The sequence below is a fragment of the Chamaea fasciata genome, unplaced genomic scaffold (assembly GCF_029207755.1).
Source record: "Chamaea fasciata isolate MVZ Bird 193981 ecotype frontalis unplaced genomic scaffold, bChaFas1.0.hap1 SCAF_1, whole genome shotgun sequence".
Lineage (NCBI taxonomy): Eukaryota > Metazoa > Chordata > Aves > Passeriformes > Sylviidae > Chamaea > Chamaea fasciata.
The window spans coordinates 47,486,502-47,598,210 of record NW_027094086.1 but is presented as its reverse complement, the minus strand read 5'-3'; the positions used below and the strand labels follow the sequence as shown (position 1 = coordinate 47,598,210).

The window sequence follows — 111,709 nt, the reverse complement described above, 5'->3', positions numbered from 1 at the left end:
AAGTGAAAGGTAAAGTAAAAGATCAAACAATAATGGGAATATTTTAAGGTAAGATGACAAGAAAAGATGGGATTTTTACAGTGATGTTCATTGTGGAAGTGCTGGAGAACGTTTCTTTGCAGAGCTGTTGGGAACTGAAATGGCAGAAAGGGTAAATGATGAGGGTGTTGTCCAAGGGACAGGATTGGAGCCTGTTCCCATGGGTTGGAAGGTGAGAAGAAACTGCTCAGTCTGTCACTATAGCATGGAACATGCCACTGAAACCAGCTGTGGTGGTCAAGGAGAATAAAGTAACAATTCTGCCGCGAGTCTTGAAAAAAGATTCCAAGGAGATCAGTGGGCCTGCAGCTGAACTGGGAACTGGGCTAATTGACAGGAGTACAACAAACAAGATTTTCAGACCTTTATAAATACGATGTGAAAAGATGAGACTTTACAGCTGCTGTTCTGGTGGCCTTTTAGATACTTTGAAGGTGTCAAAGTATGATTTATCTGGCAGCTCACAACTTGTCATGGTGCAAAAGAAGTTCTCTCTCTTTAAACAGAGGATGCCTGTTTAAAGGTACATAAGACGTTGCAGTGGGATTCTGCTAAGTACCATTTCATTCAGCCTATTTGTGTTCTGAGAAAGGGTGGAGGGAGAAGTCTGTTAAATTATTCACTGAGCAAGTGGAACTGGGATGTAGAAGAGGGGGGAAATTGCAGAGCAGAACCCCTTCACACACAAGAAGGGATGTGATGGACGCTGATAAAGTCATGAAGTGTGGAAATAGCAAGGATTGCTCTCCAAGGGCAGCAGCGTTAGCTACAAGAAGAAAGGAGCAGATACTGTCTATGAGGATATTACTGCTCCACTAGAGGACAGTAAGGAACTGCTTTAGAGCTAAAAACAGTGTAAGAATTACTCTTGCTTACCCTTTGATAGTTGGCCAATTTTCTAAGATTTAAATTGATTTTAAAATTGTAGATCTCTTGTCTAGCTCTTCTAATGCCAGAAAACCTATTGCGCTTCATCTTGAAAGCAAGAGATCAGTTATAAAAATTGAGAAACAAGAATAGAAACAGACTGATTTTTCCTCCAAAAACAAGAATAAAGACATACCAGAAGTCTAAGCAACTTTGTGTACCAGAAAGATTATTGAAATGTATAAATTTTAAAAATGTAGTCAAATATTTCTATTTGCAGAAGTTTCTAATTATGTCTCATCTGAATTTTTAGCACACTCTTGGAATAATATATATCTTTTGCCCTGAAAGAATGGAAGAAAAAAAGGGAGCCAATTAGAGCCAGCAAGGAAAGTCTGCTAAAAAATCACATAAAATATTGTTACATTTATACATTTTGTCCATCTTTGTCCTCTTCATGGCATGGCAGCACATTGTAATTGCAGTCAGCTGCACTGTCAAGAGGAGTAGACTGTGTTCTTTGAGGTTGTGGGGTTTCCCACATCTGTTGGCAGTGGAAAAAAAAAGGATAAAAACCATAAGCTGAAGTAGGTTTCTGTCTTTGGAGGAGGTCGGGACTAAAACCAATGTTTGTGAGCCAAATATTCAATGGCTTCTTACCTGAAGGCATTATTCAGAAGTTGAGAGTGGGAGAAGTTTCTTCAGGTGTATTGAATTACGAGCATCCAAATGGGAATCTCTGAACAGCAGTACCTGTTGGGTCATGCATCCACCATCTGGCAGAACAGCCAGGATAGCCACAGCTGTCTTCTAGTTTCTTGTCCTTGTCTGGGACTACATCTTTGGATTCATGCTGCCTCTTCTCATTTTATGAGATAAAGGAAAACTTAGTAATTGATGCTAGGATTTGTGCATCTTGCAGTTATGTAAATAAATACTGATATTACAAGATAAGTCATGACTGGAAGGGCTTGAAGACTTGACATTGTTGTAGTAGGTACCCCCAAAGAAGCAGTAATATCTAGGAACTCATCCATTCGATAACATCAAAAACAACTCTCTCTGGAATGGGTTGAAAATTGCAATTTGTCTTCTGAAAGTCAGTTTTTCTGAACTCAGATCAAGGTAGACCTCTTGGGCTCCAGCTGAGCTTATGGCCTGCTGGAGTACAGCACATTCCTAGTGATTCTTAGCATATATTCCAGCCTGTGACATCCAGACACTGGTGCGGACCCAACAATTTTACAACTTCAAGTTGGTGGCCTATTGTCATTCCCAAAAACGTAAAGACGGCAAAGTCATGGCTTTAGCACTTCTGAAGTGTTATCTGTCCACTCTGCAAAAAATCTCAGCCTGAGAAGGAAGACTTTGATAAGGAAAAAAAAAAAAAAGGTTTTTTAGACTGCTTGGAGCGCAGAAGTCAGATGTGCATTTGGTAAAATGCCCACTGGCAATCTGTATTTCCTGCACTGCCCATGAGGCCAACTTGGTTGCTAGTTACTTTTAATTAGTTGTGCTTTTGAACTTTGCCTTTCTCATGCAGAAATGATGAACGTCTTGTTTGTAATGAAGCAAAAGGAAAACTATGTCTGTTTGCTGATAACGAGGAACTCCTGTCAAAAGAAAAAAAGAAAAAATATTACAAGAGCAGAAAAATTATAGGCCAGGGAAGAACAGAGGAGAGAGCAGAAGAGAGTGATGAGGTTCTTGTTGGTGGTACATCATGGGGTATCAGTGGACTCCTGCTTTTAGAAATAATAAACATCAGCCCTGGTCCTCAAGGAAAGGGTTTTGCTGTGTTCAAATAAATCAGTTGTGGAGCATTTGGAAGAAGAAGCTGACACTTCCTTTGTCCTGTGTGTCTCTTAGTGTAGAAAGACTGCTTGGTCTCAACATAGTTTGTCTTTTTTGTGTTCCTGCACAGAGCATAAAGTTTCCAGGAGTGTTCTCTGTGTGCAAGTATGAATACCTAACTATGAAGGAAAGGGAGCAAGACACTGCAGAAATAAGCCCAAGGTTTACCTCGTTGGAAGACAGACCATACTTACTTTAGGCTCACTTTGTTTCAATAAAACCTGAAATATAGAGTGTTTTCCTCAAAATTCATCTTGCTTCTTTAATCTGTGCATTGCAATCTGTATTCCTGTATGTCACCATATAAAAAAAAAATATGTGCAGCAGATGATAAAAACAGCCTTGTCCTCTGTGAATTATTTTACAGGTTACAAAGTGACAGCACAGGTTGGGTTGTTGCATCTTAGAACAAGGATATGCTATAAAAATACACAGTTCATTTTGATCATCAAGTTCAAAATTATGATTCCTATATATAAATCTCCCCTCAATGATCAATATGAGATTTTTTTTTTTCTGAATTGTGTCTTGTGTCTCACCCCACTCCTTTAAAAGCTACCCCTCTTTAGAATATCTTTTAGGATACATCTATGGCTAGACATTTGGCATCCTGGGCACAGTGCCTGAGGTGCAAGCAGAGTGGACTTCCACATGGACTTCCTGGGGTCTGGGAGGAGTTACTGTATCACATTCATTGTGAAGAGAGCCTCCAGCCAAGGGCAGTGAGGTTGGTCTCCCACGCTCAGCAATGGTGGGAGATAACCCTGCCCAGCAGGAACTCGGAGAAGGACATTTGAAGACTACTTGTCCTTGGGTGGCTTTTGTCTGCATTCCAGCTGTGGCCATGAACAAGGCTTATCAGTCTCACTTATAGCCAGGGCTCCTGTTCAGCATCTCATTAGGAGAATTAGTTGGAGCTTAAGGTCAACGTGGGAGAAAGGTTTTTTCATTACAGATGGGAAAGCTGATTGAAGCTAAAAGTGTGTATTTATTGGGAAGGCATCCTCAAACTAGAACATATTACCAAATCAGGATGGTAACATTTAGTACAAACTTTCTCCACCAGTAAGTGACAACACTTGGAGCTAACCAATGCACCAACAAAATTTTCAGTACAAACTGCTGACAGACATGACATATTCAGACAAGAAAAGTGAGGAAAATACCCCCAGAAATAATTGCAGGAAGAGTTCCATGTCCACCTCTATTCCACACCATTCCACCACTACAAAGGTCTTACACACATGTGGTGATGATGCATATTAATATACTTCAGGTACTGTACCAGAATAAATATAATACTGACAGCAGTTTGGAAATACAGAAGATCTCCCTTTTCCTCCCTTTCTTATTTTAAACTTCAAAGCAGAGATCAGTTAGATTTTTGGTTTGTGTTTGTTTAATTTTTTTTACATTTTTGATAGTCACTAACTTCAATAACTGCTTTGAATTAATTTATTTTCAGTTACTTAATACCTTACTTGGCATGGTTCCTACTTAAGACAACAATTTCATGTGGAGAATGCTTTAAGAAAAAGAATGTAATGATACAAAGGACAAAACCTTTATATGCCTGTATTCCAAAGCCAATAGGAATAGACAGGATCCAGCACTGTGGATCAGACACACATGAAACAAGAAACAGAGGAGACAAAATTCAGATCTAGTCGTCAGCTCAAATCCATGTGGTGATAAAAGCCACTCAATTCCCTCACAGTCATAATTACCAACTCTATGAGTCTTTTTAGAACAGTTTTAAATAAAGTGAGAATAAAATAAAGCTAGATAAGAAAGAAATAACAATTTAGGGGCCTTTAGGAATATGTTTTGTGTGCTTTACTTGTGCTCTTGGGTAAATCAGTTGTGGAAAAAGATAAAGAGATTAAATACAGTTTTTGAAATTACATTCCTAATGACTCACCATTTCTGAAAGCTTGGGAATTTAAGCTGCAATTGAAAAGAAGCATAAAATGAAAAAAAGCTAACATTATCTTGGATAATGTGTATCAGATAATGAGTTGATACTCTTTTAATGTTGAACAGATGTCCTAGAAGAGGCAATTATTTTAATTCAAATTTTCTTTTACTTAAGCCAGTTTGCAGAAGTACAGGTACTCTCTCACAAAAATGTAAGGATGAATATAATTATAACCAAGACGCTAATAGCTGCAAGTCAGAAAATCTGATTTTTTATTTCTGTTCCATGGAAATATCCTGCATCTCAAATTGTAGTAGTCATGCACTTCGGAACAAAATGGCAAAATTTTCCATTAAATGAAATAAAAAATAATTGGGTTTGAAATATTAGATTTCTTGAAGTATTTCACTCTGCCCTAGAATTGAACTTATATCATTACTGTCAAATTAATAGAAGCAGGCAAGAAACTCAAAACTCATCACGACAGCCCTCTCTGAAATCACTGTGCTCTTTATGTGTGTCTCTAAAGTGTTTTGCTTGCTGGAAATGAAATGAATACTTTCCAGCTTGCTAGCCTGCCAAGCACACTCCATTAATTGCTAATAGATCATTAAATGCTTGGCAAACCATTCAGAGAAACCAATGGGACTTTTGAAGTTTAATCCTAATAATTTGACACTTAAGCAAAGAAAAAAAGAAATGTACAAAGTTGTAAAGAATATTTTTTTAGCCATATTTCCCTCTGGGTTTTTTTGGGGTTTTGTTTTTTTTTTTTTTTTTTTGGTCGGTAATAAAGAAGTACATGAAATCATTGGAAATATGATTCTCTTCTTCTCACACTTGTGTTGGAAGAGTTAACTGTTTAGGTGGGGTGTCAGAAAGCCTTTTTTATTCCTCAGCCTCTGAGTATTGACAGAGACTATTTTCTTAGCAATCCTGGAAAAGTATAATGCATTCCTGAGAGAGGAACTGCATTTATGTCTCATCTGCTCCGTCTTCTGCTGTGGTTAACAGAGAGCATTGAGCCAGGGAGGTCTGAGATTAGCGGTACTTACTGGTGAAACTCCTCCAGAATGTCACTCACCAAGACTTTGTTAAGGCTCTTCTTCACCCCAAGGATAAGCAAAAGAGTTTTCTGAAAATTTTATCAAGACATTTCTTGGCCATGTTGTTCTGATATAATATTGTGGAAATATATGACTTATTTCACAAGCCATTAAATGTGATCAATATTTCTTTAAAAAGACAGGTATGTGCTGTAGAGACTGGTGGTCTTCCAGGCTGTGCCAGCGCTTTGAAGTTACTGCATGTATGATCTTCTCACAGAACTGGGTTCATTTATAAAAAGGCATTTATGTTAAAGCAAATGTGAACTGGCACTGAAACAATTGCTATTAAAATATATTTCCCTTTGCGATGTCAACAATTTCCATCTCAGTATATATAAAAATAGCTCTCATGGGCTTTCTCAGAAGAAAACTTCTGCAGAATCTGCTTATCCTATGACTGACCTGGGAAGGACATGAGAATAGGAACAGTAAGATTTAAGGCATTTTTTTTACCCAGAGAGACTACAAATTATTATTCCAAATGGGTCTGTAGACTTGACCTATTGTAGGGGCTCTCAGCCATGTCCCCAAAACCCATGGCAACTCTTTTACACACAGCAAGGCACCCACGAGCTGTAGCACAGAGTCATTCTAGAGGGAACTGCCTTCAATATGCAGTTATGAGACTCACAGGAGACTCCCAAAACCAAACATTTCTTCTTTCTGCCACTCTAATTTGTTACCTGGAGGCAGCATCCTGCTTTATTTTGCTCAACTCTTCCAAGTTCTAGATGCACATCCACTTCCAGGAACAAAACTGATGCTTGCCTGCCAAGGACCATCAAGGGCCTGCACTCCTGATGGTGAAATCTTTTCCCTCACAATTCCCCATCTCTCCCTCAATTCTGGATTCAGGCTTTCAGCTCAGACTAACTCGAGGTGTTTTGAAAAGGGGATCTTATTTCAAAGGTCAAGAGACTCAAGATGCTCTAAAATGTGATGGAGTTCAGCACTCAGAAAGCAAGGTGCTGTAATTCAATTCCCACCGCAGAAAGCTCAGATATAGATTGGGGCACTGGCAGAGGGCAACTCATGTGAAGGGAGTTTTGTGGGAAAATATTCCATCTTCTCAAAGAAGCATGTTAACATTAGCTCCAAGACCATTTTGGTCATATCTTGCCCTACTCTACTCCCACCCACCTGTATTAACCTACTCTGGTAGCTTTCTTGTGCAACTGGCGGCTGTTGAATCAAATGCTTGAAATTGGCTTACTCAATTTTAAATCCTATTGCCTCTTTTGCTGTGTTTTTAGCACTCAGACAAAGGGAACTACATCTTTTCTATAGATTTATGCTATACAGTAGCCAAGAATAAATCGTGCAAGTGGAAAAATATCAAGGACAGAGTGTAAGAAAATAAAATAATGTGATTATGAATGTGGCGGCTGTCTCTGCAGTCCTCCAGAAGAATATCTGCTGCTCTGCACATCTCTCATTTTTTTGAAAGCTAAAAAAAAAAATCAAAAACATAAAAGACCTGCTATTCCTTGGCCACGGCTGAAGAATTTTTCAGGGAGGATTTCCAAGCTCCCACTCACTAGCCTATTCGATTTTTTAAGGCTTGGGGATAATACAGACTCATTTATTGCTCAGAAGTGGCCTGCATGTAACTTTATATCAAGGCGGTTTGATGAATTTTCAACATGTGAAATTCCAGTGTTTTCCTGACCTACTGCCAGCACTTCTGAGATCTTCCTCTTTTACTACTTATGTGTGGGCAATTAGGTATTTTGGTTGTGTTTTCAGACCATTCCCCTTTTCTATTTTCATTGCTGCACTACTTTTGAGCGTCCTGATCTCACCACCAAGCCCATGGTTGTTGTTATCAACAAAGCTGAAGCCCCTAAAATCCAAAGATTGTATGCATTTCTGCTTTTACTTAACCAAAGCTTCCAAACTAACCTGAGAGGGCAAAAAGGCTTTCATATGCCAGACCTGGTGTTGTTATGTGACAAAAGGTAGGGAGACCCCAATAACCTCACTGGGGATATGATCCCTTCGTGCCCTTTGCAGGACTGTCTCAGGGAACTCTTAGCCCCATGGGCCAAGGGTGACATCCATCAGGGTAAGACAACAGGAGAGGGTCACCTGAGGGGTTTGGCACATTATGGGGTGCAGGGCAACAATGTCTTGGGATGCAACAAACTTAGAGTATGTTATGGGGAGGAAAGGGCAAAAGGGAGGGATTGTGGTGGTTTGGAGAATAATGAGTAGGCAAGGGTTAAGGGATATAAGAGACCAGTCAGTACCCTTGTCTGGCCATGCCCTGCACCCCATTGCTGCCATCTGTCCTGTCTGCTCATTAAACCGTGTCCGGCTACATCCCTGGGTAGAGGCTCCATACTGTTGCTGGCAGGCAAATGGAATAGGTGGCTTGGCAGATAGATACCAAAGCAGATATCAGCCTGGGCCAGATATTCCTCCATCCCTACCTGCAAAACAGCTGGAGGAGCTGGCTACTGATCCAGGCCAAGCACAGGGGAGGGTGTGAGGTCTGGGGTTCACTGTGAGACCTGTCTGCATGTGTGTGTGTGTGTGTGTGTGTGTGTGTGTGTGTGTCCAAAGCCTCATGAGAGAATCCAGGGCCAGCTGCCAGTTAGGCTGGGTGTCCATGACTGGTTCCAGGAGGGGTTCATAGCCGTGTGTGTGTGTGTGTGTGTGTGTGTGTGTGTTTGTGTGTGTGTGTGTGTGTGTGTGTATTTGACCCTGCAAGTGAGTGGGGCTGGAGCCCTCTGGGGGCTTGTGTGCCCCCCAGGTGCCAGTAGGTACTGGATGGATATGTGAGGACAGTTCCTCCCACATGGTGTGTCTGTGTGTCCAACACACAGGCCTTCATGTGGATCAGACACAGAGGGGGAACAGGACTGAAACTTTTGTGCTGCTTGTGCAAGTGCTGTGTTTTCTAAGTGTGCTGGTTTTGACTGGGATAGGGTTGGTTTTTTCTGTGAAGTTGGTGCAGGGCTGTGCTTTGGATTTGTGTTGAGAAGAGTGTTGAAAACACAGGGATGTTTTTGCTCTGGCTGAGCAGTGCTCATGCAGAGTCAAGGCCTTCTGTGCTCCTCATTGCACCCTGGCAGCCAGGAGGCTGGGAGTGCACAAGGAGTTGGGAGGGGTCAGCTGATCCCGACTGACCAAGGGTGTATTCCAAACCATATGGCATCATGCTCAGCATATGGAGTTGGGGGAAAAAGGAGGAAGGGAGAGATGTTCAGAGTGATGGAGTTTGTCTTCTCAGGTCACCATCAGTTGTGATGGAGTCTGGCTTTCTCTGGAGGTGACTGAACACCCACCAGGTGGGTGAGCTGAGCTGCCAGCTGGGCTTAAAGCACCACACTGGATTGTGGTGTATGGCCACATGTATACAGGGTTGGTGTGTGTGCCAATTTGGAATTCATACTCAGCCTGCCTACAGACTATTTTTACCTGCTGGGCTGCTGAATCCAGCGACCTCCAATCCCACATGTCCAGGTCTCTGCTCTACTGAATGCAGCAGGAATGAACAACTGTCCTAAAGCCTGATATTTACTAAGTTTTAGAATATTGGGGTTTCTAAGTGAAGGATTTTTTCTTATACAGGGAGGGCTTACAGACACATGGGGTCCATCTAGTCTCTGCTGGTGGCTGCTGAAGGACCTGTACAGGGAAAAGTAATTTCTGACTGCTGCACAGCCATCATGCAAAAATTAGAGAAACAAATTATGGAGGGAGAAACTTTTAACTGCCATTAATGTAGAGGTTGTAGCTTCTCCCATCAAATTTAACTAATGGAAGGCCATGCCTCCAGGATGGCCGTGCCTGTGGGTTTCATTCTCTCATGCTGTGAGGGATTGCACAGCTTCCAGCACAAGATCATAAGATACGTAACCTGGGGCTGCATGTCCCTCCCACTATCCAGTTACCAGGAATTTTCCAGTGAGACCCCATAAGGAGGTGTCAGTGATAAAAGCCAACCTGAGAACCCTCTCAGCATCAGCACTGAGCACACTAATAAATCATTTAGCCCAGCACCTTCTACATACCAGCCCAAAGCAGCAATATTTACATAAGTTTCTCCAGCCCCTGCACAGATGGTCTCTGACTGCTTATGCTCCAAGAGAGCTCTCAGCATGGACAAGAAGTGCCCTAGGTGGGGGAACAGCTCAGACTTTTCACAGGGTCAGTTTGCATGGTTAGCTTTGGGTACTAAACAGTGGAAAATAAAGCAGAGGTTATTTCCTACAACTCTGGGAATTTGGACCTAATTCTAAACAAGCATGTACTTGCTCGAAGCATCAAAGCCATGAATAAGCACAGTAAAACCCTTCTTCTGAAAGCAGAGTGATGGAAAGATTTCAAACCCTTTAAAAGCCCCAAGACCCTTTAAAATTCCCTTTCAGACTCCTGCATTGTGGTATCAAGCAGAATGTTGCCTCAGCACCTGCTAGGATGACAGGCTGGGTTGGCTGTGATGCTGCTTGGAACACCTGACCCACTGCCCAACTGTGGGTTTCCTGAGACAGGAAATTGTGCAGGTGATGCCTCATGTCCTCCCACCGGGATAACAAATGACGCAGTGGAAGCAGGTCAGCTTTCTCTCCTTGTCTGCCTTTTGGTCCCAAGTTGAGACAGTTTCTCTCTGCAAGCATTGCTACGTGTGAGTAGTTGGTCCACACCCTCACTTTCCCTTAAAAAGGAACTATTTTTTAAGGCATGCATTGATACAGGGCAGTCCTATCAAAGGAGATGAATGCACAGCTGGGGCTGTGACATGGTCATGTGCTGGAGGCTTCAATTGCAGCCCTAGGTTAAAAAACTAAAAAAGAAAAGAAGCATTAATTCCTGATTTTTAATGCTTTCCATGAAAGAGGCAATAGCAAGCAAACAAACAAACAAAAAACTAAAACCAAACCAAATAAACAAAACACACACAAAATGCACACAAACACCACCCCCCATGCCCCTCCCCCCCCCCAAAAAAAAACAACCCAAAAAAACCCCCAAAAATGACCAACCCAGCAACAACAAAAAGGAAGCAATAAACGTGTCAGTTCCATAGGGTTGTTTTGGAGGTGTCCTGGGGGCAAGCTTGGGTTTACCTGATGGTGTTTGCAAGTTGGGCAAACAACATCATTTGGCCTCCTCTTTCTCTGTGTTGTCATCTCCTGTTTGCATCTGTTGGAGCTGTGCTTCTGCAGGTGCTTTGATAGGCAGAAAGCTCACTCAGAGTCCTGCCTGCAGGATGGGGACAGGCATCTGTCCCCATCTGCATCACACTGCACTGATATCCACCTCCCACATGCAAGTATGACCATGCTACAGCAAAGCAGGAACATCCTCTGCCTCCAGCAGCTGTACCAGCAGTGTGGAGAACATCTCTACATCGTGGTCCCTTGGCAGACACCACTTTTCAGCCCCCACTGACATCTACAGCTCCTAGATGGGTGTGAGTTAGGATTTAATTCCACCCAACAGCCTCATGATAAGAAAGGATTAAAACTTGGAGGAGCATAGTAACTTAAAAGTCATAACACAGAAACTGTGGATAATGCACCAGCTGCATGGAGTAACATGGAGCCCAGAACAACACTGCCAGGGCCCAATACCACCATGTGATTTTCCTTGCAAGTCTTTCGTCACATTCTGCAGCACTTTTCACACCTCAGACTGGTCCCACCTTTTCTCAAGACACCCACCTCCCTGGTTTGTGCCTGTATCCCAATCTCCTCTCTAATGCCGGAGCATTTCTACCTTGCCTGAACTCTCTTCCCTGAGACTGGGAAGGAGAAAGATCTATGGCTCCCCCTCTCTTCCCATGCTTAGATAAGCACTTCCCTCTTCTTAGTTTACTTCCTTGAGACAGCAGAGCATCCATGAACATGGGGTCAGGGAGTAACAAGAGACAGGGGAGGGAGGGGAGGAAGGTGCTACACAGCAGCAGGTGGGCACTCATAGCTTCCAAGGAGACCAACATAGGAGAAAGCAGCAGCATAGACAACCTTCAGTGTGAGGAACTAACTGCACACCCCCTTCTCCATCCTCCTGTGCCACTTGGGGAAAGAGGGAGATAAATTGTGACTGAGGTTAAGCCCAGGAAGAAGGGAGGGATGGGAGGAAAATGTTCTAAAGCTTGGATTTTATTTCTCATTACCCTTCTCTGACGTGATTGATAATAAATTAATTTCCTGGAATCAAGTCCATTTTGTCTGTGATAGTAGTTGGTGCATGATCTCTCTGTCCTTATTTTGACCCATGTGTTTTCTATATATTTTGTTACATTCTCTCTCCCCTATCCACTTGAGGTGGGTAGTGTTAGAGCATCTTTGATGAACATCTGATATCCAGCCAATGTCAGCACACCACAGCCTCTTACATGCTGTAAGAAAAGGAACAAGGATCTCTCTGGCCTCCACCTAATATTCAGTCTGCTCCCTCAGCAGGTAAATACTTCTGGGCCAGGGGTTTCTCAAACATGTGCCAGGGAGAGGGACAGTGAATCACACAGGTCAAAGTAAGCAGTCAATACGGGGACCCAAATGCAAAACGGTCTGGCACGATCTGTTCCACACCAGTGCACTGAGCATCCATGCATGCTGCAGGAACAGTCTACCTCACTCAGAGACAGACCCTGACAAACCTCCCCTTTCACCTGGGTTGAAATTTTAAGAATGGAAGGCAGCTTCAAGGTTTTCTCCACATGTTTAAAGTTAGCAGTAGAAAGAGCAGCTCCACTAAACCACTCCTGTGACTTGAAGGGAGAGTCTAGAAAAAGAACACAGGTATGCAGCAAACTGTTCTTCCTGTAGCACAGCACCCCAGCTTCCTGAAGTTCAGAGATTTCTTGTACTAGAGGTTATTCATTGGACCATCATCTGAATATACAGCCTGCTCTCACCCTCCATGGAGGAGGGAGGCTTATTCCCATGTGAAATAAGCAGATATTTCAGTGGAAGTGAACAAAGTATCTCCAAGGGACTCTGCCATCTCATATGCCCCAACACCAAGGTTCATCAGCATCCTGCCATCCTGCCAAATGCTTGTGCAGCTTGGAGTGAGCTAAAGCTATGAGTCAATAGCAGGATCCCTGTGCTGCACACTAAAGGAAATATTTCCACATTTTCCTTTCAGATTGTTGAGATTGCCTCTGTGCTGTGGGGCTGATTTGGTAATGCATGCTCCCAGCAGAAAAAATCCAAGTGTCAGGTGATGTGAAGTCCCTCCTAGGTCTCACTTTGGGTCCCTCAAGCAGAGGGTATGAGCTGTAGTCCAGCAACAACTTGAAGCCAAGGAGAGGGAGCAGGCTAGCCAGCAGAAGCTGACAGTATCACAATGACTCGTGACCCACCTGGAGGTCCCAGGAGGATCTCAGGAGGTGCAATGTTCAGTCGTAGAGAGGTACTTTTCTCCCTGACAACCACCGTGCCAACTTGGGGCACTGCTGCTTTCCATCAGCTGAGCTAATGTTAAAAGTATAGACTGTTTCCTTGAAAAATCCTCAGGGAAAGCAATCTCCTGCCATTATGCTGAGGAGGAGGAGGAGGATGATGCAGTCCCAAGAGAAGCCCTGCTGGCAGCTGAAATCTCTTCACCAGACAACCAGCTGGATAGGACAGGCAGGGGAGGAAGAGGGTTTCCTACAGCCCTTCGTATCTTCGTTTCGGCACGTGCATGGCTCCAGACACAGGCTTGGATCTGTGAAGGCTAAAATTTGGTTTTAATCACATCTTAAGAGAATATAATAAAAAGCTGTTGGAGTATGAATAACTCATGGAGTAAATGCCAACCAAAACTGAAACTCTTGTAATTAACCCCTGTGTAACAGAGATTTCGGTTCACCATCACAGTACTTTTAAATTAGGGAGTTATCTGCACATACATTTAAAGTATTACTTAGAAAGGGAGTAATCTTGAAACAACTTGATTTGCTCTAGGAAGACATTCTGGAAGTCAAATTTCTATTTATTTGCAGACAACCAAAATGAAAATATTATGTCTATTTTCATGTGGCAGGCTTAGAAAACAAAAACAGTCACAGGAAAAGCATTTGTGATGGAAAGTTACTGTCCTCTCACTGGGACTGCTCAGACTGTGAGAAGAGAAGGAAAGGGGAGGGAAGGAATATACATATGTGTGTGTGTGCATATATGTTTATCTATAGATGCATATATATACCAATATATATTTAGTGCATGTTTATTTATATATATTTATGTAGAGAAGTAAGAATCACAATCTTAGGAGAAACCAATTTGAGTATTTTTAGTTAACATGAGAATAAATAATACCACTTCTTAGGCTGGAAGGGAGCAATATGTGCACACAAATGCACACATCCCTGGTGGGAACTGGAGGCCTGAACTATTGTAGTTTTGATGATGGCACAAATGGAAGACAACTAAATTCAGGCTCCAGTTGCCACCAGAGCTCATGTCCTGAAGACAAAGAGGGTGGCTGGGTACAGAGAAGCATGTGTGGGGGCCACAGTGTTTCCCCAAGTTTCCCATGAGAAGCCTTCAGGGGAGATTCGTGTTCTGTAAAGACCCTATACACTGCACTCTGTGAATGTGGAAAGTGACTATAAGGACAATTATCATATTTGTCTTTCCCTGTAATAAGGAGCATCTCTAAGAGAGAGACACGCAGAGAGGAGGAGAGAGAGAGAGCAAGCAGGTGTCTCACTCAAACTCCTTTGTTCTGCTGCACTCTTTATTTCCCCAGCTTTACTTAAGCTAGTCCCAATAAACACCAGCCCTGACCTCACTTCTCTCTCCATCTGCCCCAGGGGCTCAGCCCCTCTGTGAGGAAAGACAGGGAAAGAGACAGGCTGTGGCCCAAAAAATCAGCATGTCAAAACATCAGCCGGTGCTTTGATAAACAAAAAGGAAGAGCCACTGGATGAGCCCCTCAGAGGCCAGGGCGATGCTGGGAGCCCACGCGTGTGCACGGGCACGGCACCGCCTGCCCGGGTGGGTGTGCGACGGGCAGCGAGGCAAACCTCTCGTGCAGCGATGCTGCCTGGCTTGGGGAGAACAAAGCCCTCCACCAACTCTTCCAGAAAAGAAAACAAAGGCCTTGAACAAACCATCCCCGGGCCATTTCAGCCAGCAACAAAGCTAACAAGCAAATCAAACAGAGAAATATCCCAGCAGACCTCAACTGGCTGAACAAACAAATGGAGAAACTCAGGTTCCAAAGAGCAGGGGAGCTGGGTTATGAAACGAGATTTTTGATATAAAAGGAAGCTTACAGCTATCACTGGTGATTAGACACGGAAGAGAAAGGTCACTCTGGGTGTTAGACCACACTTCACACACACACACAGAGGTTATTCAATCAATATTTGTCCTGGAATCACATGCGGCAGAAAAAAATTTAAGTGAACGGTCAGCAGAATTTAATGCTTCCATTCATTCATGATGTGCTCTTGGATGAACGTGTGTTTTTACATCTAGCACAATCTAAGCTTTAGAATCCAGGAGGTTTTTAATCAAAATACAGGAAAATCTTGGAATTAAACACTACATTTGTATATGCCTTTCAATTACATTTTCAGCAGGACAGGAACACCTCACTAATGATTTTAGAAAAGGATCTGTGCTAGGAGGGAGATTATTTGAATCACAAAGTTCTGGAACTAACAGGAAAAATAATTCAGTTAAGGCTCCAGAAAGACAACACTGTCCACAGAAACCTCCCCAGAGCAGAAGGGAGGGACTTCTTCCTGCCATCACTGTGTTCTCCGACCATGCTGCTGCGCTGCCATTAGAGGTTTTATTTAGGGTCACAGCAGTAACAGCGGGAAGACATAATCCTCTGATGAACAAGCAGCTGTTACCCCCTGCCTCTGTGAAAATGATGATCTCAGGTTGAGAATGTTGTTGCCTTGAATCATGATATTTTTAATCTCCCTGTGAGTTTGTCACAACAGATTGTTTGCTTATATTCAGATCATAAGGCCATAGCTCAATTTTCTCTCCTCAGCAAGAGTTAAAGGAAATTTGACCGTAGGTGCCCTAACCATGGACTTTAGAATTTGGGTGCAAACAGTGATGATTAAAACACAAACAAAGCGAAACAAAGGCAAAACTCAACCCTCTTGCCTAGTGACTTAATTACAAAATATTTGTGAGGCACAGCAGAACATCCAGTTCAGGTTATGATAGACCTGATGGGTGGCATTCAGAAGACTGACACAGAGGCAGGATGTCCTTCAAATAGTGTCATGGTGTGACTGAAGAGAGATATTAGTGCTCTCTAAGATTGCACAGGGGTCAATTTCCGCTGTATAGGGGATAGCCTTGGAGAGGAGAGCCCCAGTGAACATCAGAGAGAGTTATAGAACAAAGGCAAATACAGGGTGGCTGCTTCGAGGCAGAAGCTTCCGGGGAGAAGTTTATTTTAATATCCTAGCTGGAAATTCACTGGAAAAGCAGCTCCATCGGCCCCGGTCAGGACGAATGACAGAGCAGAGATTATGTTCCTCTGGCCGTCGGTCCTGGTAAAGCTCCCGTGCTCCAAAGGGGCAAAGCGTTGTCACATCCTGCATCCGACGGCTGTGCTTTCTTCCTCATGCGGCTAACACAAAAGAAAAAAAGCCGAAAGTTAGTCACACTGTGTTAAGGATCGCTTTGATGGACTTCAAACACCCCGCTGAAATCATCTGCTGTGCACGCAGTGCCACTCTGCTGCCACAGGAGATGCTGCAGGAGGGCAGGGGACCGAGCGGGGAGCAATGCCCAGGTCAGGCACCACGTCCCGTTTCCCTTGCAAACCATTTTTCTTCACCTGCGCACCTCCTCCCCTCTAAAAAAACCCTCAGGGAAATGCTGATGACCCTCGCTGGTGTTCTCTGCGGAGAGGAAACCCCCAATCCAAAGAGGGACACCCTGGCACAAAGCAGGGTTTATCCGGCAAATGGACTGGCAGGCTTCACACGGGGATTTGTTCTTCCTCGGTTTCACCCGCACGAGGCTATTGATTTTATATTTTCTAACACTTGTAAGGAAATATTCAAAGCGGAGAGGGAAAGGAATGGTCGTCCGTGAATGTGATTTGTTACTCTCAGAGCTTTGGCTCTCACTCTGTTTGGCACTGAGCATTACAGTGCCCTGTCTCAATGGTTCTCTGCCTCTACAGTGGGGCAAAACTGCACAGACTCGGGCATAATTAAAATGATGTTTCATGGCAGTCACTCACTGCTCTGTAATGTATTTCCTTAAATAGCCACAGATTTGGCCTAAAATTACTTGGCTTGATGCCCTTTAGAAATGTCCACTTCAAATGCAAGCTGAATTTGAGCATTTGAAGTTCTGGGACCGATTACCCCACATACATTTGTCTTCCTTTATGGGCCATCATCCTCCTGCTTCTCTTTGCAATCCAGATATGCTTTGTACAGAGCAATAAAAACAACATATCCCTCACCTATCTTGTTCTATTGGCAAGCAAATACTAAAGGCTCAAGACCAGCAGATGGCTGTTCAAACAAATTCTGGTCTTATCAAGCCTAGAAAGGATTGACACACCCATGTTTTCACTGTGTGGCTCTCCTGTGAGCTGTAAGGGTTGTTCTGAAGACAGAAACTACAAATTGTTTTTTCCAACTGCAGAGTATGCTTCATGATATCGTATCAAATACTGCATTTGGTCCACCAAAATGCTGATTAGGTATCAGACAGTTTAAAATTCCTATGCATTCTTAAGAACAAAAATAGGGAGAGGTGACAACATGTCACTGCTGTTTAGAGCAGCATGAAATTTAAACCAGGAAACTTCTTGATGTTAGGAAAGGAATTTCAACACTAATTGAAGTTCTGCTGGTTTTAAACATTTCTCTATAGCCTGTTCCTCTTCACTTTTTTTTTTTCTCACAAACATGCTTACACTTCCCAAAATACACAATCACTCAGGTGAAACCGTACAGGGAGGTGGCACCTCAAGGTGCCTTATGAGTTGCTGAGGTGGCTAAAATCACTAGCACCACATAAATCAGTGAAGACAGCTGCAGAAATGTGCTTCAAGTTTCTCAACACCAAGTGCCAATCCTACCACATCATGACCAGAAACCTCCTTGAATGTTTTTACTGGTGCCTTAAACATAAAGGTTTCTTAGACACCCTTAGGGTTTTCTTCTCAGGGCCTCCTCATCACCCTCCTCCCTAAGGGTGACAGGGGAAATGGCACTCACAAATGGTCCCCACACCTGTAGCACGTTAATGTCTCACCCTGGCCCTTCAGAACCTCAAGTGGGGTGCACAAGAAGCTGTATTGATGTAAGAGCAGCAGCGAGGCAAACCAGGGCTATGTCAGCAGAGACAATATAGATGAACCAGGACCAAGAACAGAGCAAGAGAAGACATTTGAGCAGTGGTCAAGAGGGGTCTTATCTTGGAGTGCTAAGACTGTGATTGGAAGACACAGCTCTGACATCCTTGTTTCATTTAGAAATCTTCTAAATGAAAGATTTCTTCTTTCCATTAGAAAACAGGTATTTCTGCACTCCTAGTACCAGATGGAACATAATGAGACCACACTTGGGTTTCATTTACAGATCTACTCTTGATGTACAGGACTTCCAACTCCATTTAACTGTATTTCCCCCATCTTACAATCCTGCCTTGAAATCTGAGTTCCAGTCTCCCTCTAACTTCCAGTCCGTTCATTCATCACCTGCTGGCAAAGAACTGCAGGTGAAGTTCTGTTTCCCTCCTATTACTTACAGACATAAAAGCTACTTTGCTGGCAATTGTAGCAGCTTGGAGTTAAAAGTAAAGCATAGATACCTTTGATCAGCTTCAGGGAATGAACACTCAGAATATAGATTCTAATAAGTATTCAGCTAGCTGCAGCAATCGTTCTGGTCTCTGGTCAGCTGGACAGATGAATGCTTTTCTTCCTCAGAATCTCTTCTTTTCAAGAACTGAAGAGTATTTCAAGTTGGATGGGACCCACAAGGATCATTGAAGTACAACTCCTGGTCCTGCACAGGACACACCAAGAATCACTCCATGGGCCCAAGAGCATTGTCCAAATGTTTCCTCAGCTCTGTCAGGTTGGGCGCTGTGACCACTTCCATGGGGAGCCTGTTTCAACTTCTGGGTGAAGAACTTTCTTCTAATACCTAACCTAAACCTCCCTAACACAGCTTCATGCCACTCCCTTGGGTCCTGGTCATCAGAGACAAGAGATCAATACCTGCCTCCCCATTTTCCCTTGTGAGGAAGCTGTACACTGCTATGAGGTCTCCCCTCAGACTCCTCTTCTCCAGGCTGAACAAGCCAAGTGACTTCAGCCACTCCTTATACGGCTTCCCCTCTAGGTCCTTTCTCTTGGAGCCTCCTTTGGATGCTCTCTAATAGCTTTGTAACTTTCATATGTTGTGGTGCCCACACAGGGCTTGAGGTGAGGCTGTCCCAATGCATAGCAGAGCAGGACAATCCTTGCCCAACTGGTGATGCTGTGCCTGATGCACCCCAGGACACAGCAGCCCCCCCCCCAGCTGCCTCATATCCAACTTGCCATCAACCAAGGCCTTCATGTCCCTTTTCCACAGTGCCACTCTGCAGAGTTTCATTCCTGTCTGTACACAAATCCAGGGTTGCCCTGTTCCATGTGCAATCCTTTACTCACCTTTGTTAAACTCCATACACTTGGTGATTGCCCAGTCTGATGTCACCCCATTCACCGTAACCCGTTGCACCTGACCCGTGAGCAGCTGCTCACCCATCCCATGATGTGTTTATAATATCCAAGAGAGCTTTGAAGTTCCAGGCTTTTCTTCTATAAGCATTGTTCCCTCTATAAGTCAACATGAAGACAACATAAAACACTTAAAATATACAACACAAGACTTTATTTTTCAGAAGAGATCTGCATTTAAGGCAAACATTAGCATAAAGCCAGACTCCAATGCACTCCCTCCCACAGAACAGTTCTTAAATCAAGCAGCAGTCCCATTAAAGCAAATGGGATTCCTCCTGCAGTAGGGTGCTTTCCAAAAGGGACCGCATCACTAGGCTACAGCCGTGAGAAGTAACACTGTGGTTGCATGGAGGATGCTAACAAGCTTTTACCACCTTGGATGTCCTAACTAGTCCTAATGATGCTTTCAATGTGATTGATTACATCTTGCCTCACTGGCAGAACAGAAAAGAACTATGTCAATCCTTTTTGAAAACGAGTGAATTTAATTAGAATATTGCAGAATGCTTCATAATTACAGAATATTTAATTTTGTGCTAAACACCAAGTTTTTAGCAAGGATTTATGTATTCCTGCTATAGAACCCTCTTGCTTTGAAGGAGCCTGTTCCCATAGGAACACAGTCATACTGGCCACATGGAGACAGCTCAAACATTTTCAAAATCAGCCAGCAGAATAATTCTGCAATGTATTCCTTCTACTGCTCTGGTTTGAGTGTGTGTATTATATCTAGTTGGAATTACATGCTCACAGGGCAAAGTAAAAAAAAAAAAAAATTAAATAAATATATATCTAAATGCATATGCATGAACATACACACACAGAGAACCAAAATCTTGTTAATTCTTTTTGCTGTGTAGCTGAACCATTTCCTTTTTCTTTTCTTTTTCCTGAGGGACTGGCCCAAAAAAGAGGTATCTCCAAAGACATTGCAGTAAATTAGAACTAAATTATTCCTTTTTAGTTAGGAAGAAGGAATTACCAATGTGTCAAACATTCCAACAGAAATACCTGCAGATGCACCAAGTATGTACCGAATGCCATCCCAGGAGAGCTGTACCCTCCTCCTACATTGCCATTTCTTTCAGTTTCCTTTCTGGCCCCTAAGTTTTATTTTGTCATAACTTTTAGGATGGATCAGACAGGTTCTTTCCAGGTCTTACTCTTTCCAGGTCTTATTTCTCCACAACTTAATGGATTTATCCTTTCCTTGGGGCTCAAGGAAGCTTGATTTTTAGTCTTTCAAGTTGAATGCCATCTCTCTCTTCCCTTACTTTCTTCTACACTTGAATGCTTCATTTATTTAACAGCCTCATTGATCTCAACATGAAAATTATTACACCGAGGTGCTATTCGAGCAGAGAAAGCAGAAGTCTTTGGATCTGTCTTGCCAGGGGGATTGCCTTTCCATTTATGTAGTTTCCATTTGTTGCAAACAAAACCTTCCTGCCAAAACATTCAGAGCACAAATGTATCCTATTTAGACCAGTTTTTAGCAGCTTTAATTGCTATCAGACTATGTAAAACATGTATGTGGCAAGCTGTGGTTATCTGGGGTAGGATTGAGCTGATGTTTTCCCCTCTAAGGGCAGCAAGACATCCCCACCCCACAGGCAGCCCCCTGGTCCTGGCAGACCCCACTGTGCAGCTGGGGAACCCATGGCCGTTCCTTTGGAGGTAAATTTCCTGCTCCTCCAGCGGATGGCTGGCTGGACTCTCTCCCCTTGCAACATGAAGACAAGCAGGAGGATTTGGGAAGTGGAGGCAGTAGCCCCACATGAGCAGCACAGCCGTGGCCCAGGGCTGCAGGGAGTGGTGAAAGACCTGGAGGGCTGTGATGGCAAGCCTGTGACTTGACCCAGCTGTGATGAGAACTGCAGCCAGGCACATGCCAGATCAGAGGTGCACAGCCTTTGGCAGCTCACAGGTCTGGGGGAGAGAAGCTGCCCATCATCCTCCTCCCACCCAGTCTGCAGCTGGACCCATATTCCCCTGCCACCTAAGTCACTGCCATTTCACCTTTCTCAGGAGCCCAGTCACTTGTGCCAGCTTTTCTGACCACTCTGGAACAGAGGCAGAGCTGACCTGGCTGGGTTTTATCACATTGGAAATTTGCCAGTGGCAAATATTTTCCTGGGAATATTGTTCAAGGGATCCAGGCAGGACCTGTGCCCTATCCTGGGTGCAAGGTAAAGTGGCTGCAGACCCTTGGGATTCCCATGCAGGTGGTCCAAGGTGACAGACCACAAGGATGCAAGTGCAGGTTTTATTTCTCCCCTCTGACTGCAAGCTTTCCACACCAACCTGCAATTAGCACTACCCACTGAGGATCTTTCAAAGTTAAAATGGCTCTGAAACCTTCCCTGAAATTTTGGACTGAACTAAGTGTGATGCTCATGGGATATTGTGTTGCCTGCAGACCAGAAAACGCCATGAAGCTGAACGCAAAAACCCAGCTTCTGCCACCAGAAGTTTTCCATTTGCTTCCTTCATTCCCCTTGGAATCACACTCCTTGAATATTTACAAGAGGAGGAAAAAAAAATCCATTGAACTTTTTTCTTCTCTTTCTTGGATATTAAATATTTCCAGTCAAGCTGAACTTGTAGGAGAGTCTCTGAAACACTCCACCAGCATGTCTCTCTCGGAACTTTAGATTCTATTTATTTAGTGTTTTTACTCACTGAAGACCATGTCTGAGAAGGCGTCAACAGCGTTTTCCTTCTCATCCAGCTCCTTGGTCTGACTGTCCTGTGAAGTGGAGGGTTTTCTTACCCTCAGCAACCAGCAAACTAAAAAGACTTGCCGACATGAATGTTTCAGAAACCTGCAGCCTGTTTTAAAATTATCCTGAGGTGATTAAAAATTAACAGACACTGTGACAAAGATGGATGTTCTTCCAGGCTTCCCTCTGAAATCTTAATGTCCAGTGATTCTGTACTTGATTCCAAATTGCCTCAGAACGGTAAAGGACAGGATAAATCATTGCTGTCACTTAATGAAAACCTTAAAACAGCTCTTCTTAGCGATGAGTCATTCTGTTCTACTGCACTTAGAAGTTGATTTTTATTTACACCACCACCTAAGGTGATTTCCAAGCAAACAGGACATTTGCCCCTTCCTTGTTTCAATAAAGATGACTCTATTTTGAACCTCACGCCTAGGTTAGCTTATTATGACACTGAAAAAAAACTAAAACCCAAACTGATTTCAAAGAAGAAAACTGCAGGAAGACAAGGACAAACAGAAACAGGGGTTGTTTTCTGTACAAGTGCCCACAGTTTTTGTTTTTCAAGGGAGGGAGGGAGGAGCTATGTGGCCCTGTTCCCATTTAATCACTCCAGTAGGAGCCAGTAGGAGCCAGCAACAGCCACATTCCAGTTGCAGTTCCTACATGGCCACCTTCCTTGTTTTGTCTAGTTATCCTGCAAGCTCACTGAGACACGGGAGAGTATTTTAGCAATACCCAGTAAAATAGAGTTTCCCGTTTAGTGCGGATCTTTAAGGGATCCAATAGCATATAAAGTGAAAAAACAACAGCAGCAGCAACAACAAAGAACTCAAAGCCAGTTTAAGTTGAATGAGGAACTTTAAAAATTCAAGGATGCAAGAAAGAAGTGAGGAGGAATTCAGGCTGGATGTGCAAGCCCTCAGCCCCTCAGCCGTGTGCATGCATCTCACCCAAGGATGGTATTTTTTGCTCCTGCAGCTCCTTCCTCATTCCACATATGAACAGGCTGATCCTTCCTCCACTCCGTTTGTCCACTCTGCACCCATGGTCCAGCAGCCACCTCCAGTGTGCCCCAGAGCAGCTGGGAACATCCCTTGCAATGATCCTGTAGTTCTGGGGACTGCATGTGCTCAGCCCCTTCAGCAAAGGTGGAAACCTGAACTTCACTCCATGAAGACATATCCTCACAGGCACTGGCAGTTTTAGTTGCCGGGCCGCAATAAGTCCCTAGCCAGCATATGTGAGCTGTGATTCAAAAGGCTTAAAACTGGACAAAGGTGGGTGGATTTCGACAGGAAGGGCACCCTCTCTTCAGCCCCCAGCCCCACCTCAGAGACAGAAGCCCACCTCCTGAATTCTTATCTCACTGTGGGGATGCTCAGGTATTTCAGAGGAGAGGTCATAAGAATTTCTAATGTGGGCGAAGTGATGTTTTTCATGGTCTTGCCCTTGGAGCTCACATAACCATTTTAACCAGTTTTCCAAGAAATACTTGGCCTGAATCGGCTCCAGCATGGATCTGACAATGAAAAATATTAAATGTCCTTAGTGAAGGTGCAATAAGTTGGAGTAATAATACAGAGGCCAGTTTTGACATAACTAGACTGCCCTAAATTCTTTAAAAGACAAACAACTATCAAATTGGCTCTACCACCTGTGTGTGCATAACCAGCTCACTGATGATCTCAGGAACTCTGCAACACAAACACAAACACTATGTATGCCTCACCTCTGACATCCAAAATAATTGGCAGGCTGGGTGTCTTGACCATCCACACCTCAGCTGATCTGAGGAGACACTGTTTCACCTTTGCTGAGGGCACCGGCTTCTTTGTGTGGGTCCTGCCCCACAGTCACACACACTCCTCCAATGATGATGTTCAATGCTCACAGATTTCTCTCACTTTCCCACTACTGTATTTGAATTTGGTTTCATGCCAACTTGGCAATGTTGGCACCTACCCTGGAACGATGCAAGCAAAATTAGGTTCTGCACATAGAGGCCAGCGTGAACCAATACCACCCAAGAAACACTGCTTTTCCAAGAAGGTGACACTCTTCTTAGTGTCAAAATTCTACATTTCAATTAGCAAAAGTGACCCTTAACAAGCAAAACATCCAGGCTCCTGAAAAATCACCAGTGAAAAGCACAAGCACTTAGCATTTCCGAGAATCAGGCTAAATTTACAACAGACTGAAGGTTTGGGCCTGGCACTAAAACAGGTCTTGCTATCCAGATGCAGTATTAGTCTTTTGTAAAGAATTTGTACTGTCTTTATCCAATTTCCATTCTTAACTATGGCTCACAGTGAAATTTTTAAAACTCCCCCAACTTTTTTTTCTGCCAGACACTCTTTCTAAACAGAAGGATTATTAAATTCACATTCCAAATCTTTCTCCAATGTTACAACGGTTTTCCCCTTTTGAAGTGCAATTCTCTTCTGCAAAGTAATGGAAAAAGAAAGTGTTTATAAAGATTGGGTTTGGATTGTTTCTCCGAACTCTTGCACAGCAAGATTAGAGCACTCACAGTCTATGGCAACCCTGGCTGGCCATGGGGATCTGATAGTGATATCCAAGACCACTGGTAATGATGATCCCTGTTCTCACCTACAGGAGCATTATCGCCAGACATCTTTGCTGAGCTTTGCATATCAGCATTTCCTGACAGCTGGAAAACAATACTGTCAAAATTACAAGGAACAATTGCATTTATTCTTTTTTCCCCTGGCTGCCTAGCCCCTGCAGCTCTGACAAGTACCAGTGACAATAAGAAACTTGTTTTTGTCCCCAAAGCAGGCGAGCACTGTGCAGAGGCCACTCAAGAGCTAGTCTGGTGACTCACATTGGTGACTCAGGACCAGTTATTCCTGCGGAGTTAGCTCTCAGTATAACACAAATTTCGCCTCTCACTCAAATTCTGGGTGAAGTTTTCAACTCACCTGCAAAGATTATTTTAAGCTTGGCCTGACAAACTACTCAGGACCCCAGCTTTAGCTCAAGCTCTGTGGCCTTTTGGACCTGCTGGCCATACACTTGCCTTGCAGCAGGATTGCACTCACACCAGTCAAACTAAACTAAAGACAACATGAGGATTCTACACGTTAACTTTCCTCTGAGAGCAGGTATGTAGAGGCACTGTTTCTCTAATCTCATTCCTCAGAATGGTAAACTGCTGATCTTTTGTTTTTGTCCAGACTCCCTCCTATCTCTATAAAGAAAGCCTCTCCATCACCTGTGTTAACAGGCCCCCCAAATTCCATGCTGCCTCTGAACACCCACAACTGATGAGTCTCTCTTGCAGGTCTTGGCGCACTGGGTGAAAAACCCATCATGCTCCACCACTCCCATTACCACTTGTCATCTAGCTGCTTACATAAGCCTGTGACCTCTGAAATAAAAACATTTACTTGCACTTGGGTAGAGCTGGTTGGTTGGAAGAGAACTTGGAGAAGGAAATGATTGAAAAAACAGTCACAGAAGCAAGTTTCCAGAATGCGCCTTTTTGGTTTTCCTTTCAGCTTTGCTATTTCCTCTAGTCAACCACTGCTTCCCCATCAAACAAAAAAGTTTCAACCAGCAAAATCAATTTGTTTAACATTTTCACATATCCTCCAGCACACAGGACTTCTATAGCTCATGCAATCACTTAAAGTTTTGCTAAGCACAGATCAAGAGGACATAAGGAACTGGGAAAAAAAGTCACATTATGTTGTGCACATTAATTTAAATTTGCTACCAAATGTATAAATAGGTCCAGAGAACTGGGTATTTCTAACATGCCAATTAACTTTGTACTGTGGTACCCCACTCATTATCAAAAATAGCTTCACTTCAGACTGAAAAAGTCATTTTCTTCTTGTATGTGGCTTTCTCAAATGGGTTTATTTTCACTTGCAGTAGAAGGGATGTTTTAACCAACCTGCAGTGTGACTTTTGGAAAAGACAGTACCCCTCTGAGGCAGCTTGTGCATATTGGACCATGAGCATCTGTTTGGGTCCATGGGAGTATTTGGGCTGGTGGGCACAGACAAGAACTTTGCAAAGTGACAAAGTGAGCTCAGCTGGATGAGCCAGGCCAGGAAAGACCTATGATCTATCCTGACCACTTTAACTTTGATGCAAGGAAGTTGATGGGCTCAACCACTCACATAAGTGTTCCAGATCGCAGAGACTGTAAAAAATGGTTTTGTAGAATTCAGGTGCCAAAATTATTGGATGCACACGTGGACAAGGGAAGGGGTAACATTTTCCTCTGGGTCAGCTGTAGATGAGCTCTAGAACACAGGTTGTGGCCTCATTTAAAATAATGCTTCCAACAGATAGCAAGAGTAATTTTGTGAAAGGAGTGCACATTTCTGTACTCATAAAAAATGCCCTAAGTTAAACCAACCTCTGGAACTCCATCTGGCATTTTGGTGGTGGCTCTCTTTCCCAGACCTGTGTACTGTGAGAAGCTGAATTTAGGATATATACACCAGCGCACAGTTGCCATACAGAGTTTTTGAGCTCCAGAGGAAAATACACTGTTGCTGCTTCGCCTCAGCAATGCAAGAGGAAAAAAAAAATCCCAGTGGATATCTCACTCGGTTCTAAGGTGGGAGGCCTGAGTTTCATGAGCTACTTATCACTTAGTAGCAGTCCTTAGACCAAGGATCAGCATTCAGTAACGAACCAAGTACCAGGCTACCGAGCGCTGACATTTTTCTGTGATCCAGGAGTCCTCCTCCAAAAAGTCCTGAGTTCTTTTAAAAGTGGTAGTCTCAAAAGAAGGCTGGAACTCCTCCACAAGAGCCAAGTGCATCAGTGCCCAGACATCTCACTGGTTGCCACTGCAGGGACAACGCCTTCGGTCAGAAAAAGGCATTGTCATCAAAAGAAGATGGCAGGCCTGAAATTCCTCAGCCTTCCTCTCCAAAACAGAAGTTTGAAGAAGCCACTTTGCAACCACAGGGGCACAGGGCACCCTTCCAACAGCTGGGACATGTCAGTGAGGCTTTTCTCTGGGGAGGAGAGTTTAGCGCTCTGGCCTACCCACTTTCCATCTAAATGATCCATCCTTGACATACCACAGGGACAGGCACAGAAGTACCCTCTGATAAGAAAGATAAAATCAGTGTAAACCTCAGGAGAGGAGACTGAAATGAGAAGGTCCATCTCAAAATAGCATTCACCTACCTCTCTAAGAAAGTGTGATCTGGAAAACACCTCTTTCCTCCATCATTTCCCCTTCCCCTCCTCACTGCTTCCTGCTCAGGATGCTGCCCATGCAGTGTCTCTAACACTAAAGTAGCACACCCCAGAGACTTGGTGCCTAAATTTGGGGGTTGTGGCACTCACTAGAGGACAAAGGTTCAGAAATAAATCCAAGCCACAGAGCTCAATGCTAAAGTCTTTGAACGTTTAAAATGTTTTGTCACTTCTGAGATACCTGGGTCTATAGGGCTCCTCTAACAATGGGATTAGGTTCTCCTTCCTGATCAATCTTTTTTTTGTAATCATCAAATTAGCAAAGTTTTGGTGAAACTGTACATCACAATATTTTGTGACAGTTTGGGATGGCTTGTGAATCATCCACCAGCTATTACTGGAATGTAATACAAGCCATTGTAATGCTTTACGAAGAAAGCGCGTGTTGCTATCCTGCGACAACCATATGTTCCTCGGTTTGTATGTATCTGTTATCCAACCCTTACATAAGCCGTTGATGAAATTATCATCACAGGACAAGCACACTCGGAGCACGGTTGAGTTGATCACAATACAATAATGAAGGAATGAAGGAGCTTTATGCTGAGGTGGGACGGGCCACCCGCCTTCGCAAGCCACAGCTGCAGACAGAGGCAGCGTGTGGACCTGCAGTCAGCTGCTCAACAGCCATCACTTTGGGGACGACACGAGTACAGATATTTGGTGCTTGGGCTATATGCCCTTTTGGGAAAGGGCAAAGTAAATGTACTTTCTCTGGTGCAGGGGAGAGGAAAGGGTTGGGGAGGCAGTTGAGGGAAAGGCTGGGGAGGAGGTTGCTTTAATGGTTTAGGGAACCCGTGAGATGTTACTTGCACACACAGAGGCACTCGCACGCCTCAGACTGCAGCAGGGGCAGCAGGGGCCGGGACAGCAAAGGCTTGCCGAATCGCAGAATGCACCGTCGGCTTTCAAGCGCATCCCGGGGGCCGCTCCCCGTCCCCGACTGTCCTCCGTGCCCATCGGGAACTACCAACGCCTGCCCCGGGCACCAGCCCCCACCCGGGAACACCAGCGGGCAGCGCCAGGGCCGCTTGGCACAGCACGGCTGCATCCCGGTGCCGCTCCCAGCTCTGCTCCCAGTGCCGCAAACGGGCCGGGCCGAGCCGCAGCCCCGGGTCCGGGGCGGTCCATACTGTGCTCCGAGGGCCATGTGCCGAGTACTACGGGCACAGACTCCACCTTCCCCGGCTCCCGCCCGCCCCCACGCATCCAGGAAGGGAAAAAAAGGAGGAGGAGGAGGAGGAGGAGGGAAGGGGGTGAAAGGGAAGAAAAAAAAAAAAGAAAGAGAGAGAGGTTGAAAGGAGGGAGCTCGCCGAGACCCACCCTTCTCCCTCCTCCTCCTCCGGGCTGCTGGCCGGGCTTTTGTTTTCCTCCAGCGCCCCGTTTCCCACACGTGATTGCCGTGTTATTGCACAGGGCGCTCGGCGGCGCGGCTGCTGCACCTATAAATACGGAGCGGGCGGGCGGTGGGGGCGCGGGGCAGCGCGGCGCGGCCGGGCGGAGCGCACCCCCCGACACCCCCATGCACCCCGCGGGCACCGCGGCGCCCATGCCCCGCCGCCCGCCCGCCTGACGGGCCGGCAGCGAGAGGCAGCGCCCGGCCAGCGGCGAGGGGAGGGGGAGCCGGCCGACAATGGCGGCGGCCGCCACCGCCGCCAGCCCAGGCAGTCCCGCCGCCGGGCCCCTGCCGCCGCCGGCGGAGCCCTGCCCCAGGAAAGCGCCGCAGCCGCCGCCGGGGCCGCCGCAGCTGCCGCCGCCGGCGCGCAGCGACCCCCGCCGCAGGCAGGCCGCGCTCTCCTTCCTCACCAGCATCTCCCTCGACGGGCGGCCCCCGCCGCCGGGCAACGACGGCCCCGCCGCCCGGCCCCGCCAGGCGCAGCCGCCGCCGCGGCTGGGCAGCCCCCCGGCGGCTCCCGCCGAGCCCCCGGAGGAGGAGGAAGACGAGGAGGAGGAGGAGGACGCCTTCGCCGCGGTGCAGGTGCCGCCCGCCGCCTTCCTGGGCGCCGCGGCGGCGGGCAGCCGCGGCCGCCTCAACTCCTTCACGGCGGGGGTGCTACCGGCGCCCTTCGGCCGCACCAGCCCCCAGGGCAGCATCGGCGGCAGCGGAGAGCTGGGGCAGCCCGGCTCCGCCGCCGCCTTCGAGCTGCAGCGGTCCCGGTAAGCCGCGCCGCGGGGTTGAGGGATGCTCGGGATGCGGGGATAAGGGATGCGCAGGATGGCGATGGGCTCGGGAAGGGCTGGCACGGCCGCCGGGCGGCCGGGGGAAGCCGTGGGGAGGGAGGCCCGATAGCCGCGGGGCGGGAGCCTCCCTCCGCGGGGCCGGCTCCGCTGCCGTCCGGCCGGGGGAGCAGCGGCAGGGATGTGCCAGCGCGCAGGGGCAGGTCAGCGGCGGTGCCCGAGCCGGTCGGTCGGTCCCGCCTGGGCGCGAGTGGCTGAAAGTTTCTCTCCCGCTCACCAGCGCGGGCTGCACGGCCGCCGTGCCCCGCCGCAGCCCAGCCCAGCCGCGCCGCGGTTGTCACCCCGCTCTCCCGGCTGCTGGTGGTGGATTCAGCCCGCCGTGCTGCCTGTCCTATAGACAGCAGGCTGGGAACCGGCTCTGAGTCAAGTGAGCTGTAGCCAGGTCTGGTAACCCACAAGGGAGAAGGAAATCTTTGCATCGAAATCCACGGATTACGGTGCGAGCGCATGGTTTAAGCAGCGTCTCGCTACTACCCTAAATCAGCTCTTTATCTCCAAGCACTTTGTGTTCCACTGGGTCGTTTCTTGCCGCCGGGTACTCTTTTGCCTTTTAATTCCCAAAGGAACAACCTCACCTGCTTCAGCCCTCGAGCTGAGACTTCTAGCTAAGAAGGTGCAGTCATGTAAAAATGTGTGAATGCCTGTGGATACAAAATCACCTTCCTTCACTTCCTCAACAACACACTCAGATATCAAAGACGGGGAGGGGGGGGACGAAGCAGGGAAGAAGCTGGAGGAAATGACTGTGCTCCCCAAGCCCACATCGGCAGCCACTCCCACATTCCCTATTTGCCACACTCCCTCCTTGTTTCTCCCTTGGACAAATAGGTAGACTTTGAGTCACATGTTATTGCAAGGGTTTATAAGGGTAATTGAGCATAGATCGCTGTAGAAAAGTCCCTTTCAAAACCAACCAGCTTGGAGGAATTGGAGGTACTCCAGGAGAAAGTTATCTTAGCTTCATGCCCCACTGCTGGTTGGTTTTTTGTTTGGTTTTTTGTTTTTTTTCCCCCCTCCATCTGGTAGCTTTTTTGAGCCCCTTTTCAGGTGCTGTCCTGGAGGGAGCCCCACCTTCCCAAGTAGAATGCCTGCTGGTGGGTTACCACCCATCTTCTCCCAGTCATGTGTCTCTCAAAGCATTTTCTGCAGTGACAACCCTCTAATTGCTCCGTGGATCAACTGCACAGCTATGTCACACACACACACACACACACTCACACTCGTGAATTTCAGTCAGTGATGTGATTCTGCCCACAGAATGCCCACATTCTGCCCACTTGTGGGGAAGAAATGACCCACAGACCATGATCTGGGAATTTATTTTCTACTCTTGAACTTAGCATTCAAGAGGCTGGATTCTTCTCGACCTTCTACTTCTGAATTTATTATTGATGCAGGATTCCAGTGTTACTTTTCTGGATTTTCAGGGATCACCCTGGGTTTTCCTTTCTTGCATGCTTTGGTCCTGTGCTTTGTTCTGGGAAGGATGCTTAGATCTCACTGGTATCACTTCACTTAGCCCTTCCTCTTCCAGTCATTTTTTTTCCCTTGCTCCTCTTTGCCACTTTCTGAATGTTTCCTTCCACAACCTATGTGTTTGTTTTTTGTTGGTTTTGGGGTGGTTTTTTTTGTTTGTTTGTTTTTTAATTATTATTACATGAGAACAGACTGGAGCTTAAGAGGGAAAGGTAATTACTGTTCTTGTTTACAACCTAGAAATCCTACGTCTTACAAGTTCAGCTGTGCTGCTAGCATGCAAACAAACTCAATGGATAACCCAGGTCCATGGCAAGGGAAGTCACCTAAGGAAACCTTTCTGGGATACTCCTCCAGTCCTATAGTGGCTGTCATTTGTGCCATATGTTTTCGTGTGATGCAGGCTACAAGGAAAGTGCTGGTTTTTTCATGCTGTTTTGTTTTCTTGAGAGCTAGATTTAGCTGTGGTGGAGGCTTTGCATTACTCCACTGACAAGTATGAGGCTCTCCATTGTAGCACTTACTTAAGGCTGGCACTTAAGGTGCAGGAAAGCTCTGGGTAATGTCCCCTGCCTTTGCTGGCTGTCTGATGCCGCACTTGTGCAGTCTGGGGCCGACTTTGGCCTGCCTTCAATAGCTCTGTTTCTGTTCTGGAAAAGGTATATATTTTTAAGCACCGGGAACAGGCAGCTGCGGACCGGAGAGACTGCACAGAACGTTAGTGCCTCATCTTCTTAATGAAAAGGTGTGGTAGGAGCCCTGATTGCTGGGTTCACCCTTGGCTGTACAGAAGTTAAATCACAGGCATGCACCGGGCTGGCACAAGCCCAAGAACAGAGGGTTCGAGCAGCCCTACTGCTGCTCTCTTAATGGAGAGGAAGGAGCCAAGTCCCCAGCACACAGCCAGCCCTTCTCAGGGCGACAGGGTGAAAGTCACAGCACCTGCCCAGGGACAGGCATTAGCTCATCCGAAGGATGAGGCAGAGAGGAAAATCAGATTTTTTGGTAGATCACGTGTGCGCTGGCTGCCTTTCCTCCTACTCTTCTGCTCTCCTTGCAGTAAATGAGCTTGAAATTGAGTTTGAGGAGTTGCTTGACAGTCTAGTCCTCTGTGCTGAGACAGGTAAGTTATAACGTGAAACCTTTTTCTGTTACAGTATCAGGCAAGACAGGTTGCCTTGTGTTGTTATTTTTATTTAGTTTGCAGAAACCATTGTGAACACATAATCAGAGTTCCCTGGCTTTTTTGTTTGTGTTAGCAGTTTGTATGATTGCATACTAGTTTATATTTAACAAGGTTATCATTAATGTGGTTTGGGTTTGTGCTCTATGTGTATTCACTAGAAACAAGTGATACAAAAAAGGAACATGAAGCTTCTCGCTGCTGGGAGACTAGTATATAATTATATGTAAATGGCAAAAAATAGGCTTGTTCAGAAGTTGGCTTGTTGGTGCCAAAGGCTCCTGTCTTCCTGCAGAAGGATTTTGTTTCAATTCGTGGCGAATAGAGGGACAAGGACATGAGTTTATTAGAAACTAGGACCAGGGATTATTTTATGTAAATTTATAATTCATTTTAATAGCATAATCTGAAATTAGTGACAAGTTCTGTGAAACCAGGTTTCAGCAACACTGCTTTAAAACAATTTCACATCCTGTGGATTAGGTGATGGTCCAGGTACCTGTTTTTGTGTACTCCTAGAATTCTTGTTGCCATAGTTTCCTTTGGGAAAAGTATTGCTGTTTCCTTTTCCAGTGGGCCAGGTGGTTAGAAACAAGCACATGCTTTTTTTTTTTTTTTTTTTTAATTAATTTATTTATTTATTTATTTTCTGTTTTGCTAAAGAAGCGAACTGGTGATTTGATTTGGAGTTCAAACATTGCTTACAGTTGCATTTATCTGTGTCACCATGTCAGGTTTCAAGGCAGATGGGCAGGAGAATTCCTTCTGGGAGCAGCAGGTGCTGGGAAGCAAGGAGAGAGTATCTGCTGAGTAATCACTGGGGAGAGGTCCACTCAAAAGGACACTGAGGTTATCATGGTCCAAATAGATTTTTCTTCAGAATTTACTGATGTCCAATAAATCTCATTTCCTGAGTAGTTCTAAAATTAATTTACAGTTAGTAAAGTTTGTGAAAATTCTTTTTTTTTCTACCTAGTAGGAAGGACAGAGCTGTATTTTGCCTCAGTATTTATCTTCTGGAGAGGTGCAATGAAGGGAGATGCTGGAATGGTTGACTTGCTTGACTTTCTTAGGGTTTGCGAAGTTCCATGGGTTGTTAATGCTGGAGGAAGCCTCCAGGATGCTGTTTAGGGGCTGAATCCTGCCATTAAGTGTTTGTGGTGGAGGGCTGAGAGGTCAGAATCCAGTTCTCCATGGCCTTGGGCAGGCAGGCAGTGCAGTTTCAGCCCACAGCAGAAGATGCCTCCAAAAGTGAACATGAAAGAGACAAAAGAAGAGTCTCTCAGAAACAAGTGTCTTGCAGGCACTGAAAGGGGAGCTGAACAATGAGCTGAGGGCACATGTCCACCCTGTGGGGTCATCCCAACATCAGGAGGTGGTTTGTGAGCCGCTGGAAACACATCAGCCTTTTGTGTGTGGTGGACACTCTGCTATTCACTGAACCTAAAGCCCTTTGGGCAGCTTGGATTTCAGAATGATGTATACAAGCATAGCATGAAAACAGCGATTTAATGGTCTAAGAAGTCAATGGGAAGTGCACATGCTAAACAAAGTCTTTTCTTAGGTGTGTGACCTTGTATACCACTGGTAGCTGCTGGCTCTAAAGAAGGGGATGCTTACTGACCTCAGCTGTCAGTTCAGGGGGCTAAATTCCTGTGCAACCCTGAAGGGGGAATGTTCAACAGCAGGGTTGAGACTCAGGTAATAAGGGCTGTTTCAGTAGTAGCACACAGTGTACAAGCTCCTCCATGAGTCCTGTGTGAACGGCTGGGTACACCCTTGTCCTTCAGAAGCAGGAGCATGCTGAGAGTCTGGGTCCTCACACTCACCAGGAGCTGTGCAGGGGCAGTCTCTGATGCTCTTGGGTTCTCTGAGCTGTGTACATGGTGAGCGTGGCCAGCCCCACGTTGCACAGACTGGCTTTCACCACCACTGCCAGCCATTTCCCTTGTTCAGGGCACAGATGTTTGTGCCTCCCTCTGTTACTTCCTTTGAAACTGGTGGAAATAGGGTCATCTTCCAAGTGTTAGTTGAAGTTGACTAGTGGTTGAGAAGTCATTGGAGTATGACAACACAGAGATGAATGGGACACCAGAGATGCAGCAGCCTTGTTCCCTTAGTACACAAGCATTTAAAAACAAATCCCACAGAAATTTGCTCTGGCATACTTTAGGCTCTTATTATACTATTTAGTGAGCATCTCTGTCAGGTAAAAAAGGTTAATATTCATCAGACAAGGAAAAAAGCTCTTTGCTGTCAATTCTGAAGAGCAGAACAGTGGGACAGAACATGGTGTTCATGAGTGCTAGGGAATTAATTAGAGAGCTTCACAGAGGGGCAGATGCTGAGAGGCAGCTCTGTCTGCCAGAGCCTCAGGACTCTGCAGGTTACAGAGTGAGGCAACCTTAGAGCTGGACAAGTCAGAGGGATATACCTGGGTGGGTGCACATTAACCCCTGTGAGGAAACCTGAGCTGGTAACACATGAAAAGTCAAGTTTGTGTTAGCTGCCCTCACTGGCTGCCAGTTCAAAGCTTTCTAGGTCCAGCCCTGCCACGGGAGGTGCTGTGGTTATACTACGCAGGTGCTTGGCTGGTGTGCGGTGACCCCTCATTAGCTGTCTGGAGAGCAGAAGGAGCAAATTTCGGCTGGTTTGCTTATGTGGTGGGTTCATTTCCACTACTTGATCTTTCTTTTCACCCTTTTCTTTACCAGTAAAGTTCCTGTGCAGGCAGCCAAAATGGATCTTTTCCTCAGAGGCCTGCTACACGACTTTCATCTGTGCCATAACTGTGTTGAAAGCACCTTGAAATGATGAAGTTTGGTAGCAGCTATGTGAGTCACTAGCCCTCCAGACCATCACAAAAACATAGTTCCATGGTAGATAAGTAGGATAGTGGCAATCATAGTTTGATGATAGCTTTTGCCTATGAAGTATGCTTTAGTCTGCAGTTATTATAACTTTGAGAACTCTTCTGGCGGAAGATACCGCTTAGCTTGGAACAGTTCAAAACACCTAAAACATAAATATGAGATTGCCAAGTGTGCTCTCTGAAACAAAAAAAAAAAAAAAAAAAACCCAAACCAATTCTCTAGTAATTCTATGATTTCCTTATTTCAAAGAAGTAAATATCTGGTGGGTTGTCTGGAGACTCAGTAGTACAGCAAGTATGATGGAAGGTAATGATGAGAAGTGGAACCAGATCTCTTTTTTTTTTCCTGTAATTTTTTTCTCCCTCTGATTTCCTCTGCACTACTCTCGTAGTGCAAGTTTTCCACTACAAGAATGAAAAGGCTCCTCTTGGTAATTTAACCTAAAAATGCAAAAGTTTGGTTTTATATTTGGGACTTGGGTACACTGAAACTTCTGTAGGTACCAGTTTGTCCCTTGAGAGGCGTGGGAAAGCAGATTCTATTTGCAAATGGGACAAGCTGCTGTCTACAGAAATCTATATGCAGATATCCACAGAATTCACCCCTGGACATTTGCCAGTACCTCTGAGGGTGTACTCAGCCTTTATGACAAACTCTTTTCTGGACCCAGACTTGCTATGGATGGCTGTGGGGCTGCCACCAGATATCAGACTTAGCAATGCAGCAGGTGCAGCAAGACACAGAGCTGGCTCTTTTCACAACTCAACTGAAAAAACCCTTGCCAGTTTGCTGTGAGAAGTATTCTTTCTAGAAAATGGAAATGACATAATTTGGCATATGGAGAGTATCTGCTTTCTGGCCTGTCATTTGCAAATAACATGCTGAGAAATTTAAGGAATGGTATTTGTTTTCATTAGAAGGGCTTTCAGAATTTTGGGGGTTTTTTGTTGGTGTGGTTTTTTTTTTGCTGCAAGAGCAGGATAGAGAGCCTAATAGAGCGTTTAGGATAAGAAAATTTAATGGTAGTTGGAGAAAATGTGATGTGCCAGTGAGAGATTTCTAGGACTTGGGATTTGCTTTTCAGTGTGCGATATGCAGATTTAGGGGGATACATGTTTAAGGAACTATGAGGTTCCTTTACAAGGGGTACTGTGTTATGTTCGTAGCAACTGCTTTCCTGTCATCAATGCTAAATGTATTTTCTGTTCTCATGATGTATTTCAAAGCCAGCGCTGCTTTTAGAAGCAGTGTTTCAGGGTGTTTGCCTAAGGAAGGTTTTCTGTTGTGGAAAATTGAGAAATGAATGAGAAGTGAAGCAAAGGCTATCTTCTTTTTAGAAGAAGGTTTTTTTTTTTTTTAATAATCTTTCACCTCATCTATGAATATAAAGCACAGTTGCATGTTCTTAGCAAACAGTGGTGTTCCCCCCTGTGTTGTTACAGGTCAGGCTAGGAATTTTGTGCAATTGAGGTTTGGGGAAAGATTCACTCACCACAACTGAAATATATTTTCCACTCTTTGTCTTGGATGACAGAGGAAGGTATGTCCTCTCTGACAAGGGATCCTGAAAAGCCTGGGCTGTATGTTTACTTACATATGAAATTGCTCGGTTACATCAGGCACCAGTGTATGATGTTTTGCTAGTAAGTAAATCTCTGCAATATCAGGGATTTGACTCTATAGTATTGGTGAGATTAAAAAATGGAAAGCTAGAGAAGTTTATCATAATTTTTCAGTCAACAATGGATTGTGTTTTGAGGCTCCTAGAGGTAATCATGTTACCAAGGTAAATATGATTAAGTTTTCAAATCTACACGCTGTCAAGGCAAGTCAGACATGGGCACATCAGTTTATAGGTAAAGGCATTCAAAAGAAGCATAAACCTTCCTGCAAAGAAAAAAAATCCCCTTATTGTGTAACAGGAAAAAATCTACAAGGTGTCATTATGATGACTTCTTTCTGCACCATGTAGCTGGAACTGAGCTGTATGAAACAAACAGGGATTAAGTTCTTGGGCTTGCTTTTCCCTTTCTCTGGGCTTTGGGTAGGAAGCTGGGCACCAAGAGTTCATCAGTGCCACTGGGTTAGCAGTCTGCTTGCACTAAGCTGTTTCTTTCTGCCATCCATGTGCTGTCTGCTGTGTGTGTCTTCACCCATGACTGTGCAGGTCATACCTGCAGGGTTTTTTTGTGTACACAAGGGATAGAGAAGTGATACTGGGATGTGGTGGTGGTGGCAGTGCAACCTCAGTAGGTACCAACCACAGGCACCGTTGCTGTCCTTGTTGCTTGTGTCTTCTGCAGTGTGGGAAGGCTGGTGACAGGTTTCTCTCTACCCTCTGTGGGCCATCATTTCCTTTCCCGTTTCAGGAGGAAGAAAGAGCCACTACAGGTGGCTAACAGGGTTAGTAAATCCTGGTGAGGAAGTTGAATGGACAAATGTGGATGGCTCCAGCATTTCCGGCATCATTGTTTCTGTTAGGTCTGCCATGGGTGGAAGTGCAGGGAGATGTCCCAGCCCTTCAACCAGGTTGGATGACCCAGAGGTTCATATACCAGAAATGGGAGAGGACGAGGCAAGAGACCCCGAGCTGAGCTCTCTCCCTTTTTGACAGGAGGTGTACATGCCGGCACAGTGGCATGGATTTAGTTTCATCACAATTGAAGGGCCAGATATTGCCATTGCTTTTTAGAGAGAACTCACAGCACTGGAGCAGTCTGCTGCCCACTGCAGCTGCTAGCATAGAAGTGGATTCTACCCCCAACTTCGTGGTGTGCCCTTAGGAAGGGTGCAAGCAGCACAGCTTTGCCAGCTTGCTTCAGAAAGCGGTCTGCTGAATCTCAAGTTTCCTGGGTGCATGGTGCTGGAGGAGGGGAGAGCAGAGCCTCACTGCCCCAAGGATATGGGATCCCTTTGGCACTCAGGGAGGACCTCTGTGACAGCTGGAGGGTTGCCTGGTTTCATGCAGTACCCCCAGCACCTGTAGGGATGGAGAAAGAGGGAGGTGAATGTCACATTTGCCTGTAGGCCTGCTTGATCACGTACGTACATTTGTTATGCGCAAATGCAGCCCGTACTACAGTTCATAAAGCTCTCATTGCTCCCTGTTCGCAAGGATGTGTTCTAGGAACCTGCACTCCCCACCCCACTATACTCAGCCTGTGTGAAGGGTGTAGCATAAAGCAGAAGCTAGATGTCAGCTGTGGTCTGAAATGTGTCTTGAAAATATCTTTCTGGGTTTTTACTTTATTCCTTGTGTTTTGTCAAACTTTTATTTTCCTGTTGCTTCTGCACCTCTGTTAGTACCTACAGATCCAACATAAAAGGAAATGAATTTCCTCCTTTTCCAGTCAAGGTTGCAATCAGCTACACCCAGACAAATGCAGGGTGACAGAAGTATTGCCCACGTGTCCGTAGGGTGTGGTGGACATGCACGATAGGAGTGAAGTCTTCATTAAGTGATAGCTGCTTGAAAATGTAGACACCCATCTTGATACCTGGGTCGTGGGCACAGTTGAGGAGGTTTGGTAGTTACAAGCAGGCTGCCTTGTTCCCTGCATTTAGTTAAGTGAATGATACTGTTTCTGACTGCTAAACATGGAGATATTTTTTGGGTAACAGGAAGAGAGGCAGAACAGCTTTCAGGTGCTACAGTGCAAAGTGCAGTTTAATTGCTTAGGTAGGTGAGTCGTGCAGGTGCTGAATCAGGTTATGTAAAAAGGTGTGGAAAGCTCTCTGTCTGCTATTAATAGCCTTGGGAGCATGGTCTTAAAAGCACAAAGGGTTGTGTTTGTATTTTTGAAAAAAGGAGCTCGCATAACCCTCTGTCTTCAGTACTGTGGAACCTCCTTAATTTTATGAGGCTGTTTTCCTAAAGCAAAACTGGGTTTGATTTTTTAATTGGTGGTTGGCTTTACAAAGCTTGCTGCTTTGTAGAATCCCATCTTTTAGCATAAGCTAATCCAGAAGAAGTGGCAGCTCAGAGGTGGTTGCTTAAAAAGGCAGAATTATTTACAGCAGAACACAAAGTGCCACTGTCAAGTACCTCCATTGTGACCACTGAGATTTATTTGGAAAATCCGTATTTTTCCATGCACATGATAAAATATTCTTCTATTTTAGAAGGCACTCTAGGTACCGCAGAATTCAAGAGCAGCCTTGCAAGTAGCAAGTGTCTGCACGCATTTGTTTTAAGGAACAGACTTCATTGTCCATGGCTTTTGCTTCTGTTTGTTTTAAAGAGATTATTAGAAATACTTGTTTCTTGTTTGTTCATTAGTTTCCTTATTGATGTGAGGCTGTTCACGTCAAAGATAGTGCTAGGGTGCAACAGGGAGCAACTCTGAGCAGACGTGATTGAAAATACAAACCGCAAATTGTATGACTTTGCCAGCACCCTTAAGCAGGCACTTTCAAGGCAGTATTTTCTGTTGCTGTCCTCATGCTCTGTGGGAAGGTTGAATAGATGATGTGAATGGAAATGTATTTTCTTGCAGTGCGTTTTTGAGCTCGCAGGCTTCCTTCTCCTGGAAGGTGTAGTGTTGCAGAAGGAGCGAGGATGTTTTTTCCAGTGCGGTACCGGTGCTGTGCTCAATGCTCTACAAAATGCCATTACTCCTCCATATTCCTTAGGAGCTAAGCCCCAAGCCCAAGACATGTTTAGTGCAATAGGGCACTGCAGAAGGGTGTGGGTTGTAATTGGAATTCACTCCCTTGGGGAGGATGGGCTGGGAGCAGAGAGGCTGGCGTGAAAAAGCACTTGTAAGCCACTGCCTCTTTGCAAAGATCAAGGCATCTGAAAACGAGCAACCTCTGAATTAATTGCAGGGTTGCTCAGGTACAAATGAGAACAGGATTAGGCCTGTCCTTTCTATTTTAAGTGCAGAGATGCTATTTCCAACCCGTTGAGGGATTGCATATCTTGAATATCTTACTGGATAAATGAATGTGATAACAACAGTCAAGAGTGGCACAGTCTTTTGTGTAACTGGCACTTGCCTTGCAGTTGTTGCAGTTTTTTGTTTTGTATGATTCCCCAGGAATATTTCAACATGGTCTTGTCTGGTTTTTTGTTTGTTTGTTTGTTTGGGGGGGGGGGTTTGTGTCATTTTCATATGTTAGAAGAAACTATCTTTTGAGAGGCTCTTGACCCTCACATCCACTTTCCCAAGATGAGGGGTTATGACAGTGAAAACTTGACTTCAGGTCCCTGGTGAACTGGGAAGGGATCTGTTTTCTTTTTACTAGTCAGTTGTGGGCTCTCTAGATGTTCATTTTGTAACATGATGATTCTGCAAAAATGGATATTGCTTTTTTTTTATTCAGTTGTTCACATTAACAGACATATTTCCTGTCTGTTTAGTGGAAAAAGTGAAACAGGAAAACCAAAATTTCAAAATTGTGTGTCACATGTTGGTGGCAGTTTGTGAGCTTAATCAATGTAGAGGTCTGATGTCATATCCAACATAGTTTTACCCTTGTCCAGGGCTTTTTTTAGATGTGAACATGCAGTGACTGAGGAAGTAGTGGTTTCTGTTTGTGTGGTCTGTCAAGGGGAGGGCTAATTTTTTTAATCAAAAGAAAATAAAAAGCTCCACTTTTTTACAAAGTATAGCTGATTTCACTTTCAGTGGAAGCAATAAGTCACAGCAAAATTTTTCCCGGGACTCCTATAGAAGTGGCTACCAAATGAGCTTTCATGCTGTATCCCCCCCAGAGATTTGGCAGGAGGAACCACACCAAGGTATTACACAGAGGGGGAGGGTGGTGATCTTCTCTTGGTGCTACTGTCTGCAGCTTCTCACCCTTGTGAGAAACACCTTTGTGTTTCTTCCTTAGCCCAGCTAGATGCAAGTGGTGTTTGGCAGGCACATCTCTTCATTTATCTGCTCTGACCCATCCAAGCACAAAGCCATTCCACTCTTTCCTCCACATTAGACAAGCTCATTATTGTTCAGGTCTGAGGAGGCAAAGGGTGACAGAAGGAAAACAGTACAAGTTTTGCATAATTTGTTTTTTTCCTGCTGCTGTGGGGGCCATGGCCCTCGTATAGTGGCACTTTGTTCAACCTTCTTCCTTTGCAGAGACATGTGGGAAGGACAGAAATGCTGCGGGTTCTTGGGCAGTTGAGGAGACAGCAACAGAAGTGCAGTTTTGGTTCCATATCCGGAAAGATTATTAAGGTGCTTCAAAACAAAAAATAAAGGCATATGAATCTCCTGTTTTCCAAACAGCAGTTAGCAGATCCTGCCAGGAGAGAAAATCTTCACAGTTCTCATTGTTGCTCTGTCACAGGTAGAGTGCTGCTCTGTTAGCCCTTGCATCCCTCATTTTACTTGTTGAATTTGTGGAGATGGTTTCCTGCTGTCAGGATTGAGTATCCCAGCTACCACTGCTGATAGCACTACTCACTGCCCCACGGCAACGCCTGTGGGGGAACCTCAGCATTGGCTGCAAACTCCATGTCTGCTCCCGTCCCCACTGCTGTAGCCTCCTGACACCTTCTTGCCCTGGAAAGCTTCACCACAGGCACATGGTGGTGACCATCACGTTGCCTGACCATCCCTCTCCTTGCTGACATTGTCCTGGCAATGTCTGCAGGGCTGCACAGTGCCTGTTGGAGCGTGGCAGGGGGCTGGGATTGTCACTGTGTAGGCTTTGGATGTGCTTTTCTTCAAACAATAGCTGTGTGTCTACATTTTATTTGTTCTTATTAGTACAATCAAGGATGTTTATTCTGTATTCATAGCTGTATTTATTCTTTGTGAGGTGCATGAGTTTTTGCTAAAACACAGTTTTTCCTGTCTAGAACTGCAGCAGTTCTACTCCCAAATTTGTTTCCCCCCTTTTTTTTTTCTTTCTTTTCTTAAAACCTTCAAAGCATGTATGCTTGTTGTGGTTAGGTGAAAAATTAGTTCATATATTAAAAAGAAGAGAAGGAATACTTCTAGAGCCTCTTTCTCTATATCCTTTCTCTCTCATATGAACTCAGAAAAGATTTTGTATGGAAGCAAGTTCAAAAGGAGGCTGAACAGTTTGTCTTCTTGTGTTGTTATATTGTCATCAGGATGCTATTTTCTGTGTATTACTTACCCAGATACTACATTACATAGAATTTGAAAGCTTTAAATGACTAAAAATACTCTGCGAAACTGTATGTTTCATGGCCTCCAACTTTAAGCAAAGAGAGATTTACAGATGTACATTTACAGATGATAAAACATAATGTTTGAGGGAGGATTACTGTTTCTTTAATTGCCTGTCTGATATCCTCCTTGGAAGATTAAGTATTTTTGGTAGCAGCTTTGAGGTCTGTACCCTGTTGGCTTAATATCTGCCATAAAATGATGTAACTGTTACTGGCACAGGTAAAATTGAGCTTGTGTTCAGCTCCCCGGGAGGGTGTTGTGAATGAGAAACTGTTGTATATACATAATCCCATTAGTCAATATTGTTGTTCAAAATCCTTTTTTTTCCCTTTCTCCTCTCACAACAAAGCTCCTAGGTCTGTGGTGAAGTGTTTTGTGACACATTTTTGAATGGGCCTTTTGCCCTGCATTCAGTTCTTAAATGCAAGAAGCTTTACCAGGAAACAAAAATCTCTTTCTTCTCTGTCTGTGTTTTTTTCAGCTTGGGGCTGTGATGTTGAATATGCAGACAGACACACAAGTCAGATGATCTAAGATGTGTGATATTATGAGGTTATCCATTTCACATGATTAGTATCTGTACTGGAATTGTTCGGTCTGCGTTTCATGCCTGTGCCATCTAAGTATGTCTTAATCCTTTTTAGAAGATAGATTTTTGTGTGTTTTAACACACCCTCAAGGCTGTTATAAAGTAAATCTTCCTTGTGTTATATTTAGTGCCATCTCTTGAAAGAAGCAATTTTTAAAAATTAGCTTTCGTCATTGATAAAAGGCTGTGTAAAAATAGAGCTAATCCTGCAAGCACTTGCAGATATGTTCAGTCTTACTTTTCCAGGTAATTTGTTGCCTTTGGCTCATAAAGACATTGCCTAAAATGGTCAAATGTGAGTAGTTTTGTAGTTTGATTAGAGCATGAGCCCCATCAGCTGTGGTTTCTGCAGAAGTGCATCATTAGTCATGCAGTTAACACCTTCGTTAAGAATACTGAAGTGTGTGAGTTTTTACAGGATCGGAACAATTTATTGGTATAAGTGACTTCTTTGCCCTACAAGGCTGGATTATTTTAAAATCCTAGAGGGAAAGTTTGAGATGTTCTTGTAAATGAATGTGTGCAATTAGTTTTTCTAATGCTGAAAGCTGAATGTAACCTGCAAGAATACTGGATGCTAAATCTGAAGTCTGTGACAAAAAGTCACTTTTATCCAAAGTGGGGTCAAAATGAGATTTTTTTCAAGGCACTTCATGCTTTATGTTCTTTTTAATGTACTTAATCTAAGAAGACATGATGAGCTGCTGTCAAACTTTCCTCAGCTGGTTTTAGGTTTAAGGGTTTTGTTGTCTGCCTAATGCTGCTAATAGAACAAAGATTTTTCTGCCTGGAGGTGCCTCTAGGTGATTTGGGGCAATTAAAGGGATTAGTGGCCCCAAAGCAGAGGCTCACTGAAGCAAGTATGTTCAAAATTCCAAGATTTTATTTCACAACCTAAGCTATCACCTTAAACTCAAATAGCTGCTGGGTTAAGCCAGCACGGAGGTCTGCCTCTGCTCTCATATTACCTACCCCACATTGAATTTTTTCAGCTTTCAGAAGTACACAGCTTAATTGATTGAATGGAGTAGGGGAGCCAAATCGATATTATCTGTTTTCAGGGACTTAAGCTTTATTTCTTTTCTTTCTGCAGAAGATTTTAGTATGTTTTTTCATAATGGTTGGAAGCATTAGCAACATTTCTGAGTCACATGACCTGATAAAGGGTCCCATGTCTACTTTCCATCTTTGTGGCAGAGGAAGTTATTCCAGTATTTCCAGCTCCAAAGTCTTCCAGTCTGTGGTAGAAGCTTTTCAACGTTGATGGACTGTTGAAAAGAGGTGCAGATGCTCGGTCTAATCCCCTTGCATTCTGCATTTTGACAAAGTTTCTAGCTTTCAAGATCAAAAAACCCCCAAAACTTAGGAATATGTACCCCTAAAGAGCTACATAACAGAGGGCAGAAAATAAGATTCATTAAGGATTCACAGAAATTCATGAATGTTTAATATGTTTTAGCTTTGTTTTTGTTGTTTCAGAGTCACAGGTCTCTCATGCCTTCTACTTTCAGAGAATCAGCAATGAGTACTGAATGCAGCATATACACATGCAGAATCCTTGTGTATACTTTTTCATGGAGATGAGGCTCTCTGGAAAATGCTGGATAACACCATGGAAGTGGAAACAACTGTGCCCATTGCAGTGCTGCTTTTAGTGTCTGCCTTGGTCCTGCGCTCAAGGGAAGATGCAGCTGCTGGGGCAGCTCAGATATCAAAATGTACCCCAGGAGTAGGGAGGGCTGTCTGGGGAGTTGCCTCTGCACTGGCATCTCACACAGCAGGAGCCCAGGGTAGGGTAGATGTGAAACTGGAAAACAAGCCACCACATCCTAATGATCAGCAGTGTGGTTCCTGAGTTTATAGGAGGAGGCGTAGAGAAATGCAAGGGGAACCGTGCATCCTTCTAGCTGCCTGACTCTGTTCTCGCAACTTCCACCCATCCAGTGTATTTGAGGTTAGGGCCTGTATGTGTGAACAGCTTTTGTTCTCTTCTACCAGAAACTTGTGATACTGAAGTCCATCAGGAGGGACTATTTCTTCTTATTATTACTTTTCATTTTCAGCAAGGCAATTGCCTCCTGTTTCAAAAATGCATTTCTTCTGTGGATGTGACCCAGGGGCACCATTGCCTGTCTCAAGGAAACCAGCCAGCTGCTCTGGGGCATGCCACATCCCCAACAGGTTGTTAACCTGTCATGAGATGGGGTGTCATCTCCTGCTGGGTTGAGATGTTCAAATCCAGCTTGGAGCTTTTTCAGAATTACCTGTTTTGTGGTCATACTGACAGTGGTGCCTGCACGTAGCTCACCGCCTGCTCTTGCTGAAACTTGTCGCAAGAGCAGCTGTTCACTTTGTGGTGGCTGGGTGTCTGACAGCTGCCCACAGTCCTGGCTTTGGGGTGTGAATCCAGCTGTGTGGTGTCTGATTAAAATGCCTGGGTGTGGTTAACCTAACAGTCTTTGACTATAATACATTTACTGACAATAGTAAAAATACCTTGAAAACTGAGCAGTGGCACTGCAGGATTGTTCCAATGTGTAATGTGGGGATGGGACAAACATCTTCCCCTTGAACTCGTGAGCCATATTTATAAGAATTTCTTTCCAGTTGTTGCTGTAATCTGTGAATTGAAATAAAGTCATACCTCCTCCTGAATATTTGTGAAATTAGGCAATTCCATGGCCAGCTTCCCACTCTGTAGCTTGGGAGGTTGGTGTTACTGAATTTCCTTTCAATTTCTGATTTTTTTTATGTGTGTATGGTCTGTCAAATCATGGAGTCAGAAGTTAGAGTGAGCTGAGCATCTTTGAGATCAATACGAATATTTTTCAAATTCAAGACTTGGTTCTGTGAAAAGTTTAATGGAGATTTTGTTATGCTCTGGAGTAGTTCCTTGGGCTTCAAATGGGAATTAAAACTAAATGCTGCGAGTGACAGTTGTCTTTGCGCAGGATTCTGTAGCCCAGCAAAAGATGCTGCTTCAGCACCCCAGCAAAACTGGCAGGAACAGGGTAGATGATTTGCAAGAGTAAAGGAGGCTTTTTTTGTCCATCTTTTTCCAGGACAGAGGAAAAGAAAGCAGCTCCTGTTACACTCTGTGTATAAAGTGGAGATCGAACCTTTCAGAGGAAATGCCAGGTTGGGAAGGGGAAGCAGCTGTTTCCTTCTTCCTCCCACTTTCCCCTTTACTTCCCTGTCCTCCCCCATAGGTGGGAGGATCTCAAAATGCTGCAGAGATTTGTGCTCAAGACTTGTTTTGTGGTGAGATGTGGATTCTGAGAGTGGTCAGGGGGTATGGCTTCATGTGATTTTTCCTACATTTGCATTAAGTGCAGAGCTGGGGGCAATGTTCCTGAAGCCTGCCCTAGAGAGGCAGGCTGCAGTGGTATCATCCTTGTATTGCCCTAGGAAACTGAAATTTCGCTGACGTAAAGTGTCTCTTGACTGTTTCTGTTTAAGAACAGGATAGATAATTTGGTGGAACCTTGCCACCTCCAAGTGTTTGACTAGTTTGCAAAATTCTTTGAAACTTTTTTTTTCCCCCCCTTTTCTGTCCTCCACTGACTTGCCTGACAGCAGTGGCAGAATACCTCCTGCTCCTCCTCTAGTTACAGCCTGGAACTAGCAGCTGAAACAATTTCTAGAGAATAAAATTGAGGGGTAATAGAGGATAGAGAACAGCATGGCCACGCTTCATATATTATCTGTGATGCCTAACAGAGCTTCTTTAATAGAAGTCAATTCTTCTCTGCTGTCCTTGTGTTAGCGGGACACAGTCCTACAAGAAAGAAAAAATTGGATAAGTGAATATTAATGAAATCTGTCATTAATTATCACCAGAGCAGACTGTGGAGAATTGGGTTGCATTTTCAGTGGATTTAAATATAACTTTGCTTATGCAATCCTGTTAAATATTGTTGAAGTATGTCACTGAGAAAGCTCATTACATTTGCTATATAAAGATTACGACTTTTGGGGGAGATTAAAGTTTTAGCAGCGGTTGCCGTCTTTTTTGTGGTCACAACAGCAACCTGTTAAATGTGGAGCGGGGGCGGGAAGCTGTGGGTAAGCCAGATTTTCTGTCTGTCTGGAAGCACAACATTTAAAGCTGTTAAGCCAAACCAGAGGAAACTCTGTGAACTTTTTTTCAGAAAGCAAAATTCCTCAGAAAGGAGGCATGTTCAAACAGTGGGAAACATTCTTTTGTTTTCCTGAGTATGTATATTTTGTATCATATGTGCAGATGAATATGTATGCTTGTGTGTATATAAAAAAACCCAAAAAAACCTAAAGGAGACATTGGCTTCAAGCAAATCGAAATGCTCCGTTCACCATGAAATAGGAGATTTTTTGATTTTGCTGTGAATAGTGTCAAAAATAAAAGCAGAAAGTCGGAGCTGGGTGTCCGAGGAGGCAGGGCTGCCTTGGCTCACAGCTTTGGTGTGCTGGGGTGTGTCTGAGGGGGCTGATGTGCAGACACTGCCCTGCAGAGTATTTTATTCACCCCAGGCAGTGCTTGCTCCAACGAGTCATCTGCCAATCTGAGTTAAAGCAATGTCTTGCAGATCGATAGTTCAAACTAGACACAAGGCACCTGGACTCTCAGTGATTAAAAATAAGAAACACTATGACTAGTTATTGTACAACTTGCTAGAAACCACTGTATAATGATGATTTGCCATCAGATTAGGTCATGAAGCAGCTTTACTGCAGCTTGGAAAATTAGGATCAAAAATAGTGCTCTGATTAAAACTTGAGCTTCTGAAAGCTCTTCAGAGAAGAAAGATATGCAAATGCAGATGTATGGGAGAAATTAAGCAATCTGGTTATGCATGATTCTTGAATTTAAAGAGAGTAATTGATGTAACCACTGTGCTACTCATTTCTCACAGTCACCCTGTCTTAATACAATTAAATGAAACATCAGAATGATCTGGAAATAAGTTGCCTAAAATACAATCCATAATGGCTCAATATATTAACATAGTGAACTCAGGAGTTTCTGTGGTCGTGCACCTGTTCTGCATGTACCGATGTCAGCCTGCAATAGCAGTTTTCTTGAGTTAGATTTTTGAATTTCTCCCATGTTTTAAAAAAACCCCCACAACTTTATCACATATTTATCGGCAGTCAAATACTTTCTCTTGGAAAGAACATGTGCTTTCTGATATCATCAGGAGTTGGTCTCCTCCTCCTTTGCCCTTTGCTGCAGCAGTATGATTCCATCAACCTCAGGGCATCCACTGGTCCCTTATGTCCTGTCAGGCAATGTTTAAACACTGGGGAAAAAAAAAAAAAAGAAAAAAAAAAAAAGTGTTTTAACCAATAGAAAAAAATAGTTAAGTTCCAAAGAGTGGATGTGATCAATATTAGCCACAAGCCTGTTTGGCATCTCTCTTTGTTGAACTTGAAGGAGTCCAGCCTGTTCCCTGTAACTGTTTTAGATGCTGCTCACTGGCTGAGTTGAAGGAGGTACCCATAGCTGCAGTGGAGGAAGCTGTGAGGACAGCCAGCAGCTATGGGAGCAGCCTTCCAGGATGCAGGAACAGTTAATCACTTTTTCTGATTTGAGGATTGTTTTTTGCGGATCCCATTGAGGACAGCAGATCTTTTCCTTCCTCATAAAACCCAGTAGAAACTAATCACTTATGGCTTGTGTGCTTCCCTTACCTGGCTGACTACAGGAGACCCTCTGCTGGTGTGATGCAGGGTGTGGTAGATGCCTGAAGCAGCATGGTGCCTTTTGGTCACAGCATCAGCTAATTAGTATAAATGAGGCTGTTTTAAACCAATTTGAAGCTGTAGTTTGCAGGAGGTCTGGGCAGGAGCTGACCTTTACTTTGCTTAATCTTACTTTGATGTCCGGATGTTCTGCAGGTGTTTGAGGGTTAAGTTGTCCATGAAGACGGTTTCTCTGCACAGCAAGCCTGCAGCTGTGGGCTGTTCTGCATGTAAGGTATCAGGGTTTGATAAGTCTTGATGGTATTCACTTTTTAAAACTTCATACCTTTTTTAGCCAAAATTCAGCACCTTGTTCGTTGACATCTGTTTAACTGATGTTTGTTTACACCTGGCCCTAGCCCAGTTTTGTATATTAAAAGTGATGCTCTGTTGAAGCAGATGCTGCCTGTTGTCTGTGACATGGACTTGATTTATGCCACTGATTAAGGGCCATGGTCATGGTGAATCCAGTTGCTGCCTGCTCCCTGTGCAGCAGCTCCAGAAGCCTGAACCACCTACGAGCCTGGTCTTGGAGAGGAGCAAGGAATTACAGGAGAGTGTAAAGTCAACTGATGATACAAACAAGCAGTGTCTGGTAGGATGTACCCCACGTTCAAACATGATGTACCCCAAAGTCAGAGGTCAGCCCAAGTCTCATGCTTATTCAGAAAATTGTCAGGCTCAGCTGGAAGGGGCAGTGGTTCTGGCAAAAAGCACAGTCCTGCCTAGCTGGGGCAAATTCCCTTGCCTATTTATCAGTGTTCCCAGGCTGAAAGGCTGATAGAAAGTGCTTCCTGATCAGCATGATAAATGGAATTTTGCATGATAATTATGTTTACAGCAGGACAGATGTACTAATAACATGTTCCCTAAAGACTTCAAATGAGCTATAAAAGAATCAAGTCTCTGCTGAAAATGCTGGCAGCAGTATTATTAATTGTGTAAGTTACAGCTGATAATTGTCTTGTTTCATTTGAATGAGGCAGTCAGCTATTAATGGCTTGTGCTCTGTAGTACCAAAACAGCAGACTGCGCAAAATTTGTCAGTCTGGATAATACAGTTGTATATTAGCAGTGCGTCCTAATGGACATACTAAGGTGGCTAGGGAAGGGAAGAAGTGTTACAGTTAATTTCTAATGCTGTTTCATCTTTTCTATCAAAATACTTGCTTATGTGCCTTCAGGAAGAGAACTGGTTTTTCTTATCTACAAAATTGTTTGATGTAAGACAATGCCTGCAGTAAAAAAACAAGCTCTCTTTGTGGTTATCGAGGATTGAAATGGAGAATGATTAATTTGCTGTCTTGTTCCACTTACCTCTTCCACTGTGGTGAAATGAATGAAAGTCTTACCCTTGTTTTTATGTGTGAGAGATCCCACTGTTGTGCAGATCTGTTACAGAGCATCCATAAGTGTGCAGGGGCATGGAGTTACATGTACATATAATGGAGGCATGACCTGAAAATCTGTTAGTAGTTATCAGTCCTGATTTTTAAAATAGCAGTAAAATTAATTTCAAATCAGAAATCATAGTAAGTATTGTACTAGGCTTACAGTTAAATAAAGGTCTTGTAGGTAACTAACCAAATTCAAAACCCCACTGTTGCAAATTGAATTACTTTTCGCGATATCCTAATTCATTTGCATTCCCAAAGCACGTTTCATTTCATCTTGGGTAAGTTGAGCTGCAGATAATATCCCAGAGGAGCACGGTTCTCATAGTCCTAACCTACATCCTTGCTCTGGCTGATTAATCTGTAAATCCTTCAAAATTTCTCTCCCCTGCTATTACATCAAAGCATGCCTGAGTTAAAAACATGTGAGCAGAATCCAGAAATGTATTCCCACAGCATGAGAAGGACTCTTTGTGTGTTTCATTAGGCAATACTTTGGGATTTTTTTATGGGGAAACAGACGGTTGGCTTTCTAAAAAGTGCGAGATGTGTTCCTGGGTTAGCAAAAGAGAGCTGATGGTCTGGAAAAACTGCCTGGAGATGCTTTGTAAAAATTGTCCTTGGTTCCTTGTGACCTTTCATCAACTTAATTCATTGCTAATGAGCTGCAAATTCATTGCAATTCGTTGCAGAGCTTTAAAATTGCCACTGAGTCAGATGACAAAGTGCCTTGTTTTATGTTATCAAGAAAAGTCCTCTGACTAAGGGAGGACTAGGCAGTAATGCAATTCCGAAAAAAAGTCACAGACCCTTTGTCTCTAAAGGCTACTGGTGGAAGTGCAGAGATTTTGAGAAGAGAAAGTAAGGGGCATGCCAGAAAAACTAAAAGTCTTATATCCGCTTAGGTTCTATCTGTATGCCCGTTCACCCCAGGGAAATGGTAATGTGATTGATTTGTTCCACGTAGATAGGCAGAGCCTTTAAAATCAAATATATCCATTTCTGCATCGGCTTAGTGGTTTTTCTTCCTAAAGCCATTTAAAAAGTACATGTATATAACGAAATTAAACACCAACAAGAAAAAACACATGCCAAAAAGGATCTCCGCTAAAGAAGAATTAAATATGTTTTTGCATCTATGGTCATGGCATTTGCCATCCCAAGGTCTGCCTAAGGTTGTACTTAGCATGACTACAGTTATAGCCACAGCACTACTCTTCCAGACCCTGGGAATCACTCAAACGAAGTAATTTCAGACTAAGTCAGCAGACCACACCTCAGCTTTGAATAGAATCAACCACCACATCAGCTCAGGGTCTCATGCCAGCTGTTTTTCAGGTCTGGTGCTGTGATTTGCTCCTGTGCTTCCCAGATATTTGGAGAGAGTCCTCAGGCAGCCAGCTTTGACTGCTGGGAAGATTTGATAATGTTGAGTGGTGCTTTATGCCCTTCTGAATGCCTTTTTAGTAAAGCTATTGACAAGGGGAGGTCCTTCATCAAATTCAGGATTATGGAAGCCATCCCTGCATCTCTTGAGCCTCAGAAGAGGAGGAGGGAGATGCATTATCAAACTGCCTGTCCTGGGACTTTACAGTAATTTTTAGACTTTTTGCCCCCACCTCCTGTGGTGTATAGATGTCTGAAGTAATGTACAGGTTATATAAACTCACCATAGCTTAATGTTGTGCTTGTTTGTGCTGGGAGAGCTCGGTAATTCCGGTCCTCCAGACTTCCTGTAAGGTCAGGGTGTGACCCCATTCTCAATTAATCATCTCTATCAGGAGATGGGTTTGCAACGAGTAATTGTTAGTTATTTTGCTTTAATGATTGCTTTATCTATTTATTTGCTTATATGTTCTATAGACTAGATCAAATTGAGGGCTCAATACGCATTTGAAGTGGATCACTGTGGATGTTGGGATTGGTCAGCCAACCTCTACCTTTCCTCATTGCATAATATGAATGCAGTGTATCTTTTGGGTGTGCTGGCAAGACACTGAACAAGTCAGGAATCATCACTGAGGTTATTTGGTACAGCAATCAGTGGTGCTTTAAGGAGGCCGCTTGCTCTTGCATCTGCCAGAGCTGCTGCTTCTGATCTTTCTGGCACAGCATGAGGAAACCAAGACAGGGGAATATGGAAAAAGTGAAATTTGTGTCTTGTGCTGCATTCTAATATCAGTCCCCTAAACTGTTGTTGGCCACCTTTGTCACTATGAGATGCTATTTTATCATTCTGATAATATAAAGTATCAGTAGACTCAGTCTAACAGAGTGCTCTGGCAATTTTCCTCATTTTTGGCATGTTAATGAAGCCACTTTTAGAGTAAATTGGAATAAAACATTGCGGTTGAAAAGGACCTGCAAGGATCATCTAGTCCAACTGCCTGACCACTTCAGAGCTGACCAAAAGTTAAAGCATGTTGTTAAGGTCATTGTCCAAATTCGTTGAAGTTTTTTGGTGGGTTTTCTCCCCCCCCAAAACTGATTGAAAACTGATATCCTGTTCCTGAGTATTTCATAGCCAGCCAAATTGTTGGCACCCACAGAAATTCAGTTCTCCAATAATTACATAATTTACTAAGCAGGGGATTGCTCAGATCACATTTTATAACCCAGCACTGTGACAGTATGTGGGGAATATAAGAAAATAAAGGGCCATAAATTTGGGAGCCTTTCAAGTCTACACATCCAGCTGTTTGTGGGGTGGCAGAGCAACATGTGTTCCCTGAATGAGTGGGGATGGTGCCCTGGAAAGAGGCTGTTTACAGCGGAGAGTTAGTGCTTTCTAGCCTCTGGCCTCTGCCAGTTGCCATGTGTGCTCTTGGGGGCGTATTGATCCTGGGAAAGGCAGTTCCTCAGCCTGCAGATATAGGCTGCATTTGACAAGTCAATGAAATGTTCATTAGGGTGACTGCTGGGTACTCTCTGTTGTGAAAACAGGTGGGGAGGCTTCTTGGCCAGCTTCTCTAAATATTGGACATGACTATACCCACTGTACCTTAAAAAAGAGCAATGATAGAGCTACACAACCAAATGTTGCCAGTGTTATGAGAATTCCTGCAATATTTCCTTCCTGGAAGTAGGGGGAAGCGAGGGTTCCTTGTGAAGATCCAATCTCTTCAATGTCACCTTTGAAACCACCATTCGTCTTTGTGCACCTGTGGTAGGCTGAACCGTGATGGTGTTCAGTCTGTAGCTGGTCTTTCACCTTGCAGAACTAAATGTTCACAATGGAGCAGACTGGTTTCTGAAAACATCTAAATTTTTATGAGAGTTCTGTACCAGGAGATGGTAACTTCAGACTAAGAATGAGCTGATTGTCGTAAGCCATGCTGAATAAAGGACCTCAACAGAGACAGAAGAAAATGATCTATCCCTCTGTTACCAGCAGAAACCCAGTGGCCAAGTAAAAGGAAGATGCCGTGCCCAGTCATGGTGGCAGGGATGGGGGAAAGAGGAATATGTTTGCTTTTCCCCGAGTGAAAAATCCTGCATGACTCCAGGATCTGTCCCTAGTGAGACAAACAGGTAAGAACCAAGCTCTCCCCCTGCAAGACTCAGGTCCACAAGCCCATTGGTACATTGTAGCAGTTCTCCTGGACAATAAGGATCTGCCTTTACCCTAATAATGGATCTTGTGGTACTGTGTTTGAAATGTGTCTCCTGTATTGCAAGTATGTTTCTTAGTAAAGCATAAGCAAATGCGGTATTTTAAGTAAATACATATTTTTGAACTCAAAGGCCTTTGGGATTGAAATTGACTGTGCATGAACTAACAAGTAACAAGGCATTAATTTCTGTAGATGTAATAATATTTAAAATTATGGCACTGGACTGTCTCACCTTATCACAGATATCAAAAAGTTAAGACGTCTAAGCTGTCCAGTATCAGTATGATAGCTGATCTCTGAACAATATACATAGGCTTGGTCTTCAGTAATGAACGGCCAGGGAAAGCAGGGCACTGACTCTGGGGTATGTAATGAGATGCTGGGAAAAGTGCCTGATCCCAAGGGTATGTGTAGCAGGTGTAGCCAGAACTAAACGCAAAGTACTCACCAGTAAATGCTCAGATTTCCACCACCTGTGCCAGCATTCGTATCTCATGCCCAAAATGTCTCATGCTAATAGGCTTTCTCCTATTTGTTTGTTCTTTGTGCCCTGCTCACACAGGGGGCTTTTCTTTCTCTGCCAGGAGCTCTATCCAGACCATTCACAGTGTCTAGGATATATTATTTTAGCAGTGCAATTAATTGCATGTTCGGATTGCTTCTAAGTCTAAGAATGTTAAGATGTGGGATTGTGGAATATGTTTTCCTGGATAGCACATGTGTGTCTGGAAGCAAGGCAGGGATATGCGGTTGGGCTCCAGGTAACCTAAAAAACACCTCAGATGAAAGAGGAAAAGGCTGGAGTTTTAATTGCATGGTTATGTATGCAGGCTAGAATTAAAGTCTTTTTTTCAGATGACTTAGTAGTGCATGTCTGTATTTCCATGTGTTCTGGTATCTACTTCATATAGCTTTGACTTGCAAGCGAGTTTCTTAGTTAATTACAGGACTTTGGGTGTTGTGAAATACAACATTTTGTGATTTGATGCTTTAGAGACTTGCACACACTCTATGCAGTGTGTGATTTTCTCAAATACTTGGTTTAAATGTTAATGCTTCACTTCTCTGGGATGTGATGTTTAAGGGGAAATGCTACTTTTGAACAGAACTAAATATTCATTGTTTTGCAATGCACAGAGTTTTGTCAGGGATGAATGATACATGAAGAATCTGTTAGATTCATGTTAATCCAACGAAGGCTATTAGGGTGTGTGTTTTACTGTGACAAAAGGACACAAAGATGGACAGTTTGTATGTTCTTTACAGTGTTACTGTATCTGCTTTGGCAAGCATCCTTATTTTCATAAGGTCAGATGGTTAATCTTGTTGCTTGCTTCTTTCCCAGTTTTGAGTGTCTCTAATTAAGCTGATGCCCATTGATGTCTTACCGTGATAATGTGTGTTAGGTTAGGAGGTAATGATTCTTCTGGAAAATAAAGCTATGGCAGTGCTCAGGCATACTCAGAATAAATCACTGCACAGAAGCCTTCTGAAAGCTATCACATTGCTGCAGAGTCAGTAAAATGAAGACAGTGAACCTGTAAATCATTGGTTAAAGGTAACAGGATGTAGATTTTTGGCACTTCAGCATCTGTGAGAGCTCTGCTGTCTTTAAATGAATCTTACTGAATTGAGCTACTGAGCTGTAGCTCCTCATTATGTCTTGGGCAGAGCCAACAGTATGAGCGCTGGGTGCAGAGGCAGCTTCCTGCAGAGGGAAGATAGCATTGCTAAATCATGGAATCATTCAGATTGACCTTAAGTTCATTGTGTCCAACCATTAACAAGCCCTGCTAAATCCACCACTAAACCATGATGGTAGGTTTCAAACAAGATACATCTTTGGAGAATTGGGAATCCTACTGCGGAAGGTGAAAATTAAATGTTCCCCAAGTTAACAACATGTGGTGATTGCTCTTCTCTTCTCCCTAGACCAAACACTGGGAGGTTTTCTTTCCCTTCACTAGAGATTTCTTGACATCATGTCTTCTAGAAAGACTGATAGTGTGTCAAGTTAAATTGTGCATGATGCTAAAAAAGCCCAAAAGTCCAAAAATCCTGTTCTACCATACCTTCTGTTTTTCTGCATAGTTGCATGTACACATTCACACTATACAGAGGCTTTGTCAGTGAACAGCTTGCTACTCAGCACTTGTAGTGAGAGTTCCTTATCTCTTTGGAGTGCTGGTAATCTTGATTTTATATTTGATTTAACCAGACCCAGATGATCCCTCTGAGGCATTGGGACAGGGCTGGGCTAGAATTTTGTGTGCTATTTGAAGGATCATGTGTGTAAAGCTACATAATGATATGTGAACAGAGCATTGTGTTGCATTGTGAAAGGTCAGTGGGACACTTCAGTATTGTCATGTTTATTTTCTTCGTTGTTTCTTAACTTCTTTCCTCATTCTTACTTAATTCTTACTTATGTCCTACCTCTGGGATAGCAGTGTAAGTGTTGTTCACATTGAGATGTTACGTGCAGACAGGTCAAGAGGCAGAAGTTCAAGTTCTGTGTATTTCAGAGCCTCTGCCTTGGATGTTGTGGGAGGATGAGGCTTGGAGAAGGAGTTGGATGACCATATAGGTGAAATACTGAGTGCAGGGGGTACCCCTGGTTTAGGAGTGTGTAGCATAGAGCCATGTTCATGCCATAGCTCTCCTGTCATCTCTTTGTTTCTGTCCATCTTCCTGCTTATGCCCAGAAGGTTGATGGAGATTGTGGAGATGTTTGGCATGGCATTATTCTCCTAGTTATCACTAGATTTGAAGGTCTGTCTCCTTGCAGTGCATATCCCAAGAAAGCAGGTTGTTGAGAGTCCTGCTAACTGAGGATCTCTGCTTCAAAGACATTCTTCACAGCCCACTGCAGAAAGCTGTGGTCTTAGACTGTGTAGGCATCCTGCCTGCACATAAGTGACGACAAAATGGGGGGCTCTCGGTATGTTCTCTGTGTGTTTGGGTTGTATGTTAATTCTGTGCTGAATTGACAGAATAACCTATTTTCAGCATGTGCCAGATGCTTTTAACTCCCGTTGTGGGCAGCCTTGACAATACACTGAGCAGTGTGGAAGTCTTAAATGGAGTTTGATGTTCTTTGCAGATAATGGCTCTGCTGCGTAATTATGATAGCACACAATTAAAAACAGCTTTATATTGCTTTGGGTAGCTCCTGGAAATTCTATTTCCCTTAATAATTTTCAATAGTCTCAGGATTTGTTTTTCCTGTGTTTGTCTTCCTGTAATATTGGCAAAAGATAGGAGGAAAATGAGCTGGGACATAAGAATCCCAGTAAAAACTTCAGAGGGAGGGTGAGAGGTGCCTCATTAGTGGGTCTTTCATCTGGGTTCATGCTGGGGCATGAAGTCAGGGGTCAGGAAGTGAATGGGGATTCGTTCACAGCTGATGTCTTGTATAATATTTCAGAAGAGTGTATTAATTGTCACAGCTTAGCCTGGGAGTCTGGGCAGAGGCGTTCAGCCGGCAGGCTGAGGAGGAGTCAGAGAGAAATGGCATTTAAGTTTCCCTGGAGTGACAAAGGGGCTGGAGCTGCCGGGGACAGGGCATGGCCTGTGTCTGGCAGCTCTGCTTGTACCTACTCCTCTGGCCCCAGAGGGGGAAGAGAGCCAGTTGCTGCACTTATGTTCGTACCCAAATCCAACTCCAAACAAGTTAGGGAAGAGCATGGCAAATGGTAACTTACTCAAAACTCAGACTAGCCTGCAAGTTTGTAGCCATAATATTGTAATATATAGTATACACAGATATGTATATATTTATTTGTTTACTTTTAGTGGGGTTTTTTTTCATCCTACTGCATGGAGGCCTTACATCTTAGATCTCACTGAATAGTCTCCTTGTTTTCCTTTTACTGTTCAAGCTATTTTGGTGCTGGAAGATGCAATGTGAAGCCCAAAAAACCAGCCCTAGTGTTGCAGTTCCCATAGAGGATCAAGGTGATGTTTTGCCTGGATTGACCTATGGGAAATGCACGTCCAGAGTATGTTCTGGTAGCTCCTCAGGGAGTGGGTGGCTTTTGAGCAAGACCTCATTGAGTCTGGAAGGTGGCACTTTTCAGAGGGTGGGTGGATGCACAGGGAGACCATTCACTTACACCTCTAGACAGGCCCTGAGGTTTCCTATGGCTATCCTGATCTCATTCCCAATCACTGTAAGTTTTATGGTTACTTTCTTTCACTCCCATTCTGCACCTATCCAGGGTGGTAGTGTGTCTGTGTGTAGGATACATCTTTTGTGATGAAGGCACAGTGGAAATAAAGAATCCAGCATTTTCAAAGTGTCAAGAAGTCCTGTGCTTTTCTGATGCTTCCAAGCCGCATTGGTATAAACACAACTTTGATCAGAAGGTAATAGCCCAGAGGTTGGCCCATTTTGCCTGGCCACCTGAAGGGAAGAGGTAGCCCAGTGGGCAGGGGAACTGCCAGCAGTCTTCAGCTCTGGAAATGCCTTTGTCCTCCCAAGTTCTCCCATCAGAGTTAATGCAGCCAGCAGGTGTTCAGATGATTAACACTTGTGTGTCCCATGTCACTGCATTTCTGAAGGGGCGCAGTTGTTCCAGACAAAGTGAAGAAGCTTGTCCTGAAAGGGTGTTTTTTGTTCTGGGAGCCAGCAGCACCCACCCTGCTGGCTTCAGCTGTTATAGGTTTGTAATGCTAACAGAAGCAGGGGGAAAATTACACCCCCAACTTTCACAGAAATAAGTTGTATTTAAAATGCAGCTTTTTCTTCCTGATTTTGTAGCTGTGCTATAAAGTCATTACACGTGGATTTTTTTTTCCTTATCTCTTGGATTATCATTGGCTTCCTTCCTTCCTTCCTTCCTGAATGAATTTATCCAGTGTTCTGATTGCAGCTCCTTTTTTTTTTTTATCACCTTCTGTCTATGTGGCTTAACATTTTGTATGTTTAACATAATTGAGCTGAGTATTTTGCAGCAGCTGAGAGCAAAGATAATATTCCACTGATTGATGGGGTGATTATAGTGAATATATTTGCAGTCGTCTTGCTTTGGCTATTTGTTGTTTTGGTTACGGACCTGCCTTATTTTACTTTTCCTTGTATTTAGTTCCTTTTTTTTTTTCCCCTTGTATTTTATTTCATTTTTGCAACTGAGCCCCGTATTAATCTGATTTTGGAGAGGGGAAACAAAGACAACAATTTACCTTTTTATGCAACTTGCACAGAGATTCAGACAGCTGGTCAAAGATAAATCCAGTATGCAAGCTGGGTCATGAGTCTCTTAGAAAACAGCCATTTAAAATACCACGGCATCAAATGTCTCTTTAGTTTTTTTCTTTGGTCTGCACTTGGAATTTGATTGCAGGGTATTGGTTATTTCTGGGCACATGCACAGGGAATCACCAGCAAGGAAAGAGACAAAAAATATTTTAGGTAGGTGTTTAAGGGAAAGTGAAATAACATGTTTTTTAAACAAAACTAGTCTGTAAGTTGCTTGGGACTGTGACCATTGCCCTATAGAGGCTGATCATTAGGACAAGGAGGTCATCATCTTTCCAGTGCTGAACTGCCTTCTTCTGTATGTGTTGGCTGTGGGGAGTGAGAGTGAGTTCATTATACCTAGGAGGTGGTGATTAAACTAGGAGGAATTTTTTAAGGCTTTCTGTGGACTAGCAGAAATTAACATTTTTATTGAAACATCTTACTTGGTTCTTAAGGGCAATTATATTTTTGTGTGTTGGTTGACTGACATTTGCTCTACAAAAGTTTTAAAGCATTTTATATTGAAATTGCATCTGCTTAGAGACTTATCCCAAAGCCTGAATGCTGTGTGAGTCATATAGTGCTGTTTTGTTTTGTTCTGCATATATTCTTCCTCCACAATAGAACAATTTTCCCATAATTATTATTGAAATAGGACATTTTAAAATACAAAATAGGTATCAACACAGCTTTACATCAGAATAATGGTGATATGTGATATAAAACAGTTCGGGTTATTTCAGTGCAAGTGTCTACATATACCAGCTGCTATAGCTGTTAATCAATTTTTGAAAAATAACCCTTTTAGGAGTTGTATAGACAAATCCTGGCTGCTTGCCTGAAGAGAGAAAGATGGTTAATTTAAATACTAAACACCAGTTGAGGTGATTAATTCTTAATGAAGTCAATGAAAAACTGATTTTTCTTGTATTCCCAGGAAGATCCTTTCAAAAGCTTTGCTTTTCCAAAATTGTTTTTTATCCGGTGTGTGTGGCACAGGATGTGACTTTGTTCACAGCAGGTAGGTTCATTAGTTGCCATTTCTAGTATAATATCCAGCTGTGGAAAGCTTATAAAATACTGGTATTTAGGTCATCTTAATTAGGCCTTGAAATAAAGATTTAAGATAAAGTGGAATAATTGCACATCCTTCATTACAGCTGAGCTTCTTCAGTGAAAAGAGGGTGTGATTCCTGGACAGTATGAACTGATTTCAACAGAGTTGTTCCAAATCCGCCTCTCTGGTGCTCCTTTGACGGTGCTGGGAGTTGAAGTGATTAAAACTAATAATTCTGGGGAGAGGTGAAAGATGTAACAGTTTTCAGCTGGGTTGGGGGCTGGGCTGTCTGTCCTTGCTCTCACTACTACCTGTGCCAGTACCTTTTATGTATGTTTTCTTCCTTTTTTTTTCCTGAATGGATTTATCCAGAGTTATGCTTGTATTATGCCCTAGTTGAGAGGGAGCTCAGGTGTCAGCGCTTCTCTCCCAAGCCTGGGTGAACAAAGAGCTTCCCCCACTCCTTTGTGCCGACTCACTTGGCTTGTAAGGCACCCAAAATCAGTACTGGTGAAAATCAGTGGTGAGGTCTTTCATGCCAAGAGGCATGGCAGTGATACCCATCCTGCCTATGTTGCATTTGAGGTTAGCAAGCAAAAATCAGGAGGCAACATCCATGATGTTGGGTTTAAGAAATTGAGATCAGTGAGCGAAGCCAGAGGACTCCAGCAGGTAACTGGATGAGCAGCTGGTGAAATGTAGTTGTGTGTGTTCCTGCCACCCAGCACATCCGCCTTCATGGCGGATGCAAATGTAGGATCTTCAAACCCCAGTCTGACAAACTATGAGAAATGAAATTGAGGATGGTGTATAACTTTGGGCAAAGAGACTCTTGGAAAAAGGCTTCAGTGGTAACTGGAATATGCACCTGGTGCTGTTCAAGCACCTGGCACCTACAGGAAATACAGCATGACTAATTTGATAAATTTAATATGAAGAAGGTGGCAAGGTTGTACCGTTGCTTATCTCTCTTTGACTAACAACATGACAAGTATGTCTTTTGGTGTTGTAACACCACAAGATGGGAGCGTGCCATTATTTGTGTTATTAAGCTAATGATGTATAAAGAAGTATTAAAAAGTCAACAGCTGTCATCTACCACGTCATCTACCAGTGGTGCTGGTAGTTGAAACTTCCAGCTTTTGCTTATGGATCAGCGAAACTGGAAAAAGAGGAGCTCCTCCTGTTCTGAATTTCTCGCACTAAGAGCATTCCTGTGTTCTCTCTGATTACATATGGAGCAGTGGGAGCACCCATGGGTGCAGGAGGCAGATGTTTGGCCTCTTCTTTGTCTATGCCAGCACATCCTGAAATGCAGACTTTTTTTTAGTGTTTTGAAGGTGTATCCTATCTTGAACCAGATCTTCTAAAATCCTAGTTTAGACAAAGCCTGAGGGGATTTAGGTTTGCATATTTTTCCTAAGAGGATTATGCTTCACACTTCGTTGATCTATAAATCATTTGAGGGGTTTTCTATGATTTTCTAAGGACAGAAAAACTGTGTGCACAAATTATCATGAAATGCATTGTCTGTGGGTCGGTGATAGAAATTTGGTGTTTGAATTAATAACAAATGGAATCACTGAACCCCAGGGTTATTTTGAACTGAGAAACATTTTGGTAATCAGATTTGCAGCACGGCTGCAGGAACAATTGTAGCAGCACAACTGGAGGGGCAAGGGAATTGCAGGAAGGATTAGAAACAGCTTACGCTGGCATCAGAGAAAACAATTTATTGTGAAAATACAGCCCAGAAATAAATTAATGAGCACCTTTCCAAGCATATAGGAGTGCTCATTACCTTCTTGAAACTTTGCTTGCAGATCAAGGCAGTAAGGCAGCTCAGTGGGAATTGGGCAAGAAGCAGTGATAGTCTTTGGAGACTTCTATCATTTATACTCATGAAGTCACTGGCGAGGTGCTCTGTGCCTCACCCTGGGGATGGATGGGTGCTGGCATAGCTCCTGCCAGCCGGGTGCTGGGGCACAGTGCCACGGCTCTGCTGGCTGCTGCAGCTGTTTTGACGCCCATCGACGACAGAGTGGTTTCAATGATTGCCAGCCTAATTTCTCTTTATGTGCCTGCGGGTGGGCTGTGTCTTACACATTCATTTATGGTGTTTATGGTGGTTATTTGGAGGGTTGGGTGCAGTCTGTGTTTTGCACTGCTCTCCGGGTGTTTGGAGGTTGTGTCGTAGCAATGGCTGCTAAAACAAAGCCTGTGCTGCGGCATCTTCCCTGCCTGCTAGAACAGCCAGAAAACGTGTGTAATGCTAAGATTTCCATTACTGTTTCTTTGAAGGTGGAGGAAGGATGTGACTCAGACATAGGAAAATGGTTTAAAGTAGCTTAGCTCACCTGTGCTGCTCATGGGGATGGTCAGAACTTCTGTTTTAACTGCTGCTTTATGACCAGTGTTGCTGACACTATCATCTTTCGTCTCACTTTAGACACTCCTCACAGGAGCGATGAGATGACCATCATGGAGAAACAAGTGGCACTTGCTTGGTAGAAAGTCAAAGGGCAGTGTGAAGGACAGGCAGTCTCTGTGGATCTGTGTCTGCATTGTTTTGTCAAAGCTCTGTACTTGTATCATTGCCAGCTGAACTGCAGCACATGTGGGACTGTGTTAGATGGGTGTTAAACCCTTGAAGGAAGGAGAGCACAAACTGAGGAGGAGCTGTTGCGAAGCTGCAACTTCTGCTTTGCTGTAGCAGCTTGTATGGACTAAGTTTGCTTTTGGGTGGAACCAAATAGATTAAGATAAGCAGAAAAGAACAAATTTTATTAATATCCAAAGGTATAGCTTGGCTAATGGGAGGCATTTTGTGATCTTTGCTGAATAACAGCTTTGAGGACTTCCTTGTGCCCTCTAATCAGCAGTGATGTTTTGTGTTCTGCTTTCTCTGCAGACGTCGGCTGATCTCCCAGCGATCTTCTCTGGAGACTCTGGAGGACATCGAGGAAAATGCCCCACTGCGGAGGTCATTTTATTTACTCTCTCTCTGGCTTCTTGTCTGTAAAGCACATGCATGGGCAGGCTTGCTCTCCCTTCTCATGTTGAAAAGTAGCTGGTTCTTCACATTCAGATATTCTTCATAGTGAGTAAAAGTGTTGAAACTTCACACACCCTGCAAGGTGGTGGCTGATGTGAACTGCACGTTCCCTGGCTTTAGGTCATTAAACAAAAAGGCAGTATTTAGGTGAAATGTCAGGAATCAAAATGCCAGATTTGATTAATAGAAAAGTTTAGTTGTAACCAGAATGAACGTCTAGCCCCTAGTCAGTAGTACCCTAACATCTGTGGTACATTTAAAAAGTATGTACAAATGGTTTAATACAATAAGTTTTTGAAGGCTAGTATTTTTAATGAATTTCTACTGTTCATTCTCTCAGCACATGCAAGCTTATTTTGGTTACCAGCATTACTATCTGTGCATTGGCTGGTAGGTTTGTGACTGCCACCCCACTAATAAATCTGCTCCCATCCTTGTTATATTGGCAACTTCAGTGCAGTTTGATTTATGCATCTGAGAGACCACGGCTTCCTTCCCTGGGGACCACAGTAATTAGTCGCTAGGCAATCCTCTGGGGTGATGGAAAATGGAGCAACTGCCTAACAGCTCTGAGACTGACTGGTCAGTAATCTGACCAGTGCATGGAATGCTTCCAGGTCAGCTGTTCAGCAAGCCTAGGTTTGACTGCCTCTTTATCTTAGGGCCTGTAATTCAGCTGGTTTATATTGGTGTTTAGCCTATAGTCTTGTTTATCCACATGCAGATTGGCTGTCTCTCCCTACCTCGAAGCAAAGAATAGCAGAGGCTGTACCAATTGGCTTACTACGAAAGCTTGATTATTTTTACAAAGCTTACTGTTGCATGCTTACCAGCACGTTATGAAGTGTTCCCATAAGTGATTCAAACATGCATAATTGGTAAAAGATATAAACAAAGTATGGTTTGCCAGGAAGTATTTTTACTTGCTAATTTGCCCAATTGGTGGTGGAATGTCTCTCTTGGTGCCATTTTCCTGTGAAGAAGCTAACAAGGCTAATTGCTATCAGAGGGGGAGGGAATCTCAAGGCCTTTACTAGCAGGAGGAAGGCAGAAATGGCAGAGTGATGGGGATGCCCCTCTTGGGATGTACCCGTGCAGCACGATGGTGTTTGGGTGCAGCAGTGGGGACTGGCACTGTGGTCTGTGGTTTCAGTCCAACATAATGACCTCTTGGGCTTGAGAAGCTGCAGAGCTCTGCCTGTGCCGGGGAGGGGATGGAAAAGATGGGTTAGGGAAGCTTAGCACTGAGGGACTGTGCTGGTCCTGTGCCCTGGCAGAGGCTGCTGGTCCCGTAGGTGCCACAGAGGATGCAGCAGCCACGGTCCTGCCCTGGCTGCGCTGTGAGCACAGGACTCATCCCCAATGCCTGCGAGCTCTGCCTTGCCTGGCCACAAACAGCCTGAGATGAGACAGAGAGCGCTTTCACAGGCGCTGTGGTTTCAACTGATCAGAATGAACAGGGGTGGAAGGCAGGGGGAGGATATTGCTGTTTGTCTCATCTCTCCTCCCTCTGGCAATTTCTTTCTGTAACTGCAATTTATAAAGTGCATTCAGATGTAAAATAGATTTAAGGCCTAATGTTTTGAAGAACGATTATTTTTTTTTCCTGGGGTAGTTTATTTTATTTTCAGTTGTTTCGTATACTGTCAGGAACGTGAAAAGTAATATTTAGAATTAAAATCAAAGAGGAATTATCCTTACAAATAGGAGATTTTAAATCTTTCTAAAATTAATACAAGAAAGAGCTTCCCTTAATGGCACCGTAATCAATAGCTGAGGAGCATACAAATGCGTGGGTGTTGGTGCGAGCGGGGAAAATTGCATGTTACTAGGTTTTAGTTTGGTTTAATTTTTTTCTTTTTCTGAAAGCTTGGGCTAAGCTGTTATGGCAGGTTACAGGAAGTTTTACTTTGCTGAGGTTTTTTTATGGCTTTTTTTTGTTGTCATGAAGGGAGGGGGTTGTTGCCTTTTCTTATTATTATTTCAAATATTTTTTTTTGTTTGAGCTGTCATGTTTCCAGACTTATTGTCTTTATTGTTCTTACTGATTCCTAGCACAGGGTGACTTGAATCATTTGTCTCGTCTTTCCTTCCTGCTTTTGTGTAGACTTCTTGGCGGTACAGCAGGGAACTGAGAACTTTTTTTTTTTCCTTCTCCCTCCCCTCCCTTGCAACTGATTTATTTTTCAGATGTCGGACACTCTCAGGATCACCCAGACCAAAGAACTTTAAGAAGGTTCATTTTATCAAGAACATGCGGCAACACGATACCAGAAACGGCAGGTACTGTGCATGCAAAGGCTGCCTCTTCAGGGGCAATTCATGGGGATGTGAGGGAAGGGGCAGGATCAGCGTCCCCCTGCAAGAGCACAGCCATTGCCACTCACCACATATCTCCCAATATATGTCTTCGAAATAATCTGTCAGGGTGCAGGCTGCAGTCCATGCTCTGTCCCCCAGGAAAGTACGTGTCAGTGGAAGTACTAGCCCATAGATTTTAAGACCTGTGTCTCTTTAATACAAATACCTGCATAAAAGGAGAATCTGTGATGGTGTCGGAGTAAACTAGGCATAATCCGGGTGCATTTCTTCAAGGGTGTTGCCAGGTTCTAAGTGTGAGGGGGCACACAGCTGAACCTGCCTAGACCCAAGTTTAGCAATGGTTCAAGGATACTGCCAGTGTCTATTAGTGGATACAGTGTGCTGGTAAATGCGGAGCCAAGGATGGTTGTGGCAAGATGAGGCATGGGATCCTAGTTTCCATGGCAGGTGTGGGAAGAGAGGCTTCCAGGGGATGTGTGAGAAGTGCACCTATGTCTGCAGCACACCCTGAACTGGGATGTGGACTGCCCAGGTTACAGCCATAGGCACTGATGGGACCTGTACAGCAGCCATTGGCTGAGACCTGGCTTACTGCAAAGGCGTGGTATTCTCATCAGCTGAAGGCGTATCCATCAGCAAAATGAGTTTTCTATTGTGGTAGCATCCAACTCAGAAGTGAAACTGGCTCCTCCCTGCTTATAAAGGACATACCTGTCCTCTCTGATTTTTTCAAAGACAGTTTCTCTGCGTGCCTCATGATTTTTTTATTCTTGTTCTTCCAAATTTGAGTAGGTTTGAACTAGACCACCTGAATAGATTGCATGTAGACTAAATTATACCACTGAGAATTGACCCTTGCACATGCCTCTTCTCATAAAACTGCTATGGCTGAGAACCATGTATGCTCTGATGGACTGATTTGTGCCTGTAGCCTTTGATTTCCATCAGACGTGGAGCCATGTCAGTAGAAATTCTAACATTGCATTGAACCACAGGTTTTATGAATTGAATTCTGATAGGTGTTACTTGGCTCAAGAAAAGTTTTCTTCACTGTTATTCTCACACATACGGTTGAATGCAGTGAAAGGTAGTAATCAACATAAATGTTATACAAGGTGGCCCTGTGTGATTTTAGAAACAGCTTTTAGACCCAGCTTTTGTATCAAACAGATACATGCAGAACTGTTGATTTGGCTATTGTCTGACTAGCCGCTGATTATTGTCTTTATAACAAATACATGTGAATTAAACACTGAAAAGCAGCCCTTCAATTTTACTCCATTTCGTACATAAGTAGGTATATGCTCTGGGAATTTCTTACAGCAAAATATACTTGCAAGGTATTATACAAATTTATATACACATCCCAGAACAATTTCTGGGATGTGTATATAAAATCTAGACATAAACTTGATAGAAATAATACCTGCAAAAGAATGAATAAATATTTGATTTTTAAACTCCTTTCTCCATGTTTTGCAAAGAAGTATTTGTAGCATATATGCAACGTTTTACTTTAATTCAAAGATCAGTCATTATGTCTGACAATATAACTGAATATTTTTCTTGCTAAGAAAGCAGTGAGAAAGCTTCTGTGATTCAGCTGGCTTATCTTTATCAGCAGACACAGTTTTCCAGAATCTTTCCACAATCATAATAAAAATCTCTTTATCTAGAACACAAATACAGTAAGAATGAGAGACACAGTTTTGGCAGTAGTTTTCATTCTATGTTTGTAGAGCCACAATGATAATAGCTAAAAATAAAATGCAGAGTTAACACTTTGTGTCACCCCTATGTCTAGCAGTAATTTGATTGCAGACTCTGTTTTTCCCAGGGATCTGGATGTAGTCACTGGATTTAATAGGCATTCTGGATGAAAAGGACCTCTAGAAATATAGGTGGATCTGCTTTATGTATTCATCCTAAAATCAACAGTGTTTCTGAGTACGTTAAGATCTTTGAAGCTGGTGTCCTCCCCAGTTGCCTGTGACACAGAGGAGCATAGGTGGTGTACTGGGTAGAAAACCCTCCTAGGGCGCCTTGTCCCAGGTGGCTCATGCATGGCTGTGCAGGATGCAGATGCTGAGCTGGGTTGAAGTCAGACTCTGGGCTCCCTCCAAAACCCCTGAGCCTTCTGTCACAGCATGTCAGTCTTTCACTCAAGATGAGGAACCCAGCTTTGAAAACATCTACACTGAGCATATTTTTGGGTGGTGAATTTGATGACTGGGCTCTAAAATAGCCAGCAGTTTCAGAAACTGTTTCACTGGATTGTGACTGTCACAGCAAGGAAAACTGCAGTGTGAGTGATAGCTCAGGACTCCTCTCTCCAGTAGTTGCCCTTGTTTGCATCTCTCAACCTGTAAGGTGTTATGTCCTTGTCCTCTGGCACTGACAGCTCTTCCCTTCTCAGCCTCAGGGATGACATGTGTTGAGCAACAATGCTCTGGGTCCAGCCTTTGGCAGTCCTGTGCCAAGGCAGGACCCGCTGTGGTTAAAATAAGAGTTCAGCTATTTAGCACAGAGAGAAAGCTCATACAGAAAAATACTCAGACTGGAGCTTAATCAGCCAGTCCTTGTAAAGCTTCCTGTTGATAGTTCTGATCACTGGTTAAACCGGTTTCTTTGGATTTCTAGGTCGTGGCTTATTAAAGGAGTTAGAAGATTAGGGTTCCTAGACTGTGTTAGCAAAGCAGTCTTGCAAAATGGGCATTTTGCAAGATAAATAAATAAATAAATTTGCCCATTTAAAGACAATGACAAGTCATCCCTGGCATAGTTGCAGCACAGGTAGCCACCAGCGTATGGTTTTACCCACTTCACTCAGCAGGTTTATTGGTGATATCCTCCATAAACACTGAAGCGGAAGATTAGCAAAATGAAGCCACCGAAACAGCAACCTGAGCCTGCTGAACAAACAGTTACTGGTGAGAATGGGACAAGAACAGCTCTAGAGTTATCATATATAGCAGGTACAAAAAGCAGTAAAACAACATTCCTCTCCCACCCCCACGCCACTGCTTTATCAGTTTTTTGTTAGCAAATGCATCTAAGTGAAGGCCAGACACCATCATGAAATCACCATCTCTTTTGCTGCTCTCTTAATTGCGCACACATGCAGACTAAGAGGTTGATGACTGGCAGCACCCTCACAGTTCATGATAACTCTCAATCACCTTTTAATCAATCTTGAACTTCTGAGACTCCAAAATGAGGGCTGCTGCCCTGACAGCATCTGTGGTTTGTATGTTCACCTTTGTGTGCAGGGCAGCAGAGCCTTGGCAGTTATAAATCATCAATCAGGAATGAGAAAAGAGGCTGCAGTATTCAACATGTGGATGGTATATATGATGTGTGTGTCACATTGCCTGATGGCAGCCTTTAAGCGCAACACAACCAAACCTAGACACATGCTGGGAAAAGCAGACATTTTTCTTCAAGTCTTAGAAATTACTGATTCTGTTGAGAGCTTTGTGCTCATTAGGACTTTTTGCAGTATACACTTCATAAAGAAATTGGAAGATTAGCTTTTATAGCCTTTGCACATTGTCAGAATTCTCTTGCAAGATAATGCAATGGTTGCTCTGAATGATAGTAATTAGTACAACTTTTTGGTGAAATGTGAGAATTGAAGAATGAAAACCTTTTTGTGAAGTGGTTTTAAGCATGTCTAGGTGGCACAGTTGGAATCAAGGCATGTAAACACTCTCACACAGCTTCTGAGCTAGCTCCCTCAGAGGTGTCCAGGATCGTAGATGCCCCTTGCTGAAGAGTTGAAAGCCAGGAAAATACTTTTCTAACACAGGCAATAATTTGATTTTCTTGAACAGCAATGGACTTCCACCACAACTTCTTCTCCAAAGTATACTTTGTGACAACTTTTTGGACTTTCTGCCCCAGCAAACCATTGCAGGCCATCAGATTTTTTTTTTGCGTCCATGCTTGTCATCAGACCTATTCATAAAATGCCATTTTAAATCCCTCCATGATGAGTATCTGACCACTGCTTTCCCTGCTTTCTTTCCAGTCTGGCTCCTAAAGCTGTTTTGCATCACTCTCCCTGGGCAGCTTTGCAGATGAGGTTTTGTGGCATCCTGGCTGTGGAGTTCATGGGCTCCTCTCATGCTCTGCCTGGGAGATCTTTGTGTGAAGAGGATCTGCTGGTTAATGGAAAAAGAGGCAACCCTTGGGTCCCAAGGGAAAGAAATCTGAAAAAAATAGAGGCTGGGCTGGTGCCTTTTATTTCCTTTCTTGTCTGATTCCTTCTTACACACACAGTTCTGTGGTAACTTCCTACTGTTGTCTTTGCTTGTGGACATGGAAGCACCAGTTTGTTTTTCTTTTGAGTATTAAGAGTTGAATGGTATTTTTAGGGAGATGCAGGGCGTTGGTGGAAGAGCTGTATTTCCAGAAGCAACCGGAGGGAGGGGGATAATATGCTTAGTGGGTACTGTGGTTTTCCGAACTCAAAGATGCTTTCTGATGTCAGCTTCGAAACCTGTGCCAAGTTTCATACATCAGCAAACAAGGCTTCCAGTGAACAAGCAAGCTGTTGTGAGTAGCAGCCATTCAGCAGTAAGCAGTGGCAAGCACAAAATTAATCATATGCCAGGGTTTTTTTGCTTGCGGATTGCTGTTCTCAAATGGGAAAAATTATTCCTACCTGCTCTGTAACTCACTGCCGCACTGTGAGACCATCTTGTAGGATCTGAGACATTTCCCTTAGGTAAGGAGTGTTACAGCGTTCAGACAGCAATGAAATTGTGCTTCATCTGCCGCAGGAGAACTTCCTAAAGCTGTATGCCTGTTTATTATTAGAAACCCTTCTTCATTAAAGGGTAAATCCCTCTTTGCTTTCAAGCGGGCTTTTAAGGAAGAAAATAGGATTGCTATAACGGAGTAATCCAGGAGAAGGAAAATTGATCATTCTGCATTTTTCCAAGGATTATGTGCAGCAGCTCTCTTGGGGAGCTAAACCTTTTCCAAGAACGATGACTAAGCTGGTCCCTTAAGGAAACAGTGTTCTAATAACAGTGTAACTATGAGATTCATAGGTGCGTGTGCTGGTTTTCAGACAGCAAAGAGCGAAAGAGCTTGCTGGGGTTTGTTGTATAGCTTTGACCAGTGCAGGACAAAGGATGAAAAATTCAGGTTAAATCCTCACATACAGGTCTGTGGGACACAATGTCAGAAAAATCAACATTGGAGAGCAGAGTAAGGAAGTGTAATAGCCCTGACAGCCAATGTGGTGGTAGGTCCTGTCATTTTCACCGCAAGTGGAGATTTTTAGAAGGGTTAAATATCAGTAACTTCTAACACTGATCAGGTCAGAAAACATCACATATTGCTGTCACTCTGTCTTAGAGGAATTCGACATGGTGCAGCCTGTTAGCCAACTTTAGAGGGAAGAGGGGTCAGTTGTACAATGGTACAATACTCAGTGTCCTGAAGGTAATAAAGAAAAAGAGTATATTTGTAAGCAGTTACTTACTGGCATTTTATATCTTACTTCTTGACCAAGCTTCTCTTGGATTCTTACAAGTCTGCATCTCCCAAAATGTGAACTTAGCTGCTGGCATTCTACTATTTTATAGGAGGTTGGTCTTGACTTCAAGGTGGTTTTGATGTTGCTTGAGATGTCAGAGCCTGATGGCTGAAGGCAACAGTGTGGCTGTGTGACAGGTTGCTCCAAGCTATTCAATTTAAAGGAAATTAACTCTCTCTGAGCCAAAACCAGGACAGTATCGCACAGTGACTTTGCAGATGTTGCAGAGATTTGGAGACTGGTTAAAAATACAACGCATTTGCTCTAAGAGTGTCCTGGATTCTGAGATAAGCTCTCTGCAGGCAGATGATGTATGATTTCATGCAGCCAAATCTTGGCTCACTGCCTATGAGGAGCAAAGGCAAGCCATGCTTAGAGGAGGAGGGATTCAGCCCTGACAGTGACTGAGACAGATGTGGTAGGGAGCTGTGGGATCGGTTATGCCTGAGTGTCAATGCAACATCATAACCAAGAGGGCTAATTTGGTTATAGAGCACAGAGGCTGACAGTGTCATGGCTAGACACTGGTCTTAAAGGTATGACTGGGAGATGTGCAACTTCTGAAGTCAAGGATAGTGCCTGGAGACTGAGAAAGGTGCAAAACTGGAGAAGACTCAAGGAGGAAGCTTGAAAACAGTGAAAGGATCTGAAAGCTTAGGATAATAGCAAACCTAGCCTGATTGATGGATAAAGCCTATTTCAGGAACAAGAAGTGGACAATCAAGGGATTGTCCTTTTGTTTATCAGAGAAAGGTCACAACCAGCAGCCAGAGTATCAGTGGTAATTGCTGGTGCGTATCACCTGGGTTGCTGCTGGGTTTGTCTGTTGCGTTTCAGCCATTGTAGTGCATTGGCAGAATGGTCTGGTGCCTCTGTGGGTGGACTTCTTTCACTAGGAAAGCACCTGTCCTGGATTCCAAGTCACATATTCAAGATAGTCTTCCTCGAAAGCCTGTAGAGGGGGCTCTGCTACTCATTCACTGCTCATTTGCTTCGGCACAGGCTTCAGTACTTCTGTAAAGACTCTGTGGCACAATATCCGTGAGATGTAAAAGAGGATGGAGAAATCATCCGTTATGGAGGTTTTGTGATTGCAAATTCCTCAATGGTAACGTCTATTGCTTTGCTTGTTGTGGTGGGATTTTTAAATTTTAGTCTTTGATTTCTTTTATTTTCTTTTATATTTTAGAATAGTCCTTATCAGCAGCAGAAGATCCTTCTGTAGCATATTTTCAGTGCTGCCATATCGAGACTGTACCCAAGTCGGGTATGTATATTTATACGTGTACTGCATAGTCTTTCTGGGCCTGCATGTAGACCTGATAACAGACAACAGCATGATGGAGGCTAATGCTTTTACATGTCTGCTCTGAGAAGAGATAAATGCTCTTAGGTGTATTTGCTTTGTGGACCATTACCGGGTTAAAATTACAGCTCTCAGTCACCACTTTATTTATATGTGTTGTGGTATCTTTGATTATGAAGCTGGAGAAAACTACTCCCATGAAATCAATGTTCTTGAAAAAATGCACTTTTTTTATTGTTTCTTCTGGCTTCACTCATCTTTGATAAAACAAATACTCTAGACAGCACAACTGCAATTGTATGAGCCATCTTGGCTTTCTCTTTCTCCCATGCAAACATGGTGCTACTGTATCTAGATTTCTAGAACTACAGAGAAATAGTTGGATTTAAACAGAATACATTTTGATTTAATACTTTTAGTCACTGGTCAGATCATTCAGTCAGTGAAAACATTATTTGGCCGTAATGTTATACAGGTTCATAGCAGCTGCCTTGCATCCCCTGACGTGCTGGGACACTGCAACTCTGATAGAAAAGTTCCTTTGGAATGAAGTAGTTCTCCAAAGACTGAGAAAGCTTTTAGCTCTTCCACTGAAACCACAGAAGTGGAAGAAACTGGATTTGGCTGGAAGACGTGGCCTGGCAGGCTCTGGTGGCCACCTGGGTGCCTTTAGAGGTGCAGTGCAAGGCTGGGATCAGCAGTGCTGGTGGGCAGCAGCTCTGTGACCCTGGGACAGGGGGGAAAAGCATGGCCACCATACCCACTTGCCAGAGACCTGAGCAGTCCTTATGGTTGACTCAGTGGCTGCAGAGCACAAAATGCATGGGAAATAGTCAGTTGATACACTGAGGGAGCTTTGAAAGATCCACAAACCATCTACAGTCAAATCTATCACTTCATAAAAGACAAATTTGGCTCATACTTTCCAGCCATCTATTTACTTCTGGAGAATGATTTGTCACAATCTCCTTGTGCACCAGTAATTCAAAACAAAGGGAGATTATTTTTAATGCACAAAGGAAAGGAAGCACCTTTGTCAGAGGGTTGACTCTGTCTGTGCTCTGTCACAGTAAATTTTTTCCCTTAATTAAACTGTGATGACACATCAGGCAAAATCTTGACAGACTGGAAGATTTGTTCTTTGTTCTTGAGTACACTGTCATTCTTTTATGGTCATCATCCTGTGGAAATTGCCTCTTTATTGAAAATTGAACATATTTTGAAATTCTGATGACTGGTTATACCTTCTAAATTACAGCAGTAATGAGCCCAGCTGCAAAACTAAATATTATTTCAGCATGTCATGTCTTGTACTGTGCTTGCACAGCAAGAAGGGCATGGGATGAGAAGATAGCAAGTGTCAGTTCACAACAATCCAACCCTGTTCCTTGGCTGAAAAGCCAAGTTTTTAAAAAGTGCCCTCTGTCTTTCTTCCAGAGCATCAGAGGAAGAGAGAAACAATTCAGTGGCACCTCCTTCCAGGAGCAGCTGGTGCAAAGAACAGATGAGGCAGTATAGCATAAACTGTAGCCACTCTGTTCAGGCTGCACAGTGACTGCTTACTTGCACATTTTGGATGTGAAATAGGAGGGGGGAGAGACACTGGATACTCTTATGAAGTTCTGTAATGACAGGATCTTTTAGCTTTGCTTTCTCTGAATCCCTGGATTGCTGATGTCTGTCCCCCAGTAAGATGTCCCAGCTGGTTTGTGTTCTGCCAATATCACTGAACAGTTAATAAACAGAAATAGGTCGTTGCAGAGAGCCATGGACACATCTGAAATTTGAACTGGAGAAAGTCCTGGCAGGAGTGGGAGAGTAGGATAAGCGAGCAGGCAGGAGGAACTGTTCCTTGTGAGAGGAGCAGATAGTGGGAGCTGCTGCTGCTTCTCCAGCTCACAGGCACTGTGGCCAGTGAGGAAATCTCCAGGCACAGCTGTCCTGTGGACGCTGCCAGCCTATGTTGCTCTCGACGCAGTGCAGAAGAGCTGTACTCTACCAATGCTGGTAGATACAGTCTGCAGGAACAGATCCATTATAAAAACGTGGTAAAAGGCACTTTCTGAAGTCACAGCTCTATTTACCTGTCCTGTGTGGATGGGGCAGCATCACCCTTCACCAATGAGGTGTGAGAAGTGGATTCTAGACTCCGGCCCTCACTTGCCTGCAGAGGTCAAACTACAACAGGAAGAGCCCTCCCCAAAATCTCCAAACCATGTGTTTAATTGGTTGTACCAATACAAATGGAGGTCTGGGGAGAGGGCTGTACATGAGGGGATAAAGTTTGAGGTGCCCCTGGAATAAGTTCCCTAAATGCTTACTTTTCTTCTACTATCTAGATCAGCAGAGCAAGTGTGAGAGCAGATATAGCCAGGTGAAAACAAGGTAAGGAAAACTTCACTGCAAGTCAGGAGCTGAAGGAGGTGCTGAGCATCTTGCCTGCTGGCATCCCTTGCCCCACAGTATCTCTTGATGTTACAGCCCAAAGTCATCAGACCCTAGGCAGGGTTTAGTGGTAGCTAAGGTGGTGTGATGTGGTGATGTGAAAATACTTGTAGCAGTGTTATTGCCTCTGTTCTTAATTTAACAGAGAAAGATTGTCTGAATGTTTGGCTTTATGACATACAAAGTCATTGTGTGATGCATAGGTTAGAGGCAAGTGCTAGTACTGCAGGTTTGGGTTGTGTGGTTAACTCTCTTTCTTCAATGCATTGGGAGCCTTAATGGATAAAGCGTTGTTCTTTCTTCTTTAAATGTAATATTCCAAAAGATGTAAGATCTACTTCATAAATGGTGTTGAAACTGCCTCGGTATCCCCTTCATATCTTCCTTGCTGTAGATAAGCATTTAATCCCCATCTAGTTCTGTAGATGGGCAGAAAATTGGATGGAGGTGTTAACCTCCCATTTTTATCAGAGGTGCACCTTGTGTTTCCCCTGAGCTGCTGTGGCACACACCTCCTTTGTCAGAGGCTGGTCGTCACTGTGGAAGCTCACAGCAAATGGAGTTGAGCCTTGATACTGTTCCTCTTCCAGGACAGGGGAAGATGCCTCAGGTCAGCAGCAAGTAGCTGTCCTACCACACACACCCTCAGCACAGGCATGTACACCCACATGCTGACTACTCTGGGCCCGTAGAGGGGATTTGTGTCATGGCAAACCAAAGAGTGAAGCCATTTGCAGATGGATTAAATAAGACTTGAAGGAATTATTCATTTGGTCATGGGCTCCAGATGGTTTGAGGTGAATTGGATTTCAGCCCTTTGAGACAGGAGACGGGGATCAGACACAGCAGATATTATCTTTTTAGCCATTAGGCAGGTCATGCTCTGGACACTCAAGACCCTGAAGAGGAGTTGTTACAGCCAGACTCTCCAGGAGCGTTCCTGAAGGTTTCTGCCCACCCCACTCCCCAGCATGGTATGTGCAAAGATGCTTTGTGTGGACCCACCATGATTCTTCTCCATCCCAGCCAGGATGGAGAAGAACAAGGTTCAACTCTGCCTACCCTGGAAAAAGCAGCTACCCTGGGTAGGGGATCAGGGAGCCTATTCTCCATTGCTTGCCTGTTCTTTAAGCTTCTCTAGGCACCGCTTCTCCATCAGCTTCCAAGGGGATGGTACAACTCTGGCAGTGCTCACAGATGTTGTCCAAGTTGCTCCATGTGGCCAGCAGGACGTGGCAGCCTGCAAAAATGGTCTGCATGTGCTTGCAGCCAAGTGAGAGCAATCCAGTCCTCATTAGTATGGTCTAAGCAATTTCAAAAAAGGACAATGGCAGTGTTTGTCTGTCACTGTTAGAGGTGTTATAAAGGAGGAAGAAGGTACTGTGTTGTTTTTCACCCCGAGAATAAAACGTTTTGCAGTTAGTCGGGTTTATAGTTCTGATGTGTGCTTTGTTTTTTATCTTTGGCATACGCCATTATTCTTCATAATTTAAAAACGTGTTTTGGAAAAGGCACATTTTAGGCTTGTTTGTATCAATGGGAAAAGCATCCACAGATAAAATCGTACCTATTCTGATGATATTTTTTGTGATGTTGTAAGAACTGTTTTAAGAGCTTCCAAGTTCCTGTGAAATCCTGTCCAGAAGATGAATCTGGAGGACCTGGGGGAGGAGGAGAGCTGGCAGTATGACACAACTGCAGCACTGCAGCCTGGTTAGTCTTACGTGGAGCACTCAGGCCTGGGCTCACAGTGACTGACTGGAGGTGATGAGCTACAGGACCAAAAACTCAGAGCATCAGATAGTGCAGATCCTTATAAAGGTGGCCAGTTCGCCTCATCTTTTATTCTTTGTGGCACTGAATTCATTAAGTGGTTAGAAAGTTACCTGCAGCAGGCATAGCTGCTGAATATTGCTGTCTTGACAAAAATGCAGGTATTCATCTGACGAAACTTGCCTCCAGCTAAAGGAAATAATATGCAGTATGAATAATCAAATGGATTGAAACCCAGGAAAAAGACCATTCTTCTGAAGTAAAGCAGCAAATCACTAGATAAAAAGAATTTGTGCCCTTCTCAAAAATGCTGCTAATCAGCTTCATCCAGTTTCTAAAGATAACTCACTGCTGAATTTAACTTCGAATTTAACTAAATGCTGGCCTGAACAACAATATGTTCAATGATGCCAGGAGCAAAAGGTTTTCAATACCATCACCCCAAATACTATTTAATCAAAATAATTGATTAGTCCACAGACCTGGCATTCCCAACAGCCTTCTTTACCTAAGCTCTGCAATCTTTGTTCATATTTAGTGTTTAAACTGGGTAAGAAAGTCATATGCAAAATGAGGCAAAAAGAAGGACTCGTGTGGTTTTCTTGCTGCCATCAGTTATTTGGCAGGTTAGTGAGTGTGGAAAATGGGGCAATATTTACAGGAGAAATGAGAGCATCTAAACTGCCATATGGATAGTAGCAATAAGCAGACAGCAAAGCAGGATACTCTGTTACATCCTTCAGATTTGTTACCAAGTTCCTTGCTGTTCTTCCCCAACAGATTTTGTATACAAGGCAGCTTTGATTAAGTCATCAATTTTGAGTGCTTTTCCTGACCATTTATCATTCTGTAGGCCTGGGGTATGGACAGCTATCTGGTTTTCACCTGTAACAGGGAAACTGAAATACCTCTGCATTTCTTTAGCATTGCCCATTTTCCCTGCTTCTCACAAATTGAACAAAAAATGAAACCAAGCACACATTAGCTTTACAGAAAGACACAGAAATCGGGAGATTTTTTCATCTCAGCAGGACATTTCAAAACTAATTGTCTCATGTATGAATTTTATAGAGCCACCATTGCTCGTTCTTGTGAGTTGCCCTGTTCCCTTAGATCGAAATTAACCAATTAATCTCCAAAAGCAAGTAAGTTTAAATTTTGAACTTTTACTCTGTGTTGGACAAAACATCAGGAAAAGAGCTGGCATGCTGACAGCTAAATATCTTTGGAGAGAGAAAAAGGAGGCTAGCCCATTAGAGCCGTCTTCCAGGAGTTTTTTTACTCCTTCTCCCTGTAAATTGCAGCTGGAGTTGTTCTGGCATCACTAATGGCATTAGGATCTGAAAGCTCTTGATCAATTATAGCAGGCAGTCTCAGGCAGCGGGAGATCTGCTACTGGTCTGACTGGCTGTGCATCTTTTCCAGAGCTGTCATTGTCCTTGTCTCTGTAAACAGAGATGATAAGTAAAAATTATTTACACTGACAGATGAGAATGGCATCTTTTCTTGATGTCTCATGAACCTCTTCTGCTTTTAGAATAAATCTTAGCAATGGGGGGGGAATAACTAAGCATAAAATACAGGCACAGAAGGCTGACATCTCTAAACAATAATTATCAGATTCCTTTTTGCAGTAAGCAGAAGGCTTTTTAATGTATCTAGAAGTCTGTTTAATATTTCATGGACTCCTAAATTATTCACAGGTTGGAGTGCTCAACTGTTACTGTCATTTAAAGAGCAAGTGCCCAGCAGGAGTGTTGCATGGGACTTTGTAGATCACGTCAAAGCATAACATTTGGTTCGTTAAAGAAGTGTTATACTTCCGAAGGTAATAGCATCCAATTTATACTCTGTTAATCCTGGCCTGGCTAATAAAAGACATGATGAGATTGCTTGATTTGATCCTTATCTGTCTGCTCAGTAAAACTTTTCACCATCTGACAACAAATCTGGGATCCCATGTCACCTGGTATGGTTCCAAGAAAATCTGTGAACTCTGTTAGATGGAGAAACTTTTCATTTTTTTTCCTGCTAAGGACTACCAGTCTGACTACTCAAGAGACTGCTGGTCACATTCCAGTGCTGAAGACTTTCACTGCTGGGGTTGAAGTCACTGCCTGGTGGGTGGCTCCAGTGACACGATGGGTCCCCACTTGGCTCCTCACACACCCCACTCACACAGACCAGGTTTCCTCACTGGTTCAACCCCAGGTTACCCATGGCTAAGTCTCAGATGTCTCGTTCCATAAACCCATTTTTTCACAGTGCAGTAACACAGAAACAGCCCGAGCTGGTGCCTCTGAGGAGGGTCTTCAGCCAAGGAACCCCTGGGCTTTTATGCCCTACACAGTCTCCAGAAATCTCCTCTTCCTCCCGAGTCTTCAGCTCCTGCCCCCCCTCTCTGTGTCCGTCCATCTTGCTGGTTCACTGGTTTGCATCTCCCTTGTTACACAAAAGGCCACAATTCCCAGCTCTCCTGTGTTCCCTCTGTCCATTCCCCTGGCTGGTATCACCCACCATCATGCCCTCTGTTATCCCAAAGGCTGGCAGTTCATGGCCTCTCTTCTCAGGAGAGGAGCTCTGCATTTCAGTCTGCATCTCAGTCTGCAGCTTGTGAGCCTGGCTAGTTGGACCCCGTGTATTCCCCAACACTCTGCAGTCATGGATAACTGAGGCAATATGTTTAGTTTGGTGGGTAGTTTCTATCGCTGTTCAGTCTTCCAGAAATGTTGTCCATGAATAGAATATCTAGAGCTTGACACTGATGTAAATCAGGGTAACTCCCCAAACTTTGTCAGAAACTGGGATCTAGTTTTTTGCCTCCTAAGGAAATGTTATCCCTGATCTTCTCATTTTCTCAAGCTTTCCCTGCTCAAATAAAGTGAAGGTAGTAAAATTAAGTTCCCATGGTTTATTTTTGGTTTGGGGTGTCTGCTTGAATTCCTTGAAGTTTCTTAAAAAGCACATTTGGAAATAAAGCAGGAAAATCAAAACTGAGGAAGAGGAGGAAGGAAGTTTACTTAAATGTCTCTTTGGTGAGGACTGTTGCTCCTTCTCTGCATTTTCTAAGCCCCATTTTCTACTGGATAGTGGTTTGTACGGTTATTCAGTCCCATCAATAGTTTCAATAACTTAAACACAGTGAAAGCTTGATTTGTTTTTTCTATGAAGTACCTGTCCTCTGTATGCTCATGCTTCGTGGGACCCTTTGACTCTAGTGCCATGTAAGGACGTGTCCTAAAAAGCCTGATGGCAGTGGATGGCCACACTGGTGCGGTGGCTGTACCCAAACAACCGTCCTGACCCTTCCCCAGGCACGACTCAGCCATTTGGAGAGGTCTAAGGGAAAACATCCCCCAGATCATTCCTAGTTATTCTTGGGATGTTGTGGCTGTGTGGAGGAAGCAGCTGTGCTGGCTGCCCCCCCCCCCCCCCCCCCCAAGCAGTGGGCTGGCAGCCTTTGGGCTGCTCTCCCAGCGAGAGCTTTGCCAAGATTTTATTAGCTTGCTGTTTATCAGACTGATAAGGAACTCAAAAAGGATACAGTAAAGTTGCTTAGGAATTCCTTATGAGGTGTTAACCAAGGTCTTTTACAAGAGGGAGGATGTATATAAGCCAAGATGAGCCTTTCCATTTATATGGTCATAAGAAACTGCATATTGTTTAGCAAAGATTTTCCTCAAGAGAGGAAGTTTAATTCTCTGTTTTATGGACAGATTTCTCTCCAAACAGTAAAACTTTATTACTCCATTTTACAACACAAGCAGTCATATACTTTCTAGAAATATAGAGCATATGTGGAGAAGGGGAACACCCCAAGAGCTTTTGCAAAACAGGGAGAATTACTGCAGTGTTGTTCACAGAGTCCTGAAAGGAGAATCCTCTTTAGAAACATCAGAAAGAGGGGGAAATGGAGGCATTAGTATCCATCAATCTTCAGCTAATGTCCAGGAATCACTCCTGTGTTTGCTCACACTTGCCTGCTCACCCTGCAGCCTGCTTCAAAAGCACGGATTTCTTTCCAGTCCTCAGAGCTGCCTTTTATTTTTTGAAGCTGTTGATTCTTCAAAGTGTAATGGATTTCCATTTGATGAATGGCAGAGATATCTATCCATGTCTGTTAATTACATGGAAAAATTTCTTCATGACAGGTTTTCAGAGTTGTAACAGCATTATTTCTTGCTCTCTGTCTGTAAAGTCTTGAATGGAAAAGAACTACACTGTTCTGATTTCAAGTAGTTCAGATATTTGTTTTCATTTGGAGTTCAGGGGCTTCCTCAGGTTGTGTGTTTGTTTCATGGATAAGACCTGCTGAAATAGTTACAATTTGGCATTTATCTCTGTGAGAAGTAGTTCCCTTAAGCACTGTTTGCACAGGAGCAGAGAGGCTAATACCATGCTTCTGACAGAGAGTTATTTTTACAAAATTATTAGTCCAACCCCTCAGTAACACGATATCAGGAAACAAGAATGATAGTATGACACTGTGCTAAGTGAACTCCAATCAAGAAACTTAAGAGGACTTTGTTGGGTTTAGAAACTTTGTAGTCTTTTCCTTTGTCACTGAAGTGTGTTTTCCGGAAGATAGATGCATTGAATTTTAACAGCAGTGAGGTACATGACTTACTGGGGACTCAGGATAGCCAAGTTTCAGAGAAATAAAATGTGTGATAGGTTGGAGAGGAAAGACAAGGAAAGAGGGTGTATTGTATGTCACAGCAGGAGACAGCCCAGCCTGCAACTGGGTGAAGAGCCTGCAGGGCTTCTCCTGGCCTCCATGTCAGTCTCTCTCCCACAAGGACTTTTGAGCACACACTTGGATCCCAGCAACAATCAGCCAGGAAAATATTGCAAGATAAATGTTCTGGAGTATTATACAGCTGTCATTTGTGGAGCTCAGATTTGCTCCTAGTCTTTTTTACCTCTGCTCATGTTTTCATCATGAGGCTAAAGCGTGAGATACAGCCTGCTTGTCTCAGGCATCTCATTTATCTCCAAATGGAAGATGCCAGGTGGGTCAGTCCTTCTAAAGTAGATCCCCAAGTTTCCATACCAGGGTCGTGGAAAACTGGCTTTCTCCTGTCAGCCTCCAGCAGAAGGGTCACTGGGCTTTGGCCACTCTCCCATGTTCTTGGAAGAGCAGGAATCCTTCCTGGAATCTTCCGTAGGAAATTATCTCTGTTTCACTTAGGGGAATGTGGGTATGTGGTCTGGGAACGTGTATTCCTGCTGGATACGTGGCAGTCAAGTGTTCAGGCTGGATTATTGTATCTCACCTGAAGTGTGAATGACTTCCAGTTCTTTCCCAGTGCCAGGTTCTGTCAGAGGTACCCAGCGATGGGGAACCTTACTCTGCACCATATGCTGGGGTATGAGCTGCAACCCTGAACAAAGTGAGAGTTTTCTCTGTAAATTGTTCTAGACAACACAGGTACTTCCCATAGGAAAAGTTGTCTGGTCTGTGCTTTGCTTTGGCATGTCTGGACTGATGCTGCACCTTATTTCAGCATTTGGCGGTGGAAGGCGACCAAGGCATGCGTATTAAGAGCTGCTTCTGCTCTTCTTTCTGCTTCCCAGGGATATGAAGCTGGATGGTGGACGCCAGTGCCATTCTGCTGGAGTGTGTCTGAAAGAGATAATTGGTCTTGAAGGTGTGGAGCTCGGAGCAGATGGGAAGGTGGGGATGCTTCAGTTCCTACTCCCTTAGATTTTATTTTATAAGGGGAAAAATGGTTTAACTAATAACAAGTGCAAAGGTAACGTGCAGTGTAACACAGTAGTTAAAGCACAGTATATGCAACTGTAAATAAGCTTAGCAGAAATTCAGGAGGACTGCCCAAGCTGTCAACGCAGACAACTCTGTATCCTTGAAGAAATTTGCCTCTGGCAATGAGTGTGTAAAGCATTACTGAATTACACAGCCTTCCCCCGGCTCTAGCAGGAGGTATTACTGCAGGGTATATTGTCAGGAGCTTGAGAATAATTTCTGGTGAGAGTTGTAGCTGTAATTCTGTTTGCATTCAATTGTATTTATTAACGTTTTGCTTAATATTTTTCCAGAGAGCAGGAAGACAGTGGCACAAATCTGATGAGTCTTTCAAAATCCAGGAGCTCATTCACTTGAATGGAATAAGAAAATATGATCACTTCTTTAGGGAAGTGATCAATTTTAAAGAAATATGTAGAGGAAAGGCAGTTTTAATCATAGAAGAAAACATTACTTCCTGAAAGCCTGATTTACTTTCTACAGTTCAGTTTTACTCAGTCTGCTGTCATACATGGATTTAAAAGCCCTGGGTCAATGCTGCTACACATGTTGTGCTCACCTAACCAGGTGTCAGGCCAGACCACAGGCTGTAAATTCCTGAGGACAATCTGTCTGCTTATAAATAATGAAAGCTCACATGTTTTATTTGATACCTGTCCTGACCTCCTCGTAAACCAGTCTAGAGTCTCAAACTCGGTTTTTTTTTTTTTTCTTCAATGCAATGTTATTTTTGGATAATGAGCCAACAAGAAGCAAGGCATGGCTTTTTCTTGGCCAGGGGTACAAGCAGAGAATCAGTGCACTCTAAAAATATTTTTGTCACAGGTTATTCATTCACACTTAGTCCATGTTGGGGGGGTAGTAAATGATCTCCTACAACCATTGCTGTGAACTGGAGCTCACTCACTAAATACATCAATATGACTCTGCCAGACAAAGTCCCGAGAAAGAAAAATAGCAGAGAAAGTGCTTCACTTTAGCAGTGTTTAAGTGATTTGCCTCTGGCAGCTGTGTGCTGAGAGACCCATATAGATGATGCTAGTTCAGTAAAGAAGCTGCCTAAATGTGCTACAGAGAAGGCCCACTGGTAAAAACCTGACCAAACTGATAAATTTTTAAATCTGACCCCTGAGTAGGATTTTGTAAATCCAGCGTATTAGAGCTTGTGTGTGTATGTGTGTTTGTTTTGCTGAAGAATTAGTGCCTTTGCAAAAGCATTTTTTGCATGGATAAACTGACTGCACTGAAGCAAATGTAGGTGACTGGTTTTTGTTCATCTGTGCCTAACTACTAAACTCAGAAAATCCTCCATTCATTTGGCTTCGATTGCTTCCAGTTGGAATGCACCAAAGGCATCTCACTGCATCCAAGGTGGGCTGAAAGTAACTGTCTGTCCATTCTGATCTTTTTTTTTTTTTAGACTGTTTCTTATACACAGTTCCTATTTCCCACCAATGCTCTGGGAACTCGGAGGAACACGATAGATTCCACCTCGTCTTTCTCCCAGTTTCGCAATGCAAGCCATCGTAGCCTTTCTTTGGGAAGAGCTAACAGCACCCAGGGGAGCATTGATGCAGGTAACTTCTCAAGTAGCTCCTTTTAATATCCTTGGATACCCTGGTGGTAGGCAGTTATTGCCAAGGACTGACATGTGTTTTAGTCCCCTTATTAGCTTAAATTAAATAAAACACAGTCTTCTGTTGTTAGTGAAGCACAGCTTATTCCATATTTGCCTTGAAAGCTTGCCTGTGGAGGATGGAAGTTAAATAAACGAGCACGTTGGTCGTAGTGACAGCCCTGATGGCACCCAGCGTGCCTCCTCCTGTCATCAGCATTGTTTGTTCTCCTGCATCAGGCTTGTCCTTACCTTCCTTTGCTATGGAAAATTTACAGTGGCAACACAGTAGTCATAAGCTGAAGGTGTAAATTCCACTTGTGACCTTTGTTAGGCTGGAAAGGGCTGTGTTTACAAAACTGGACACAAAACATAAGCCAAAGCACTATATGCTTAAAATATTTTGGCGTGATAATGAAACAAATCAAAACATCTGCTTGAACAGATGAAAACTTGTTGCCAGGAATAAAAGTAGTTGTGGAGCTTCATGTAATTCTGCAGTTCTCTAAGCCCTAAATTCACATTTACCGAGTAATTCCTAAGCTCTAGGTCCTCTATATCTTGGCAAATCACGTCGGTATAGAAATACTTAGAGTTGTCAAGACTTAGAGCAATTTTTCATCTCTTTAAAAAATTTGAATGGAGATAGTATTGTGCATTATCTGCGAACTTACTTGCCATTTCTGTTAAGTCCAGAGATTTCTTGATGTAACGTATTCCTTACAGAATTCTGTATCTAAACTCTTCTTTTGTAGGTAGCGACCTGGGAGACTTTGTTGAATACGACCCAAATCTTTTAGATGATCCCCAGTGGCCATGTGGCAAACATAAGCGGGTTTTAATATTTCCTTCATATATGGTAAGTGATTCTCTGTAGGACAGAGAAATTCCAGTAACAAAATCCTGAAGGTTGAGGTTTTGTTTGGCTGTATTTTAAGAAGACTCTTAGTATTTTTAATCTACTAATAAGAGCTGTTCAAAATGCTTTGTTCTAAATGACAGTTACTTCTCAAGACATGTTACAACAAACTCGTGGAGGTATTACAAAAGCGAACACTTTTATTACCACTGTATTTCATAAATGCTTTAGATGAAAGGCTTGTTCAAACAATGCACTCATTCTCTGGCATTCATAGGAAAATTTATACTTCCTCAAACTGGCACCTATTACAAAATAGCAGGATGCCCATTGGGGTTTTTCTGAAGTCACGAAGCTACGCTGTGTTTTGATGCTAATCATTCACTCCTCTGAACAGCTTTGTTTCCCAGGTATTTATTTCACCATGGGGTAGTCCTTCCTTTAATTGCAGCAATTATGAGCAGATATTTCTCACTATATTTCTCACTATATCCAAACCCTTAACAATACGGACACGTAACTGTTCCATGGTCTGTGATGTGACTAAATGTTTTCTGTGGTGAGAGACTTCTGTAGCCCATTTTTTGGATTGCTCCAAGTCCGTAGATTATTTTAGCAGGACTGTTGCAAGACGCAGTGCAGTCATACACATGTGAGCATGTATCTGTCTGGATTATACACCAGAGTAATAGTAGGAAGTAAGGAAAAGATTTTTCTTTCCCCAGTGTGATGACCTACTACTCTTATCTATATACAGATATGATAGGATTTGAAACACTGAGGTCTAAAGTGTTGTCCATGGTCTTGTTTAGTTTGGAAGAGAATACATTATTTAAGAAACTGCTAATGTATGTAAAGATACATCCTTTTTATGTTCTCATCTGCCTCCCACCCTAGGGGTAATTTGGCTCTTGGGTGCTCCTTCTCCAAAATAAGCTCTGTGTGGATGTGGATTGAAGATTATCTCCTTGCTAGCAGGAATGTTCTGTCTGTTGCACACAGACAGAACATGTGCCACTTAATTGAGTTCTAAGGCTGTATTTATTCTAGATTTTCAAATGGGAAGTCCAGAATGTCCTCTGCTTATTTGCTGCCAGTTTTCCTTTAAGGGTTGGTGAGTTATTTTTTGGCCGCCAACCCACCAAGTGACAACCTTTTATAGCAGCTACATCTGTGTGGGAAAAATATTTATCAGGTTTTGATATGGTTACTGTCATGGACAGGGAGCTGTCTTCCCTCAAGGTGAAAGACATTGTTAGCTAACATCCAAAGGGAACATAGCTGTAGCAATCATGGCTGTGTTTCTGACCTTCCTCAGGCTGCGAGTGTCTGCCAGGCAGTACAAGTCCCCTAGGATCACCTTTGATCCCTTTTTAACTTGGTGTTCTCATGGACGTGGTTAAATGAGTCAAAATGGGGAAGGATGGCATCCTGCAAGAGAGTTCTCCATACAGAAGTGGGTATGCAGTGCCATTCTTCTCTGTATGTTGGTGGACCACAGCGTTTCAAAGTCTTATATTTGTACTTCTGTTGTAAAAAGGAGCTGCCTGGGGATTTGACAAGGTGTATGACTAGATGCCCTAAAGGTGAAAATTGGACTTCAATCAAGGATAGTTGTTAAAATCGATGTCATTGTTTATTAAGAATATATTTGCATTGACAGGGATCTCCCTGCTTTTTAATTTTCTCTAGGGGTTAATAACTGCTGTGTCTGAAATAATGTCTTATTTGACAGTTGAGGTTTTTTCCCCTGAATTTACCTTCCAGACATCACTTCTTCAGCACTGTCTGAGGGTTTGGGGACTCCCATCTCCCTTTCTGAAGGCAGGCACTAATCTTAAGAATGGGTTGAAGGACATTGAGTGCTCTGTTTCTTTTGTTGAGGGGGATCACAGGCAGGTGCCAGGAGCTCTCCCGGCCGGGGTTTTGCCAAAGCAGCGTAGCTGTGATGTTGTGCAGGAGCTGCACAGCTTTGCAAGAAACTAAGGGGCTGATGGTTGTTCTTCAGTGCTCAGCTGAAAGATTTTATAAGGTGCTGGTGCTTCTTTCAGCCAAGAGAAGGGAGAAAAAGTAGTGCTGGAGTGTCCTGGGAGCTTGCAAGTTAGGTGAGGTTTTTCAGTTTGGGCAAGGACTTGTGCACAGAGCTGAATATTGTCTATGTAGGAGACTTTTACTCACATCTGTTTTAGACTTTCCTGACTCCTCTCCCTGCAGTTCAAATCAGTGTGAGCAAGAGCATAATAGGCTTATAATTTCAAGTCATTCTTCCCCCCCCCTCCCCCCCAAATATAAAAATCGGCGCACACTGCAATTAAAGCAAATTGCAGTCTGGGGCCAGCGAGAGGCCTGTTGGGCTTTTCCTGACCGTGCACAGCCCCTGCAGCAGTGCCAGAGCTCTGCCAGACAACCGCAGAGGCCGGGAGCAGCCGCTGGTGCTGGGCGGAATGTGGCTGGAATTGCCGCCTCTCGCAAGTGCCGGAGCGGCCGAGAGCGGCTCTGATGTCAGCGCCCAGCTCTGCGCTGTGCATGGAGAGCTGCAGCTTGTAATTAAAATTTCGTTACTTGGCCAGGATTTAGCATTAATGCCTGACAGCTGCAAGCCTGTAGATATTCCCCTCACCCCTCCTTTATAGATGTCAGAGCAATTAATGGGGGGAAGGTGTGGAAGAGGAGTGGATGCTGGGCTGCGTCACTGCCTGCGGGATTGAGCTGCATGCACTGATATTACTCCCATGAGCCTGGCTTGTGCTTTGCAGGGCAGGATTTCTCTGCTGGGAAAGCTCTGTTACGGTCTGTGTGAATGCTGCGTCAGTAAACACTGCAGGCTTTATCCCGAGGCATAAGACAGACAAAATGTGTGGTCCGGCTTGGAGTTTACTGAGAAATACCTGCAAATAGCACTCTATGTGCTCAATTTTTGTGGAGCCTGAGTTTATCATCACTGACATTGACTTTTTAGTCTTCTAATTTTACTGAGCTGAATTAGCCCTGACTCTTGGAGAGAAGTGTTAGCTGTAAGTCCTCAGCTGTTTTCAAGGAGGAGCTGAGCTTCCTCCTTGAAGATAGCTCTGGGGAGGCAGAAATGCTTTTGGTTTGGTCTGGTTTTGTGGTTTGGTTTGTTTTTTTCTTCTTTGGTTTGGAGTTTATTTTTTTGGGGGGGGAGAGGGTTTTGTTGTTGTTTTTGTAGGGGTTTTTTGTTTGGTTTTTTGGTGGTTTTTTGTTGTTTTTGTGGGGGGTTTTGTTTGTTTTGGTTTTTGTTTTGGTTTGTTTTTGGTTTTTTGGTTTTTTTTGGTTTGGTTTGGTTTGTTTTTTTTTTTTTTTGTAGTGAAGTCCCAGGCTTAACAGAGCATACACTTCCCTGTTGTATTTCTTAAAGTAATACCCCCAAATTGCCTGTCAGGGGACAATTCTGAAAGTAGTCTTCAGTACTTTCCCAGAACAAACGCTATGGCTTTTATCAATTGTATTAGTTGTATTTAAACTCTAGTCTGCCCTGGAGAAATTATTTCATTTTGGGTTGTCTTTGTAGGAGAGTCTGCAATCTCTGCCATAATATAAACAGTAAGAGATAGAAAAAATTCATGTTGGGGGGGTGGGGGGAAGGGAAACATCATGTCATGGTTAACAGATGTCTTCCTGGCTGATACTGCTAAAACAGGAATTTGTGCAAATTCTTATATCTCTCTAGAACAGGAACTTTATCTACCAGACTAAGCATTAATTCCTTTCCTTGAATGTTGACTAGCATATGTACAGACCCATCAATGCCCCCCTGGTCTCTCTGCATTCTTTCCAGCAGAAACTCCTTCTGTGCTGAACTAGAAAAGTCATTCTCAACAGGCTTGGGACTGATCCTGCAGTCCTGCTTTTTGTTGCTCCAGAAACACAGGAGCATGTTAGCTGGTCACTGTGTGCTGCCAAAACTTGCAGCAGCAGAAGGAAAGTCCAGATCAGCAGCACGTTGACTTTGAGTGACCCTTCTGTAGTCTCATCCCTGAAATATCCGTCTGTGCTCAAAGGATACACATGGAATTAGGTTTGGGTACTGAACTACAATGTCAGTGTGTTGATTTAATTATGTAGAAACAAATTGACATCTCCACACCACTAATAAAAAAAGCATGTCACAAAAGTCTGCAGAGCTGTTGCAGTGCCTGTCTGCCAGCCTGCACTTGCCAGGTGCTGTGTTAGTGGTGAGCACAGCTGGGCTGCGTTACTTGATGTTCATCCTCCAGTGAGATTTTAAAATTAGAACTGCTTGCTGCCCTGGCCCTTTGGTCTAACAAAAGCCCTGCATGATGATATAATGCATTTGGTCTGTCAGTGCCCCATTCTGTCTTTCACAGGGAGCACCAAGGTCAGGCAGACTCCACTACAGCCAGCGTCCTTCAGTGCTGTCACCCTATTCTTCGAGCCACTTCTGTAGCTGTATATTAAGTATCTCCAGACTGCTTTTTTATCAGCTACTGACCTTGTACCCAAAAGTTTCAGGGAGCAGAGGACAGCAGTGGTAGATAATAATATATAAATCCTGTGCTTTATGCTTGCTTTTGATGCTGTATTTGGCTGACACTCCAATAAATTACTATTATGAGAATCATTCTGGAGTGTTCATGATATAAAATAAACTGGTTTCTATGTACTTACTTACAAAGAGGCAGTTTTGAGACTGTTTGCCTTGTGAAATTCAAAATCCTTCAGTTTAAGGTCCTTGATGTTAATAACTTTGTAACAACAGAAACATCTTATTTTAGTATTATCTTTTCCTTTTTTAGAATTTTATTTATAATTCAGAATCACTCCTATTTCCCATCACAGTTTAAAGTCTCTTGTGTCTCAGGATTTCCCATACATATGCATCATAAGCCATAAGTATATGAATTAGGTTACTGGCAGTTGATAGGTTACATAGCTGGTCACCTGTGGGATGCATTAAAGTAGTTGGAGAGTGCAGAGTTTTCAACTTCTTTCCACTTCTTGTGTGGCTGAGAACTTATCAGTGACCTACCGAAAGTCTGTTTCAGGTATCAGTCTTCTGTCTGCTCTCTGTGAAGTAGATTTATCAGGGGTACACAGTAACAACAGCTGAAGAGAGCCTATCATACATCTTTCATTTTATTCACCTCATTTATTCTGCTTTTATCCTTCTTAAGCTAAGAGACAGAGGCATCCAAGGCTAGATCATCTTTTACTGGTTGCATGCCAAAGTAGGATTTGTTTTCAACAATATTTCATCCTGCCAGTCTTTCCAACCATTTCAGGCATTCTCGCTGCTCTCGTATTTATGAAACTATATATACAGTTTTCCTATGAGAAAGCAGCTGCTCGAAAACGCTTTTGAATAACACACGAGCTGAGCTCCAAGTTCAAAACTGCCAGCCGTGCAAAAAGTGTGCATAGTAGAGACTTGGGCTGTAGCGTTTATCATGCTGTCCAGGCATCTGTCAGCTACCATGTATCAAGGTTTTCATTTGTCTTGCGCAGTTTCCATCACCAAAGTAAAATATACATACACAGATTTGTATACAGAGAACATAACAGAGCCCACAAAGGAGAATTGCTGAATGCTGAACTGAAATGTGTTCCGTGCAAATAAGCTGTGAGAAACAAGGCAGACGGTTCTGGATGACAGAAGTTAAAAACATTGGAGATTAGAGTATGAGAGAGACAGTTTAGTAGTTCCCAGTGCCTTGTTCCTGTGTCTGACAGCTCTGGGAGTACAGAATGCCTGCCTGGTAGGGAATAATATTATGTATAAGAAAGCATGTTTGGATAGAGAAAAGCTGTGATCCTTTTAGGGAAATATTTACAAACCCTTCATGAAATTCGGAGCATCAGTATTCATCAGACCCCTGACCCAGGCAATACCAGAATTGTCCTGGACAGACAGTCATGTGTTTTCCGTCATATGGCAGCTTCATGTGGGAGACACAGACAGCTCAAGTGCAGTGGCCTAAAACAGAAGAGAAGCATAAATGCTGAGCAGGGAGCAGGCAGAGAAGGATGATGTTGTGTCCAAGCCCTCCCCTACCAGATCCCAGCTGGTTCTTCTGGGTTGCTGGACCACCCCAGAGCTTTCCTCCACTCTCTTACTGGTGGTTAGGGGCAGCAGTGGGGTTTGCTGCTGTGTGGCAAGCTGTTTGCAGGGTGTACAAGGTGCCCTAGGCAAGATCAGCGTTGGGGACCAAGATTTCTATGTAGCCTCATGAGTGCTGTGCCCCAGCAGCAGGGCTACTCAGGTGCCTGGTCAGAAACGATTTGAAAGGGTAACTGATTTGATCACTTAACAGGTGATAATCTAGCATTGCTTTTAAACTACCTCTCAACAGATATTCATTAGGGGTATTTTCTGCCTGCCCCTCTGCTGGGCAGGGTCCTGCATGCACAGGATGGATTTCTGTAGGTACCAGCTGGACAAGCAGCATCCTGTTGCTTGAAGTCCAGCTCCTGCAGCAGCTATGAAGGAAAAAAAAAAATTAAGGGACAAAAAAAAATATACCTTGCACAAATCCATTTCTTGAGAATAAGGGCAGTTAGCTGAGCTCTCCAGCATGGCACTGACAAGACGAGACAGCTGCCTTACAGCCAGTGTGTTCAAACATGCTGCCGTTATCCTGTTACATGAATCAAAACCAGCACACACCAGCTTTCATCTGGATTTCATTATTGTGATTTGTATGGTAGAGACTGTTGTCTCGCAGGAAGCAGCAGCATTCAGAGTTGGAGAGGGGGGAGATCCTTATCAACAGGAAAGAATTGACAAATCTCTGTGTTTAAAAATAACCGTACCTCTTTACTGTTCTCAGTTTTAAGCTGTCTGCTTAGTCTCAAGCCTCTGAGCACTTTGCTTTAAATGAAATTTCTAAAAAGAGCTTTTCTCCTTCCAAAGAGAATTTAGCTGAATTCTGGCAAACCTCCCACAGGCTGGAGGAGTCCCAGGTAAAACAAGTTGGTGCCTGCAGAGCAGCCATGGGGAAAGGTGCATCCCAGGGGGCTGCTGTTGCTGAGTGGCAGAGTCCAGGGCTTGCTCCCCTTCTGCACAGTGGCCCCCAGAGCCACCCTGACACCTGCTTGTTAGAGAAAGCAGCCGAAACTTGCTGTCTGGCACAACTTTGTGCAGCCCTTCAGCTGAGCCCAGAGGATGGACAGGCCCTCCCTCCACTGCTGTGCCCTTTCTATTGGGAGGTGGTTTCTGTTGTGAACATAAGCAAAAGGAGAAGATAAGCTGAAGAGAGCTAAAGGCAAGTTAATTAAGATAAAGCTATGAGCTCTGTGGTAATGAAGAACAAACAGTGGGCAGTTAGGTTTGTTAGTGAAGCGTGAAATCGGCTGTCAGGTAGCTTTGCACGGTAACATTGAGCTCACTCTTTGTAGGATTACCCAAGACAACCAAAAATACGGGTAGTAACTAAAATCACCTTTGCATTTAATAGGATGTATCTGGTCAGTGTGTCTTGGCTCTGTAAGCAAGAGCAGCATGGACCCATGTTTCTATACCCTGAGTAGCAGACAGCAGTGGTCTAAATTAGATGTGGCTTGTTTCAGTGTCCTCTTGTAGCAGTATCGAGAGGAAGCCTTTAATACATTAAACTCCCAGCATATTTGTACGTTAGCAGCACCCAGCTTGCTGATCCTTTGGCAGCAATACCAAGGAGTAGACAGGCAGGCTGCAACATTCCAGGGAAAGAAAGGAGAAGGGGTAGTTGTTAAGATTTTAATTCTTCTCCTTTAGAGGTCTGTGCCCTGCCAGGTGAGATCGAACATGTGAGAAGCCGTCTGCAGTGAAGAGCCAGAGCTGCATGGTGCATACATACATCCTTTCCAGCCTCAGCAGGGTTAAAACCAGGCAGGCCCACACGTTCCATTGAAGGCTTTCCCACTGATCCCGCATAGGGCAAGGCTTCTCCTCCATCTTTTCCTCTCTTCCTTTTATTCAGGTGTGGCAGCGCATTGCCTGCTTCACGATCAAAGCAGCTTATGAATTTTTAACCTCAGGGGCACTGCATTGTCTGCCTGAACCTGCAGTCAGACGCATCCATACACATGCAGGGAAGCAGGTGTGGCTGAAGAGTGTTGATGTGGCAGAATGGCCCATGTTTTAAAACATGTGCATGACCATAACAACACCCTGTGGCAAAAACTTGGGGTTTTCCTCTCTATTATGTTTGCCTCAAATACTGCTGGGCACTATTCAGGGGAAACACATGCTCTGCTCTGTTTTAAATTCCTAACAATTCAGTACCATATCTCCCAAATAAAGTGCAGGAAAAGTTAGGTGTGTTTTACTCTCCTTCATGCTTATTTTGGAAACAGAGAACATGATTGGATAAAGGGAATTGCCTGCTTTCTCTCTAGAGCCATTGCACTTTGTATTCCCCAAGCCCTTCCATGTATTATTTTAATGATAGGATAAAAAAGCCCGAGAGCATGTTCAGTCAGTCTTTTTGGCTGATTTCAATTCCCATGAGGATATATTACAGCAGAGCACCTTCTATAAAGGCATAACATGCATCAAGGGTTTTGTATGCCTCTTTCCACCTCTTGTTGTTCGGTGTTAACAGCCCTTTGCAATAATACAGATTAATCAAAACCAGAAATTAGAAGTGAAATACTATTTTATGAGCAGGAGAATGCACTGCACTATCCACTGCTGCTCTCTTACACACTTGAAGCTGGCAGGGAGCTGGGGACCAGGCTGTCCCCCAGGTTCCCAAGCTGGGACTCCTCTCCACTTGTGTCCAACTGCCGAAGCTTGGAAGAGAATTGACATTCCCAAAATAAAGGTTGGTTTGTTGTTGAACTGATAGATTTTGGCCATGTGAATGGTGACTGAGGATTTGGAAAAATGCTGCATGAACAAAGACTAAGGGAACAAGAAAAGTGCTGGGCACTCACAGATGCAGGTGCTGTGTTGGCCAGGAGAACCCTCTGCAACCTGGGGAGATTCCTTCGGTTGTAACAAAAAGGAATAGGAAGCTCAAAGGAAACAGATTGTACAGTCTGAATGTTGTCCTGACTCTCTTGTCCATTTACTGCCTAACTTACCACAGCATTACTGCCTTCCACTCTAGTGAGTGACCTGCCATATAAGCTGATTACTTGTTTTATCATAAATGTATGCTACAGCAGTCAGGCATTTGTACCAATGTTTTCTTTAAAGAATCAATTTGAGAGAAACTCAAAATGGGTCTCAGAACCACATGGAGCTATGCACGAAAATCTGGTCATCATATCGGTTATTGTGATGATTATTTTTTTTTCTTTATATCTTACAAGACTTCTCAGGTAGGTTTCATCCAGCCACATTTATCTTAAACTCACTCATAGCAATACTTGGAGGATGCTACTGAGGTATGTATTGTTCAGGGCTTGTGCTGAATAGGTCACTTGTTTTGCCAGTCACAAATAAATAGTTGTCTTAGTTCAGACTTAATTTTCCTGTCTGCTGTAAGAATTGGGACTGACTGGCACTTGTTTTGTGTTCCTTGTTTCTGGGAGTCAAGTGATCTTCTTTGTTACAAACTAAAAGAGTAATTCTCTTTTGACATGTGTTACAGACCACGGTCATAGACTACGTGAAGCCATCAGATCTCAAGAAGGACATGAATGAGACCTTTAAGGAGAAGTTCCCTCACATCAAGCTAACCCTCAGTAAAATAAGAAGGTATGTTGCAAAGCTCAATAAGGCTGCAACGTGATGCAGCTGTCTCACATGTCAGTGCAATTCCTGCTGTACATGAGGGGAAGCACAGCACTGATTGATCTTCCAGGAGCAATGACCAGCAGAGGTGCAGAGTAAGTCAGATGATTGCTTTGATTACTGGGGTGAGTAAACAGGATAGAGGAATGTGCAGACACGCACTGGTCAGGTGTCAAACACAGCATCTAACAGGATGAGGTTGAGAGCTGGGCATGCACTGTATTAAAATATCCAGAAAAATAACACCACAGAGTCTCTAAGCTCATGGCACTTGGCTTAAAAAGAGACTGAGGAAAGAGAAGTGCTGACTTTTGACAGAAGCTAAAAGAGTAGTTGGCTTCACAGCAAAGTTGGAATATTCCATCTCTGTTTCTGGTGTAGCAGGCTAACATATTGCTCCACTGAAGTAATGATAATTTCATTTGACCCTAGTGGCCAGAAGGATACTGAGCCACACTGCTCTGTAACCAGACAGTGCTGCAGTACATGGACAGAACTGTCAGTTTGGATTTGAGCAACCATAACCAGCAGTAATCTAAATGTTGTTACTAAACAAGTGGTATGCAGCATAGGACCTCTGTTAAAATATTGTTGCTAAAATTGTCAGAGCTTTTTTTGGTTGCCTTTATAGTTTGACACAACTGTCTGTTGGGGGCAGTGAGGGGGAGGTGATGTAAAAATGTGCCATGAGAAGTGCCCCCAAAACAGCATAAAGATATCTGCCCAGTAAATTATGTTTTCCTTTCCATTTGACTAAGCAGGATCTGCTTAGTTAAATGGAAAGGAGACAGGAAACAGTCAAAAGGATCATGCTTTCAGAGATCTCTAAGCATGGCTCTTAGGGTGAAATGAGAAAGGCTTTAAAACTCATCTCACAGCATTCTTCTCTGATCTCTTTACTCAGCTTGAAGAGAGAAATGCGCAAGCTTGCTCAAGAAGAATGTGGTTTTGAAGAGCCCACAGTGGCCATGGCCTTTGTCTACTTTGAGAAGCTCGCTCTCAAGGGGAAGCTGAACAAGCAGAATAGAAAGCTTTGTGCTGGAGCTTGTGTTCTTTTAGCAGCCAAGATTGGCAGTGACCTCAGAAAACATGAAGTCAAGCATCTTATAGATGTATGTATCCATAGGATTCCAGTGTTCCATCTGCGTGAAGTGCCAGTGTGTGGTCTGTGCAAGCCTGTTTGTCAGTGGACATGCTCTCCTTTAGCCTTCCAGCTGTACAGCCAGCTAAATATCTCTTTTTGTTACACATTTTTGTGGAAGTAGTAGTGATCAATGTCCCTGCAGAGGTGTGGGAAGCTTGTTTGATGGGGTAGAAGGCCCTGGTGTCAGATACTCTGAGGTTTGGGTTGTATCTGACCATTATTCTGTCAATACAAGGCAACAGGTGAACCCTCAGGAAATTAATTTTGCTTTTAATTATGCTTTAATTATGTCATTAGTTATATATGTTAATTAATTATATTAATTATAATTTTCAAGAGTGTCAGTAAGGTTTCTCCTTTGGGAGTTAAATGCAGATACTGATTTCAGATGGAGTCCAATAGACATTTGTATTTCTTTTATCAAGTTCAGTTTTTGGGCAAGAAAACCTAAGGAAGTGTTCCCATTAGAACAGCTCACTCCAGATGTTTTTTGTAGAGTAAGGTGTTTGATCTTCTGCCCACTTCACATGAAAGAGGTAACATGGGGGTGTTGGGCCATAATCCTCTGCAAGCACCAAGGTACCAATCTGATTTAATGCTACAGAAAGTTAGGCTGGTGTCTTGGTATGTGGCTACAACCAGCTCACTCAGTGGAAGAGACATGGGATCGTGGATGGGGGGCAGGACTAGACTCATGCCCTCCTCCCACAGTCACAGAGCTGGGTTGACAGTCAGTTTGTTAGAAAGCCCTCTGAATAATCACAAAAAAAATCAGCCAAGTGGGAATTGGAAGATCTGGCTTCTCTTGCCATCTTGAAGTGTTAGTCCATCCGTAAGACATTGAACTTTGCAGTAGACCCAGTGGGCAGAGAAGTAGCAAGCCAGGAAGATCCTAAGAAGAGGATGAGGGGGAAAATACCCCTGAGCAACTGGTTGCCTACTTGTGGCATCCAAATCCAGTGAAAACAGCAGAGCATATGGGAGGTTTAGTACGTTACAGCACAAAACAGCTATAAAACCCATCTCATCCCCTGAGGATAGCAGTTTCTATTACTCACTTCTTATGACACCTTCTGCCTCTGAGGTATTAAATTGTGGCAAAATAATTTCCCCAACAGGGCGTTCTAGCACAGTCTAATGCTGAAAGGAAAACTAGTGATTTCAAGCAGTGCAGGAAATTTGTGGACAATTACAAGATGCATGTCTTCCATTACACAAGTGATTGTGATGTTTGCATGAAGCCAGGAATTTCCTGTTGCTGCAGTGGTAATCACTGTGATGGTTGGAAGATGTGTCTGCTCACGGTGGAATGAGTGAAGTGACGAACGTGTCAGAAATAGCATGGCTGGCTGAGCTCTGTGAGTTCACCTTCACAGTAAGGATTCAGTACATCCAGTTCACACAGCTCTGATTTCCTAAACTGAGAGCCATGCAAGTCAATCAGGACAGAAGTTTAATGACAGCAGCATACGTGTTTTGAATAATGTCATTTGTGGGAAAGCTCTAGAAAGGCCAGCCCTCATTCCATTTTTGTTAATTTATTTTTTCCCCCCCTGGGCTGTGGTTGCAGAAACTGGAAGAGAAGTTCCGGCTGAACAGGCGAGAGCTGATCGCCTTTGAGTTCCCGGTGCTGGTGGCCTTGGAGTTTGCTCTCCACCTTCCCGAGCACGAGGTGATGCCGCACTACAGACGCCTGGTGCAGAACTCCTAGCGCTGGCTGCCCTGCGGGGAAGGGGCTCGCGACTGTTCCCGCTTGGCTCTCCCGAGCCGCAGTTACTACTGGAAATGCAAAATCAGACTCCTAACACTTCACTCTCTCTTCCCCCCCGGCCCCAAAACAGTGTTTCTGGCTACAGGAAATACTGCATCGACTCTTGGCTTTGACGAATTTATGTATCGTTACTTTCTCAAAGCAGGTGAAGACTGAGCTGTTGGTAAATAGTTCACGTGCTGAAACTGGGTGGCAACTGACCCTACCTGTAGGGACTACAGCTATAAAAGTAGGCAAAAATTAGAAGGGCAGCCTCCATGACCACCCCTCTCTTCATCACACAAACCCTGGAAGCCCACTGAGTGCATTCTCGTAGCGCTTTTTCTACAGACCTGCTGCAAAATTCCAAGAGGACTTCTTAAAGTGAAAAAGCTTTTAAAGAAGATATCTTCACTGTGTCAAAAAGAATGTGCCAATCTATTTTTGTATCAGCAATTGAAAGTGCACTTTTTCCTGTGGGGTATTTGTGTGTGTATCCATGTGTGTGTGCGTGTGCGACAGCGAACTGATCTCAGTCCAGGTGGTTGGCTTAGCTGTTTCCAAGTGTATCAGTTACTGATGGTGAAGATCAAGGTGACCTTACACGTTTACTTCTTGAAAAACATAACTACTGGAAAAGTGGTAAATGGGATCATTTTTGGACACTTGGGTTTTTTTATTCTCTGATCTTTCCAACATTGTACCTTTGAAAGGATTACACTACTACTACTACTACTGCGAGAGAACGATCAGCAACTGACCTTAAGTTTTCAGCCATGTTTGTGGTAAAGATAAAAGCATTAGTATAAGATTTCCATGTCATGTTTTTTAAAAATATCTTGTGTTAAGCCACATGCATATTTTTAACCTTCGCACTTTTCCCACTGTGGAGATGGTTAGACTTGCACTCTGTAGTGTTGTATTTCTGTGCTCTATGTTAGAGTGCATAATAAGCACATTTATTGTGCTCTATCTTAAAACAGTGTTTTATTAAAAAAAAAAAAAAAAGAGTAGGGCTCAGCAGTATAATGGGTGTCTTAAGGCTCCAACAGCAGGGGCATCAGACATTATAGTTTTGGGGTTTTAATTAGGATTGACTGTGCAAAACCTAAAATCTGTGCCCATTGAGATTCAATTCCTTTAGACATTGCAGTACTGGAGTTTTATGGTAAAACTTCTTGCAGCTTCCCTGGTTCTGACTGGACACCCAGAAAGCTTAAAGGCTTTATTGAAGCTTCTGATGCTATATCCACACTAAGCTAATGCCATGCTGATGGACATTGTTCAATTGCTGTTACCATGTGGGATTCCACCCCTGTCCAATCTTCCCCTGTGCTGGTTCACTTAACAAGCCTTGCCCTCAATGTGCCCCACATGGATCTGCTAAAGTCAAGTTATTACATTTGTGGTAATTATAAAATAAATAATAGTCTCAACTGTGAGATTTCAGCTGAAGCCTTACCTCTCTAAGTTTGGGAGTGCTTGCTCAGAGTATGGAAAGGGCCTGTGAGCAGAACGTAGAGAAGTGGGACATACCAGAGGATGCAAACACACTAATGCTTACTTTCTTTCACTCTTACTTTAATCAGTTTTATTATTTCCTTCAGTTAGGCCAGGAAACATCCAGTTTCTTTACCAGCTTTGACTCCTTTTAATTCTAGTATGAAAAAAGCCTGCATACAATTGCTCTACGGGGTCTGGAAAGGATACACGTTGGGACAAATGGGAATTTGTTTGATGCCGTTGCTCTCCCCCCATTCTAAAGGGGAGGGTGACTATGCTAGCTTACGGTTATTATTAATACTTACCTGATTACTGATATAGATACATTCCAACAGGATTGGGGAGGAGGGGATGAAGAGAAAAGTGTGCACTTAAACCTTCCCAGTGTAACGTCCCATGTTGCTGCAACCCACGCATCACTCAGCCAGCTGCAATGTGAAGGGAGAGGAGCCCTTGACAGCACTCTTACTCCCTCCTCCTCTTCCTCCTCCTGGCCCCCACACAGCCAAGGAATAGTGGAGCCAAGAGCCTGGAGCACACCTGGAGCATCTAGCTGCCTTGATGGTTTTTTCAGACCAAAAAGGTGCTGGGTGTATTGTGGACCTACGATCCAAAACAGTCTGTGGGTCAGCTAGGAGGGCTTCCACCCTTGGCCGTATCCCTTTCCACCCAAATTGTGTATATACATTCAAAATCTGTTTCTGATTGCAGAGATCTGTTTCTAATAGTGACCACTCAAAGCTAAGCAGAAGCTTTACCTTTCCACAAAGGCTTCTACCTTTTGCTTTTGAGTGTGATCTTTTTCTTATATTGCTTTATAGCATTGCAGGGAAAAAGCAATTTGTGATTGCAAGATGCAGACTAAAGAATGACAGTCTTACAGTAGTCTTTAGAGATGCTATTGAATCAAGCTGTCACATCTTTTGCCTTCTGTGCTGCTACCCAGCCCTGATCTACAGTTTACACAGATTTCTGGGATGAAATCTGATTGCTGGAGACTTTCTGCTTTTCATTGTTACCACTGTTTTTTGGGGGGTGGAAAAGGGTTTCAGAGTGATGTTCAGTTACAGTTTGAATGTGGAATAAACACTTAAGGTGGTGATGATGTTGCACTGTTCACTTAGGAACGTATATAAAGCCATATGTTGCTAGATCTCAGAGCACAAAGCTTGGTCAGTACAATTACAATTAGGACAATGGGCAGGATTTGCCCCCCTTTTTTGCCCAACCCTGGGAAAATTCAGGCTGAAGAGGTAGAGAAAATCTGTACCAAACAAAAACCATGTTGATTATTTTCCTTTGTCTTACATTGCAATGAGTGTTGATTTACAAATGATTTTAGGTTCAACTTCAAATAGTTTGGGAAAATAATCCATTCCATATAACTTGTTCTGTTTTGAAATTATATACCGTACACTCTACCATGCAGAGTTTATTCCTTTTCTAAAAAAAATGAATAAAAGTTTTAAAAAAATTGAAAAACACAGGCTCTTTTCTACCAGTGACAGTATGTAAAATTATTCTTTCTCTCATCTGTATGTGTAAAGGGGTTTGGTTTTGTCTCCCCCTGGGACACACAGCTGCTTATTAATAAGCTGGTGGTGAGATTGCCAAAGGACCCTGGCCATCTCCTGGTGTTCCGCTCCCTGCAGAGCCCTCACTTCAAACATTTTCCCTCCATTCAAGATCATAACCTCCTTCCCAGACCATTGTTTTGGGGTTGTTGGAATTTTAAGCCCTTCTTTTTTGGCAGCACCTGGAGCGGCCAGAAGCAGGGTCTTTTGAGTCCCAGTTATTGTTATGCCAGAGGATGGAACACAGGCAGCCTCTTCAGCATTGTTCATATCTCATGACCCCTTGTTCACAGGAGAATTTGGAATACAGAATTTGGTTTTGTCCAGGTGGTGGTAAAGCTTACAACCAGCCCATGTGCCAGTTGTAGTTCACAAGCAGCTGCTTCCTATTTGGAGGCTGAAAGTTGTGTTTTGGACATGCAATTGTGTTGCACACGTGATTGCTCACCATGTGTTTGCATTCAAGCTATAATTTTTACGTCTATGACACCCCTTAACTCCAATGCCTATCTAGGTGGTCTGACCAAACACCCATTTACTTGTATTTTCATTCCATGTTAAAGTTATGAGAAAGGTTTGCCTCCCTACCTTTACCCATCACTCCAGAGACCCACAACTCTAAATCATATTTGTGACAATAGGACCATTACCATGATTACACAGACTTCAGAACATGCAAACATACAGAAAAATACTTAGCAATCATTTTCCTAAACTATTTATTAACTTGCAGTGGCTTATTTGGGATAGTTTGTAACATAACTAAATGACACAACTTCAGCTAATTGCTCCAGCCTCCTAAAATATAGAGCATGAGACTTGTGCGGAAGCAGTGAGGAGTGGTTTGCTAAGAGATGATTGCACCTTCCCACGATGCTAAAAGATTTTGGCACCAGGCCCTACAATAAACATGTAAAAATACACAAACAAGGTAAAAGTAGTTGAGCGAGGCGAGAGACTGAGCAATCGGAGTAACAATGCCAACATCACTGGCTGAGACTGAAATCTGTCCCAGGTTGCACCTTTGGGAACGGAGGAGAGTGTGGGAAGCAGATTTGAACTTAATTTGTTCATATCCCATTGTAAAGTCTGTACTGAAGAGGGAGAAAAAAAAGGGTAAAAACCATCAGGTGCATCCTTTCACAGATGTATGCAAAGCAAAGAGGCCTTTGCGAAATCCTAAACTCTGATGCATCCCACTGACCTCATGTGAACATGTTACAGCCAGAGACCCCCACCTGAGCCTGGAACCTGATGGTCCAGATGAGCTCAGAGAAGAGCTCTCCAGTCCCTGAAAAAAACCAACAAACATGCACCCTGCCCAGGCCTCAGCAGCAAATACCAGGACCAACAGAGAGGTCGGAGAAGCGGTGCTTACAACGTGGTTCTGGGAAAGAGCCAGAACTGTGATCCTGGAAAATGGCCTGCACCCCTTTCAGGCAAGGCAGGGGTGGACCAAGAAGTTGCTGCTGACTTGAGCAGCAAACATTAAATATCGGCTGCTAGCATGAATTGCCCTTCCTACACACTCATCTAGCTTGTCCTACACTCCTATCCATAATCTTGCTAAACATCATCTTAAGCCAGCTAGGACCCTTGCCCCTGTCACAGTGTAGACAGATGATCCAGGTCTTAATTTCTCAAACCTGAAGAAGTCTTCCAGTTTGCAGTCAGATTCCATTGGTGACCAATTTATACCTTTCTGAATTTATGCCAGTATTTCATCTAACTTGAAACTGAAATCTTTCCCCTGAGTGAACTCTGGGGCATGGTGCTCCTTAGCAGGAGTCCTTAACAAAGTTCTGGAATTCAGTTAAGCAAGACACTAAAAGGAGAAAGTAGAGGCAAGAAAACAAATCCTCTCCCAGGGGCTTCCAAGTGTGGCGAAGTGCTGTCTTGGTTAACATCAATGGGTACAACTACCAGGGAAGAAGCTGTGCAAGTCCGGTTTTCAGAAACACTGACACAAGACCTAAACTTCCCTCATTTTCAATGCAGCAGCATCCATGAGCAAGCCTTTATACCCTTCTATCCTTTCTTCCACTCAAAGGCCAAGTTTTCCTCTTCTCCATTGCTTCCCTTTACCTAGAGCTGGAGGGTTTTTACTCTTGAGAGTTAACTGGGAGAGCAAAAGGATGAAGAGGCAGAAAGGTTACAAACCAGTATTATATCACCCGTGTTTAAAAACAAAGACTGGTTTACCAGGAATGGATTCTGTTCATTGATTTAGGAGAGGAATGTTGAGATTTTCTCTTAGATCTTAGAGCTTTAGCTAAACTTTTCTTTAGGCTGAAGCCTTCCAGCAAGGAAGGGTTTGGAGACATCCAGACTAACTTAGACCACCTGTTCTTCCCCTGTTGCTGTACCATTTATGTTGCCCACAGGGCTGAACTGTGCTGGGTTTTGCAAAGGACAAAGGCAGTGTTTCGCAACACAAAAATGACAGGCACAACATCAGCTTTTAATCTCCCACACCAGAAGACTAAAAGAACCCTGTTCTGGTCCCTAGATTTCTTCCCATCTGTTTGTGTATCAGGAATCCCTGGGAGTGCACAGGTCCAGCTCTTTCTCCTTATCTCGCACTTCTCCAGTCATCACATCCAAGTTAAAATAAAAAGGAGGTAAGATGGCAAATCTCAACATATTTATAGAGCGCTAAGAAAAGAGCAAGCTCACCAAACAGTAAAGCACGAATCTTTCATGCTTGTTCGCTCCCTTCTTGCAAGGAATGCTCGTGGCAGTCACTGGCTGGGGAAGCAGCACACTCGTGACGGCCTCCCCCGGCCCTTCACAATTCAACATGCTCTTAACTAAACAGCCACTCTGGGTGGGGAGGGAAGATAATGCCAGGAATTCAGAAGAATTGCAGAGCTGAACAGTCTGACAGGCTGCGTGAGGGAAGGAGGAATGGCTTGCAAAATTATAAATATGCAGAAAAACCAGGAGGCTGTGGTTTCTAGTGGTATTTTTTGTTGGCAAGCAAAGAAGCAGGAATATTGGGGTGGGTTTTTTGTTAGAAAAGGTAAAAACTTGATGAAGAAACAGCAGATGTGAAGTTTTAAAAAGACACATAAGATCCTTTTATTTCTAAACTGCTCTCATCCCACTCAGTCAAAAATTACTGAGTTGTTACTATCTGAGTTGAACTAATGGTCTAGATCATGTTATTTCCCCAATCACTCCCCACTTGCCAACACATCCATAACCACAAGCCTGAATTCCGGACACCTTCTTCATGTTGCCCTGCATCTGTGATTGAGAGCACAGCCTGTGAAGCAATTAACACCTGTCAATTAAACTGCCTCATGCAGTCCTTTTTAATTGGGAAAAATGCGGTTCTGTCCTCTGTGCAGGGCAAAAGGGCATGGTGGACCTGGTTCCCACCTGGATACATTAGCTGCCTCTAAGTTGCATGCTGGGATGAGACCTGGCTCTGCACCCACCCACATCCATTCAGCTTCCCTTGAAAAGGAACCCACAGCACTGACAAGAAGGGAAGAAAGATCGTCACCACAATTGTCCATGTGAACATCCCCAAAGCAAAAGGAAGAAGAAAGGAGAGCTGAAGTAGTGACTACCCACTCATCATCATCATCATTGTCAGCATCATCTTCATCTCTTAAGAAGTGGGCCTCTCTTCTCCCACCAGCTGTGGGAGGACTGAGGGTCCTGAATGAGGGTGCTGAATGAACAGCATGACTGAAATGCAACAATTAGTGACCTTCCTTCTGCCTTCAAGGTCTAATGTGAGCTATTTGAAGAGGGCTTAATCTGAGCTCTGGCCTCCCACTATGACACCCAGGCACTGACTGCACTGGGGCACCTCATGGAACACAAGTGTTTCAGCAAAACATCAAAGCACAGACTCACACATTTGATGTGGACAAAGTCCAAAACATCTCCAAACATCAGTAGGTTGTGACAATGTCAATTTCTTCCAGTTGTGAACATTTTTTCTAGCCAAAGCTAGACTAACTCCAGCTTAATAAGCAACCCCAAGTCATTTACAAGATTTGCATGCAGGTCTTCCAAAAGCACAGCATGTTTTTGAAAGCTCGATATTTAATGCCTTCTTCCAGAGCAACATCCTCCCATGAGCAGCAGAGACTATGGTATCAACATCTGGGGTGTTTCCACGGGCCAAGGTGACAATGCACAAAAACTAACACCAGAACTGCAAAGTGCTCACCTCTCACAACAGCCCAAGAGGTTCATTAATGTTTTCTGAACACAAGACTCCGCAAGCTGTCATCTACCTACCAGGGCAGCCTGTGTATCTCTGTAGAATAGAGGTGAATTAAGAGGCGAATTAAGACAACAATGCACATGGAAGAAAAAATGAAGAAAAAATTCCTGGTTTTTTGCCAAGTACATAACCTTTCATTTCCTCAAACCTGAGAAATATGCCAAGTTAGACCTGCATCGGTCAGTGGAGCATAGGAGGCATTGCATTCAGATGTACTTTCTAAGGAACATTTTTCAGACCACAGTTTAAATTATGGATCATGCAGATGGATTAAGAACTACATCCTATTTCCTCTTTTATTCCTTGTTATGTGCCCTTCTCGTGACTGCTGCTGTTTAGGCATCTTATTTTCCTTCCCCTCCCCCCCCCCCTTTTTTTTTGTTCACCTTTTATAATTCCAACAAGTACAAAGGTAAACAGAAAGAAGCTGATGCAGTGCTGGGAGTTAGGTCCAGCTGACTCTTTCACATGGTGCATCCGGAGCTGCAGACTCCACCCTTCGTCTGATTTATTTTAAAAGCCTGCTGTGTCCATTAATGGAAAATTGGACGCTTTTCAGGTTGTGATGGTGTCCATGGACAGGAAAATGGAAAGTTTCAGATTAAAGCTGCAGGACATCAGGAAGAAAAATATCTGGAGAATTTAATTGATGGTGGCAGTGCAATAATTGCAGACAAATATTAAAAAAATTACAGTCTCTGACCTAAAGCAGATCCTTGGGTCACAAGGAGGGGAGAACAAACATCTGCAAGGCCACAGGGCTGAAAAATTAGAGTATTCCTCACCAGCAGGAAGTGCAAACATTTTGCAAAACTGAATGCATAGGATAGAACCACTATCACTGTGATGTTACATTTGCTAACCATCCAAGTTATTCACCTCTTAAAGACGTGAGACATATCTGATGACAGCTATCCGATTTGAGAAAGTAGTAGGAATCTCAGAGACATCATTTCTGCAGTTTCAATAGAATAAAAAGCTTAGAGAAGTCACCTTTACTGAAAACCTGATCAGACATTGGAGAAGCCCACCAAGGCACATGGAAAACAATCTACACCTGGGTTGCTGCTGTCCATGAGCAGAAGACAATGAATCAGTGAAAAGACTTTTCAAATCCCAACCAAGCTTAAAGCCTAGCAATGGGATTCCTAGGGGTAAAAACAAATGCATTAAAAACTGTGAAACCAAGCAGAATTGCAGTTTTTAAACCCACTGATTGATATAATAACAATACTGTCCTCATATGATTTTTTTTGCAGTTAACAGTGTAGCAATAAAGTAAAAGTATCACTGCAATTATGGCTATTTATATGACTACCATAGAATACAGGAGAAGATGAAACCAGTATGATGAAATGAAAACTTAATGCGTTCTACAACCACCCCCCACCCACCTCCCCTAAGTCCAAAACCTTAAAGAATGCTCTAGCTGATATCTCATACCATGGTCTTGCTTTATTGTTTGTTTTTAAACTGTTACATGGAAAATGATGATAGAATTCTATAGCAGGAACATATTTTTGGAGTGGTCAAAAATATTACAGGCTACTTGGTACCTTCCTATTAAGGCAAGAGAGCCAGATCTCCAGCCCATGAAAGAATTTGCCATGAAGTGGGTTTGTGAAGTCTCTCACAGAGACACGATTAAGAGCTTGTTCCATTCTCTCCCTTCCCTAAGAAACACAAACACTTGCAAAACCTTTCCAGTCTTTACTTTTGTATTAAATGATTGCATGGACTGGGAGGTGGTGCAACATAATATTCCATTATTTTCCTCCTGCTAGCTGAAGTCACAGCCTAAGACATTCCCATCAGCACAGCCATCTGTTTACAGGAGCTGTATCTAGCCTGAAGCCGATACAAAGTGAAGAGGTGAAGAGAGGAACTTGACTGATGCAGCAGATTTAATTTGCATCAGTTTCAAAATTTGGCTTATTAGCTCACAGTGCAGAACATGGTACTAGGCCCAAGTAAGTTTTAGTCTAAAAAACTCTCCCTTTTTCCCACAATCTGTTGGAGTCCCAGATGCTGTATATACCCCTTTAAATCTGACTTTCTATGGTTTACAAGAGGGGTTTGAGCCAGAATGTTGCCTTTGTCCTGTTTTCAGAAACAAGAATGAAAAAACATGAGAGGGATTTTGAAGGGACAGGGGAAGTTATTCTATAGCTTTTAGACATTTCTGTAGCAGGAGGTTAAGGGTTCCTCTATCAAAATTTTCAGTGGCCCTGCCTTTGCAATTCAGCATTTGCTCTGGTGAGCTACACTGCTTCTCTCCAAACATTTCTGAATGACAGAGGGTTTGTTTTATGGGTTTGTTTGTTTGTTTTATCCCAAAAGAAAACCCTATAGTTGAGTTTTTTCCATCTGAGAGACTGCGGTAAGCAACTAACCCATACAGACAGCTATTCACAACAGGAGCCATTCAATTCTTTGCTCAGCAATTTTAATATTCCCCTTTGAATACAGCTGAACCACATGAAATTCTGTTGTGTAAGGCTCTCCTTCAAAGTAGAGATTTATTTTCTTTGGTAACAGCTCATCAAGTCTTGAGGCTACAGCCATCTGTGTTAGTCTCTGCACAGTCTGTTCTTATTCATCATCAATAATAAGACCAAGGAGCACCCAAGCTGAAGACAGTATGAACAGACAACTATAATAAAGAAATAAAAGCTGCCTTGCTGAAATTTTTAGCTTCTGTGTCTATCCTACATCCTAATTCTTTGACCATAACTGGAGACATCAAATGAGGGGAAAACAATTAACTTCACCCGAAAGGAACATAACATTTGAAAGAAAGTTCAACTGTGTTTTCTGAGTGGCCATTATGGGAGTGATTTGCAGATCTCAGGCTTTGGCAGTGGGACAGTCGGCAGCAGAATGGAGAAGAGAAGAACTTGGATGCTGTTTGCTTGCTTCTGTCTGCTGAAATTTATTGTGTCTCTTACACTACAGCTATGGGGATGTTCTCTACTGACTGCTGAAGCTTCCTGCACAAGTAGACCAGGTTGTTCAGGTGCTGCCAGGTGAGATCCAGGGCAACCAGTGCCTGCAGAGTAACATAATAGCAGTACCTCCAGCTTGATCTCCACTGACACTGAAATGGGGTTGTCACTTCTGTTGTTCAGCCTAAATGGAGAAACTCAAAGTAAGGGCTGATCATGCTGAGCATCCTTGGCAACATGCTGATAATCTTTTTCCTGGCACCGGACTGCCCACAGAGTTGCAGACTTATGGGCATGAAGGGTCTCAATAAAAATTTCTTCTGTCTGCCCAAACCTGAAGGAACTTAATTTGCTAACTTGCGAACTTGTGGTGGTAATTGGCACAGGGACCTCTTCCCTGAGAAGGCAAAGAACAGACCAATTTCTAGGTGATCAGTAAGGAAGAAATGACTCCTTAACAGATGTTTTCCATGTTTGAAGCCAAGCTCATCCCTTGGTGTCACAGAAGGTATGTGACACAGAAAAAGCAAAACTCCCTTTTGCTTCCTGTCACTAGCCAGGACTAGAGGGGAGAATTAGCCAGACTAGCTTGGTCTCCACAGCTTTCAAAGGAAGGTCTGAGAAATATCTGCCTCATGGCATTTCCCACCCCAGTCAATGAATGCTTTCTGCTTTTGCCATGTGTGCTAATTACAGTCACACAGTCCTTACGTGGACATCTGCATATCTCCAAAACATTTCTCCTTAACAACAACTTCATACCTGAAACACAGTCCTTTTAGCAGAAATTCCAACCCTCTTGTTAGTCTAGCTGGTATCAGTGATACCTCTTTATGCATGGCAAACCTCATTCCCAGCTCTCCACTTTTCCTTTCCACCTTCATTGCTTAATGACCCAGTTTCAATCTGAAAAACCATTTCCTCCAAACAACATCAACCCTTCTCTTTATCAGTTTCTAAAGGGTTGTGCTGGTTGTTTTATCCAGCCAGCTTGCTCCAGGCAGATGCTGTTCTTACACAGTATGACAAGGCACTGGTTGCCTGCAACTCCAGCATAAACAAACTTGTTGGTGCACTCGCTTTCCCCATCAGCAATGGTTAGAGAAGTCTGAAGTTTAAGTGTAAACAGGGATCAAACTCCTACAGGAAAATGGGCCTGGCCTTTGATTCCCAAGCTGTACTGGCCCTCAAGTGCTTGAACTAACATGAGTCTTAGCATAGAGCAACCACTTCTTCACCAGCCTCACCTATGAAAGTGCAAATTTTTCTCCCTCTCAAAGCGATGTTTGCCAGGAGTCATGAAAGGTACAGGACTGCTGATGGCAAACAGGAAGCAGAAAAGCTGGAACAGTCACAGGGTGTCCCACAGTCACATCTGGGAATGCAGTTATGGGATTTCACCCATTGCCTGGCCAGGGGCACAGAGAGAGAGTCACACCCATTTCATGATACTCTTCTATATACAGCCTTCTCCATATGTACAGCCTTCTCCATATGGGCAGCAAGTTCACAGCTGAACAAGTTCTGGGCTATATGTTTTCAAATCTTAATGACAGAACAGAAGACCAAATTTACTAATCATGATCCCAGTGTGGCTTCCAATGGGATTTTGTATACCATCAAACCAAGAATTTTTCATGCCAACTGGCTACTCTCACCAACTCTGGAAGCCAAGACAATTATTGAAAGGTAGAAGACCTTTTAATGTGTGAGTTTTAGTGTGACTCCTTCCCATCACAGATACTAAAAAGGAGGTAGACTCCTCATTTTGGTGTTCAAGAAGAGAGCACAACTTTTTTACCAGCATTACTACAAAAACCAGTCCATTTTCTAGAAGAAATCAAGGCTTACACAATGGCACTTCAGTTAAAAAAAGGGTTAAGCTTCTCAAATCAGGCAAATAATATGGAAATAGTTACACAACCTTCATTGAATTGTCTAATTCCTTTTTGGGACTAAACAGACATGTATTTGTAATACACCCCAATTTAAAAAACGCAAAACAAGCCCACAAAGAAAAATCCCAGCCCCCATCCCCCCAAACCTATGAATAAGAAACACATTTTCAGAAGTAAATCTCATCCTATTTTATCTCCTTGTACAAAAGTATTTCAGCCTCAATTTTTTTCAGTCCTGCCCCCAATCTCCTTCCCCTCACCCACACCTTCTTTTCAAACCAAATGAGCCTGTCCCTGTGTCTATCCTCTGGAACAGGATTAAAGTTTCACACTGAGCCTGTTGCCTGGTTCACAGTAGCAGATGATCTGTTTGAAAGCTGTTCATTCAGCTCTGGGCAAGGCAAATTTGCCATGGAGTTTTCTTTAACCCACCATCTCCTTTAGCTTACAGCAGCTGGAGGAAACCTTTCCTCAGAACTCAGTACAGCTTCCAGCAACTAACTTTTCTACAATACTTACTTAATAAAGCATCCTTTTCAAAGCATGTGCTATGCTGACATCGCATTTCTTGAATTCTTTAGATCCTCTTGTTTGTGTTTGAGGGTGGGAAACAAGCACATATGTATATGTATATGTATATGTATATGTATATGTATATGTATATGTATATGTATATGTATATGTATATGTATATGTATATGTATATGTATATGTATATGTATATGTATATGTATATGTATATGTATATACACACACTCATCCACCAACTCAGTCATAGGTTTTACAAAGAGTAGTGGTAAATCAGAATTCTATCCCTTACCAAATATTTTAACAGGTGCAGAGCTTCTTTTAAAAATTATTTTAAAGGTTTTCCTACTGCTTTTTGCTAAGATCACTTGCTGTGCAGATTTTCAGCTTCTGTTGAAAGACTGGCATAGATTCTCTGCCAACACAATAAGCAATTAGCAATAAGCAACAACAGATTCACTTCAGTGTTAAGTATCAGGTTCATTTAATTAATTTAATAACATTTTCTGCTGGAAGCTATGTTACAGCCTCCAGATGAAGAAGATTGTTTCAAAACAGAATCCCTGTAGCCTGCATTTTTCTAATCCACTTGTAGTCCATATCCAGCAGCTTTACTCTTCGAGTCTTCTTTTGATGGCACTTGGCTTTAAGCAGATGCTTTTTATGTTGAGGGCCAGCGACACGCATGAGTCATGCCACTGCAGTGGATAATACAAACCTTGTCCCAATTACTTTGTAAAAAAAAAAAAAATGACCCTTGGAAAGTAAGTGTAAGCAAGGTAGGATCAAAAAGGTATAATGTGATTCGGGACCACCTCTGTCAGTAGTTTGATCAAAACCAGTAGATGTGAAAAGGGCATGATGGAACAGCCTCTCAGAAAGACCAGCACACTCCAGTCTTTCTCTCTTGTCTCATGTGTTAACAACCCAAGAACAGTAAATTCCTTAAATGATGGATACTGATAAATCTGGAGTGTTTTGTATCAGCTGAGCTACAGACCCACCGCTTTGCATTCAGGCATTAACTGGTGTCATTGTTTCTCTGCGACCTGAAGGAGCTCCTCCTTCCTCAGAGCTGTGTGTGTTCGGCACTTGATATTTTTGTCTGACTGGAAAAAAGGGTCAGTTAGATATAAATGGTCCACCCTTGCATATTCCTGATCTAAATTACTTAACATTACTGTTCACTAGACTTGCAAGAGCCATTTTGAGCTTGAACTTCTGAGGTTTCCCGCTTTGAAGATCACTTTAACAACCCTGAAGTGTGTTCTTTATTATGCAGCACCTCTCCTTCTGTGGCAGAGCTGAATCAAAGACCAGGGCACTTCTTTCTCAGGAAATCATCAGCTTTGCTCTACCCCTCCAGTCCCCAACCTCTGCAAGCAGCCAGTAGTGCCTGCCGTGCCCACGTTTCTCCTCTGCCACCATCGCCTCCTCACCCAGGCTGTGAGGACCAGGGAGTCCAGGCTGTGTCTCTGCTCCCTTGGGTGGGAACATACACCTTCCCAAGGGCAGTGGTGGGGAGCCAGGGTCTTCTTGGCGCCCTCCCACGGCTGACCTTTAGGTTTGTATGACCACCTCTGCACTGGCAGCTGAGATGCCATCTCAAGGCTTTGCAACTGCTGCAGGTCACCAATTCCCAGCTGGCATCCCCACCCCAGCACATGTGTTGAGAAAAGCACCACTTGTTCCAACAGTCAGATGTCCCCCAAGGGCTCTCTCCCCACCACCTCTTGCCCTGCCACAGGGCCAA

General features: G+C 43.5%; 1 protein-coding gene and 1 long non-coding RNA gene across 3 annotated transcripts; one reads left to right on the top strand and one right to left on the bottom strand.

The window, feature by feature from the left end:
- Positions 1 to 15,116: 15,116 nt before the first annotated feature.
- Positions 15,117 to 19,603, bottom strand: LOC136302123 (uncharacterized). The gene is made up of 3 exons (XR_010724004.1): positions 19,393 to 19,603; positions 18,546 to 18,742; positions 15,117 to 16,338 (listed from the first exon to the last, which is right to left on the bottom strand). It is a non-coding gene; the product is annotated as an uncharacterized lncRNA (long non-coding RNA).
- A 9,015-nt stretch (positions 19,604 to 28,618) lies between these two features.
- Positions 28,619 to 100,213, top strand: CABLES1 (Cdk5 and Abl enzyme substrate 1). 2 transcript variants are annotated; one of them, XM_066182507.1, is made up of 10 exons: positions 28,619 to 29,600; positions 62,890 to 62,961; positions 65,224 to 65,316; positions 72,093 to 72,170; positions 82,005 to 82,104; positions 83,615 to 83,771; positions 84,565 to 84,668; positions 94,226 to 94,332; positions 95,273 to 95,480; positions 97,083 to 100,213. In XM_066182507.1, exons 1-10 carry the CDS (start codon positions 29,077 to 29,079, stop codon positions 97,221 to 97,223), a joined length of 1,584 nt encoding a protein of 527 aa, XP_066038604.1. In that variant the 5' UTR covers positions 28,619 to 29,076; the 3' UTR covers positions 97,224 to 100,213. The 2 variants fall into 2 exon arrangements, with proteins under 2 accessions (XP_066038604.1, XP_066038610.1); XM_066182513.1 differs by lacking the exon at positions 72,093 to 72,170.
- Positions 100,214 to 111,709: the final 11,496 nt, after the last annotated feature.

Excerpts from the sequence above, each read along its gene's own strand:
- CABLES1 (XM_066182507.1), top strand. The coding sequence starts at position 29,077 with ATGGCGGCGGCCGCCACCGCCGCCAGCCCAGGCAGTCCCGCCGCCGGG. Across the intron at positions 29,601-62,889 it reads TTCGAGCTGCAGCGGTCCCG|ACGTCGGCTGATCTCCCAGC; the intron begins GTAAGCCGCGCC and ends CTTTCTCTGCAG. Across the intron at positions 94,333-95,272 it reads ACCCTCAGTAAAATAAGAAG|CTTGAAGAGAGAAATGCGCA; the intron begins GTATGTTGCAAA and ends CTCTTTACTCAG.